The 121,896-nt window shown below is 48.0% G+C and overlaps 1 protein-coding gene across 3 annotated transcripts; it reads left to right on the top strand.

The window, feature by feature from the left end:
* Positions 1-42,239: 42,239 nt before the first annotated feature.
* Positions 42,240-113,823, top strand: TNFRSF9 (TNF receptor superfamily member 9). 3 transcript variants are annotated; one of them, XM_088455755.1, is made up of 8 exons: positions 42,240-42,264; positions 79,158-79,331; positions 81,996-82,103; positions 91,887-92,027; positions 101,295-101,361; positions 109,692-109,816; positions 111,190-111,342; positions 111,965-113,823. In XM_088455755.1, the coding sequence occupies exons 2-8, from the start codon at positions 79,211-79,213 to the stop codon at positions 112,066-112,068; spliced, it is 819 nt and encodes a 272-aa protein (XP_088311881.1). In that variant the 5' UTR covers positions 42,240-42,264; positions 79,158-79,210; the 3' UTR covers positions 112,069-113,823. The 3 variants fall into 3 exon arrangements, with proteins under 3 accessions (XP_088311881.1, XP_088311879.1, XP_088311880.1); XM_088455753.1 differs by lacking the exon at positions 42,240-42,264 and adding an exon at positions 72,306-72,395; XM_088455754.1 differs by lacking the exon at positions 42,240-42,264 and adding an exon at positions 73,542-73,597.
* The last annotated feature ends 8,073 nt before the right edge of the window (positions 113,824-121,896 follow it).

Below are 121,896 nucleotides of genomic sequence, written 5' to 3' on the forward strand. Positions count from 1 at the left end.
GTCCAGGGGCATCTTTACTGACTACATTGGATAGAACTTGAAGTAAGTCAAGTGCACCAGAGTGGGGGGCTGTGATGAACAGACTTTGTGCTGTAGTAATTACAACACCTTGAGCTGTGGTAATGATAATGTGGAGCTAGGAGGAGCAGCAGAGCAGAAAGTATGATTGGGAAGTGAAGAACATTGAGGCATGTGGAAGGAGGAACAGGGGAGCATAATGTTGGTTGTGAATGGGGGAAGGGGAGCACAATATGGGGTGTGGATGGGGGAAGGGGAGCACAGGGTGGGGTGTGGATGGGAGAAAGGGAGCACAGAGTGGGGTGTGTATGAGGGAAGGGGAGAACAGTGGGGAGCACAATGGGGTATGGATGGGAGCATAGTGTAGATGTGGATAGGGGAAGAGGAGAACAATGACAAATATACATGGGGCACATTGTATTAACTACAGATGGAGTGGTTAAGGGTACAGAGCACAATGAAATGAATATAACATATGGGCAGTGGCATAATAAAAAAGGGACGTTGTGTGGAGCATAAGAAGGAAAATAGGGGATCTTTTGATTAGCGCAGTAAAGAAAAAATGTGTGTGAGCACATTAGGGACTATAATGGCCGCTTTGCTGTTCAGGTGAAGTCCAGAGGAATGATGCTGATTCCAGCGCAGAGGTTACCCCTCTGTGCCCGCTAAGGTCAGCAAAGTGGGTAAGGTCCCCATGGGCACTCTTTCCTCATTATCACCCTAGACCAGCGGTTTTCAACCGCTGTGCCGCGGCACACCAGTGTGCCGTTGGCGGTTGTTTAGTGTGCCGCCTCACCGTCGGAGCCTGCTGTCAGAGCCACCAATCAGATTACTGCAGTGCAGTCATTGCGGCCCGCTGAGCTCTTCTGGGAAGCTCAGGCACGCCCGGGCCATGACCTCTATAGGCGTGGAGGCGTGACATCACAGGTCACGCCTGCCCGCTCAGCTAGCCAGTAATCCCGCCTGCTCCCCCTGCCTGCCTGCTCCGCTTGTCCGCTAGTGTGCTTACCATCCTGCTCCACCCGCCGGCTGCTCCACCCGCAGGCCCGCACTCTGCTGCGCTGACAGCTTTACACTGTCAGCCGATTAGGCACAGGTACAGTAGGTGCCTATATATATATATATATATATATATATATATATATTATTTATTCTTAATGTGGGAGCAATGTGGGTTTTTTTCTGTAGGGGTCAGCCAGTGTTGTTGTTCTTTTTGTGTGTGGGGAACATTGTGATTTATACTTATTCTGTGAGGCCAGTCAATGTAATTGTTTTTCGTGTGGTGGGCAATGTTTAGTTTTTTCTGTGGGGGGACCCAATGTTATTTTTTTCTGTGGGGGCCAATGTATATGTATGTTATTTTTCTGGGACCAATGTATGTGTGTTTATTCCTGTGGAGCCCAATGTATGTGTTTTATTGCTGTGGGGGCCATTGTAGTGTGTTTTATTCCTGCGGAGGCCAATGTATGTGTGTTTTATTCCTGCGGAGGCCAATGTATGTGTGTTTTATGCCTGCAGAGGCCAATGTATGTGTGTTTTTTCATCTGTCTCGCAAGCCGCATTGCCGGAAGGTGTGCCTTGGCAAGTTTAAAATCTTGAGCTGTGTGCCTCAAGTTGAAAAAGGTTGAAAATCGCTGCCCTAGACCAACAGGGTGATGGGAGTTAGGCCTGCGGCTTGCAGTTGAGCATTTGGTAGGAGCTAGGCCAATAATTAGGCTGGCACTAGGCCTGTGGTTTATTAGATTGGGCACTAGGCCTGTTAGCATAATTAGGTTTGGGCTCTAGACCCATGTGGGGTAGAATTATTCAAACACTAGACTCGTGTCATCCATTTCTTTCTACTTCAGGGTCCATAGGGTATCCACAGGATACCTTGGGGTATAGGTGTGATGTCAGTCATTGGGCACCATAGTTAAGCTTTCAGCCTCCCAGGATGCACTAGGGTCCCCCTCCTATACCCCGCCCCCGAGCCAAGGCATCTCAGTTTAGTTTGGTGCCCGGCCGGAGTCGGGTGCACCTGTTGGAGTGGGGGCTAAGAAGAGCCCCTGAAGTTTTCTGCATGCAGCTGTGGCTGCACATCTGGAAGTACAGCATGGACAGTCAGTCCTGACGTCCATGCTGTCTTCCCTACACCCCCGCCGGTACCAGAACGCCGGTACCGATCCGGGGATGCTGGTGAGCATCTGGGGTCACAGCTAGTGGTGACCCCAGATGTTCCGGACCATGGCCGGAATCAAGGGGGACAGCAAGGTAAGCAGCGGGGTCCCGCGGTGGGTCCCCGCTGTTACATGGTCCAGAGTCCCCAGGCAGGGGGCTCCCTGGGGACTGGCTGCAGCGTGGAGCCAGGTATATAACCTGCGCTTCCACTACCCCCCTGGGACAGCGGACCGCAGCAGAGCGGTAGCGCTGCGGCGTCCCGGGGGTTAAATGCATGCCAGGGGAGTGCGCCTTCCCTGTCTCACAGCTGGCACCTCCCCCGCTGCACACAGCCCTCTCTGCAAACACGCCGACTGGCCCTGTGGCAGCGCTCCTCCCCCAGGCCAGCCTCCTCTCTGCTCCTCGGCGGCCATCTTCAAGAACACATGGTGAACGCTGCTGGAAGTCTGGACGGAGGCATCGTGGTCTGGGTCCCCCCGCATACCTCTCCTCCGCTGTGGTCAGGTCTGTGTATGCAGCGCTGTGTCCTACCAGACTCTGTGTCTGTGTAGTTGATTTATCAGTGCTGGTTAGTGCAGGAATTGAGTTTCTTTGCATTGTATGTGACTGTGCTAGCGCTGCTGCCTGTACTTTCCATTTCTGACTGTCAGCCTTATACTGTCCCTGTTCTTTCTGCTAAAGCCCTTGCGGTGCGGTGCTGCAGGGTGGTCTCTCGCCTTTTTAAAACAATTGGTGAGAGGGGTCACATACTTTCTACCATCATGTCTGAAAGTGACTTACCTCTCCGGCTACAGTGTACTACGTGTAAAGTACCTTTAGCGGAGGGGGAGGGTAGCGCGGAGGGCCTCTGCCGGCAATGTTTGTCAATGGCGCGGCCTATTACGGTTACAGCACCGGTACAGAAGCCACCCTGGGCTTGTTTCGCTCAGGCGCTTACAACCTTAGTGGGCCAGTTAGCTCTGCAGCCCGCGTTTACGCAGATGGGTTTGTCCCAGCAATCAGTGGTGTCGTCATCCATGCAGGGTTTCCCAAGACAATTGGTGGTACCCCGCAGTCTCCCTATTTCCCCTCTCCCGGTTTCTCCGGAGCCGGCGTGGGTTAACTCCCTGACGAGTTCTGTACAGCACTTGTCGGATGTGTTGCAAGGGGAGTCTGTGATGCGGCCACATAAACGGCCGGTGGCGTCTCTGTCGGCTACTTATGAGGATGACGAAGGGACGTCTGATGATGGGGAGATTCTGGATCCTTACGATCAGGAACCTCTCCATACTAAGGACGCAGACGCTAGGTCCAAGGTGTATATTCCTGGACTAATTCGGGCAGTCCGCACAGCCTTGGTGATTGAGGACGAAGTTCCCCCAGCGGCTAAATCCAAGTATGCCTTTTTTAAGGATGTGAAGGGTGACGCCACAGTCTTTCCTCTTTCGGGTCAGTTGGTGGACCATTTAGAGGAGGCGTGGAAACAGCCTGGCAAGCGATACCAGCCGCAGAGGCGTCTGGCGGTGGCTTATCCGTTCGCGGATAATTATTTTGCTAAGTGGGAATCCCCTCCACAGGTGGATTCTCATGTGACACGTCTTGTCCGTAGTGCCACATTACCAATGCCATCCATGTCCTCCCTTAAGGATGCTACGGACCGCAAGGTGGAGATCTGCCTGAAGTCCGCTTATTCCCTTGCGGGGGGGGCAGCGCGGCCGGCTATGGCCATATGCTGGGTTGCCAGAGCTATGGCGCGTTGGGCGGATTCGTTGGAGGCGTCCTTCGATTCCGACTGTCCGGCTGAGCAGGCGGAGTTGATTGGTAATCTCCGTGATTCGGCCACTTATATCAACGAGGCGGCCTTAGACATTAGTACCCTGGTGTCTCGAATTTCTTCAGCAGCGGTGACTGCTCGTCGCACCTTGTGGTTGCGATCCTGGAAGGCGGACGCTGATTCCAAAAAGGGTTTGGAGGCGTTGCCCTTTAACGGAGAAGTCTCTTCGTCCAGATCTGGACAAGATTGTAGCCACACTGGCGGCAGCCAAATCGGCATGTCTCCCGTCGGCCGCTGTCCCTTCTGGTTCAGGATCATCGTCCTTTCGGTCTTATAGGGCCCAGGGCAGGCCCAAACCACAGTCTTTTCCCCGACAGGCTGGCCCCAAGAAATCGGCCAAGCCCCGGAAGCAGGCCTGGAGTACCAGATGTCCGGCCCCTAAGCCAGATGACAAGCCTGCGGCCTGACGGTCTGGGCCTCCCTTTGGGGGATCCCAAAGTGGGAGGCCGCCTGCTGCAGTTCGCCCGGTGTTGGTCGGTCACCACGACAGACACTTGGGTTCTCGAGGTGGTCTCCCACGGGTATGCCCTCTCTTTCCGGCACAGACCACCGGCTCGATTTTTCACCACGGGTCTACCATCAGACCAGAACAAGGCAACGGAGCTGCGGAAGGTCTTGCACACTATGCTCCAGGCTGGAGTTATAGTGCCTGTTCCATTCTCCCAGAGGGGCCAGGGTTTCTATTCCAATCTCTTTTTGGTGCAGAAACCCAATGGGTCGTATCGTCCGATTCTCAACCTCAAAGCTCTCAACAAGTCTTTGCGGGTGCCGAAGTTTCGGATGGAGACCCTACGGTCCATCATTCTGGCGCTGGAACCTGGGGACTACATGGTGTCATTGGACATACAGGACGCTTACCTGCATGTCCCTATTCTTTTGCGCCATCAACAGTTCCTCAGGTTTGCAATCCGCAGCGACCACTTTCAGATTCGGGCGTTGCCTTTTGGCCTGGCGACAGCACCGCGTGTGTTCACCAAGGTGATGGCGGTCATGGCGGCTTCTCTGCGGCTGCAGGGAGTCCGCATGTTGCCGTACTTGGACGACCTTTTATTAGTGGCAGGATCTCCGGAGCTCCTTCTGCGCCACTTGGACCTGACCATTGCGCTACTGCAACGGCACGGCTGGTTAATAAACTGGCAGAAGTCCACTCTAATCCCGTCTCAGCGGATTCTGCACCTCGGAGCCTTATTGGACTCGGGACAGCAAAGGATCTTTGGGACGGGGGAAAAGATCTCTGCTTTACAGTCGAGGGTGCGCAGTTGTCTGCACAGTCGCTGGGTGTCTCTCCACTCGGCGATGAGGTTACTGGGCTCCATGGTGTCGGTGTTCGACATGGTGGAATATGCCCAGTTTCACTCCAGACCTCTGCAGCATCTGAACCTGTCCAAGTGGAACGGGCTGCCTCAGTCTCTCAAATCCCAGACGATAGTGCTCACCCCGGAGGTTCGCCTGTCCCTTGCCTGGTGGTTGCAGACGACCCATCTCAACAAGGGACGTCCGTTCTGGGTACCAAATTGGGTCCTGTTGACAACGGACGCCAGTCTTCGGGGCTGGGGAGCAGTTTCGGGTCCACACTTGTTCCAGGGCAGGTGGACTCCGACAGAAGCGGAGCTTCCAATAAATATCTTGGAACTCCGAGCGGTCTTCAATGCCCTCCAGCAGGCACATCGGGTTCTCCAGGGTCGCCCAGTGCAGGTCCAGTCGGACAACGCTACCACCGTGGCCTACATAAACCGGCAAGGAGGAACCCGAAGTCGGGCGGCTCTCTTAGAGGTGTCTCGGATCCTGGTATGGGCGGAGCGCAATCTTCCGGCCATATCAGCTGTCTTCATCCCGGGAGTGCTAAATTGGGAGGCGGACTTTCTCAGTCGCCAGGACGTTCATCCAGGGGAATGGTCCCTGCACCCGGACGTTTTTCAACTTCTGGTGGACAAGTGGGGTCTTCCAGAGATCGATCTCATGGCATCCCGGCACAACAACAAGTTGCTGGTGTACGGGTCTCGCACAAGAGACGAAAAGGCATCTCTGGTGGATGCTCTGTCCGTCCGGTGGACGTTCCGGTTCGCTTACCTGTTTCCTCCGTTTTCCCTTCTTCCACGAGTAATCCGGAAATTCAAACAGGAAGGAGGGACGCTCCTGTTGATAGCTCCCGCGTGGCCCAGACGGCACTGGTTCTCAGACCTTCATGGTCTGTCCGTGGACAGTCCTCTGCGGTTGCCGCTACGACCGGACCTTCTGTCGCAGGGTCCTTGTCTTCACCCGGACCTGACTCGGCTGTCTTTGACGACGTGGCTGTTGAGACAGCCATGTTAAGGTCCAGGGGGTTTTCCAGCTCTGTAGAGCGTACCATGTTACGAGCTCGGAAACCGTCTTCCGCGAGGATATATCATCGCGTGTGGCATACGTTCTTCCAGTGGTGTCGACCGAGAGGTTATGCACCGCGGGAGTTTCGTCTGTCTCGGATACTCGCCTTCCTACAAGCGGGACTAGATCATGGGCTTCGCCTTGCTTCTTTGAAGGTACAGGTTTCGGCCCTGTCTGTCTGGTTTCACCGTAGGATTGCTACAATCCCGGATGTGCGCACCTTTATGCAAGGTGTTCTCCGCATTCAGCCGCCCTTTGTTCCACCTGTGGCGCCTTGGGATTTGGCTGTGGTCCTGAGGGCTCTCCAGGGACCGCCGTTTGAACCACTGGGCTCAGTGGATCTTAAATGGCTAACAGCTAAGACTGTTTTCCTTCTGGCCATAGCTTCGGCCAGACGTGTTTCTGATTTAGGGGCTCTTTCTTGTAGACCCCCTTTCTTGATTTTTCATGGGAACAGGGCAGTGCTCCGCACTCGGCCTGAATTTCTTCCCAAGGTTGTTTCCCAGTTTCATGTTAACGAGGAAATAGTTGTTTCGGCCTTTAACTCACCTGGCCTTTCAGTGAGTGAGGCCACTTTGGATGTTGTGCGGGCCTTAAGGACTTATGTTGACCGCACTTCTTCGTTTAGGAAGTCGGACGCCTTGTTCGTCCTCTATGGCTTCCGTAAAAAGGGTTGGCCTGCTTCAAAGCAAACTTTGGCAGCCTGGATCCGTATGGCTATTTCTGAAGCTTATCTTCATGAAGGTCTGCCGGTTCCTCCTTCTCTGAAGGCTCATTCCACTAGGTCTGTGGGTCCTTCGTGGGCAGCTCGGCGTGGTGCCTCTGCAGTCCAGATCTGCAAGGCTGCTATGTGGTCCTCTGTCCATACCTTCGTGAGGTATTACAGGTTTGACACCTTCGCCTCTCAGGATGCTTCCTTCGGGCGGCGGATTCTCCTTTCAGCACAGGAGCGTCCCCACCCTTAAAGGATACTGCTTTGGGACATCCCCAAGGTATCCTGTGGATACCCTATGGACCCTGAAGTAGAAAATATGAGATATGGTAAGAACTTACGTTTGTTATCTCTATGTCTACGAAGTCCATAGGATTCCACAGGACTCCCGCCCTGTCGCACCTATGCTGCAGTTGGGCTTTGCTCTGGTCACCGATTTTTCCGTCTCCCTCTGGTGAGAATGTGATTCTTGTGTGTATCCAGTTCTTCTTTCTCTCTCTTCCTTCTCCTCCTCCGGCCTATGGCTTGGTACAAAACTGATATGCCTTGGCTCGGGGGCGGGGTATAGGAGGGGGACCCTAGTGCATCCTGGGAGGCTGAAAGCTTAACTCTATGGTGCCCGATGACTAACGTCACACCTATACCCCAAGGTATCCTGTGGAACCCTATGGACTTCGTAGAAATAGAGATAACAAAGGTAAGTTCTTACCATATCTCATATTTTCAGCCCTGCAACCACCCGCTGTAACACACCCAGAAGAACTTCTACGTTCTCTGGGAGGAAATCAGTTGTTTTCGCGGCCCGCATCTCCCGTCTAAAGTGACAGGAGATCGCGGGCCGCTATGCAGTTGTTCAAGATTTTCGTGCTGATCGCGCCCATAGAGGTCAGGTTTATCCGCGTAAAGCAGCTAAACCCGACCAAAGTGCTGGCCGCAATCGCGAAAAGTGATGTTTGGGCGCACATTTCAGCTCATCCCCCAGGGGCTGCGAGCTGAAATGTAGCGCTGGCAGCTCATCGTGCCCGACAGGAGCAAGAATTGAATAGCTCCGTCGGGCGAGATAGGGGCTGGAAAGAATTGAATTCCGCCCTCTGAGTTCTGTCAGACCATGGCATGCTCCCCGTCAGTGGGGAATTAAGGGTCGGGGAGGGAACAACGGGGCAAATGTTACAACTGTTCATTCTCTGAACTCCTCGGATTGTTCTAAATGGGAGTATCCAAAGCAATGGCGTAAGTTCATCCCAGACCCCTGGAGGAAAGTTATAATTTGGTGCCCCCCTGTCACAGCCGCTGACTCTGTAATGTAACATTTCGCAAGCAGATACACCCGCAGTTGCACACAGAATATAGGCATGCCATGGTGGAGTGAGACAGAGTTGTGGGTGAGGGGGACGCCGGACGTATATCACACTGACAAAACACTGAGTAGCAGCAACACCAATGAGTAGGAACGGGCAATAGATAGACGGAGGCAGCAGCTGACACGGAACTCTCCACTAGTATATAGTGGCTTCTCAGGTGCCAGGAAAAGGTGTTGGAGCCTGGCGGCAGGCGCCTCCATTGTCTCCCATAGTTCTGCCCCTGACGAGGAGATGTGATGAAGCTGCAGCTTCACAACGCCGTGCTCAGACAGGAAGGGTGAGCAGGATGTGTGGTCTTCTGTTCCTGACTGAGCAGCGTAGGAGCAGCAGCAGAGCGCCAGCAGTAGATACTTGTCCCGCAGCACAGCCATACAGCTACAAGGTAAAAGGGACGAGGGGTCAGTGAGACAGCTGAGGAGGGGACAGATAGACTGCTAAGGAATGGTCAGCGAGACAGCTCTGAGACAGCTCTGGAGGGGGGTAGGGAATTAGCTATGGCTGGGGTAGTGAGATAGATATGGAGGAGGGCAGGGAGGCAGCTTTGGAGGGGGGCAGTGAGACAGCTATGGAGGGGGGCAGTGAGACAGCTGTGGAGGGGGCAGTGAGACAGCTATGGAGGGGGGCAGTGAGGGGGAGGGGGCATTGAGGGGGAGGGGGCATTGAGACAGGTATGATGGGGGTGGGTGAGCAGTTGAGAACGGGGTGAAAAGAATAATTCTTACTCAAATTTTTCATGCTATTAAACTCAATTCACCCAGGGTATATTCCTCAATAGGATAGTCACCCACCGAGTGCCTGGCATGACTCTTAAAAATGCATTGGATCCTTTGCTAGAAATCCAGCACAGAAATGTAAATAATACACACTGTCAGTTGATAAGTTCTTCCTGTCTTTAGCCCAACAAAGGTCTAGTCTTTTGTTGTCTTCTATATTATATTTAAAAATAAATGATATACGTATATATGTATATAGCCCTCCTAGGCGCAAGCCACACTCCCTGTGCAGACCACACCCACACTGGTCACTCCCCCACATCACTAGTCACATCACCTCAGCGGCACGCAATAGGCCCTTGATAAATTTCTGCTCCAGGCCCATGTGGACCTTAATCTGGCACTGGGTGATAGAATGTGCAAAATCCCTCTCTTTGTCTAAAAATGTGGGGACTTCGTTCCAAACTCTTTGACTAATTAGGCAAAAATAATTTTTAAATTAGCTAAATTCCGCCTAATAATGACATGTCATTTTTGGGGTGAAAATGTAAAAAGTCTTGGAAAATGGGATTAAAGTACTGGGTCAGGTATTTTGGGCCGTATGGATGGGACAGGTGCTTTTAGGATTGCAGGTGGCTGCAGCAGATGTATTTTTAACATTTTTTTTAAAACTGCACTTTATAGACAAAAAAATATACTAGCACCCATTTAATGTACCCCCAATTTAACTGCAGTAATTATTTTTTCCAAAAAGAAATGGCTTTTTATAATTTTTCCACACTTATGCAAATATGCATAAAACAGCCAACTGACTCAATTTAAGAACCCAAAATACTTTTGTTAGGGCTATTAATACACTTCTAAATTGATTTCCTATGTCAGTTAGGCTTTTTATACTTTTTCACTTTTCACTAATTTTGCCATGCGCAATTATCGCACATAAACGTTTTTGTGTGTTTTGTAATTGGTTAGGGTGAAAAACGCACCAAAACTGGCGAATAGGGCGACAACTTCGCCGGTGATAAGTTTTCCTTTTATCGCGGCTAATTGAACAATGCCTTTAATCACATAAAGCGGAGGCCGTATTCTTATGGAAATTCTGCACCAAGCATGGGGTTCGTACAAGTCCTAATGGTGCTTCTGATGGTAATGTCTGCACTTTACTCCCAGGACCAGCAATCCTAGAAACAATCTCTTTAATGAGCAAATATTTTACCAGCATATTCAGATTTTCCTTTATTTTAAGTTGACAACTTCATCCATGAATTGAATGGCTCCAGTTGCTGTTCTATGTTGTTTTTTTCTAAATAGAAATGACTATACTGCCACCTAAAGGCAACAGAAGGGTACTGCACACATTTAAATAAAGCCAGCATATCTATATACTGTGTGTTGAGCCTTTTTCATACAGAACAATCCTGCTCGTAAAATGTTTTGTATGATTATAGCTATTTGTCTATTTCTTCTTCAGGGTCCATAGGGCGCCACAGGCAGAGAATGGGGTGTAGGTGGTGGATAGGAAGACCGGACACCAAACAGTTAAGCTTTTGGAATCCCAGAATGCACTGGTCCTTCTCTCCCTATACCCCGCCCCTGAACCAGAGGCAATCAGTTTTGCTTGGTGTCCGGCAGGAGCCGGGTCACTATTAGAACAGGGGGCTGCATTAAGCAGCTCAAGCCTTTATCTTTATGATCTATTTTATTATATTTTTACTACTAACGGGTGAGCAGCACTATACTGTCCTCCGGACGTCTGTGCTGCCGCTCCATCACCCCTCCGCGGCACCGCGACTCCAGCCCTCGGCTTGGTACTCTCGGCAGGGCTCCCGGGGACCTTGCTAGCGGGCCCCACGGGTGTACTCCAGTCTGCAGCCAGGACTCCAGGGGACAGGTAAGGCGGGTTAACCCACGTTTTGGTAGTCTTTCCTCCGGTCTCAGGGTTAAGACCGGAGGTGCTGACGTGGACAACGGTCCGTCTGGGACTCCATTAAACCACCAGAGAATATATACTGGTGTTAGAGACCAGGGAACCGGTGGTTAAAACTCAGGCAGGGGAGGTCAGCTCTCTGTTAATGCGGCCCCTCATCCAGCTCAGAGTGCCATTTCACCGTGGTCTTGCCGCCCCGAGCTGATCATCCTCCCCCGTCCCCTCAGAGATCTCCGGCAGCCATTTTCTCTATGCAGCAGCCACAGCTCTCTCTGGGAACGCTGGGTCCTATCCCCTATATACCTCTCCTATGTGCCAGGTTATGTAGCGCTATAGCCTACCAGCCACTGCAGTTTGAGTAGTTGATTGTAGTGCCCTTTGCAGTTATATTGATTTCTGCATTGTATGTGACTTATGCTAGCACTTTCTGTCTGCATTTTTACTATACTCTCAGCTTATGCCTTTCCCTTTTTCTCACTATTACCCTAACATACCGATGTATAGAGGGTCCACTGTACTTCACATCTACTTTATTTGTGAAGGCTGTCACATACTGTGTGCTTGCACTCTGCTCATTCCCATATTCTGTGCTGTGTTCTCCTGTAGCTGTATCTAAGCAAAGGCAGGGTCACTGTACTGCATACCCACTTGTATTTGTGAAAGCTGTCACATACTTGGTGGTTGCACACTAATCAGTGCCATATTGTGTGCTATACTATCCTGCAGCTATGTCTAGCAAAGGCAAGAGTAGCAAGCAAGCTGCTGCACCTATAATGCTCTCTTGCAGATCCTGTGCAGCAGGCTTAACTGAGGAGGATTTAATTCAGGATAGGCTATGTGCAACTTGTTATAATACACCAGGCCAATCAGCCACTGCTCAGGAACCCCCCTTGGCTTCTTTTTCACAGGTGTTAGCTACAGTTGCGAACCGCCTAGCAGTTCCGGCAGTAATTACCCCTATGGGGTTGCTACAACACGGGCAATACAAGAACCTCATATTCCTCCTCCATGGGTAGACATACTCTCTAACTCAGTACAGAGTCTAGCGGGTACCTCTACAGCCTTTCAAAATATGTTGCACGGTGAGAAGCCCCAACCCAGTAAATCTACTAAACATACTGGGCCTGATTCAGAGCCGGACGCTCTGACCAGAGCGCTCGCTCTGAATCAGGGCCCTCCTACATGAAAATGGACCGGCCTTATGGACGCCCGCATAGCTGTGGGTTACCACCCACAGCTTATGCGAGCGTCCATGATGATGGTCTCGATGGTCAAGACCATCGCGACCATCGGGCTTGCGATGGAGACCCTGCGGTAGGGTCTCGCTGCCGCAAGCCCTGGAGTGATTTTGGCTCTATCAGAGCCAAAATCACTCCCACTGACATCACTAGTGATGTCAGTGGGGCCGGCTTCAGACGGTAGGCGTTCCCATGGGAACGCCTCTGTCTGGCAGCCACGCCCCCGGCACGCCCACCAAAGGGGGCGTGCTGTCAATCAACATCGACAGCACGCCCCCTTTGGTGCGAGATCCGGAGCGACGGTATCCGGGTCTCGCGCATGCGCACGACGGAGCTCCCTTCGTCATGCGCAGTGGCGCAACATCGACCCGCTTGCGAGCGTCCTGCGCTCGCGAGCGGGTCTGAATGACCCCCACTGTACTATCCTCACAGTCTACACAACTCTCAGATTCTGAGGTGTCATCTGAGGAGGCAGAAGACGCAGATCTCTCTCTCACCGAGTCTCCCTCAGGGGAGGAAGAGCCACAGTAGCAAATAAATGTACCTGCTTTAGTGGGAATCGGTATGAAATACCGCCGGCAGCGACAGCCCAACACTGGAAAAGATCCCGACAGCGGCAGGCCGACAGCGCTGGAAATCCCGATCGTCGTAAGGTAAGTAATGACTAACCTAACCCTCCTTAGGGGTGTCTAACCCTAACCTTCCCCCCAAGTGCCTAACCCTAATCCCCCCTGTAAGTGCCTAACCCCCCCTTCCCCACTGCCTAAACCTAAGTCCCCCGGGGGTGCCTAACCCTAAGTCCCCCCTGGGTGCGCTAAACCTAACCCGCGAGAGCCCCCCCCCCCCCGCGGCTGTCCGCTCGCGGCCCCCGGCATCCCTTCGATCGGGATGCCGGTCTCCCGGCGTCGGTGAAATAAGCGGTGTCTACATCTAGACGCCGGGCATTTCACCCTCGCCGGGATATGACAGTCGGGAAGCCAGCTGTCGGTATAATGTCAGCCGGCTTCCCGATTGCATCCCCTTTAGTGTGGGCTGTCAAATCAATTCTTCAGTTAGAAGATGCTGAGCCCGCTCCCAAAACAAAACAGCCACTGTTTAAAGGACAGAAAGTGGTTTTAGCTGAGTTTTCTCACTCGGATCAGCTTTCTGAACTCATGAGCAAAGCTTGGAATAGTCCCAGTAAAAAGTTTCAGCCTCCAAAATGCCTGATTTCTTTTTGACCCTTTTCCAGTAGCAGATTGCGCTAAATGGGAAGCTCCGCCAGCTGTTCATTTCCATGTCACACGTCTGAATAAAAACTCTACTTTACCTATCCCTACGGCTTCCTCCTTAAAGGATACGATGGATAGGAAGATTGAAGCTGGTCTCAAGTCTGTGTATTTTCTTACAGGGCTATTACTCATCCAGCAATGGCCTCTGCCTGGGTGACAAAAGCCATTGAGAGCTTGGCTGATGCTCTGGAGAATACATTTCCCTCGGATGCTTCCCGGGAATAGCTGTCCTATATCTCCCACAACAGGAATGCAACTTCCTATTTAGGAGACTCAGCTTTGGATGCTGGTGTCTTGGCCTCCAAGGCGTCTGCTACTTTGGTCGTAGCTCGCCGTACACTTTGGCTTCACTTTGTCCAGAGATCTTTCAACTCCTGGTGGACAAGTGGAGCCTCCTAGATGTGGATCTCATGGCCTCTCGACACAATCGCAAGCTTCTGATGTACGGATCCAGGCCTTTCCGTAGACGCTCCTTCCCACTTCCTCAGTGTCCGGACCTGTTGTCACAAGGTCCATATCTACATTCGGACCTGGCCCATCTGTCTTTGACGGCGTGGCTTTTGAGACATCAATTCTAAGGTCCAAGGGTTTTTCTCGCTCTGTGGTCCAGACCATGCTCAGAGCACATAAACTGGCCTCCCCACTGGATCTATCACCAAGTATGATATACATACTTCCAGTGGTGTACTGCCATAAGCCTTGACCCTCATGTTTTTCGGGTTTCTAGAATACTTGCCTTCCTTCAATCTGGATTGGATCTCTGACTCCGCCTAGCCTTTGAAGGTGCACGTCTCTGCTCTCTCCATCTGGTTCCAGTGCAGAATTGCTTCACTGCTGGATGTTCACACCTTCCTTCAGGGTGTCCTCTGTATTCAACCTCTCTTTGTCCCTTCAGTGGGCTCCGTAGGATTTGTCAGTGATTCTCCAAGCACTTCATGGCCCTTCATTTGAACCCCTGGATTCAGTGGACGTCAAATGGCTCATTGCAAAGACTCTGGTTCTTCTGGCTATCGAGTCTGCCTGTAGGGTCTCTGACTTAGGGGCGCTCTCCTGTCGCTCCCCATTTATGATCTTTTATCAGGACAGGACCGTTCTTCGAACACACCCAGGATTTCTTCCCAAGGGTTGTTTCTTGTTTCCACATTAATGAGGAAATTCTGGTTCCAGCCTTCCAATCACCAGACCTCTTGGAGGGTGAGGCCTCCTTGGATGTGGTTCATGCTCTAAGGTCCTATATGGATCGTACAAGTTCCATTAGGAAAACGGATTCCCTCTTTGTCCTATATGGATTCCACAAGACGGGCTGGCCAGCTAACAAACAGACTCTGGCCAGATGGCTTAACATGGCTATCTCACAGGTTTAACTGCAGGCTGGTTTTCCTGTGCCGGCTACTGTCTTTGCTCATTCTATTCGCTCTGTGGGTCCCTCGTGGGCAGATCGCCCTGGCGCATCTGCTGGACAACATTACAAGGCAGCCACGTGGTCTTCTGTCCATACCTTTCTTAGGTTCTATGCCTTTGATACATTTGCCTCTCAGGATGCTTCATTTGGACGCCGGATTTTCCTATCAGCTCAGGAGCGCCCCCACCCTTGAACAACTTTGGGACATCCCCATTGTCTCCCTGTGGAGCCCTATGGATCCTGAAGAAGAAAAGGAGTTATGGTAGGCTTACCTTTATTAATGCTCTTTCTTCGAAGTCCGTGTGGTCCACAGGGCACCCACCCTGACGCAGTTGGCTTCTCTGGGTTACGTTTTTTGGTCACTAGTTTCCTTCTCCGTGTGATTCTTCTGTGTACCAGTCTTCCTTCTCTCCTGCTCCTGCCTTGGGATTGTTGACAAGCTGATTGGCTCAGGGGTGGGGTATAAGGGGGAAGGACCAGAGAATTTTGGGATTGTAAAAGCTTAACTGTTTGGTGTCTGGGCTTCCTATCCACCACCTACACCCCATTGTCTCCCTGTGGACCCTATGGACTTCAAAGAAAGAGAGTTAACAAAGGTAAGTCTACCATAACTCTAAATGGCTACACTTGGCCATCTGGGTATTTGCTTGAAATGCAAAATAAAGCCATTTCTGGTTAATTAGCCAAATCTTTACATAAATAGGCAATGCAGTCCTGTAGGCAGATGCTCCCATAGTGATGCTGTTATTGTGCAATAAACTTTTTCAACCAACTGATCAAATCTTGATGAGAATGCATTGGCCCATCAGGTGATCTCTGACCAATTTAGCTTAAGACAACTACAACGTATGAAAATAAAAAAATAAATCTTTCTCATGCTCGTAATGGGTTTGGAGAATGTGAAAGTGCCAGTCCCTCAACTTTTAATAACCTTCCTGTAAAGGGTACCCTGCCTGGCAGCAGGGATTTACACAACGCGCTTTGTCATTATGTTCATGATGATCTTATAATTCTGCAAAATGCCTCCTGAAGTTCAATGGTATGACTAAAGAGGATTGAACAATGCTGCCTACAGATATAGCATAACATTAGGTACAATGGCTGCACAGGTAGACAAAGAAAAGACAACTCCCAAATAGGGCTGTTATTGCTATCCAAACAGTAAATGTGCACAAGATGTAACTATACACCATTTGTTCTTCTATTGTATCTTTATGCAAGTCACCTGATTTCCCGGTTTATTAGGCAAAGATAGCCAAATTGTGACGTTGAGTGAGTAACACAGCATTCTCACTGATGGGAGTCATATTTTGTAAACTTTGAAGAACTGGAAGCACTAAGAGATTGCAATAGTCTTTTACAACTGATATGTGGGCCGTTGTTGCTTTTTGGTGTATTCAATAAGTGAGTGGATAACATCCTATTTATTAAGTGCAAGGCGTCATCATTAATATTATTGAAAGGGATATATACTTGATAAATGCCAGTGCGGCACTCAAAAGTTTAATTCCTTATTGCAGACATATCACAGCAATTAGGAACATATTGTCCTGATTCATAGCCGGACGCTCTGACAGAGCGCTCGCTCTGAATCAGGGCCGTCCTTCTTAAATTTTTGAGCGGCCTCCTGGCCGCTCGTATAGCTGTGGGTGACCACCCACAGGTATAGGGAGCGGCCAGGAAGATGGTCGCAATGGTGACCATCGCGACCATCAGGCTTGCGACGAGACCCTTGTGGTAGGGTCTCGTTGCCGCAAGCCCTGGAGTGCTTTCGGCTCTATCAGAGCCGAGAGCACTCCCACTGACATCACTTGTGGGGAACGGACCATGGGAACGCCTCCGTTTGGGCAGCCACGCCCCCGGCATGCCCACCAAAGGGGGCGTGCTGTCACTCACCATCGACAGCACGCCCCCTTTGGTACGAGACCCGGAGCGACTGCTTGCCCGTCGCTATCCGGGTCTCGCGCATGCGCACGGCGGAGCCAGCTCCGTCGTGCGCATACGCACTGGGCCAACATCGACCCGCTTGCGAGCACTTAGCGCTCGCGAGCGCGTCTGAATCAGGCCCTATGTTTCGGGCCTGTTTAACACAAAATCTTTGACAGGAAACTTTATAAAGAGCCTGAAGATGGTGTAAGCTTTTGGGACGAGCTCTGAAAAGCTAGGTTTTGGGAAGCTTGGTAAAAAATTAGCGCAGACGGCAAGCTCCATTGATAAGTGGAAACTGAGGTGTTATGGCGCGTATCCACTACATGAGAAAAAATTAGCAATTGAACGATTAAGACATCGTTATTGTTCAGTTGTTCATTAATCATGCAGTAAAATGCCGGCAACGACCAGCGTTGCGCATTCCCGCTGGTCGTTGGCGGCATTTGTCATCGCCTGAACATGCAGGCCAACCTGACGTGATCGTCAGATTGTGCATGTTCGGGGATGAGGGAGGGTGCCTGCACTGAACGACATATCGTTTAGTGTGGGCACATTGGCCCTGATTCAGAGCCGGACGCTCTGACAGAGCGCTCTCTCTGAATTAGGGCCGTCCTTCTCTTTTTTTAGAGCGGCCTCCTGGCCGCTCGCATAGCTGTGGGTGACCACCCACAGCTATAGCGAGCGGCCAAAAAGATGGTCGCGATGGTCAAGACCATCGCGACCATCGGGCTTGCGACGAGACCCTTGTGGTAGGGTCTCGTTGCCACAAGCCCTGGAGTGCTCTCGGCCCTATCAGAGCCGAGAGCACTCCCACTGACATCACTTGTGATGTCAGTGGGGCCGGCCCCAGACAGTAGGCGTTCCCATGGGAACGCCTCCGTCTGGGCAGGCACGCCCACCAAAGGGGGCGTGCTGTCACTCTCCATCAACAGCACGCCTCTTTGTAGCGAGACCTGGAGCGACGGCTTGCCCGTCGCTATACGGGTCTCGCGCATGCGCACGACGGAGCCGCCTCCGTCGTGCGCATGTGCACTGGGCCAACATCAACCCGCTTGCGAGCGCTCAGTGCTCGCGAGCGGGTCTGAATTAGGCCCATTATCCACTGCACAGTATGATGAACGATTACAATTTTGTAATCGTATAGTCGTTCCACTCTGGTGTAGTGGATACACACCTTTAGTTTGACGTAATGCAGGTGATATCTCTAAATTCTGCTTTTGGCTCTTCTTAAATAGGCTAGTTATTGAAATCATGCGAATACTGCCTCTTCTCCATAATTGTAGGGGGGAAATTAGGTTAATAAATAGGCCCCTTAGTCATACATGTATTATATGTAACTGACCCAAAATGAAATGCATAGGAGAATATAAGACAAATGTAAATTGCCATAATGAAAGCTTCAAGATAAATGCATTGTGCAGGCGTAAATTGCCAACCTACTGTACGGTGCAATCGTGAGAGGCTACATGTACATCGAGTGGGTTTCACAAACTTCGCAATCAGGACAGTCAAGTTTTTCGAGCATTGTCCTGCTGTCCCATCCGCAGGCCCTCATTGTCCGGGCAGACGGTCGTGAGGTTGGAGGACACTGCCACCACCACAGATCTGCTATGTAGATCAGCCGTATCAGTGAAGATGAACGGATTCTGCGTGCATTGTCCATTCACAGCAGGGAGGAGGCTAGGGACAGCCCTGCAACTCCCGGAGTGCTAGATTCAACCCCCAGCAAAATGCGAAAAACAGGTGTCACGCGCCCTAAAGCTTCACACTGTAGGAGATATGTCACTATAATGAGGCCTCATCCCCTTTTTGCGTATGGGCAGCTTTGGTGCGCACAGGGGTCTTGACTTCATGAGACTAGATGTTGGGAGTTATGGTATCATAGTGCACAGCATTTCCCAGACTTTTAAATGAAAATCCATCCTATGGCTAGTCCTGCTCATTGGCAGAGAAATTGGAAAAGAGGCAATATAGTAATAACAAAACCTCCACAGGTAAGAAAAACACCTCCCATAAGTTAGGGACCAGCCCCTTTGCTCATTTAAACTTCTACACATTTCCCTAAAATACTGCTGGTAGGCGGAGTTACAGCAACACAAGGCGAAACATGTCATAGTATGGCTGACCTAACACAAGTAAAAGGCTTTGACATATTGAGCTGTGACACAAGTAGTTAATGAATGTAAAGACTTTTACCATAGTACTGCTAGTTAGACTGAGGCTCATTTAATATACTTCCAGTATTTACCCTCACTTACCAGTCCTGCAAGGTTCAGCGCCCCCTCCTCCACGACATCATCTGCCGTGTTGTCTGCAGCCTAACGCCGCCTGCTACAGGTTACTAGCTAATGCACATGTGTGATGGTCGTCTATGTATGTGTATAGTGTCCTCCCCGACATCCTCTGCTGTGTTACCTGCAGCCTAACTCTTCCTGCTACAGGTTACTGACTGATGCACATGTGCGATGGCCGTCTATGCATGTGTATAGTGTCCTCCACGGCATCCTCTACTGTGTTACCTGCAGCCTAACGCTACCTGCTACAGGTTACTGACTAATGCACATGTGCGATGGCCGTCTATGCATGTGTATAGTGCCCTCCCCGACATCCTCTGCTGTGTTACCTGCAGCCTAACACTTCCTGCTACAGGTTACTGACTAATGCACATGTGCGATGGCCGTCTATGCATGTGTATAGTGCCCTCCCCGACATCCTCTGCTGTGTTACCTGCAGCCTAACACTTCCTGCTACAGGTTACTGACTAATGCACATGTGCGATGGCCGTCTATGCATGTGTATAGTGTCCTCCCCGACATCCTCTGCTGTGTTACCTGCAGCCTAACACTTCCTGCTACAGGTTACTGACTGATGCACATGTGCGATGGCCGTCTATGCATGTGTATAGTGTCCTCCCCGACATCCTCTGCTGTGTTACCTGCAGCCTAACGCTACCTGCTACAGGTTACTGAATAATGCACATGTGCGATGGCCGTCTATGCATGTGTATAGTGCCCTCCCCGACATCCTCTGCTGTGTTACCTGCAGCCTAACACTTCCTGCTACAGGTTACTGACTAATGCACATGTGCGATGGCCGTCTATGCATGTGTATAGTGCCCTCCCCGACATCCTCTGCTGTGTTACCTGCAGCCTAACACTTCCTGCTACAGGTTACTGACTAATGCACATGTGCGATGGCCGTCTATGCATGTGTATAGTGCCCTCCCCGACATCCTCTGCTGTGTTACCTGCAGCCTAACACTTCCTGCTACAGGTTACTGACTAATGCACATGTGTGATGGCCGTCTATGCATCTGTACAGTGCCCTCCCCGACATCCCCTGCTGTGTTACCTGCAGCCTAACACTTCCTGCTACAGGTTACCGACTAATGCACATGTGCGATGGCCGTCTATGCATGTGTATAGTGTCCTCCACGACATCCTCTGCTGTGTTACCTGCAGCCTAACGCTACCTGCTACAGGTTACTGACTAATGCACATGTGTGATGGCCGTCTATGAATGTGTGTAGATGGATGATCTCAGGAGAAGACCACCAAATATTAGAGGCAGAGCGGAATAGTAGGAATGGAAAGATGATGACCCTATCAGTTTATTTATGATATTCTTCATCCCCTTCATACACCTACTTAAAATAATTGAGTTCCCTCTTATAAATGTAAACTTGTATGACAACAGAAGTCACGTTCCCATTGCATTTAAGGTTACAGCTCTACATGTTCTAGCAAAGATGTTTAACGCAGACTTGACGACTCTACTGCTATGGCCGGGAGGCTCTCTAAAATTGGGTGGTTCTCCCAGCCCCCTGCAAGAGACGTCTCCTAAGGAAACTACCACCCCCCCAGCAGCCGTCAACTTAATAGTGGTAGTGGGCGGTCCGGGGTGATTTTGTGATGACACGAATTGTGCTGAATTGCATAGCCATGCCCTTGCACTGCCCAACATTGCCTCCACCACGCCCCCTGCAACGCTGACCTGGTTGCCCCCTCCTGGAGGGGGCAACTAGAAAGTCGGCATGTATGGTTTAATGTTAAATCCATGATTTACAAATGTATAATACCTTTTCTTAAGCATGGATATCAATAAAACCTGTCCCATCAGAGGGCTAACATGACAAAGTTCTGTTTATAACTCTTCTAAACAACCCAGTACTTCCTTTACTTCATCTTCAGCAATAGACTGTGCTCATGAACAATTTAAAATATATCCATACACTAATTTCCAGATTGTTTATAATTATTGTGACTCTATTCAGACTGCTAAGTGCATTGCGCTTTTACATTTTATGTACCAGCAATAATTACCATTGTTTAGCCATTATATCGCCCTAACACGCAAGTCTCGCCTAATAAATCCCATTTCTATATAATCACAACTCCACCTTCAGCAAATGATCCTGTGTAATAATCTTTCTCTTTTTTTTTTTTTAGATGATCAACAACAAAGAAGAACACAGAGGGCTTCCACCAACAACAGATCATTCACACACAAAGGTATAGGATGGAAATTGGTTTATTAATTTATAAAAAGTCTATTAATGTCACAATCTTTTATACATTAATATAATTAGAGCTGTCTTAAGTAAAGGTGTTTGCATGACAGCTTGTTGCATCAGGAGATTGTACACTGGGAACGTCACAGGAATCCTCTGGTATTGCATAGAAGACAGTGTAACAAGTTCAGATGCTTCCTGCAAAATAAAACAGGTTTGTTTGGTTTGCTTTAGGGGTCCTTGTGTGACAAGTACGGGCTTTATAAGAATAGCGTCTGGCAGTGATGGCTGGATATATTGCCAAGATTAAATGGGACTGGCAACTGCCAGGGCAAGTTGGTGCTTACTGCAATGCCATAATATATTATCTGTAATCATACACAACAACAGACAGGTTACAGCAAGTTTTCTTCCTAGCATATTGGATGCTCCATTGTTTGCAAAAGATACAAAATTCAGTAAAATTATTTTCAATAAATGCGGAACATACTGCAGTACTGTGCACATCACTGAGCGAGTCGCTGCAGAACATAATGCAGTACTGTGCACATCACTGAGAGAGTCGCTGCAGAACATAATGCAGTACTGTGCACCTCACTGAGAGAGTCACTGCAGAACATAATGCAGTACTGTGCACCTCACTGAGAGAGTCGCTGCAGAACATAATGCAGTACTGTGCACCTCACTGAGAGAGTCGCTGCAGAACATAATGTAGTACTGTGCACCTCACTGAGAGAGTCGCTGCAGAACATAATGCAGTACTGTGCACCTCACTGAGAGAGTCGCTGCAGAACATAATGCAGTACTGTGCACCTCACTGAGAAAGTCGCTGCAGAACATAATGCAGTACTGTGCACCTCACTGAGAAAGTCGCTGCAGAACATAATGCAGTACTGTGCACCTCACTGAGAGAGTCGCTGCAGAACATAATGCAGTACTGTGCACCTCACTGAGAGAGTCGCTGCAGAACATAATGCAGTACTGTGCACCTCACTGAGAGAGTCGCTGCAGAACATAATGCAGTACTGTGCACCTCACTGAGAAAGTCGCTGCAGAACATAATGCAGTACTGTGCACCTCACTGAGAGAGTCGCTGCAGAACATAATGTAGTACTGTGCACCTCACTGAGAGAGTCGCTGCAGAACATAATGCAGTACTGTGCACCTCACTGAGAGAGTCCCTGCAGAACATAATGCAGTCCTGTGCACCTCACTGAGAGAGTCGCTGCAGAACATAATGCAGTACTGTGCACCTCACTGAGAGAGTCGCTGCAGAACATAATGCAGTACTGTGCACCTCACTGAGAAAGTCGCTGCAGAACATAATGCAGTACTGTGCACCTCACTGAGAAAGTCACTGCAGAACATAATGCAGTACTGTGCATCTCACTGAGAAAGTCACTGCAGAACATAATGCAGTACTGTGCACATCACTGAGAGAGACGCTGCAGAACATAATACAGTACTGTGCACCTCACTGAGAAAGTCACTGCAGAACATAATGCAGTACTGTGCACCTCACTGAGAGAGTCGCTGCAGAACATAATGCAGTACTGTGCACCTCACTGAGAAAGTCGCTGCAGAACATAATGCAGTACTGTGCACCTCACTGAGAGAGTCGCTGCAGAACATAATGCAGTACTGTGCACCTCACAGAGAAAGTCGCTGCAGAACATAATGTAGTACTGTGCACCTCACTGAGAAAGTCGCTGCAGAACATAATGTAGTACTGTGCACCTCACTGAGAGAGTCGCTGCAGAACATAATGTAGTACTGTGCACCTCACTGAGAGAGTCGCTGCAGAACATAATGCAGTACTGTGCACCTCACTGAGAGAGTCGCTGCAGAACATAATGCAGTACTGTGCACCTCACTGTGAAAGTCGCTGCAGAACATAATGCAGTACTGTGCACCTCACTGTGAAAGTCGCTGCAGAACATAATGCAGTACTGTGCACCTCATTGTCAAAGTCACTGCAGAACATAATGCAGTACTATGCACCTCACTGAGAAAGTCGCTGCAGAACATAATGTAGTACTGTGCACCTCACTGAGAAAGTCGCTGCAGAACATTTGCATAATACTGGCCGACTGGCACTATTACGGGATGATAGATGATTGGTTGGCTTGCACTTACAGGATGGTGACTGGTTGGCAGTTGGGCACTCTTGCAAGATTCTGGCTGGTGGCACTCATCCAGGATGCTGGGTAGTAGGCGCTCTTGCAGAATACTGGCTGCTTGGCCCTTTCACAAAATGCTAGTTGGCACTCTCGCAGAATGCTCACTGGATGCACTAAAAGTTAAAATAGGACATTTTTAAATATCCATCCAGTCTTCTATCCCATGTTTATTTAACACTCTTCCCTATAACACATCAGCACTGGTCATAGCACGTATTATATATTGCTTTCTAAATATAATCAAATAACTTGCTTGCCGGGTGGCCCTACCTCTTAGAGGATGCTGGTTGATTGGTACTTTAGCAGAATTCTGCTGTCTGGCACGCTCACAGAATGCTGGCAAGCTGGCTGTCTGGCACTCTTGCAAGAAGCTGGCTGGGTGTACTACACAAAGTAAAATTTGACAATTTTTAAATATCTATTCCATGATTATTTAACCATCCTCCCTCCAGGGGCGGGCTGGGCAGGGTGGAATTTGTCCTCCCGTGCCGGTACGATTTAAGCCCTGGGAGGCCACCAGTTTCCTGCAGCCACATGTTGCATAGACATGCATTGCCAGCCTTGGGCATAGACAACCCCCGGAACCAGGCGGCCCTGCATATATTGCTCTTCAATATGACACTCACTATCAAAGTGTTGCCGATGCCGGGACCGTGGAGATGCTGAGCACTAGGGTGGGGGCGGAGCAAGATGGTGACTACATGGATCCCTCAGCCAATGGTCCGAGGAGTCTGATATCAGTTGAACTGACTTTTCGGATCACTGACTAATAGATCCTAGGAGTCACCGGGTACCTCCGCCCCCACCCCAGTGCTCAGCCAGCGTCTCCACCAGTACCGCCCAACAGCAGTGCAGCGCCCCGGGCAACATTCCCTTTCCAGCCGGCGACGATCTATTTAAGGTAAGTGTGTGCACCTCAAGGTGGGGGTGGGGTTACAATTATCTGTGGGATTAGGAAGAGGGGCAGGACAATGGAGCACACGAGGCCAAGGGTGAAGGATTGGAGAGCACAGGGAGGCATGTTGGATGGGAAAAGGGGAGCAGTAAGCACAATCTAGAGGGGACCAGTGTGTGTGGGATGTAGATAGGGGAAGGGGAGCGCAGTGTAGGATGTAGATAGGGGAAGTGGAGCGCAGTGTGTAGGATGTAGATAGATGTAGGGGAGCGCAGTGTGTGGGTTGTAGATAGGGGAAGTGGAGCGCAGTGTGTGGGATGTAGATAGGTGAAGTGGAGCGCAGTGTGGGATGTAGATAGGTGTAGGGTAGCGAAGTGTGTGGAATGTAGATAGGGGAAGTGGAGCGCAGTATGTGGGATGTAGATAGGTGAAGTGGAGCGCAGTATGTGGGATGTAGATAGGTGAAGTGGAGCGCAGTGTGGGATGTAGATAGGTGTAGGGGAGCGCAGTGTGGGATGTAGATAGGTGTAGGGTAGCGAAGTGTGTGGAATGTAGATAGGGGAAGTGGAGCGCAGTATGTGGGATGTAGATAGGTGAAGTGGAGCGCAGTATGTGGGATATAGATAGGTGAAGTGGAGCGCAGTGTGGGATGTAGATAGGTGTAGGGGAGCGCAGTGTGTGGGATGTAGATAGGGGAAGTGGAGAGCAGTGTGTGGGATGTAGATAGGTGTAGGGAACACAGTGTGTGGGATGTAGATAGGGGAAGTGAAGCACAGTGTGTAGGATGTAGATAGGTGTAGGGGAGCGCAGTGTGTGGGATGTAGATAGGGGAAGTGGAGCGCAGTGTGTAGGATGTAGATAGATGTAGGGGAGCGCAGTGTGTGGGTTGTAGATAGGGGAAGTGGAGCGCAGTGTGGGATGTAGATAGGTGTAGGGGAGCGCAGTGTGGGATGTAGATAGGTGTAGGGTAGCGAAGTGTGTGGAATGTAGATAGGGGAAGTGGAGCGCAGTATGTGGGATGTAGATAGGTGAAGTGGAGCGCAGTATGTGGGATGTAGATAGGTGAAGTGGAGCGCAGTGTGGGATGTAGATAGGTGTAGGGGAGCGCACTGTGTGGGATGTAGATAGGGGAAGTGGAGAGCAGTGTGTGGGATGTAGATAGGTGTAGGGAACGCAGTGTGTGGGATGTAGATAGGGGAAGTGGAGCACAGTGTGTAGGATGTAGATAGGTGTAGGGGAGCGCAGTGTGTGGGATGTAGATAGGGGAAGTGGAGCGCAGTGTGTGGGATGTAGATAGGTGTAGGGGAGCGCAGTGTGTGGGATGTAGATAGGGGAAGTGGAGCGCAGTGTGTGGGATGTAGATAGGGGAAGGGAGCGTAGTGTGTGGGATGTAGATAGGGGAAGTGGAGCGCAGTGTGTGGGATATAGATAGGGGAAGGGAGCGCAGTGTGTGGGATGTAGATAGGGGAAGGGAGCGCAGTGTGTGGGATGTAGATAGGGGAAGGGGAGCGCAGTGTGTGGGATGTAGATAGGTGAAGTGGAGCGCAGTGTAGGATGTAGATAGGTGTAGGCGAGCGCAGTGAGTGGGAAGTAGATAGGGGAAGTGGAGCGCAGTGTGTGGGATGTAGATAGGTGTAGGGAGCGCAGTGTGTAGGATGTAGATAGATGTAGGGGAGCGCAGTGTGTGGGATGTAGATAAGGGAAGTGGAGTGCAGTGTGTGGGATGTAGATAGGTGCAGTGGAGCGCAGTGTAGGATGTAGATAGGTGTGGGGGAGCGCAGAGTGTGGGATGTAGATAGGGGAAGGGAAGCGCAGTGTATGGGATGTAGATAGGTGTAGGGGAGCACAGTGTGTGGGATGTAGATAGGTGTAGGGGAGCACAGTGTGTGGCATGTAGATAGGTGTAGGAGAGCGCAGTGTGTGGGATGTAGATAGGTGTAGGGGAGCGCAGTGTATGGGATGTAGATAGGTGTAGGGGAGCGCAGTGTGTGGGATGTAGATAGGTGTAGGGGAGCGCAGTGTGTGGGATGTAGATAGGTGTAGGGAGCGCAGTGTGTGGGATGTAGATAGGTGAAGGGGAGCGCAGTGTGTGGGATATAGATAGGTGAAGTGGAGCGCAGTATAGGATGTAGATAGGTGTAGGGGAGCGCAGTGTGTGGCATGTAGATAGGTGTAGGGGAGTGCAGTGTGTGTGATGTAGATAGGTGAAGTGGAGCGCAGTGTAGGATGTAGATAGGTGTAGGGGAGCGCAGTGTGTGGGATGTAGATAGGGGAAGTGGAGCGCAGTGTGTGGGATGTAGATAGGTGTAGGGGAGTGCAGTGTGTGGGATGTAGATAGGTGAAGTGGAGCGCAGTGTAGGATGTAGATAGGTGTAGGGGAGCGCAGTGTCTGGGATGTAGATAGGGGAAGTGGAGCGCAGTGTGTGGGATGTAGATAGGTGTAGGGAGCGCAGTGTGTGGTATGTAGATAGGGGAAGTGGAGCGCAGTGTGTGGGATGTAGATAGGTGAAGTGGAGCGCAGTGTGGGATGTAGATAGGTGTAGGGGAGCGCAGTGTGTGGGATGTAGATAGGGGAAGTGGAGCCCAGTGTGTGGGATGTAGATAGGTGAAGTGGAGCACAGTGTGGGATGTAGATAGGTGTAGGGGAGCGCAGTGTGTGGGATGTAGATAGGTGTAGGGAGCGCAGTGTGTGGGATGTAGGTAGGGCAAGGGAGCGCAGTGTGTGGGATGTAGATAAGGGAAGTGGAGCACAGTGTGTGGGATGTAGGTAGGGGAATTGGAGCGCAGTGTGTGGGATGTAGATAGGTGAAGGAGAGTACAGTGTGGGATGTAGATAGGGGAAGAGGAGCGCAGTGTCTGGGATGTGGAAAGGTGAAGTGGAGCGTGGTGTGTGGGATGTAGATAGGTGTAGGGGAGCGCAGTGTGTGGGATTTAGATAGGTGTAGGGGAGCGCAGTGTTTGGGATGTAGATAGGGGAAGGGGAGCGCAGTGTGTGGGATGTAGATAGGTTTAGTGGAGCGCAGTGTGTGGGATGTAGATAGGTGTAGGGGAGCGCGGTGTGGGATGTAGATAGGGGAAGGGGAGCGCAGTGTGTGGGATGTAGATAGGGGAAGGGGAGCGCAGTGTGTGGGATGTAGATAGGTGTAGGGAGCGCAGTGTGTGGGATGTAGATAGGGGAAGTGGAGCGCAGTGTGTGGGATGTAGATAGGGGAAGTGGAGCGCAGTGTGTGGGATGTAGATAGGTGTAGTGGAGCGCAGTGTGGGATGTAGATAGGGGAAGTGAGCGCAGTGTGTGGTATGTAGATAGGGGAAGTGGAGCGCAGTGTGTGGGATGTAGATTGGTGAAGTGGAGCGCAGTGTGGGATGTAGATAGGTGTAGGGGAGCGCAGTGTGTGGGATGTAGATAGGGGAAGTGGAGCCCAGTGTGTGGGATGTAGATAGGTGTAGGGAAGCGCAGTGTGTGGGATGTAGATAGGGGAAGTGGAGCGCAGTGTGTGGGTTGTAGATAGGTGTAGGGAGCGCAGTGTGTGGGATGTAGATAGGGCAAGGGAGCGCAGTGTGTGGGATGTAGATAGGGGAAGTGGAGCACAGTGTGTGGGATGTAGATAGGGGAAGGGAGCGCAGTATGTGGGATGTAGATATGGGAAGGGAGCGCAGTGTGTGGGATGTAGATAGGGGAAGTGGAGCGCAGTGTGTGGGATGTAGATAGGGGAAGGGAGCGCAGTGTGTGAGATGTAGATAGGTGTAGGGGAGCGCAGTGTGGGATGTAGATAGGGGAAGGGAGCGCAGTGTGTGGGATGTAGATAGGGGAAGTGGAGCCCAGTGTGTGGGATGTAGATAGGTGAAGTGGAGCGCAGTGTGGGATGTAGATAGGTGTAGGGGAGCGCAGTGTGTGGGATGTAGATAGGGGAAGTGGAGCGCAGTGTGTGGGATGTAGATAGGTGTAGGGAGCGCAGTGTGTGGGATGTAGATAGGTGTAGGGAGCGCAGTGTGTGGGATGTAGATAGGGGAAGTGGAGCGCAGTGTGTAGGATGTAGATAGGTGTAGGGGAGCGCAGTGTGTGGGATGTAGATAGGGGAAGTGGAGCGCAGTGTGTGGGATGTAGATAGGTGTAGGGGAGCGCAGTGTGTGGGATGTAGATAGGGGAAGTGGAGCGCAGTGTGTGGGATGTAGATAGGGCAAGGGAACGCAGTGTGTGGGATGTAGATAGGGGAAGGGAGCGCAGTGTGGGATGTAGATAGGGGAAGTGGAGCGCAGTGTGTGGGATGTAGATAGGGGAAGGGAGCGCAGTGTGTGGGATGTAGATAGGTGTAGGGGAGCGCAGTGTGGGATGTAGATAGGGGAAGGGAGCGCAGTGTGTGGGATGTAGATAGGGGAAGTGGAGCGCAGTGTGTGGGATATAGATAGGTGTAGGGGAGTGCAGTGCGGCATGTGAATAGGGGAAGGGGAGCGCAGTGTGTGGGATGTAGATAGGTGTAGGGGAGCGCAGTGTGTGGGATGTAGATAGGTGTAGGGAAGCGCAGTGTGTGGGATGTGGATAGGTGTAGGGGAGCGCCGTGTGTGGGATGTGGATAGGTGTAGGGGAGCGCAGTGTGTGGGATGTGGATAGGTGTAGGGGAGTGCAGTGTGTGGGATGTAGATAGGTGTAGGGGAGCGCAGTGTGGGATGTAGATAGGTGTAGGGGAGCGCAGTGTGGGATGTAGATAGGGGAAGGGAGCGCAGTGTGTGGGATGTAGATAGGGGAAGTGGAGCGCAGTGTGTGGGATATAGATAGGTGTAGGGGAGTGCAGTGTGGCATGTGAATAGGGGAAGGGGAGCGCAGTGTGTGGGATGTAGATAGGTGTAGGGGAGCGCAGTGTGTGGGATGTAGATAGGTGTAGGGAAGCGCAGTGTGTGGGATGTGGATAGGTGTAGGGGAGCGCCGTGTGTGGGATGTAGATAGGTGTAGGGGAGCGCAGTGTGTGGGATGTGGATAGGTGTAGGGGAGTGCAGTGTGTGGGATGTAGATAGGTGTAGGGGAGCGCAGTGTGGGATGTAGATAGGTGTAGGGGAGCGCAGTGTGTGGAATGTAGATAGGTGTAGGGGAGCGTAGTGTGGGATGTAGATTAATATTCATATATTAATATATAATGTGTGTTTGTATACGTTTCAGTCATTAGACTTTTATCAAGAACGAATGACTGAAATGTTGAACTGAACATCCCTTTTGTGGAGTTATTCTTTCTCTTAGAAGGCCTGCGAGTGCCGCTGTTCCTACATGCAAATGTCTCTAGTATTCTTACTACTACAGAGGGCACCTGGGCGAGTATCAGTGTTCATGTGGAGTGCTGGCTTTGTTTTGTTGTGTAAAAAATAAATATATATATATATATATATATATATATATATATATATATATATAGAATCCTGTATGAATCGGCACTCACATAATGAAAGTCCAGTAACCCCGGTGCCTTCCGCATCAATCCATTTCAATAACAGCAACAAATAAAACGGCGGCACGCAGAGATTTCCATAAAGAAATGTGTATTCAAAAATCCATAGTATACACCAACGTTTCGGGACCACAGTGTCCCTTTGTCAAGGTAATTAATCTAACATATATAACACACTAACCTTATAAACCAGAGGAAGATCCGCCCCACACGGAACACACCCGAAGCCCGGGAACCTTGGAATCACCACAGGACACCACGTGTGACGTCAAGGCGCCGTCTGCGTTCCGTTGCCCTAGCAACGCGGACTCAGGACGGAAGCCCTGAAAGTCAAGAAAGTGTAAAGATATTGAAAAGAAAGAAAAAGCCTATAGCACACCCTAGTGACAAAAAAATACAATTACTGCCACCTTGAACAGAGCTGGTAGTGCAACTAACCAAGAGCATAATATATACATTAAACATAACAAATATCACATGGTATGGACCTAGACGTACTAAAGCCTATGGAGGACAGAGTCCATATCACTATCAATGGGACACATAAATACAGGTATGACATTCCATATAGTACTGCTGGAAAAAATTTACATATAATACTGCTCCAAAAAATATACATTATAATACAACTCAAAAAAATATACAAAAAAATTATCTAAAATAGCTTTGAAAAATACTAATACCACTATAAAAAACTCCAAATGTAAATTAAGTGAAATCAACTAAGGCAGATGAGCATCTACTAATGTGAAAATAAAAATAATTACCTCAATACTATAATTATGTGTGTGTGTCACACTGATGTGTGATCTAGTGAAACATAATATGTTGTGTGTAAACCGAATGTGGACAAAAAAACAAAGATAAAAATGTGTTAAACCTTAAATCATGCACCCTACATGATAATACTAAGCTATAAAAACCTCTAACAAAATATAGTAAAAAATAACATAAAAAAATAAAAATAATGAATAAATAAAATACTACGTGTATGAAGATGTGTGTGAAAGAAATAATCAAGAAGTGCCTCACTACACTAAAAAATGATAATCACTGTCATATACATGAGTGCCCCTAACTTAGATATTGATCTGAGGAGTCATATATTTATAAATAACTACAAAAAGACCACCTCTGTCCCACTATAAAAACTCCTTAATTGAAGACACTCCATTGTATCTTTTCATTAAGGCCCTTGGGATTGATGGTATCCAAATAAAAAATCCAACGTGCTTCAATCTGTACCAGTCTGCCAGCACGATCTCCTCTGATATTGAGGGGTACATGGTCGATGAGTTGAAACTTGAGATCACTGATGTTATGCTTTTTTTCGGCAAAATGTCTCGCCACCGTTTTTTCCGAGGGTTTACCTGACAACGCTGCTTTGATAGCAGATCTATGTAGGGCCATTCTGTCTCTTGCTGTCCGAATGGATTTTCCCACATAAGCCAGCCCACTTGGGCATGTTAGTAAATAAACTATGTGGGATGTAGTACATGTCAAGACGTGCTTCATACTATACATCTTTTCACAATGTGGGTGTTTAAATTTTTGACCCATTATCATATTTTTGCAAGTGGTGCAGCCCAGGCACCTGTAGCTGCCTGGAGCCCTACTCAAAAAAGGAAATTGTAGTATCAAAGCCCGTTATATCAGAATGCACGATGAAGTCCTTTATATTTTTACGTCTAGTGTAGCAAGTGAGAGGACGTTTGGATTTAAAGCATGGGAGGCTGGTGTCCGTGGAGATAATAGGCCACAGAGCCTGAATGGCCCTAGGTACAACTGGACACATGGTGTTAAATTCGATTTTTGAATACACATTTCTTTATGGAAATCTCTGAGTGCCGCCGTTTATTTGTTGCTGTTATTATATATATATATATATATATATATATATATATATATATATATATACAGTCAGGTGCATAAATTTTGGGACATTGACAGAATTTTCATATTTTGGCCTCTATTCACCACCACAATGGCTTTGAAATGAAACAAACAAGATGTGCTTTAACTGTAGACTTTCAGATTTAATTTGAGGGTAATTGCATCCAAATCAGGCGAACGGTGTAGGAATTACAATGGTTTCTATATGTGCCTCCCACTTTTTAAGGGGCCAAAAGTAATGGGACAAACTAAACAATCCTAAATCTAACTTTCACTTTTTAATACTTTGTTGCAAATCCTTTGCAGGCAATTACAGGCTGAAGTCTGGAACGCATAGACATCACCAGACGCTGGGTTTCATCCCTGGTGATGCTCTGCCAGGCCTCTACTGCAAATGTCTTCAGTTCCTGCTTGTTCTTGGGGCATTTTCCCTTCAGTTTTGTCTTCATCAAGTGAAATGCATGCTCAATCGGATTCAGGTCAGGGGATTGACTTGGCCATTGCACAACATTCCACTTTTTAGCCTTAAAAAACTCTTTGGTTGCTTTTGCAGTATGCTTCGGGTCATTGTCCATCTGCACTGTGAAGCACCGTCCAATGAGTTCTGAAGCATTTGACTGAATATGAGCATATAATATTGCCCGAAACACTTCAGAATTCATTCTGCTGCTTTTGTCAGCAGTCACTTCATCAATAAATACAAGGGAACCAGTTCCATTGGCAGCCATACATTCCCACGCCACGACACTACCACCACCATGCTTCACTGATGAGGTGGTATGTTTTGGATCATAAGCAGTTCCTTTTCTTCTCCATACTCTTCTCTTCCCATCACTCTGGTACAAGTTGATCTTTGTCTCATCTGTCCATAGGATGTTGTTCCAGAACTGTAATGGCTTTTTTAGATGTTGTTTGGCAAACTCTAATCTGGTCTTCCTGTTTTTGTGGCTCACCAATGGTTTACATCTTGTGGTGAACCCTCTATATTCACTCTTGTGAAGTCTTCTCTTGATGGTTGACTTTGACACATATACACCTACCTCCTGGAGAGTGTTCTTGATTTGTGAAGGGGTTTTTCTTCACCAGGGAAATAATTCTTCTGATATCCACCACAGTTGTTTTCCATGGTCTTCCGGGTCTTTTTGTGTTGCTGATCTCTCCGGTGCGTTCTTTCTTTTTAAGAATGTTCCAAACAGTTGATTTGGCCACACCTAATGTTTTTGCTATCTCTCTGATGGGTTTGTTTTGATTTTTCAGCCTAATGATGGCTTGCTTCACTGATAGTGACAGCTCTTTGGATCTCATATTGAGAGTCGACAGCAACTGATTCCAAATGCAAATGCCACACCTAGAATCAACTCCAGACCTTTTACCTGCTTAATTGATAATGAAATAACAAGGGAATAGCCCACACCTGTCCATGAAATAGATTTTGAGTTGATAGTCCCATTACTTTTGGCCCCTTAAAATGTGGGAGGCACATTATTTATGTCAATGTCCCAATATTTATGCACCTGACTGTGTATATATATATATATACAGTCAGGTGCATAAATATTGGGACATTGACAGAATTTTCATATTTTGGCCTCTATTCACCACCACAATGGCTTTGAAATGAAACAAACAAGATGTGATTTACCTGCAGACTTTCAGATTTAATTTGAGAGTAATTACATCCAAATCAGGTGAACGGTGTAGGAATTACAACGGTTTCTATATGTTCCTCCCACTTTTTAAGGGGCCAAAAGTAATGGGACAAACTAAACAATCCTAAATATAACTTTCACTTTTTAATACTTTGTTGCAAATCCTTTGCAGGCAATTACAGGCTGAAGTCTGGAACGCATAGACATCACCAGACGCTGGGTTTCATCCCTGGTGATGCTCTGCCAGGCCTCTACTGCAAATGTCTTCAGTTCCTACTTGTTCTTGGAGCATTTTCCCTTCAGTTTTGTCATCATCAAGTGAAATGCATGCTCAATCGGATTCACGTCAGGGGATTGACTTGGCCATTGCATAACATTCCACTTTTTAGCCTTAAAAAACTCTTTGGTTGCTTTTGCAGTATGCTTCGGGTCATTGTCCATCTGCACTGTGAAGCGCCGTCCAATGAGTTCTGAAGCATTTGACTGAATATGAGCATATAATATTGCCCGAAACACTTCAGAATTCATTCTGCTGCTTTTGTCAGCAGTCACATCATCACTAAATACAAGGGAACCAGTTCCATTGGCAGCCATACATGCCCACGCCATGACTCTACCACCACCATGCTTCACTGATGAGGTGGTATGTTTTGGATCATGAGCAGTTCCTTTCCTTCTCCATACTCTTCTCTTCCCATCATTCTGGTACAAGTTGATCTTTGTCTCATCTGTCCATAGGATGTTGTTCCAGAACTGTAATGGCTTTTTTAGATGTTGTTTGGCAAACTCTAATCTGGTCTTCCTGTTTTTGAGGCTCACCAATGGTTTACATCTTGTGGTGAACCCTCTATATTCACTCTTGTGAAGTCTTCTCTTGATTGTTGACTTTGACACATATACACCTACCTCCTGGAGAGTGTTCTTGATTTGGCCAACTGTTGTGAAGGGGTTTTTCTTCACCAGGGAAATAATTCTTCTGTCATCCACCACAGTTGTTTTCCGTGGTCTTCCGGGTCTTTTGGTGTTGCTGAGCTCTCCGGTGCGTTCTTTCTTTTTAAGAATGTTCCAAACAGTTGATTTGGCCACACCTAATGTTTTTGCTATCTCTCTGATGGGTTTGTTTTGATTTTTCAGCCTAATGATGGCTTGCTTCACTGATAGTGACAGCTCTTTGGATCTCATATTGAGAGTCAACAGCAACTGATTCCAAATGCAAATGTCACACCTAGAATCAACTCCAGACCTTTTTCTTGCTTAATTGATAATGAAATCACAAGGGAATAGCCCACACCTGTCCATGAAATAGATTTTGAGTTGATAGTCCCATTACTTTTGGCCCCTTAAAAAGTGGGAGGCACATATAGAAACCGTTGAAATTCATACACCGTTCACCTGATTTGGATGTAATTATCCCCAAATTAAATCTGAAAGTCTGCAGTTAAAGCACATCTTGCTTGTTTCATTTCAAAGCCATTGTGGTGGTGAATAGAGGCCAAAATATGAAAATTCTGTCAATGTCCCAATATTTATGCACACGACTGTATATATATATATATATATATATATAGTGATAGGATCATTGGTAAAGTGGTCTGTGGCAGGTACATTTGTCCCAGATTCCTGTCTTATGTGTTTTAAACCTCCAGGAGAAAGTCTGCAGTGTAGCAGGCTTGAGTCTCGGCTTTTTGAAAAGCCGGTTTGGGACCTGGGGGTTGTGGGTGAGAGGAGAGGGAGGGCTCCACCCACGGCCACTCCAGGTTTTGGTTCTCTTAGCCTGGTAACAGGCTTGTTAGGGTTTCCACCTGAGAGTGGCCAATATAAGCCTAGTGTGTTGAGGGCTGATTGTCTCACCTGGGAGAGCAGACAGGGAGTTTGCTCAGAGACACTTGAAAACCTACCTGTAAGTGTTGTGCTGTGCCCTTGTTGCTGGTGAGGGCATTAGGCCCTGCCAGGTTCTGGTAGTGAGGGAACTACCTGTGAAGTTAGTGCCCCGACAGGGCTAGGATTTATGTTTATGTTTTCTTTATGTTTGTTTCTGACATTGTACAATAAAGACTGGCGCCGACCAGCTTGTACTTGCATCCAGTCTGGCGTACTGTTTCCCAGCTGCTGTGTGTGAAAGGAAGGAGTCCTCTACCCAGGAGAGGGACCCCCTAACCTAACTGTGTCACAATATGGTGGAGAATGCGGGCAACCACACACACTGAAGTTGCAGCAAGAGGAAAACTTTCCGTTTAAAAATTAAAGGGACAGACACCCAGTTTGTGAGTGTGGAAATAACACTGTGTCCTTGGAGTCCCATAGAGGAGGCGTCAGCCAATGCTCAGAGAGGCAAGGTTCAGCTTCCAACCTACACCCCAGGACAAAATGGAGGACATGATTAAGGCCTTGCTCCAAGCTACAGCAGCTCAGCAGGAATCTACCAGAGCTCAGCAGGAGACGAACAAACTTCAGCAGGAATCTACCTGGGCACAGCAGGAATCCACCAGGGTGCAACTGTTGGCCTTGGAGACAGCCCAGAGGCAACAACAGGTCGCCATCGAGGAAACCTGCCAGGCCATAAAAGAGGTGCTACAGCACCTGGTCGCCCGGCCAAGAGATGTTGCTACTGGTCCTCCCACCCCCACTCACTCCGTACGAGCCAGTCACTTCCTTCAAAAGATGACTTCGGGCGATGATGTGGAGGCCTATCTCACCGCGTTTGAAAGAACGGCCGAAAGGGAGAGTTGGCCCAAGGAGCAGTGGGCAAGTCTGGTGGCACCTTTTTTGTCTGGAGAGCCACAAAAGGCCTATTTCGACTTATGCCTGGCTGATGCCAAGGACTATAAAAAACTAAAACAGGAGATCCTAACTCGCTTGGGAGTCACCACCTTTGTTCGTGCCTAACGGGTCCATCGCTGGGAGTTCCATAGGGACAAGCCTCCACGTTCACAGATGCATGACCTCGTCCATCTGTCCTCAAAATGACTACAGCCCGAGACGCTGACGGGACCACAGATCGTGGAAAGGGTCGTGATGGACCGGTACCTGCGATCATTACCTGTGACTCTGCGCAAGTGGGTGAGCCATGCAGACCCTAAGTCCGCGGACCAGTTGGTCGAGCTGGTGGAGAGGTACGTGGTGGCTGAGGAGCTGATGAGTATGCCCCACTGAGCCTCGATGGCGCACCGGCGAACTCCCACAGACTCCCACAGACACTGGTAAGACTGTTCCAGGGGAGGAGGGTGCTGGGTGGTGGAATGTACCTAAGACTGAGGATGTAGAACCTGGAGACAGGCCTGCTAGGCCAGGAAGGTTCTTGCCCCGTAAACGGCTAGACATTAATATGACTCAGTGTTTCCGATGTGGTGGCTTCGGCCATATTGCCGTAATTGTTCACTTACAACTGAACCTATGCAATGTGATACTGCTCATGTCTACAGCAGGGGGTCTTGCTTTGCGCAGACAGCCTGTACGGCTGACCGGCAGGTTGAGACTGATAAGCACATGTGTGTACTCACTGTAGATGGCAACCGAGTAGAGGCACTGTTAGACTCTGGTAGCTTGGTGACACTTATAAAAGCTGAGCTGGTGAACCCCTTGAGGCATACAAGGAAAACTTTTGGTGTGACCTGCATACATGGGGATACTCGATATTATGTTACGGCCGAGGTGAACATCGAGACACCATGTGGCTCTGCTATAGTTTCTGTGGGTTTGGTGCATGGTCTGGTGTACGATGCAATATTGGGGAGAGACTTTGCTCACTTCTGGAAGTTGTGGGAAAGCTGTTTTGTTCCAGAGGTGAACAACCCCGATCCATTTGAGAAGGTAGTCGATGTAGTGGAGGAGGGAGTTTCTTCTGAGTCAGAGTTATTCCCTTTTTCTACTATGGTTGGCGAACTAGAGAATGCGGAACGTGACGGTGGCCCGCCAACTGATGTGCCTCCCATTAAGGTGGGAAGTGTTGTTGGGCCAGGTGATCGTCTGCCTGATTTAGAGGTCAGAAGAGAGGTCTTTGCCGTGGAGCAGTTGAATGACCCTACTTTGGTAAAAGCCAGGGAGAATGTAAAAGTAGTTGATGGTAAACCCGTAGACCCTGATAGTCCTTTGTCCTATCACCACATGGCAATGTGTCAGGATTTGTTATATCAGGTGACTAAGAAGGGGGAAGATATTGTGGAACAACTAATAGTTCCCAAAGCATACAGAAGAACAGTGTTGGATCTGGCCCATGGTCATATAACGGCAGGCCATCTAGGGGTAGAGAAAACCACTGAGCGAATAATGCAGAGGTTTTTCTGGCCCGGGCTTCATAAAGAGGTGTCTGACTTTTGCGCATCCTGCCCTGAGTGTCAGTATCATGCTCCCAGGCCACATTTTAAGGGTCCACTAGTTCCATTGCCTATTATAGAGGTGCCGTTTGAAAGAATAGCGATGGATTTGGTTGGACCCTTAATGAAGTCTGCCAGGGGACACCAGTATATTCTGGTCATAATGGATTACGCTACCAGGTACCCGGAAGCGATCCCGTTGCGCAATACGTCAACCAAGACCATTGCCAGAGAGCTAGTTCATGTCTTTAGCAAGCTGGGTATACCCAAGGAGATACTAACTGACCAGGGTACACCGTTTATGTCAAAAGTCATGAAAGAGTTATGTCGCCTGTTCAAAATTGAACAGTTAAGAACTTCGGTTTATCACCCCCAAACCGATGGGCTGGTCGAGAGGTTTAACAAGACGTTAAAACACATGCTTAGGAAAGTGGTCGACAAGGATGGTAGGGATTGGGATTACTTATTGCCGTATTTATTGTTGGCCATAAGAGAAGTTCCCCAGTCCTCCACCGGGTTTTCACCCTTCGACTTGTTGTATGGGAGACACCCAAGGGGGTTACTAGACATTGCCAAAGAGACATGGGAAGGGCAGTCTAGTCCTTACAAAACGGTGATTGAGTATGTTTCTCAAATGCAGGAGAGAATTGCTGCGGTAGTGCCGATAGTGAGAGAGCACCTGGAACAGGCTCAACAGGCACAGCAGAGGGTATACAACTGCAATGCTCGGTTACGCAGCTTTGCTCCTGGGGACAGAGTGTTAGTATTGGTTCCCACTGTGGAAAATAAACTTTTGGCTAAATGGCAAGGGCCCTTTGAAATCTTAGAAAGAGTGGGGCAGGTCAATTACAAAGTTTACCAGCCGGGGAAAAGAAAGCCGGAACAGATATACCATATTAATCTGTTAAAGCCCTGGAAAGATAGAACGGCACTGTCGGCCGTCCGAGCCCCTCCAGTAAATCCAGGGCCCTTAGTTCCCGAAGTGACAGTGGCAAAAACCCTGTCAGCAATTCAACAACAAGAGGTCAAGGAGTTTCTGATCAGAAATAGGGTGCTGTTCTCTGACGTACCTGGGAAAACCTCGGTCATTAAACATGACATCATCACTGACCCAGGGGTTAAAGTTAATCTAAAGCCCTATAGGTTGCCAGAAGCACAAAGAGAATCGGTGTCGAAAGAAATTAAAAATATGCTAGAGTTAGGGGTTATTGAAGAATCACATAGTGAATGGTCAAGTCCCATTGTGTTGATTCCAAAGCCCGACGGGAGTGTGCGTTTCTACAATGACTTCCGAAAGTTGAACAGTGTTTCAAAATTCGATGCCTACCCGATGCCAAGAGTGGATGAATTGATTGAGAGACTAGGGACGGCAAGGTATTTAACCACTCTTGACCTAACCAAAGGGTATTGGCAAGTACCGTTAACCGAGAGCGCCAAACAAAAGACAGCTTTTTCAGCGCCAGAGGGCTTGTTTCAGTACAAGATGTTGCCCTTAGGGCTACATGGGGCACCTGCTACCTTCCAAAGAATGATGGACAGGATTCTAAGGCCCCATAGACAGTATGCGGCTGCTTATCTGGATGACGTGGTCATTCATAGTCCTGAATGGCAGTCTCACTTACCCAGGGTACAAGCAGTTTTGGACTCCATCTATAAGGCAGGTTTGACAGCCAACCCAAAAAAGTGTTGTCTAGGCATGCAGGAAGTAAAATATCTGGGATACACCACTGGCAGAGGCCTGATAAAGCCTCAGCTCAATAAAGTTGATGCCATACAAAACTGGCCACGGCCTCTGAATAAGAAGCAGGTGAGAGCCCTCTTGGGAATTACGGGGTACTACAGAAGGTTTATACTAGGGATGTGCAGGCTCGGTTCTACTCGGTTCCGTTAGTTTTTTTTTACCGAATCTTATTGGCTATCCAAAACTCGTGACAGCTGAAACCCAATAAGATTCGGTAAAAAAAACCGAACGGAACCGAGTAGAACCGAGCCTGCACATCCCTAGTTTATACCCAACTTTGCCACCATGGCAGTCCCACTGACTGACCTGACCAAAGGCAAACAAAAAGTCATGGTAGAATGGAGTCCTGAGGCGGAGAAAGCTTTTCAGGAGTTAAAAGTAGCGTTGTGTTCCCAACCAGTCCTGATGACTCCTAATTTTGACAGGGAATTCATAGTACAAACCGATGCATCAGAAGTAGGTATAGGAGCGGTCCTGTCCCAGAACAAGGAGGGTGAGGAACACCCTATTTTCTATCTAAGCAGAAAGTTGAATGTACATGAGAGAAACTATGCCACAGTGGAGAAGGAGGCGTTGGCCATAAAGTGGGCGTTAGAGGCTCTCAGGTACTACTTGGTTGGAAGAAAGTTCAAATTGATCACTGACCATGCCCCTTTGAAGGGGATGTCCGAAAATAAAGACAGTAATGCGAGAATTACGAGATGGTTCTTGGCGTTACAAACTTTTAAATTTTCAGTGGAACACAGACCAGGAAGCCAGCTGGCCAATGCTGACACGTTGTCACGCGTTCATTGTTTGGGGGCTTCAGTTGTTCCGTCCCACAGGTCGAAACAAAGGGGGGGGATATGTGATAGGATCATTGGTAAAGTGGTCTGTGACAGGTACATTTGTCCCAGATTCCTGTCTTATGTGTTTTAAACCTCCAGGAGAAAGTCTGCAGTGTAGCAGGCTTGAGTCTCTGCTTTTTGAAAAACCGGTTTGGGATCTGGGGGTTGTGGGTGAGAGGAGAGGGAGGGCTCCACCCACGGCCACTCCAGGTTTTGGTTCTCTTAGCCTGGTAACAGGCTTGTTAGGGTTTCCACCTGAGAGTGGCCAATATAAGCCTAGTGTGTTGAGGGCTGATTGTCTCACCTGGGAGAGCAGACAGGGAGTTTGCTCAGAGACACTTGAAAACCTACCTGTAAGTGTTGTGCTGTGCCCTTGTTGCTGGTGAGGGCATTAGGCCCTGCCAGGTTCTGGTAGTGAGGGAACTACCTGTGAAGTTAGTGCCCCGACAGGGCTAGGATTTATGTTTATGTTTTCTTTATGTTTGTTTCTGACATTGTACAATAAAGACTGGCGTCGACCAGCTTGTACTTGCATCCAGTCTGGCGTACTGTTTCCCAGCTGCTGTGTGTGAAAGGAAGGAGTCCTCTACCCAGGAGAGGGACCCCCTAACCTAACTGTGTCACAATATATATATATAAAATAAAGTAAATGTATATAACATTTATACTGTATCTATTGATATTGTTTCCATCACAGTTTTCTTTCTTAGACAAGCTGGGGACACTTGCTTATGTTGCCCCCCTGCCTGAAAGTTGCCAGCCCGCTCTTGCCTCCCTCTAACCCATCACTAGTCCTAGCACTTATTAGATATTTATTTCAATCAAATAACTTACTTGGAAATCCTGTTTGCTTGGTGTTGGCTGGCCTTGCTTCTTGCAGGATGTTGGTTGGATGCTGACAGGTTGGCACTCTCAAAGGATGCTGCTCTCTTGCACTGGCATTATGGCTAGCTGGATGGTTGTCAGTCTCAGGATGCTGGCTAGTTGGTACTCTTGCAGGATTTTGGCTGGGTATACTAAACAAAGTCACATTTTGTCATTTTTAAATGTCCATCCAGTATTCTATCCTATGTTTAGTCACTGTCTTCCATATAACACATCAACACTAGTCCTAATACACATTATATATTGCTTTATAAATCCAATCAAATAACTTACTTGAGAAATTTGATTGCAGGGTGTTGGCTGGCCCTCCCTTTTGCAGGATGTTTGTTGAGTGGAGTGTGATGTTTACTCACGCAGGATGCAGGTTAGCTGGCACTCTCGCAGGATGCTGGTTTGCTATAATTCTCACAGGATGAAGGCTGGCTGGTTGGCACTCTTAACAGAATACTGGCTGGTTGGAACTCTTCAGAATGCTGGCTGGTAAGCCTTGTAGAATGCTGGGTGTTTGGCACTCTTCCAGAATGCTGGGTCATTGACACTCTTGCAGAATGCTGGCTGGTTGGCACTTGCAGAATGCTGGGTGGTTGGCACTCTTGCAGAATGCTGGGTGGTTGGCACTCTTGCAGAAAGCTGGCTGGTAGGCACCCTCACATGATGCTGGCTGCTTGGCCTTCTTGCAGGATGCTGGCTGGTTGGCTGGCACTCACAGGATTATGGCAGGTTGGCCCTTTTACAAGGTGCTGGCAGAGGGGCACTCTTGCAATATGCTGGCTGGTTGGCACAAACAAATAATCGTTCATTACACTTAAAAAAAATCTGACAGATAATCGTTCATAAAATCGTTGGTAACAAAATCGTTGTGTGTGTGTGTGTGTGTGTGTGTGTGTATGCAGCTTAAGACTTCTCTGCTTTTCACTTTCTAGGGTGATAAGGGTGGCCAGGAACATTGGGAGCAGAGGAGGCAGCATGGTGCCCAGGATCAGCATGGCCGGGCATTACAGGAGGAGGAGGAGGGAGAAGGCCGGAGGCTGGTGAGCACATTCATATAACTGACAGATCATTTACTTGGAGACTGATTTGCACTGACAGGTCCTGCTGCACTGTCTCCTCTCTGCACTTTCCTGCTCACATCAGGGACTAGGGAGGAGCATATTATCATGAGTGGGATTAGATTTTAGGTGGAGGGGTGTAGAAACTACTAGTAACTCTGTGATGGGTTCTCAAAAAAAATACAAGGAAGAAAAAGTAATGGTACAGCATACCGTTGTATACCACCCCACATCCAGCTATGTATATGTATGTATACATGTGTGTGTGTGTATCATCCATTTCATTTGGGACACGTGAATTACACAGATTCTGTGGCTGATTAAAACCAGGTGAAGTGGAGACTTGAAGTCAGCCAGCTACAGGATCTGTGTAACTCATATGTGTCCTGGATACAGGGATGATATGGCAAGCCTATATACAGTATGTGACACTATTAGTGAGAATAGAAGTAATACTACTCACGGAGAGAAGGCCAGATCAGGAAAGCAGACGGTACGGGATGGCAGTCAGAGCCGGGAACTTGCTAGGTGTGGGAAGGCAGACATCATGGTCACTAGGTCAGAGGCTGATAGCAGACAGGTGTCATGGTCAGATCCAGGCACAAGGCCAGGGGCAGCTATTTGGTGGTTTCTCTATGTCCGCCATCCGCTTGCTGGTAGGTGGATCACTGATATGCTAGTTTGCCGCCTCCTCCTTTGCCCTCCACCCACCCACATACACATAATTACTGGTTGTTACTGTGCCCAGGCTCGGCCACTTCTCACCTAGCGATTGTGAAGCTGTTATTGCTGCTTCCCTTGCATTTGTATCATGCAAACCCACTGTCCTTTGTAGATATTTCCATATCTCTCTCAAGTCAGATGGAGTGAGCTCGTCGTAAGATATGAAGTCTTTTATAGCTGCAATGTGCCTCACAGCTGCCCCAATGTCCGGAGAATTGAGCAGAGTTTCTGCAGCCTTGGATAACATTGTCTTTAGGAGGTGTTTCTTAGCCAGGGTCAGATAAATGGCATTTATGGTCCTGATGTCCCAGCACTCACTGCCCTCTTCCAGGGTGATGGTCTTGCAGCCCAGGTGTGGAAGGCACTGGAAGAGGCAGACCACTGCAGCTGATACCATTTCCGAGTTATAGCTGTGCAGCTTTACAAGTAATGTGCAGCAATGTTCCCGAACTAGTCTGGTGACAGGACTACATGGAAGCGCTCTGCATCGCTGTACTAGCTCACCAAACTGCCGGGTAGCATATACTTGGATGACATGATTTTTATAATAGAGATATTTGGTGATGAGGCTGAGGGTGTCATTGTATTTGTGCCAAGTTTTCTTCTTATGCAGTTGAACAACGGGCAGTAGAGTTTTCAGGATGACGGGGACCAAAGCCTGATTTCCTTTTTCCTGTAACTCTCGCACAAGTGTAAATGCTTTTCTGAATTTCTTAGCCGTGTTTGGAAAGGCCTTTGTGAAGTTTTCAATGCACCCTAAAACTATGAGGCGAGTATGGATAACCCCATCCATCGTGCGTAATATAGCGCTAACGATGACTTTATGTAGGTCTGCAGGGAGAGCGCTTGGAAACGCCAAGAAAGTTGCACAAATTGTGACACTTGTTTGTTTTGTATATCACGTGAGTCACATAGTGGCCTTAGTAGACCCACAATTTCTCTGCACATCCCGCTCTGGACAACACTTCTGACAAAGTTGTTAGCACCTTCATACATATTAGGGAAAGTGTCAGATGGAACGTTCTGATATATTGTTCCTGGGCCATAAGTAATGAGTCTTACACTGGGCTCCTGATCCGTGCTGCTCACATCACTGCTGGGTGGTGGAAGGCTCTGCAGATGGCCAGCCAGTAGATAATTCACTCGCTCTATGGTGGTGGCGATTATTTCTGTGACCTCGGGACACTCCCAGTTTTGTGTTTCCCAGTTGGTGAGGATAGTGCAGGCTTTTGTGAATAATAGTCTTATATTGGGCTCTTTCATACCATCACTTCCATAGGCCACAGCAACATTGTTAATAAACATGGAAAGAATCCTTTGGGTGGCAGGATGAGCTGTAGTTTCCATGTCTGTACTTATGTGAGATAACATGTATAGCTTGTCAATGGAGTGCACGGCGGGATAAGACATTATTGCAGACAGGGTGGTAAATGCAGACAGCGGCCGGGCGTAGTTTGAGCAGGTCTTATTGTAACCATAAGCTGGTAAATAATTGTCTCCGTGTAGTCCCTGGCTAAGTAGTAAAGTACTTTGCTGGCTGAAAGCCAGATGCCCTCACTGGTCACACCCTCTGCCTCTGTCATTGCCTTTACAATCACCGCTATGATATTTTTAAATAAGCTGCTCACATCCAACCTTTGCTCTAAAACATGGCACAAAAAATCTAAGACCATATGTTTCTCTGTAATGGCCAAGCAGCGCCACTTCTCTCTGAGGACATTGTTTATCCTGCTGATTTTATGCACAAGGGTCCCCAACGTCATAGAGATAATGATCTCAGGCAGGCATCTTTTTATCACAGGAGAGTATAGAAGCTTCGAGTCTTGGAGAATACACTCCCTGGAGGGCTCCATAATAGCTAATTTTGTACTGCGGTCTCCTTCCTCTTTTCAGTCATCCAGTGTCACATTAGTTGTATAATTTGCTTTACCAGTAATTTTAAATGTAGAAGCTGGAGATAAAACAGAGGTGCCTAGAGGGGTAGTAATCTCTGTGCTAGGCCTAAAGTTATTAGCCAAAGGTGTTATTCTGGCCTTACCCCAAGTTGGTTCTTCATCCAAAGATGGTTCCTTATTGGAATACAGTTGTCTATAATCCAATAGTCATAAGTCTTTTTGCAGTTCGCTATTCAAACTCAATTAAATTGAGCAGAAATCACTCACAGGATCAATGTGGAACAAACTGTCACCACAAAGTGGCTGTCAGTAGCTGGGCATGCTTTATATAGGGGGAGCATGTGATTGTGACATCACAGACATGCAGGTGGCAGTTAGAATGTTGCAGGGCCTATGCTTAGGAAAGGGACTAATGCACTGATATAACCTCTAATCTTATCATGTCTACCATTATTTAAAACAATATCTGCTGTCTATCACTACCTTTGTGCGCAGTTATAAGGATGGTGCAACTCAGAATAAGAAATAGCAATGCAAGAGCTTAAAGGAAAAGTATCTGAGATAGGGCACTATTATAATTATTGTTATTCTGAATGAAAAACAAAATCTTCATTAAATATGCATTAAAATTCCTATTAGTGTTGTCCCACGTACACCCCTTTGCCAATAGCAAGTTAGCAATGTATTACATTATTAGTGTGCCGTAAAGTGCAAATGTGGGAGTGAGACTGTAATATTATAAACTGCTTCATAGTAACATAAGGCCGGTTTTCACAATTGTTTTAATTGGCACATGATGCTTATTCCCAATTATTTTGTAAAAAATAAAATAATGGTAATATTTAGCATCATACATAAGAGTTTATCTAACATGGGATTGCAAATATCTTACATTTTTCTAATAGCATGGGGTACATACAGGTATCTCTTACCTAAATGTTGGCAATTATCTGCTGTTGATAAAACCTCAACTACTATAGTAACATGGGGATATCAATAAAATAATTCACATCCTCATAGTATAGAAAAAAGTGCTAAAAATCAGTGCCATACCCCCTTGACGTGAGACCACGACCCCTTTTTACTGGCGCACGGCTTCACCATGCGCACTACTCTACTCACCACACCGAGTGTCACCCAGTGGAGGGATGTCACCGGGTATATGTATTATACACATTGCGGGATACCCGAAAAATGTATGACAGGAATTCCACACCAGATATATCTGAGATATCTGCTGCAGTTTCCTTGTTTATGAACGCAATAGCAGCCCCCACAGGTTTCTATGGGGGCTGCTGCATTGTGTGATTCACCAAGCTCCGGAATGTATTAGCCATTCTAGTCTATAGGCTACATGTTGTGTAATGTAGCGGGAGAGGGATCCTCGGGATCCTTCCCCGGTAATAGCCACTTGCGCATGTGCTGTCTGATAGCTGCGCATGGGCAGTAGGTCCTGTAGCATAAAGCAAAGTGATCACTGATGCGATCACTTTACTTTACACATAGCGGAGTCCCTGTCCATGGATATGATTTTTAATATAACCTGTTTTTTTAAAAGAAGAGGGATCTATCAAAATCTGATGTTCACAACACGTTTGTGGAATTGTATCACGCCACAAACAAAGGCGATTTCTGAGGACCTCAGAAGAAGAGTTGTTAATGCTCATCAGGCTAGAAGACGTTACAAAACCATCTCTAAAGAGTTTTGACTCCACCAATCAACAGACAGATTGTGTACAAATGGCGGAAATTCCAGACCACTATTACCCTCCCCAGGAGCGGACGACCAACAAAGTTCACGCCAAGAGCAAGGTATCTAATAGTTTGCGAGGTCACAAAGGAACCCAAGGTAACCTCTAAGCAACTGAAGGCCTTTCTCACATTAGTTAACATTAATGTTCATGAGTCCATCATCAGGAGGACACTGAACAACAATGGTGTGCATGGCATGATTGCAAGGAGAAAGCCACTGGTCTCCAAAAAGAACATTGTTGCCCGTCTGCAGTTTGCTAAAGGTCACCTGGACAAGCCAAAAGACTATTGGAACAATGTTTTGTGGACAGATGAGTCCAAAATAGAGCTTTTTGGTTTAAATGAGAATTGTTATATTTGGAGAAAGGAGAACATTGCATTCCAGCATAAAAATCTCATACCATCTGTGAAACAAGGTGGTGGCGGTGATATCATGGTTTGGGCCTGTTTTGCTGTATCTCACTCAAGACGACTTGCCATCATTGATGGGACAATTAATTCTGAACTATAACAGAATATTTTAGAGGAAAATATCAGGACATCTGTCCAGGAGCTGCATCTCAAGGGAACGTGGGTCATGCAGCAAGACAATGACCCAAAGCACACAAGTCATTCGACCAAAGAATGGTTAAAAAAGAATAAATGTAAAGTTTTGGAATGGCCGAGTCAAAGTCCTGACCTTAATCCAATCTGCATAACGGTGGGTTTCGTTCTGATCAAAATGAATAGTTACACACGTGTCCATTTCAGTGAGTGCAAATGAACACACTTTATTTACAAGTAACTAACAAACAACCAATTAACATATAAAGTATACAGTATACTCAACTTTGGTCTATATATTCAGATGACACAAGTAGTTCATCATCTTCAAGTTAAGATGTACTTCATCTTCATCTGGGGAGCCCTCGTTTCAATAACGCCCAGGTAGTTCAATTATACATTGCAGGCACCCTACTGCAGTCTCAGGTCCATACACAAGCCAAAGAGCCTTTGTCTAGGTCTTGATTTATATACCATAGTCTGGGTGTTGGTTTTCCGGATATTAAGCCCATGTTAGTTGCTTACTGGGTATCAAGCACTGATTTGTACAGCATAGCATGGACCATACTTATCTCTTGCACATGCTCTGTAAGCACTAACATATACTCAGACAAAGAAATACAGTAATGATGTGTCATAATGTCTGGAGATAAACTTTTCCAAAGCCCCTTTGTGTAGAATAACCCATAATGCTTAGCATCTCTACACATCTTAAAATGGTCACCCCACTGGAATGTGGCTAACTGTCTACTGATAAAACCATATAAACTATGAATGGCTCATTATACATCTACTAATAATGACAGGTACAAGTTAGGGCCTCGCAATTTATGTCTTGTTTGACCCTAAAAGGTGAATCTGACCAGTCTATGAATAGACTGCATGTATACAATCTGTTTTCAAACCTCAATGGGGCCTAGCACAGGTTATGTGTTACAACTTATATGCCTATGTAGAAATTAATTATTTAACCCACTGGTTACACAATCGAAATGTTGTGGAAGGACCTGAAGTGAGCAATTCATGGGAGGAAACCCACCAAGATAACAGAGTTGAAGCTGTTTTGTACGGAGGAATGGGGTAAAATTCCTCCAAGTCGATGTTCAGGACTAATCTGCAATTACCGGAAATGTTTAGAAGCAGTTATTGCTGCACAAGGGAATCACACCAGATACTGAAAGCAAAGGTTCAGATTCTTTTGACACTCACATATATGTGATATTGGATCATTTTCCTCAACAAAAAAATGAGCACGTCTAATTTTTTTGTCTCATGTGTTTGATTTGGTTCTTATTATCTACTTTTAGGACTTGTGTAAAAATCTGAGGTAGTTTTAGGCCAAATTTCAGCAGAAATATAGAAAATTATGAAGTGTTCACAATCTTTCAAGCACCACTGTATATACAGTACTGTGCAAAAGTTTTAGGCAGGTGTGGAAAAAATGCTGCAAAGTAAGATTGCTTTAAAAAAAAAATAGAAGTGTAAACAGTTTATCTTTATCAGTTAACAAAGTGCAAACTGAATCAACATAAGAGCAATCTAAATCAAAGCAATATTTGGTGTGACCACCCTTTGCCTTCAAAACAGCATCAATTCTTCTGGGTACACTTGCACACAGTTTTTGAAGTAACTCGGCTGGGAGGTTGTTCCAAACATCTTGGAGAACTAACCACAGATCTTCTGTGGATGTAGGCTTGCTCAAATCCTTCTGTCTCTTTCTGTATTCATAGACAGACTTGGTGATGTTGAGGTCAGGGCTCTGTGGGGGCCATATCATGCTGAAGATGGTTATTAATGACATTGGCTGTATGTTTGGGGTCGTTGTCCTGCTGCAGAATAAATTTGGAGACAATCAGATGCCTCTCTGATGGTATTGCATGATGGACAAGTACCTGCCTGTATTTCTCAGCATTGAGGACACCATTAATCCTGACCAAATCCCCAACTCCATTTGCTGAAATACAGTCTCAAACTTGCAATGAACCTCCACCATGCTGCACTGTTGCCTGCAGACACTCATTATTATACTGCTCTCCAGCCCTTTGGCAAACAAACTGCCTTCTGTTACAGCCAAATATTTAACATTTTGACTCATCAGTCCAGAGCAGCTGCTGACATTTTTCTGCACTCCAGTTACTGTTTTCGTGCATAGTTGAGTCACTTGGCCTTGTTCCCACGTCGAAGGTATGGCATTTTGGCTGCAATTCTTCCATGAAGACCACTTCTGGCCAGATTTCTTTGTACAGTAAATGGGTGTACCTGGGTCCCACTAGTTTCTGCCAGTTCTAAGCTGTTGGCGCTACTGCACTACTTTTCCTTGGTCGACCACTGCGTCTACGTTCCTCATTGTTGCCCGTTTCTTTGTGCTTCTTCAAAAAAGCTTGAACAACACATCTTGAAACCCCAGTTTGCTTTGAAATTGTTGCCTGGGAGAGACCTTGCTTATGCAGTGTAACTACCTTGTGTCTTGTTGCTGTGCTCAGTCTTGCCATGGTGTACAGTATGACCTGTGACATGAAACTGTCTTTCACAACCTCAACTTTGTAGCAGAGTTTGGCTGTTCCTTACCCAGTTTTCATTTTAAGCCTCCTACACAGCTGTTTCTGTTTCAGTTAATGCAGGGCCGGACTGGCCATCGGACACTTCTGGCATATGCCAGAAGGACCGATGGCCTAAGGATCGGCTCAAGGAGGGGGAAATGAAGAGACCCCCGCCCTCCACCCCACGGCTCCGGAATCACTGTAATGTTGCGGAGACGGAAGGCGTGGAGGCATGGATGGGCCGGCGGCTGCTGTGCTTGGCCGGGGACAGATGGGTGCGTGCCGCGAGGCCAGCCCCCGTGACTCACAGCACGCCCCTCTGAATTTAACCACGCCCCTCTACACACGCAAGTGCAGTGCGGACTGCCAGGGCTGAAATACAGCCCCAGTCCGTCCTTGAGTTAATGACTGTGTTTCAACCTACATATGAAAATGATGATCATTATCACCTGTTTGGTATGATTGGGTAATGACAGCCGCTCGCGAGTGGGTCTGAATCAGGCCCACAGACCTCTAGTATAAAGCCTGTTACTAACTGTGTCTCAGTGTCTGTGCAACGTTACTTTCAGGTCTTTATTTGACTCCTGCCAGATCCCTGCTGTGCCTGTGGGTTGCTGTGGACCTTACTATATCTCCGCTCATGTTCCAGCTAAACTTCTGATGCCAGTTACTAGAGCTCAGCATAGCCATTGCCTAAGTATTGCTTTCTGCTCCACTGCTGTGGTTTCACCTTTTGCTGCACTATTTACTTTGCCTATTTGCCTCTCACTCCTGTGGATATCGTATCCATCTTCATTACAATTGTCAACTGCACCATTCCAGTTTTCATCACCGCATCGCGGGGCTCAACCCCGTTCCGGATTCTAGTCACACCGCAGGGCTCAACCCAGTTTCGGAAACCACACAGCTTCACAGGGCTCAACCCTGCTTCAACTTTCATTGCATCACGGGGCTCAACTCCGCTCCGGATTCTAGTTACACCGCAGGGCTCAACCCTGTTCCGGAACCACACCGCTTCACAGGGCTCAACCCTGCTTCAACCTCATCGCATCACAGGGCTCAACCCTGCTCCGATCTCACCGCTTCACAGGGTTCAACCCTGTTCCGGCCTCATCGCATCACAGGGCTCAACCCTGCTTCGACCTCATCGCATCACAGGGCTCAACCCTGCTTCAACCTCACAGCATCACAGGGCTGAACCCTGCTCCATCTTTCACCGCATCACAGGGCTCACTCTGCTCCGGATTTCCATCACTACAGGGTTCCATCCAGGTGATGCTCCTCTATACCATCCTGAGGTGTTAGCCTCATACTGGACTTGGGGTTCCCTACCATATTACTTTTCTGTGTTAAAGACTATATTCATTATTGCTTATGTGAACCTCAGTGACTTTATGTGAGATGTTGCTATTATATTTCTCCTGTGAATAAACTATTTACTTTTATTCCGTGCTATCGAGATTTCATGAGTCTCAAGTGTCAGCAGCCATGACACATTGGCCTCCTCAGTTATAAACACACTACATTGGCTTCCACAGGACTAAAACACACATCATTGGCCTCCACAGGAATAAAACACACTTCATTGGCCTCTATAGGAATAAAACACACTACAGTACTAGATTGCTGATCTGACCACTGTGGAACACTTGACAACCGCTCGCGGCACACTAGTGTGCCACGGCACAGTGGTTGAAAAGCGCTGGCTTAGCAGGAAGCAGCCAGAATGCAGCAATTGGCCATTAAGGAAGCCCGGGGGCAACAGCAGTTGGATGTTGGGGGGAACCGGAGGCAACAGCAATTGGTTATCGATGATCTCTGCAGGCAACATCACCACGATTTCAAAGACTTAAAAGAGGTGGTACAGCATCGAGCAGCGCTGTGTGGAATTCCTTCCACAGACATCACACCTAGCCCCAGCTCCATACGGGCTGTAAAAGATGGCAAACAGTGATGATGTGGAAGCCTATATAACTTTTGAAAGAACAGCTGAAAGAGAAAGTTGACCTAAAGATCAGTGGGAACCGTAAAAGGCGTGTTTTGACTGATGCCCTGGGCGATGACAGACTCAAAACTGAAATCTTAACTTGTTTGGGTGTCACAGTGCACAACGAGTTAATCTCTGGGAATACCAACTGTATAAACCTCCCCGCTCTCAAATGCATGACCTCATCCATCATATCAAGAAGTGGCTACAACCAGAGCCACAGATTGTGGAAAGGATTATTATTGACAGATATCTATGGCCCCATCCTGTCATTCTGTGCAAATGGGTGACCCTACAACAGCAGAGCAGCTGTGCCAGATCAAGGTGATTATTATAATACATGCTCATAAATGAAAAGTGCCACTTCAAGTGATCCAGTTGCATAAACATTGTAGTTTATTAGCAACCAATAAGAAAGACTCTGTACGGTCCTTTATTCAGCTGTGCAAATAGATAATGAAGAAAGGTGCAGACTTATATAGCACAAAATGCTGCCATAAAAGGAAATGTAAAAACAAACAGAAAATGAAAACGCAACATACAGTTATTAGCATGCTCTGCACGGAATCGGTATGAGATGCCGGTGCTCGGGATCCCGGCAGTTAGAATACCGACGCCGGCATCTCGAAAGGGTTACCATACCGACATTTGGTGGTCGGTCTGCTAACCCTCCCCCTCTCCCTACTCTAACTCCCCCTCTTTGGTGTCTAACTCTAACCTCCCCCCTAGTGCCTGACCCTAACCTCCTCCTCCCCGGTGCCTGGGCCTAACCCTCCCCCTAGTGCCTAACCCCGCACCCTAAACCTAACCCCCCCCCTTAACACCCCGATACTTACCTTCGGTATCCCGGCGGTTGGGATGATGGCGCTGGGCTTCTGACCGGCATCAGGATTTCGGTGACAGTAGTAGGTGAGTCAGCTTCCAGACCACCGGGATGCCGAACGCAAACTGTCTGTGCACTCACTTTGCAGGGATGCCCAGTGTACTTGGAATGCTCTGGGCATGATACTGCCCTGTGCCCCTCCCCCTCTCTCGACATAACATCATGATGCTTGGGGGCAAAGCCGACACAAGGCGTGTTTTAGCCCTACTACGTCCCTGTGGTTTTGTGTGAACCTGAGTAGTCCTGGCAAGCTCTGAATGTCTATTTCTTTTTCTGCCTACATATAATGGATCAGCTTTTTACCCTCTTCCTCTGACTATTCTGCAGCAGCCCCCGATAGAGATTCTGGTGAATGCACAAACATTAGTGGTTCAACTACTAAAGGGTATGGAATACTCATTCTATTGTGATATATCAATTTTGACAGTTTTTTTTTATTACTTTTAAGGTGCATACACACGTAACGATTTTTTGAACGATTTAACTATAACGACGTCGTTCCTGTTTGTAGTTTGTAGTTCATCCTGACTGACCAACTGAACGATTTTCATTAAGGGAAGTTACAAAAATCGTTTGTAGTTTAAAAAATCGTTCATTACACTTTAAAAAATCTGACAGATAATCTGACAGAATCGTTCATAAAATCATTGGTAACAAAATTGTTGTGTGTGTGTGTATGCAGCTTAACAGTTTACTACTGCTTACTTTATGTTTTTTTTAATGTGTGACTCAAATCAGAATTCCCATTGAAATTGTGAGGTATATGAAAAAATAAGGGGGACTGAATTTGCCCTTTTAGGAAAGGTGTGTGTGTTTTGCTGTGTGGGCTGAGACAAAGCCTCTTGTGTTCCTGTCTTCTGGCAGAGATAAGTGCATTGTGCCTATACAATTGAGTATTTATTGCGTTATTCCTCCCTGCATTTCTTTCACTAGCTCTACTTCAGTCTCTATTCTCCCTCACTGTTTCTTTTGCCCCCCCTTTTTTCACCTACATTTCTCTTTTTCCTTTCCCTCTCCTCCTGTGTCCTCTCTTTCCCTGCATCTATTTCTAACTTTCCCTGGCCTCATGTCCCGCCCGCAACACACTCTCAGAACCAACAGCGATACCGGCGTCTGACGCCGGAGGGTAGCGCGACTTTAGTCCCGTGGACGATTTGGCGGCTGCTGGCTCACGGCGGCGGGCGGGTCAGCGCACTCCTGCTGCTGTGCCGAATAGAGAGGGGGAGGTTGTGGGCTTGAGATCGGTCCGGTCTCAAGCTCCAGCATGGGCTCCCAGGGCCGGTAGATGGCACAATGCCCCACAGCCCCGAATTATGAATGGCGGCCCTGGTCAGCTCCCTCAGTCTGTTCGGGGGTCGGGGCTTAGGCGCCATGTTGAACACAGGCATCAGAGCTTGCTGCAGGTGGGCTCTGGCAGCAGCTCTGAGATGGTGGAGTGGCAGTCATATAGGGTTAGTGTTGGTCATCCGTTTACCTGATGCCAGTGACAGTCATGGGGATGCAGCTGTTGACGAGGAAGTGGCATCGGACCATTCTTCGTGTGACGGGCAGGCAAGTACATCAGGTGGGTCTCATTGCATATCGGATGATGACAGTAGCAGTTGCTCTTCATCTTCATCGCTGGTGTCAGACACCAGCAGCTCTGCTAGGGCATGCAAGCGGGCTGCTAAATATGCTAGACGCAAAGCCGACCGGCGTGATAGGTCATCTAAACGCCGTAGTTTAGACAGGCGTGATGCCACTTACACAAGTTGTAAACGGTCACTGGGAGTCCGCTGCGATAATACAGCAGTCTTGCGTTGTTTGCGCCCATGTTGTAAGCGCAAGATAAATAATGGTCTGTATGTGGATATTTTTGTGCTCACCGACAAGGTGAAAAAGGATTTTAAGGCAGCCAAGGGTAAGGGAGGAGTTGGCCTAGACGCCTTCAAGTCCTTTAGTAATTGGATTGCGGGTTTCTGCATGTTTGCATCATGCTATTTGCTAACTCGTCCTGAGGAGCATTTAAATGTTATTAGGTACCTGCACCAGATTAATAGCATGCAGCGCAGTGAACGGGGGTATGTCTGGAAGGCTTACGAGAAAGAATTTAGTCGGAAGCAGGATGGTAGGCTTGTTATTGAGTTTGGCGGTAAGGACGTGGAGTTGTGACTAGAAGTCACTCAGCCGCTGTGTCTTACAGCTGACGCAAATGTTTTGCTTTTAACAACGCAACTTGTACACAGAGGCAACGGTGTCGTTTTTGACACCTCTATTTGCGTTGCGACGGAGTCCATCCTGTTTTTAAAGGGTCCTGGCTGGCTGGACAGCAGTCTTCCAAGCCAACAGGGAATACCGGTGCTAAGTAAGGCATCATCCCCAGTGCATTTGGATGCTATGGTCAAATGGTTGGGTTGGTATCCAAACCCTGCGGATGCACAGTTTTGTATTCAGGTTTTGCTTTTGGTTTTTGTTTGCCCATTAGGGGTGAGGTTAGTCTTGGTTTCCCAAAGAATCTGCGGTCGGCGCAGGAGTGAGCCTCGGGCGAATGGCAGGGCCCTTTGAACGACCTCCACTGGAGGATTTGATCCTTTCTCCCGTGGGAGTTGCTCCGAAGAAGTCTCCTGGTAAATGTAGGCTCATTCAGCATCTATCCTACCCTTCAGGGTCATTGGTGAAAGATGCTATACCTCCCGAATTTTGTTCGTTGGTGTATCAGTCTTTTGACGATGCTTTGGAGATTGTTAGGTCGTATGGCCCTGGTGCTCTCATGGCTAAGATAGATGTGGAATCGGCCTTCCGTGTACTTCCTATGCATCCTGAGTCCTTCAGGTACATGGGTTTCTGCACGGATATTTTATAGACAAGTGCTTGCCTATGGGATGCTCCGTTTCTTGTGCCTTTTTTGAAAAATTTCACACCTTTCTTCATTGGTGTGTGGAGTCTTCGGGATAGCTCACTATCTTGATGATTTCCTGTGTATGGGTCCTGCCGATTTGGAGAGTTGTGCGTTTCTTTTGTTCTCCTTGCGAACTTTGTTTTTCCTGTAACAGTCTGTGCAGTTTCTCTTCCCTGCCTGGGGTGTCGCTCTCTTCCCTGGTGCTTCAGCACTCTGGCCCTGATTCAGAGCCGGACACTCTGACAGAGCACTCGCTCTGAATCAGGGCCGTCCTTCCTACTTTTTGTAACGGCCTCCTGGCCGCTCGCATAGCTGTGGGTGACCACCCACAGTTATAGCGAGCGGCCAAAATGATGGTCGCGATGGTCAAGACCATCGCGCTTGCGACGAGACCCTTGCGGTAGGGTCTCGCTGCCGCAAGCCCTGGAGTGCTTTTGGCCCTATCATAGCCAAAAGCACTCCCAGTGACATCACTAGTGATGTCAGTGGGGCCGGCCCCAGACGGTAGGCGTTCCCATGGGAACGCCTCCGTCTGGGCAGCCACGCCCCCGGCACGCCCACCACAGGGGGCGTGCTGTCAGTAACCATTGACAGCACGCCCCCTTTGGTGCGAGACCCATAATGACGGCTTGGCCGTCGTTATTTGGGTCGTGCGCATGCGCACTTGGGCAACATCGACCCGCTTGCGAGCGTTCCGCGCTCGCGAGCGGGTCTGAATCAGGCCCTCTGGTCTAAGTATCAACTGAGCAATTAGTTGACGCAGCAGCTGTGAGCTGCACCTGAACTTCCTATATAGACCAGCCACACAAGTTCCCTGGTGCCAGTTCATTAAGTCAAAGACTGCCTCAGTGGGCTGAATTCAATTAGGCTGCAAAAACGATAATTTATTGCCAATGGCGCCATTTTCACTTATCCCCATATTCAATTTCAAAGACTTTTCGCAGGTGCGAAACGTCTTTGTCAAAAATCGGGGATAAATTTTCACCTAGGAATAGGTGGCGAATAAAAAGTGCAGAATTGGGGTGCAGACTTAAAAAAGTACCCTGCATCCCTTGAAATGTGTCAAAAAATGTTTAAAAAGTTAGATAGGACACCCCAATAAAAGTGGTTTCGTTTTGGGGGCAAAAAAAAATGGGGGGACAAACTTAAGAACTAGCAAAATAGAATCAGGGGGTCCCCAAATACACTAGTGGATTAATTCTGGACACTTTTAGGAAATGTTGAAAATTTTGCGTTTAGTCATTATTTTTACATTATAATCACTGATAATTTATATTCCAATTGAAGTATATGTGAGTATAATCATTACTATTTATTTTTAAGTTGTCATTTGTCAAATTTCCAGTGAAAAATTCAGTAAAACCACAGTTTTACAGGTATACTTTTGTTATGGAAAAAAAAATATGCAATTTCAGCAATACACAAAATTAATATTTCATTGGATATTCTCTGTTTTAAGAACAACTTTGATTCGTTGAGGCATTGAGTGAACCAGACGTCCCAGATCTTCAGGTGAAATAAGTGGTACCAGGCCTGGATTATGGCTTCGATCAGCTTTCTCTTATTACTTAGATTTTTTCGTGATACCATCACTTTAAGCCTTGACCAAAGATTTTCTATCGGATTTCCTGGCCAAGGCCAGACAGTGATTTGGTGATCACCGAACCACTTCATGGAACTGTTGGCGGTGTGGCATGGCGTTCCATCCTGCTGAAAGATACACTTCCGTGGGTCAATTTCGAAACAAATCCTCGATTCTGGGCAATAGTATCGCCTCCAGCACTGCTTCTTGATACTTTTTGGCATTGATATTGCCATCAACAACAGCCAAACGTCTCACACAATGGCTGGCCATGCTGCCCCACACCATCACACTCACTGGGTGCTTCATAGTTGCCGTGGTGCACTCGGGCAAAAGATCTTCCTTAGGCTAACGCCGAACAAATTTCACTCCATTGCTCCCAAAGATGCTGATTTTGGTCTCGTCGCTCCAAATTATTTTGTCCCAGTCTTCTTCTGTCCATTAATTGTGTGCCAGAGCCACATTTATACATTTCTGCCTCTGTTTGTTTTTCTGGTTTAGTAACGGCTTCTTACTCGGGGTCCTAGCTCGCAAACCATTGTCACAAAGTTTTTTTCGTATGGTTCGCTCACAAACTTGGACACCAGATGTTTTCATTATGTTAATGGCTTTTGCAGACCTTCGACGGTCCTGCAGGGCCAGGCGACAGATTCTGCTCATCTTATTTTGTAAGTGTGGGCTTTCTCCAAGTTCTTGCGGCTGACTTCGTCGATCCACTGCTCGCAACCCTTATGCAGAGTTTCCTTACACCTGACTTTGTTGCCCCACCGCCCAACCTCTTTGCAATTTCTTTATAAGTATACCCTTCCTCACGAAGCGTCATGGCTTTGCCTCTCTTCCCAGGCAACCAGTCAACACATTTCGAGGTATTCAGAGCCATTTTAGTCGTTACTCACACTTTGACCAGAGCTGCAACTAGCTTTGAGGATTGATTGTAAAGGCTGCCACAGTCTGGATGAATTGAGTGCTGAACAAAGCACATGAGCCTGCATGGATGCTGTGTGGGACCTGCTCCCGGATCCTGTCAGCATGCTGCCTGCTGTGACTGGTGACAGTCTGCATCTTCACCACTTCTTTAAAGACACATAAAGGCACCTGTCGAGACCGTTTACAAGCCCCTAATACCTTTAGCAGGCCAATTCAAGAGTACCCATAGTGATCCCCCTTGTCAGACAATCTTTTGGGGGGTGACAGGCTGATTTGCCCAAAAGTGACAGGACTTTTAGATACTTACCTTTCAGCGGGGTCCCGTATTCGCCGATTCCTAATTGAATACAGGGATACGCGGGCATGTGCCCGATACTTTATCCCCGGGAAAACCTGCAATGACGGCAAAAAGTCCGACCTCTGACTTTTCGCCTCAAATTGAATTCGGCCCAGTGTCTAAATTCCGGATTATGCTACCAGCTAGAATTCCTTGTGTTTCCTGTTGTCTCTAAAGCCTTGTCTCTGCAACCTGATATCCTCTTGCATCTCATGTAAGTTGTCTTAGACATTTATCTGCTTCACCAGAGCTCCACTATCCAGGACTTATCCAGTTACTGTTTCACCTGCTTGACAAACTGCACTTACAATCCGGGACTGTGTTGTATCGCTATCCAGTGTGTTTGCCAAGGCATATTCTTCCCAGTTACTTGTGCCTTTCAGATTCTCTGCAGCATTCTAAATCAGAGCCTCCAATCATCTGTTTTCACCTGTGCATTCTGTTTAATCAAGTACCTAGTGTACCTGCACTTTATAGTATATTCTGGACATTTCAGTCAACACTCCTATTTATTTGTCAACCAGGACTTAGGGGCCCATTTATTAAGGATCGCATTTTGCAATGCGATCAGGGCATGCAGTATCGCCCATGATCGTATTGCAAAATGCGATCATACCGGCCGAATGTATGACCCGGCACATGCACGGAGACGGGCTCCGAAAAGAGCCCGTCCCTGCGATGTGGCCGGAGCGCATTCCAGGCTGCTGCGCATGCGCAGTCCCGCGGACTGCACATGAGCGGCGCCCATTGCCGGCGGAGGGATCTGGAAGATCCCTCCGCCGGCTCAAATGCGGTAAGTGCCCATAGGACACAGCGGCTAACGCTATCTTCAGATGGCGTTAGCTGCTGGGGTCAATATCGGGAATGCGAAGCATTCCCGATATTGATACATTTGGCAGCATCGCATCCCCCATAGAAATCTATGGGGGAGGCGGCTGCCGGCGGCAATGGAGGGATCGAAGCAGGTATCGGAGATACCTGCTGCGGTCCCTCCTTCATACATTCGGGGGATACTAAGTATTTGAGGTAAACCCCCGAAAACAGGTGTTTTCGGGGAATTTACCTCAAATGATCTTTGATAAATGTGCCCCTTTGTGTATCCATATACTTCATCCAGCATTTGTCCTCTTCCTAAAGTCAGTTTCTATTCCCTACATTATCCTGGACTGTATTTTCATTGCATACCTGTTACTCGGAAATGCCTATGTGAACATTGTTACCTGTTTGTTTATCTTCCTGCCTAAATATTGCACCACCCTCTATGACAATAAATCCTATTAATTCATCTTAATGAAGCATTGTTTACTGCAAGTATGATCACACAAAGGAAACCCCACTTGAATCCTGACAGTATGAACTGGCCTGTTCTGATACATCATTGTCTTTAGATTCTGTTCATCTAGGGATTTTCAAAGAAAAGCTGTACTAGTTGCAAGCTTTATTAACTGGTATATTATTTATATTACGTGAATTTCAGGGGAGACTGGTGAATCCTATTAAAGTGCCTCCAGGAAAAGAGTTTTCTTGTGAATTAAGCTGCCCACACACATAGCGACATTTTACCCGATCTGGCCGATTCTGACACATTGGAACAACAGATTGTGTAAAATATAGCCAAATCCTGAGTAAATTGTGAGTCCCCACTTACGATCACGATGCGATGTGCGTCCCCGCTGGTCGAACATCGCATCGTCAGATCTGCCGTGCAGTAGGGCAGATCTGACAATCTAGGACACGTTACACTGTAAAAAGTCTGGATGCAGGAGAGTTCGTATGAAGATGGGACACCTAATCGTGTGCAAATCGTGTGCAGAGCTGCCGGGGAGAGTTTCAAGGGAAATCGTACACATCGGTTGATCGTGAGCAAATCACTATGTCTGTGGGCACCTTTAGCAACTATGTTTGTTAGGTGTACTTCTCCTGAACAGACAAAAGGCGGTTTCAGAGTTTCCCTCGTCCTAGTCTCTCAGAAACTGAACACCAGCATCGTAGGGATAATCAACTTTGCTTGTATCGTATGGGTCCAGGACATTTTATATTAGCCTGTCCCATTCAGAAGCCTAGAAATGGAGTCAGAGTGTAACCCAAATCTTTAAGTACCATCTGTCCAGCAGCTTCGGTGGGTGCTGCCCTTGGCAGGGGTTTAGAGTTTTCCATTCCAAAAAGGTGCCCCGAGTCTGCAGTCCTAGAAGGATCTTCTGGGTTCAGTGAGCCAACAAGCGGTCCCAAATATCTCTCCAAAAGAATGGCTTCAAGTTTTTCAACTTACAAGGGTCTTAGAGTACCGCAGTGCCAGTTACAAATATAAGTACACCAACTGAAGTTTCATGTAATACCATCAGTCTCAAAGCTGGTCTTCACTCTGCTAGTCCCGAGCCTGTCACTCCAAGTGTGGGTCCCGAGCCTGTTGCCCCAATTGGAAGTCCCGAGCCTGTCGCCCCAAGTGGGGGTCCGAAGTCTGCCTGTTCAAAGGAGGGTCTCCTGCCTGCCACTCCTGTTATGAGTTTGAAGCCAGATTCACCTCACAAAAGTTCTAAAGCTCCAGAAGGGATCTCTAGTGCCAAAGCCACAGGAAGAGTCTCAAAAGCCAAACTCCAAAGTAGGGTTTTGCCTCAGCTCTAGAGGAGGTGTACAGTGCTGTGTCCCAGGAGGGGTCTCCAAGTGCCGTGCCCCAAGAGGGGTCTCCGAGTGCCGTGCCCCAGGAGGAGTCTCCGAGTGCCGTTCCCCAGGAGGGGTTTCCGAGTACCGTGCCCCAGGAGGGGCTTTGAGTGTCCAGCCCCAGGAGGGGGCTTCGGGTGTCCAGCCCCAGGAGGGGGCTTTGGGTGTCCAGCCCCAGGACTTTTGGTGTCAAGTCCCAGGAGGAGGCTTCGGGTGTCCAGCCCCAGGAGGGGACTTCGGGTGTCCAGCCCCAGGAGGGGGCTTCGGGTGTCCAGCCCCAGGAGGGGGCTTCGGGTGTCCAACCCCAGGAGGGGGCTTCGGGTGTCCAGCCCCAGGAGGGGGCTTCAAGTGTCCAGCCCCAGGAGGGGGGCTTTGAGTGTGCAGCCCCAGGAGGGGGCTTTGATCGTCCAGTCCCAGGAGGGGGCTTTGACTGTGCAGCCCCAGGAGGGGGCTTTGATCGTCCAGTCCCAGGAGGGGCTTTGACTGTCCAGCCCCAGGAGGGGGCTTTGAGCACAATGTCAATCCCAGGAAGGGGAATCAGCATCTTAGTTTCTCATAGCACAGCTGTTAGGATCTGCAGTTTCCATCCTGAGGCACAGCATTAATTACTGCCTGTCTGTGTGTGCAGCATCAGGTGCACATTGATTGATTCTTCTGTCTGAACACAGCCCAGGTGCTCAATATCTGTCATTTAGGGAGACTTGCATTGATTGGACTCAGTCTCTGTTAAATTCCTGCTACCCAGCACTCCATGCCGGTGATAGAAGTTTTTTCGTACTTCCGGTTCCTGTCTCCTGCTTGTCAGTCGAGTTCCTGAGTCAGTCCAGCTGTGTTTCGTGTATGCCGTTTACTCCATCCAGGCCGGTCCACCTGCATCCCATCCACACATGCTGCTTGTACCATCTGGGCAGCACAGAGTGCTTCCTATCCCAGAAGCATCTATCATCATCCGGTGGCCAGTGTCATCCCGGCGGCACTGGTAGCAGCTCGGCGTTCCAGGTGCGCAACCTCACACACCGTCGCCAGTGTCATCCCGACTGCACTGGTAGCAGCTCTGCGTTCCAGGTGCACAACTTAGCACACCGTCGCCAGTGTCATCCCGGCGGCACTGGTAGCAGCTCGGCGTTCCAGGTGCGCAACCTTGCACACCATCGCCAGTGTCATCCCGGCGGCACTGGTAGCAACTCTGCGTCCTTCTCTGATCGAGCAGGAAGCTCCCCATTGACATCACTGATGATGTCAGTGCGGCCGCCCACAAAACGGTAGGCATTCCTTAAGGAACACCTCCGTTTTTGAAACCACTCCGCCGGCCCGCCTACAAAACAGGGTGAGCTGTCGATCAACATCGACAGCCGCCCCTTTTGTAGAGCGCTTCAGAGCGAGTGAGTTTCTCTCTCGCTCCGGGCCTTGCGCACACGCAGTGCGGCCGCTGCGCGTGCGCAGGGCTAACCATCGACCCGGTTGCAAGCGCATCGGCACTTGCGACCGGGTCTGAATGAGACCCTGAATGCCAGACAGGCCAGGTGGGCATTATTTTTCACCCGTTTCAATTATGTTAGCTCATTCCGGCCCGGCTCCAAGAACTTAAAAGCGGATGCGTTGTCTCGCAGTTTCCAACCTGTTCAGCCGAACATTGTCTTGGATGATACCATTGTTCCCACTTCTAACATCCATTTCGCTGTAACCAGAAATCTAGCGAATCTCATTTGTGCCTATCAGTCAGAGGCTCCAGCAGGGATGCCACAAGGGGTCCTGTTTGTTCCAGAAAGATTTTGGAAGGTGGTTCTGCTGTATTTTCATTCCTTTAAATCATCCGGGCATCCAGTCATCACTAAAACGGTTGAGTTGCTGTCTCGTTCAGTATGGTGGCAGTCTATGGGTCAAGAAGTCCGGGAGTTTGTGTTAGCATGTGACATCTGTGCTCAAAACAAGTCTCCTCGTACAGCTCCTCCTGGTCTCCTGCTTCCTCTTCCTACTCCCAAGCCGTGGACACATATTGCCATGGATTTCACCGTAGACCTCCCATCCTCCTCCCGTTGCTCTGTTATCTGGACGATTGTGGACCGTTTTAGCAAGATGGTGCATTTTGTTCCTCTCACCAAGGCCTTGTCTTCCTTATTCATGCTTCATGTTTTCAGACTCCATGGCTTACCCATTGACATCGTGTCTGATCGAGGGACACAATTTGTGGTGCGGTTCTGGAAGAATTTCTGCTCCACCATAGGTATCAATATCAGCCTGTTGTCCGGATACCATCCACAGTCTAACAGGCAGACAGAACGGGTAAACCAGTCTCTGGAACAGTACCTCCAATTATTCATCTCCAAGTACCAGAATGACTGTGTGTCCCTTCTTCCCATGGCGGAGTTCGCTTTCAACAATTCCTGTCACTCCTCATCATCTGTGTCACCTTTCTTCTGTAACTCTGGGCTGCACCCTGGAGCAAACTCCTTTGAGACAGTTTCAACTGATATTCCATCCTCCACATCAGTTGTAAGGCTATGCTCAGTTTGTAGAAAGGTTCGACAGTGTCTGATTAAATCATCCTGTCGTGCCAAGACTTGGGCAGATAAGCATCGTCGACCGTGTAACTTCAAAGTAGGAGATTTGGTGTGCCTGTCCTCCAGAAATATCAACATCCGCCAGAGGTCTCCTAAGTTGGGTCCCAGGTTTATTGGGCCAATTAGAATCATCTCCCGAGTCAATCCTGTGGCCTTCCATCTGAAGCTTCCTGTTAACCTCAGAATCAATAACACCTTTCACTGCTCTCTGCTCAAGCCGGTTTCTTCTTCCCTCAGGTACAGGTCTAGATGGCCAGCAAGACCCTCACCCGTCCTGGTCCAAGGACACCAAGAATTTGTGGTGGAAAAAATTCTAGATTCCAGACTCTCACGAGGAGGCCTTCAATTTCTGGTCCACTGGAAAGGATATGGACCGGAGGAGCGCTCCTGGATTCCTACATTGCTGAGAAGATTATTTGAGAACTTTCCAGACAAACCAGGGTCTAGGGCTTCCTTAACCCCTTGTCAAGGGGGGGGTACTGTTAGGATCTGCAGTTTCCAGCCTGAGGCACTGCATTAATTACTGCCTGCCTGTGTGTGCAGCATCAGGTGCACATTGATTGATTCTTCTGTCTGAACACAGCCCAGGTGTTCAATATCTGTCATTTAGGGAGACTTGCTTTGATTGGACTATGTCTCTGTTAAATTCCAGCCAGCCCAGCACTCCATGCCGGTGATAGAAGCTTTTTCGTACTTCCGGTTCCTGTCTCCTGCTTGTCAGTCGAGTTCCTGAGTCAGTCCAGCTGTGTTTTGTGTGTGCCGTTTACTCCATCCAGGCGGCTCCACCTGCATTCCATCCACACGTGCTGCTTGTACCATCTGGGCAGCACGGAGCACTTCCTATCCCAGAAGCGTCTACCATCATTCGGTGGTCAGTGTCATCCCGGCGGCACTGGTAGCAGCTCTGCATTCCAGGTGCGCAACCTCGCACACCGTCGCCAGTGTCATCCCGGCGGCACTGGTAGCAGCTCAGCATTCCAGGTGCGCAACCTCGCACACCGTCGCCAGTGTCATCCCGGCGGCACTGGTAGCTACTCTGTGTTCCAGGTGCGCTATTAAGCACACCATTGCCAGTGTCATCCCGACGGCACTGGTAGCAGCCCCACGTTCTGTTGAATACCTCACATGAGTGTCATCAGCCCAAAGGCTGCTTCACATCACCAGTCCCTTGGCCATGACTATAAAGGCCACAATCAGCCCCCAGGGCTGCTCCAACAGCCCAAAGGCTGCTTCACACCATCAGTCCCTTGACCACGATTATAAAGGCCACAATCAGCCTCCAAGCCTGCTCCAACATTCCAAAGGATGCTTCACACCATCAGTCCCTTGGCCACGACTATAAAGGCCACAATCAGCCTCCCAAGTCTGCTCCAACAGCCCAAAGGCTGCTTCACACCATCAGTTCCTTGGCCACGTCTATAAATGCCACAAACAGCCTCCAAGCCTGCTCCAACAGCCCCAAGGCTGCTTCACATCACCAGTCCCTTGGCCACGACTATAAAGGCCACTACCAGCCCTCAAGGCTGTTGTCAGTTGGCTCTACATTTACCATCGATTCCCTCCAGGAATCATAACAACAGCTTCTGTATCTGATCATGAGGACACTGCTGTAGCTTGGTCACCAATCTTAATACTGACTTGTTGGCTCAGGGTTTGGGTGCTGACGAGTCTCCCAGGAATTCCAGAAAATTCCAAATCAAAAAAGAGCCATCAGAAGCTCTAGTCAGGGCACAGCTAAGGTCAACCTGTATTACTGACCAGTCTCTTTAATGTCTTTCTCCTCAATGTTCGGACGATTCATTCATCATTTCATATGTAGTGTCTCCAGAGAAGCAAGCTTCAATTTCACAGAACTCATCCGCTGCTCCATCTTTTGACTACTTTGATGGAGATGTAGTTCAATACTTTGCGCTGGTTACCCGATATTTTACCATCATGAAGTATGATCCTTCCTCTGGAATTACTCCCTCCAACATAGTTACATTTTTATTCCTGGCCTCTAGGGAAGAAACCTTGGACTTGGCTAATCCGCTAATTGAATCCAGAGACCCAATTCTTCAGGATCTTCTGGCCTTCAGTGATGCTGTTCTTAAGAGATTTGGCCCATGTTCCTGTCAATCTTCAGGGAATTTGTCCATCCCAGTCAGGGACACAACTGCCCTTGCCTTTGGGCATGAGGACCCACATGCCCTTGCCTTCGGGCATGAGGACCCACCTGCCCTTGCCTTTGGACATGACCCACCTGCTCTTGCCTCTGGGCATTATCCACTGTCTTGGGTGTCGCCTCGTCGGCCACCTGTCAAAGTGCTTTAACGGTTCTTGTGTCTTCCAGTAGTTGTAATTCTCCATCATTTGAGATTCGTGGTGCACCAGAAGTCTGTGCCGTGATTCCTGTCCATCCGGGTTTGTCTAAGGTTCCCGTCCATCCGGGTCTGTCTAAGGTGCCTGTCCATCCGTGTTCACCTTCTGTCCAGTCTCCTGAGTATCCTTTACCTCCTCAACCCTTCGAGCGCCTAGCAATTGCTCAACTCCCCGATATGACTCCAGAAGAAATTCAAGCAAATTTGTCCCAGTACTGTACATCAAGAATAACAGGGCTGCTTTTACCGCATCCTCCCAGCTATCTAGTGCCAGGTTTTTAGAATCTCTTCACCATGCACAATCCCTGCCAAGGAGCTCCATTGCCAACTCTGAACTCCAGCAATCAGCTTGTGTATTGGTTGTCTCCAGTTTCAGCCAACTGTTTCTACTGGGAGATCTGCAAAGAGAAGGAGAAAAAAGAGAGCACCTGAGTTAAGAGACTCTGTTGGGCTTCCTTGGCAGCATGAGGATACCCTGATGTGCCCTTTACCCATCAATTCAGACTTATATTTGTTGAGCGTCTGGAATCCACTCCTTGAGGAGGGGGTACTGTCACAGTCTGTGCAGTTTCTCTTCCCTGCCTGTGGTGTCGCTCTCTTCCCTGGTGCTTCAGCACTCTGGTTAAGTATCAACTGAGAAATTAGTTGATGCAGCAGCTGTGAGCTGCACCTGAACTTCCTATATAGACCAGCCACACAAGTTCCCTGGCGCCAGTTCTTTAAGTCAAAGACTGCCTCAATGTCTGAACTCCGGATTATATTACCAGCTAGAATTCCTTGTGTTTCCTGTTGTCTCTAAAGCCTTGTCTCTGCAACCTAATATCTTCTTGCATCTCATGTAAGTTGTCTGGGACATTTATCTGCTGCACCAGAGCTCCACTATTCAGGACTTATCCAGTTACTGTTCTACCTGCTTGACAAACTGCACTTACAATCCGGGACTGTGTTGTATTTCTATCCAGTGTGTTTGCCAAGACATATTCTTCCGAGTTGCCTTTTAGATTCTCTGCAGTATTCTAGATCAGAGCCTCCAATCATCTGTTTTCACCTGTGCATTCTGTTTAATCAAATTCCTAGTGTACCTGCACTTCAGGGGCGGACTGGGCCGCTGGCAAACCGGACTGGTACCCGCTGGGCCAGTCCCCTCAGTGGCCGGTAGTCAGCCAGCACTTGCCCACCCACCTCTGCCGTGATCGGAGCCCAGCTCCGATCGGGCAGCTCTATACTTCTGTACTGCAGCGCATGCGCAAACGCTGCTGAGCTGATGGGGGGGGAAGGCTGACACCGCAGCAGCACCTCCCACAAGCCTTTGCGGAGCCTGTCAGTCACCATTGACGGCTCTGCCTCCGTTCAGCCCCTCTGCGGTCTGGCCCGGCTCCCCACCTCCAGGCAGCAGCCTTGCACAGTGACGCTGCGCGACCGAGACAGGCGGCGGCCAGACAAAGGACGGAGCTGTAAGTAGTGGTGGCGGCTGCATGGGGGAATGTGGGGGGCAAGGTTAAGAGAAACACTGGGGCTGTTGGGAATGAGAGTGACACACGAGATGGGTCACACAGGGACTGCTGAAACACACATGGGCTGGGGGGGAATGAGACTGAGACACACTGGGGCTGGGGGATATGAGGCTGACATACACTGGGGCTGGGGGAAATGAGGCTGACACACTGGGACTGACACACACTGGGGTTGGGGGGAATGGGGCTGAAACACACACACTTGGGCTGGGGGAAATGAGGCTGACACACTGGGGCTGACACACACACTGGGGCTGGGGGAAATGGGGCTGACACACACACTGGGGCTGGGGGAAATGAGGCTGACACACACAAGGGATCTTTAGCTTCTCAAACTCTTTCCAATCATGGTTGCATTGGAAGTGTGGGGCGAGCGTCTGCGTGATCGCAGTATAGTGCTTAGGTGTTGTGCATGCGATTAACCAGCAGTATGCTAAATCCTTGCTGGTGGTGCAAGTTTTGGTGCAGTATGTCTTAGCTTGCTTGCGAATCAACATTTAATTTAGGGCGCAGCATGTTCCTGGGACGGAGAAGGAAATAGCTGATGCATTGTCTCAGTTTCAGTGGCCTAGGTTTCGATCTTTGGGCCTGATTCAGAGCCACTCGTAAGCGGCAGCTCGTTCGCTCCGAGCGATGTTTGCCCAACTGCGCATGCGTACGGATCGTAATACGCATGCGCGAACCAGTCAGTGCGGCCGAAATTCATGTGTTCGCAAAATAGCGAATGCCTGCTATTTTGATTGACAGAATGAGGCGTATGTGGGTGGTAACAGGGGAAGGTGCTTGAAAACGGGGAGTGGAAATCCGATCGCAGGCGTGCTTAAAGGTCAAAACGGGCGTTTTAAGGGAGTGCATAATTAATCCAGCAGCGTCATTGACCACGTCACTTGGTTTTTTTTAACTCAGAACTGCTCGCAAAATAGAGGTTGAAAAAACCAGCCCCAAGAATAGCGAGCAGTTCATACGCTGATCGATGTACTCGATTAATCTAATAAATAGCGGACATGACGTATGGTGCGAGCGGCCAGGGGGCGTATTTTTAAAATTTACGTTCGCATGTTTTGCTCGCTCGTTCAGACTTAGAGGCGTGAACAGTCCGCAAAGTGCGAACGGTTCATTTGAATAGCCACCCCTTTTTAGAAAACGAACGACCGCAAATAGCGAACGGCTCTGAATGAGGGCCTTTGACCCCTGAGGTTGATGCTGCTGTGTGCTTTGCCCCTCATGTTTGGCAGGTCATCAAACTGGCATGGAGGGCTTAGCAGAGAGGTCTATCGCCCCGGACACTCTGAGAGTTTACCACCATGCTTGGGAAGAATGGGAAGAGTATTCCCATAGCCACAGACATGGAGATAAGAGTAGGCATTTCTATTGATGCTATTTTTTATTTGGCATCTCTATGTCTCTGGCAGATCCAGAGCTGTGGTATCTCATTATTTAGCCGGCATTTCATTTTTCTGTAAGTTAAAAAGCCTTCCAGACTTTACCAAGAGTTTTCTGATTCAGAAGGCCTTGAAATGTTGGGCTCGTGCGGTTACGGTTGCACCCGATAAGAGACATCCTATCGATGTTTCCCTCCTTCCTTTAATCATCCCAGCCGTAGCAGACGTGGCGGATTCAGTTTTCGAGACTATTTTGTTTAAATTAGCTTTCTCGATGGCCTTCATGGGGCTTTTCGGAGTTGGTGGCAGCCTCCAAATGGGTCGATGCTGATCTACTCTGGATGGATGTCCTGGTGGGGGAGAGGTCATTGCTTTGTAGGCTTAGGCGCTCCAAAACTGATCAGCTGGGTAGGGGCCATTGGATTTCGCTGGTGCCTTCCGAGGACTTGCGAATTTGCCCCATTGCCCTGGCCAAACATTATCTTGAAGTCAGGCCTGCTACTGCGGGCTCCTGGATTTTGCATGGTGATATCTCTCCTTTGACGAAGTAGCAGTTCGGATGGGTTTTGAAGCGCCGTGTCTCTTGTGTCGGCTTCTCCCCCCGGGATTTCGGCATGCATTAGTTTCGTATCGGGACAGCAACTTCCGCCGCTTCAGTGGGATTTTCTGTATCTGAAAGTTTCTGTATCTGAAACTAAGGCTTTAGGCCGTTGGAAATCATCAAGTTGTAAGCGCTACATTCGGCCTCTGCATTGATTGAGTTAACAATGTGTGCATTTAACATTATTCCTGTTTATTCGTTTGTTTACCCTAAACTTGTGGTCTGGTGTGTCTTGTTTTGTCCTTGTCTACCCTATTCGGGATTAGCTACTTGTCAGCGGAAGTCTGGAGGGATTTGACCTTTTTTCTTTTTTTTTTGTCTGAACTGACAGACCTAATTTGGCTTATTGGCAACAATAATATTTCATGTGTCCCTCAGCAGGTTTTTAGGTTTTTCCACCGGCTGAGTTATTCGTGTTTTCCCTGCCCTCCCCCAATCCTCTTCTATTTCTGTTCTTTTCTAATCCTATTCCTCATTTACCATCATGTGCCTTTATGTTGATTCGAATTGGCACTGAAGCTTGTTTAAATTCAGCCTGGCAGTTGGTCACACCAATATTATTCTCTTTGGCAGATCCTCCTTTTATTAAGTTTAACTGCAAATTCATTTAATGTTTTCATTCTTTTTCTCCCTCCTTAAGGCCCCCCATTTACGGTGCGAATTTTTTACACAATGTGCATGACTTCGATCAATCGTGCACATCGTGTGTTGTTTCTGTGTGTATATACGATGCCGATGCGCATCCCCGTAGTCGTATAGTTGGATCATAGATCTTACAGCAAAACAGTAAGATCTACGATCTTGAGTACAATGTGTAATACACTTCTATGCATCAGATCGTAGCGATCAATCGTACACCTTTTGACCGCATCATATGAAGAATTTCAAGGGCATCGTCACCTTTGTTGACTTTGTTAGTTCGCTGGATCACCCTGCTAGGGACAGCGTCATCATCCTACCCGGTGAGTAGTCATGTTATGGTGCATACACACGATCAGATTTTTTCTTCAGATATGGACGATAACGATTTAAAAATCGTTCAGTCGTTCATATCTGATGGAAAATCGTTCATATCTGACATGCCTGAACGATGGACGATCAACGATGCGCGTTCCCGTTTGTCAGATAACGATATCTGACATCTGATGGGTTTGCAGTCAGACTTGGACGATTCCATTCATTTTTGCAGTCAAAAATCGTTCAATCGTTCAATCGTTCAAATCGTTCAAATCGTTCAAAACTTTGGTCAAATCGTCCAAATCGTTCAAATCGTTTAATCGTTCAGTCGTTCATCTGACAAATCTGACAAGTCTGACAAATCTGACCGTGTGTACGCTCCATTATGGTGCATACACACGGTCAGATTTTTCCTTCAGATCTGAACGATAACGATTCAAAAATCGTTCAGTCGTTCATATCTGAAGGAAAATCTGACATATCTGACATGCCTGAACGATGGACGATGAACGATGCGCGTTCCCGTTTGTCAGATAACGATATCTGACATCTGATGTGTTTGCAGTCAGACTTGGACGATTCCATTCATTTTAATGCAGTCAAAAATCGTTCAATCGTTCAAATCGTTCAAAACTTTTGTTAAATTGTTCAAATCGTTCATCTGACAAATCTGACCGTGTGTATGCTCCATTAGAAGGTTGAATAGATACCTATTGTTGACAGTTGTTTAGTTCTTGATTGCTCTGCACCTTGGGCGGTGTCCGTTGGTATGCATGTCTGTGTGCTGCATGCCTGGAGTAAGCTGTATGTTGCCGTCCTTTCTTTGCCACCATACTTTCGATCGGTTAAGATTAATTTAATATTCATTATATAATTTTAATAAATTGCTAACTAATTATTCTGCCAAATCTCATGTCTCCGAGTCTTTATTTCATATAATTTATTAAGAAGGTATTTTATTACAAGGCACCCCTCTAACTGTAGAAGTTTTATGATTTTATTAACTTCCCAGCAGCAAGTCATTTCATTAGTGATAGCAATGTAACCCACTGGTCCTGGAATCTTCTCTTGTGCAAATATTTAAATGTCTTATAAAGAGTAGAACATACTAGGAACATAGGACCTCATTCAGAGTCGGTCGTTGCATCCGCACGGTCGTACGCCACCGATGTTCGCTAAACTGCGCATGCGGAAAGTTCGCAATGCGCGTGCGCAAATTAGCTGCTATGATCAGAAATTTCTCTCTCCTTGAACACAGTCAGGTCGGTAGTTTGAGTGACAGAATGAACAGTTTGTGGGTGGTAACAGGGGAAGGTGCTTGAAAACGGGGGAGTGGAGATCCGAACGCAGGCGTGCCTAATTATGCGAACAGCGTTTTATGGGAGTGCATAATTAACAAAGTAGTGTCATGGCACACGTGACATGGGTGGTTTGTACACTGACCTGATCGTAGTGCTTAAGAGAGGGTATGGTCAACCTTAAGCTCTACGACCAGTTCCGATGGTTACTGATGGAATCAATTAATCCTTATATGGCCGGAGATGACGTTTAATGCGTACGAGAAGGGGGCGTATTTTTTGTCTTACGGCCGCATCCTCCCCTTGGTCGACCAGCTAACGATCCGATCTTAAGGACGCAACTTGCGAGTGCATCATTTGCATATCCGGCCCCTTTTCCCTTACGACCGTGCGGCCGCAACGACCGACTCTTTATGAGGTCCATAGTGTGATGATTATTTAATATTCATCAAAATATTTGTCAAGTGAATAGAAAAGCCAGATTGTGTGAAGGGTGGGCAGTAAAAGGGCAAGGGAGAAGGGTCTCTAGACCTTAGTCATACTAACCACATATGACCTTTATGATAAACTTGTTTTTTGTTTAATATTCATTCTGTCCCTCCCACTGGGGAAGTCCCAAGGTCTGTACCCTTACTCATGTATTACACTACACTTACTTTCATACACTATCCTGTATTCTGGAGTAACTATGCTACGGAGGAAACAGCAATTGACCTGGAGGACTCAGCTCCCACAGTAAGTGCTTACACTATGTATATCCAGGCAGTTGTGATGAGAGTGATACAGAGTAACACTAGTACTTGTGAGCTGTGTGTCTTTACGCTGGTGGTTGTTACAGTAGGAACAGACTGTGTATAGTTTATGCACAGGGGCTTTGCAGGATGCCTGGATACACTGATAAATGGTAACTTACTAGTCACAGCCGCAGAAGTGAAGATGTATAGACAGATTGTGCTTGTGCTATATATGCCAGAGTCTATTATTCCATGGGCTGTGTAGTGTTGTGTCGGTAAAGTTTCAATTACTTTTACCCTCCCCTATTGAAATGTTTTAGTGACTTGATATTACAGGATTGAGTCTCCCATATCCAAATATTCTGAAATACGCAATGTTTTTAGCATGACTGAGATAGTGAAACCTTTACTTTCTGATGGTTCAATGTACACAAACTTTGTTTAAGGCACAAAATTATGAAAACTATTGTATAAAATTACCTTCAGGCTGTGTGTATAAGATGTATATAATACATAAATGCCTTCTGTGTTTAGATTTGGGTCCTATTCCCAATATATCCCATTATGGTATGCAAATATTCCAAAATACGGAATACTCCGATATCCAAAATACCCCTGGTCCCAAGCATTTTGGATATGGGAGACTCAACCCGTATAATAATCATGAATAAATATAATTAAAAAAATCACTGTAAGGGTCTGATAGATCATTTAACCCTGCACCAATGTTTTAGGAATTTATCTCAATTTCAAGTTTGAAGTAAAGGATCAGGAAAAGAAGAAAGTTCCTACGTGAAAGTACTTGCAGGCACCGTTTCATAGTTGTTCACAAAGTAAGATGTGGAGCTGTATGTTTCTCTAGCCTCCTGTTTATCCTGAATTTTCAATCTTATTCTCCAATCCATGTTCCAAATCTCTAAACCTAATCTCACATCCCTGTTTCCAGACCTCAGTCCCTTTCCCTGGACCCTTGTCAGTAACCAGTTACAGTCATTTACCATTAGTCATGGGTTTACTTAGTTAATAAGGATAATGCAGTTAAACCAAGTTGGTGTAAGACTTATGTCTCATTGGGTACAAGTGGTAAGTGGGATGCCCCTAACACTAATGCAAGTCATGGTGATGACCTTCACTAGTGCAGCCCCCACAGGTAGCCTGACACACTCACTATGCCCTGACAGAGGACATCTCTGTGATAGAGCAGTAAGTTACTTATTACAGGTACTGGTATCATTTATCTGTAGGGTTTGTTCTGTGACTATTGTATGAGAGGAATGGGGGTGTCATAGGCATATACATGCTATCATGTAATTGTGCTACCATGATGATACTATGCAGACACAAGAAGGAATTGCTAATTCCTCTGCCTCCTCTGTGAATACCTGCCGGGGGACTTTATGGGGACATATTACATTACGTTCTCTCGTTTAACTGTATTTTATCAATACGTGCTCTCAGATTGCTATAGGGCTCATAGAGATAGTCCAGGTGTCTTTTCAATCGCACCTATTTGTCTAACTCCTGGATACATACGTAGTTACACTACCCCATACATTCACTTTGCTGCTAGTTTTGCAGGATTGTGGGTGCAGCAGAAACTGCCAGGGGTGCAAATAGTAAAATAGTAATACCATGCTGTCACTTCAGGACCACCCGTCTGTACATTCATTTCAACTGTTCTTTTTTTCACCAAACGTTTTATTCAGACGAGCCTCATTTTCTTCTGCCACTACTGTATCTTGGAATGCTTCATTACATTGGTAGAAATCCATCTACAAATGTTATAATTTGCAAAGGAGATTCATTCACATTCTTCAACCTTATAAAGCTGTGCTCTCTTGTAAAACATATTGCATGGTAGTCCACTAGGGGGCTATGTTCCAATTACAAAATGTCATTAGATCAAATTGTGTTCTAGCATAGTACTTATTATAAATTACAGTAAGGTGTAGAATATATATATATATATATATATATATATATATAATACACCCACCCACATACATTTCTTATTTCTTTAGAATCAGTGCACATAAGTATATTTCATTAAAATACCTATAATAAAGTGAATTACTTTAATTCAATAAAACTAAGAAAATTATAAATGTTTCATTTTTGTTGTCAGAAGTTGCATGAATAAAGGGTGAAACAAACAGAAAATTGTGGAAAGGTTGAATTAATGAGGGGGGAGCGAGCCAGATATGATAGCAGGTCATGATTTCTAGTGCTAATTTCATTTCTGCAACTTTGAGCTCTCCCTCCAAAGCCACAATGATTGTGCACATGAGCTGCACTGATGTCTTGTGAACAGTCCTACTGTACGTGTGTGTGTGTATATTTCCACACGTTACTTCCTCCACCCTCTCCTCATATAACCTCTTACGTTTCACTCAGCTGCTTAAATAGCTCTATTCACAACAACACTATAACCAATATACGGAATTCAGTTTATTTTTCAAACATTTTAAAAACGACAATATTAGTTCTATAAGGAATAACATGTTGAGCACTGTTGAGATTATAAGGACGTTTATTAATATGGCAATTGATGCTAATGTACTAGTATAAACTTTGGTACAAAGAAACAGCAAGTTCTGATGTCATCACATATAATTGGGGAGATCTGATGTCATCATAAATGATTGGGGAGTCCTGATGTCATCACCTCAGTGTTCATTTTTACAACTGCAAAGTAATATGTGCTATACTTGTCTACTTTTGAAAGGAAGCATTTCAGATAGTTTGCAAAAGCAACACATATGCAATTGGCATGGAAGAGTGCGTGTACTGCTACCAGCTTGTCCTAAAATTGGCTTTTTATAGATGTGTCCTCATACATCTAGCCCAGGGGTTCCCAACCACGTTCCTCAAGGTACACTAACAGTCCATGTTTCAAGAATAGCCATACTTGAGCACAAGTGACTCGATTAGTACCTTGGTTATTTTGATTTAACCACCTGTGCTGAAACATAGATATCACTAAAACCAGGACTGTTAGTTTGCCTTGAGGACCGAGGTTGGGAATCTCTGATCTAACCTCAATATGCCACGCAGTGCGTTATGCTTGGCATGAGTGAGCCGCCAGGTCCTGCGCAAATCTGCTAGCATTGGGTGTCTTTTGTTTGACGAAAATACATCTGAGTCACAATGCCAGTGGCAAACGCAGGATTTTAAGAGGGGGGGTTTCCAAACGCGTGATATTAGAGCGAGTGTGGCCAGTCCATGAAGTGGGCAGAATTAGTACTTAACCAGCTTTAATACAAAGTGTATTGTGTGTCATAATTCCAGCATATACAGGACCAGCGATCACAGTAAGCCATTAAATGTGGCTGTAGGGCCATCCTGTCTAAGCTGAATGTTTTTATTGAAGATATGGGCACCATTCCAGGGCATGGGAGCAAGTCCGGGAGTCTGGGAGCAGCAGAATAACCTAGCACTGCCCTGGACATATATGTACATATTGGGCTCTATTGAAGCACATCCCTAACAGTGTATGTTTTCCAGATCTCCTAGTTGATGCACAGGTTATTTCTTACTAGCGGATACATGTTAAAAGATCCACAGGTAGTGCTAATTATTTCATTTGTGATACTGAGATTAACATACAGCACTTGTAAAATTCTATTATATTACTATTTCTATTGTGGTCATGGTGTGGGATGGGGAGGGGGGTTTCCAGGCAGACGGAACCCCCCCTGCATTTGCCTATGCAATGCGATGGAACTAGGACACACCAGGAGACTCTGCTGATTAATTTGATTTGTGACACTTGTATATCTGTGCGCGACGGAGTCTGTGGATGAACCACAGCGGAACTTGGTGTTGAAAACAGCCACGTCCACTACATCGCAGCACTTCATATATAGATTTACAGACTCGGCCACACACAGATATACAAGTGTTGCATATCAAACGAGTCGGTCCCGTGGTGCGTCATAGTCGTACCACATTGCGACTTAGATGCATTTTCGACACAAAGAGACATCCGGTGCTAGCAGAGTCTCAGGGGTCCTGGCACGCCAAGAGGGGCTGTTTGGCACAACTGCAGCAAAGATGTGTGAGGACACATCTGTATGTCCAACTGTAACTGAGCCCCAAATCAATGTATTTATCTACCTATCATCAGGTTCTTGGGCACACTGCCACTCATGTTGCCATCCAGGTGCTGTAAAGCTGCAGCTATTTTATTGCAGTGTCATCACTGTGTTACGCTCACCCAGCCTGGCCTAAGGGAAATTACTAGACTCTTCGGGGATTCAGAAAGATCACCGGTATTTATTATTATTTATATGGCGCCACAAGGGGTCCGCAGCGACTTACAGGTACATATACAAACACAGTATGAACAAAGTTACTTACAGTACAGAACGTTGCAAGACATGGTTTATAAAGCCTTTGGAGTTTTGCAGAGAGGTGGAGGGGTATAGTTACTAATGTGCGAGTTGACAGGGTACTGGGGTGTCCCAGCACCTTTTATCAACCACCTTCAATGTTCTTTGAGGATCTGAAAAGGAAGACAACAGTATGGCAGTCGACTGGAGAGCAGATAAGGCACTTAACGCAAGTGTGAGGTTTTAAGTTGCACTGAACTGCTTCTAAGGGCTCATTCAGAAATCAACTATATGTATAGAAAACATAAAAAGGGGTATGGTACACATTTTAGCCAATCACATTACTTTTCAGACAAATACATTTAATTTCAAGTACAAGTACATTCTTCAAGGTTTGTGATTTAGGAACATAACAATACTTGGTACGTTACGAACAAAAACAAATTAATGTCCCAGACGGTGTATTGACAATTCTGCTGTGGTTCCACGTCATGAACGCTGATTGTTTTGGGAACATCGAAGTACAGGCCTTGAGTATAGGCATTTCTCCTGATAATATGTTATGGTCATTTCTTAAGGAATAGAACCACAAATAAGAATTGTTTACTTAAAGCAGAAGAAACAGATGAATTAATAAACCATATAGAAATGCTTTTAATCACACAATCATATAGGAATACCCTCATAGGGTTTTTAGAAGTGGAGTTAATGCCCATAGCAACCAATGAAGTTCTACAGTAGATATTATCTTTTAGAAGGTGCTAGATAAATAATAAGAAGAATCTGATTGGTTGCTATGGGCAACAACTCCATTTCTAAAAACCCGCACGTGACCGAATTTGGGGGCGTGGCCTAATTACTATAAGCCACGCCCCCTATGTGACATTTGTAGGCGTGCACCCCCTCTACGGGTGGCGCCCCTGTGCGACCGCACTGGTCGAACACCCCTAGAGCCGGCCCTGGAATTGGGTTCTGAAGGGGAAGGAGAGCCCCCATAGCCTCACATACACACTGCCTCATAGCCTCACACACTGCCCCCATAACCTCACACACTGCCCCCATACACACACACACTGCCCCCATAAGCTCACACACTGACCCCATAGCCTCACACACTGCCTCCATATCCTCTAACACACACACTACCCCCATAACCTCACACAAACACACTACCTCTATAACCTCACACACACATTTCCCCCATAGCCTCACACACACACACTACCCCATAACCTCACACAAACACACTACCTCTATAACCACACACACACTGCTCCCATAGCCTCACACACACACTACCTCCATAACCTCACACACACACTGCTCCCATAGCCTCACACACACACTGCCCCCATAACCTCACACACACACTGCCCGATAGCCTCACACACACACTGCCCCCATAGCTTTGCACACAATACCCCCATAACCTGACACACACTGCCCGATAGCTTTACACACACTGCTCCCATAGCCCCACACACACACTACCTCCATAGCATTAAGTCAGCCAGCCGGAGCGCCACCAGGTGCTGGCTGCATCTCCCCTGGGGTCCCTTTGCCACTTGTCAGCCACACAGCACAGACTCCCTGGAGCACCTTAGATTTTGTCCTATTCAGTCACCACCACTCCGACTCCTGGTTCTGCCTGTGGTCCCACCACCCCGGCTTCGCCCAGCACATGACGTCAAGAAGGTCTTTCAGGCGAAGGGGATCTGGCGACAGTTGTGGTGCTCAGCACTTCCAGGCTACGTCTCTCCGGAATGACACCCCAGTTAGCTCGTACCTTTGGCCGCCCCTGTCTAAAACTCACTGATGAGTTTTTGTGTAGATATAAGGACTCCATGATGACTTGTAATATCCCTACCATTTGCTGTATAAGATACGTAAGACTGGTGCTGCATTGAAAATACATCTGTTTACACCAGTACAGACGATGTCTTAAGGATTTCTGCGGCATTTACACTTACATCTGGAGAGGTGTAACTGATCTGGAATTGGGCGTTGGGCAGGTTAGTGAGGTCATGTCTTCATTTACTCAGAGTATAGACCGATGCAAGTGCGCCCTGATAATGATAAATAGGAGCAGGCTAGGCGTACCTATAGGGGACGAGCATACCAGACAATGCGTACAAGGCTACAAATACACGATTATAATGCACGTGTTTCTGTGTGCGCACTACTGACGCACATGTGCTCGTTATCTGTCCAAAGGATAAAGAACATAAAGCACTAACAATGTTTATACTGTGATAGTATAAGAAAGTAAATGACTAGAACGCTAGCTAGTATTGTTACTTTCATTATTACTATTACAGTGCCGCTCTGGTATATCTTTAGGCTGTACCTGATAACTGCTGTGAACTGTTACTGACCTGAGCAGATCATTTCATTGTCAAAGCATAAATCATCCGTTTCTCTTTATTTTACAGCTTCTTGTCATCTGTGAGATAGGAACATTCCAGCACAGCCATAATTGCACAGGATGGAGACAGTGAGGTGGAACTTACAGGCTTGTCTCCTCCTGTTTATCCTGCAAGTGGTGATTGCTCAGGACAGCAGCTGCCATGAACAGCAAGGAGATTGCTGCAAACAGTGTAAACCAGGTATGTTAGCAGTACTACACTATGTACAGTATGTAATGTCTATGTATGGTTAGCAGGTCACTGAAAGTGGCTTTAGTCTTAATTATTTTCTTTAAACTTTTTTTTAGGGAAAATCATAATTGTACTGACACCTTTTGTTTTTACTAAATTCATTCCATGTAATATTATTAGAATTATCATCATCTTTTATTTATATGGCGCCACAAGTGTTCCGCAGCGCCTTACAAAGTACATAAACAAATAGGTGACCAGTGACTTACAGTACAATACAATACAATGCAGAACAAGGACATGGATAATATACATTGCTACATTAGCGACCATAACACCCACATAAGTAGCAGAGCATAGGTAACCAAGTGTTAGGTGCCCTAGTGGGGAGTAAGAAGTAGATTAAAGTAAAATAATAAGCACAAGAGGGTCGAGGGCCCTGCTCACAAGAGCTTACATTCCATGTATTGCACTTGTACAATTCTGCAAGGCCTAAAAGATGTCCCATTGCAAGTAGTAGCTGGCGCACCAATGCCTGCCAAAGCTGTATAAAAATCAAACTGTTTTTAGGGGGGAAAAGAGGCTCCCCAGCCTTCCGCTACTATATGGTGTGTATAATGGGGACTCTCCAACTGCTGGAGATCATGTGACCATCTCCCCCGCATCAAGTATTACTTATAGGTGCAGGAGAGAAAGTGTAGGCGTCAGAGAGACGGTCTGACAAAACCTGCTCTGAGATGTCTTACTGGGTATGAGGACATGACTTCTCAAAGTCCTAAGGACTCCCCTTATATTATAGTATAGCAGGAACTTGGATATTGAATGATCAATTGCTGCAAGACTTCTATAGGCTATAGCTGACTACACTTCCTCCAATGATACGGGTACCATATGAAAGATTACACTGTGGGAAATGTGTGCTACAGGGGAAATGCATTCAGCTACGTGCTTTCCTTAAAAAGCAGAGATCTGAATGCTGGGCCTCCTGAATGAGGGGCTAAAGAGAGCATAATATAGGCAATGTACAAACATATAGGTCAGTGGCAAACGCAGGATTTCTAGAAGGGGGTTTCCAAATGTTGGATTTTAGATTGAGTGTGGCCAGTCCATGAAGAGGGCAGAATTAGTACTTAACCAGCTTTAATATGCGTCATACACAGGGCCATTGAGAGCCCTGCCGGGCCCCGGTAAAGAGGGGGCATGGCCTAATCGCAGGAGGTGTGGCCACGCCCCCTCAAATAAAAAAGTATAAAAAATATACATTTGCAGCGCCGCGTAGCGCCGGGGAGGGGGGGCGCTGCGAGCCCCTCAGCCCGGCGCAAAGCCAGGGGGTGCGCGATCAGTGTGATCGCTCCCCCCCTCAGGCATAGGAGATTGCTCGCGGCTGCTAAGCAGCAGCCAAAGCAATCTCCCACTGCATCTCAGCACACGCTGTGTGCTGGAAGATAGTGAGGAGGGAAGGGGGGCGGTGCTGGACCCGGGCCCCTGTCGGGCCCCTCTGGAAGCCCGGACCCCGGGTAAATTGTACCCGGTCCCCCCCCCTCTCGGCGACCCTGGTCATACAAAGTGTATTGTGTCATAATTACAGCATATACAGGACCAGCGATCACAGTAACCCATTATATGCAGCAGTACGGCCATCCTGCCAGAGCTGAGTGTTTTTATTTTAGATGTGGGCACCATCCCAGACTATTGGAGCAAGTCCCGGAGCCATGAGGAGCAGCAGAAGAACTTAGCACTGCCCTGGACATATATGTACATATTGGGCTCTATAGCAGTGCATCCCTAACAGTGCATGTTTTCCAGATCTCCTAGTTGGTGCACAGGTTATTTGTCACTGGCTGATACATGTTAAAAGATCCACAGGTGGTGCTAATCATTTCATTTGTGATACTGTGAAGAACCTGCAGCACTAGTAACATTCTATTATATTACTATTTCTATTGTGGTCATGGTGTGGGCTGGGGAGGGGGGTTTCCAGGCAGACGAAAGTGAGAGTTTTTAGAAGTGCGTTTTAGAAGAGATGTTGCCCATAGCAACCAATCTTACTTTAGTAAATTTACCCCCTACTATCAATGGGGGAACAAGCAAGGGAAGCGACTTGCTAGAGCTCTCAGGACCCAAGGTTGCTGACCTACTGTGTATCTGTAGTATTAAAGATTATTGTGGCACTTTAAAACACACAGATAAGCAGATAATTGCAGGAGCGCTCCAGGTCTTCTATTCCCTAAACTACAAAGCGGTTATTGATAGCCGCTACATCATAGCACTTTGTACTGTATATAGATTCAGACTCAGTGGCACACAGATATACAAGTGTTGTTTATCAAAATAATCAGTGCAGTTTCGGGCGAAAAAAAAACGCTCGGCGCGAGCAGAGTCGCACAGGACATGGATCGCCATGACGGGCTGTTTGCCGCAAAGTGAGCAGCAGTGTATGAAGACACATTTGCATATTCTCCCCGTGCTTCTGTAGGTTTCCTCCGGGAACTCTGGTTTCCTCCCACAATCCAAAAATATACTGATTTCGTTAATTGACTTCCGACAAAAATGAACCCCGGTGTGTATGTGTCCGTACATGCGGTACAAAATATAGATTGTAAGCTCCATTGCAGCAGGGACTGATGTATTTTTTATTATCTAATAGCAATTTAAATATCTTCCATTCTCCAGGTCATTACCTTAGTAGAGAATGTGGGAAATGTACACCGTGTCCGTTAAAGAGTTATATGGACCTTCCAAATAGAATGCCGAGCTGCAAGCAATGTGAGAGGTGTGAAGGTAAGGCAGGCGGAGACCTTGGATGGAAATGTGATGTGATACTTACTGTTTAAACTTTATAGTAACATGGGACAATTAAAGGGTGCAGTGGGAGCAGGTGAATGATGGATAGTGGCATGAGGTCCTTGATTTAGATGTAGACACACTGTGGGAGGATGTGCAGACAGAACAGACACAGGTGTTTGGTTATCTGGGCCAGGCAGCACTATAAGATTCAGGTACAGTGCACCCAATGCTCATAATATTGTTAGGCTCAGGAATTAGGCAGACTTAAACTTGGCACACACATACAATTATTGGACCAATAATCTGGCGATCGGCCTGATTTATTGTATAGTGTGTAGGCGATACAGTCACTTGGACAAAGGATACAGGTGAGTGCACAAGAGTGAGCAGTTTGCGGCTGTAGGCTTTGTTTAGGTTAGAATACTCTGTAACTAAAGTTTAGAGGTTGTAAAGGGATGACAGCAGGAAATGTTGACATGGAACATGTAATGGGGGGGGGAGCTGAGACCTCCCTGCACGTCAGCTTTCTCAGTGGCTGGAGGGGTGTTAGGTGCAAAGTTAACACAAAGTGTTTCAGGAGCTTACAGTACACACACCAAAAGTAAATTACAGTAATTAGATTCTCCTCAAACATGTGAATCTGACAATACAGTATATAAGTAATTCTGTAAATAAACATTATAGCGTTGAGTAATAGTACTATTGCTGTAAAGAGAGTTCATACAGAAATGCGCTATGTACAAAATCATACAGCTGTAATGAAAGAGGAAATAAATGGGGCTTTGGAAATTTATTTGTAGAAAGTTCTCAGGGTTTTCCCATATTTACTTTTACAACTTTATAATGTATTCTTTATAAACAACATTATATCACTTTACATATCTTTATTTAGTTCCTTATTGACTTCACTGACAACAGGAAGAGTTAATTTTAGAAAGTGAAAATATACTAGTTACAGTAACCCTGATACATAATACTGTACATTGTGTCCCACCAAGTCCTAATAGGACCAACAATAAGAAGTGTTTAGGATTTGTCAGCTACTAATATGACTCACACAGCCGTTACCCCTCCCCACTCACAGCCATTACACCTCCCCACTCACAACCGTTACCCCTCCCCACTCACAGCCATTACCCCTCCCCACTCACAGCCGTTACCCCTCCCCAGTCACAGCCATTACCCCTCCCCACCCACAGCCGTTACCCCTCCCCACTCACAGCCGTTACCCCTCCCCACTCACAGCCGTTACCCCTCCCCACTCACAGCCGTTACCCCTCCCCACTCACAGCCGTTACCCTCTCCCCACTCACAGCCATTACCCCTCCCCACTCACAGCCATTACCCTCTCCCCACTCACAGCCGTTACCCCTCCCCACTCACAGCCGTTACCCTCTCTCCACTCACAGCCGTTATCCCTCCCCACTCACAGCCGTTACCCCTCCCTACTCACAGCCATTGCCCGTCCCCACTCACAGCCATTACCCACATCCCACTCACAGCCATTACCCCTCCCCACTCACAGCCATTATCCCTCCCCACTCACAGCCGTTACCCCTCCCCACTCACAGCCATTACCCTCTCCCCACTCACAGCTGTTACCCCTCCCCACTCACAGCCATTACCCCTCCCCACTCACAGCCATTACCCCTCCCCACTCACAGCCCTCCCCACTCACAGCCGTTACCCCTCCCCACTCACAGCCGTTACCCCTCCCCACTCACAGCCATTACCCTCTCCCCACTCACAGCCGTTACCCCTCCCCACTCACAGCCATTACCCTTTCCCCACTCACTGCCATTACCCCTCCCCACTCACTGCCGTTACCTCCTCCCCACTCACAGCTGTTACCCCTCCACACTCACAGCCATTACCCCACCCCACTCACAGCCATTACCCTCTCCCCACTCACTGCCGTTACCTCCTCCCCACTCACAGCCGTTACCCCACCCCACTCACAGCCATTACTCTCTCCCCACTCACTGCCATTACCTCCTCCCTACTCACAGCCATTGCCTGTCCCCACTCACAGCCATTACCCACATCCCACTCACAGCCATTACCCTCTCCCCACTCACAGCCGTTATTAGTAGTGTGGTAATGGAAAAATGTATTAATACAGAAATATCACAAAATAAATAATAAAATATGCAAGTTATGTCTTCTGTGTAAAAACTTGAATCTATTAAACAGTATAATGCTGTTAGGTGTGTTAAAAAAATCAGAACATTCAAGTGCTAACTAAGCCACTTACGCTAAACAATGTCTGGATACTCAAATTGTATATATGTATAGAAAACACACATTAGACTGCTGCCACTCTATGTAGGAATCTGGAACTCCTCTATTATGTACAAGATAAATATGGAAATAAAGAGAAAGGTGCGGTCTAGTATAATATTTATTAAAATAACTAAGTGTTCTATGGGGCATATGTATCAAAGCTTGATGTGAGATAAAATTATGAAATATATATCACTAACCAATCAACTCCAAACTATCATTCCTTAAACACAGCCAGCAAAAGAGAAGCTGATTGGTTGGTGTATATATCTCACAATTTTATCTCACATCAAGCTTTGATACATATGCCCCTAAAAGAGGTCACTTTATACGAATGTGACATAACTTGACCAAAAAGGATACATTACAAATAACAATTAAGGCAAAACATATTTAACCACTTAACTGACAAATTCTTTTTCCAAAAAAAAAAGAACATCTAGTTAAAACTTATTCAACACAATTTTATTAATGAAAATCTTTTTTTTCTGTTTTTCTTTCTTTTTTGATACATACTGTACCATAAAAATAGCAATTTTTTTCAAATTCATGAACTTGAACTTTGAACACTTTAAACTATTTAAGACTTATAAAACTCATTTAACAGTAATTTTCAGTGTAATGAAACATTTAGAATTTTTTTTCAGTATGAAAGACCTTGAAACAAGGCACAGCACAAAGTCCAACGTCACACTCCCTGCAGTAGAACCGCGTCTCTTTGCGTATTTTTTTGCCAGTTTCATATCTCTTAGAGCAGCAAACAGCACATTTTCTGGCTGCATTGTCTTTTTTTGCTGTAGCGGGGACAAACTCTGGGAAATGCCTCTCTGTTAGCCGTAAGGGGTTTGGGCTAGGTGGTGGCCGGCCGCGTTTTGCTGTGCAGGGCTCTGCTGTGTGGTGATTCTCTATTAGCAACTCCGTCAGCTCCAGCCTAAATTGTAGGTGGGTTTTACCACCTCCATTTTTTTTATACAGGATGTAAGCATTCCAAATTGCTTGGTCTAATAGGTGTGTAAAAATTTTGATATAAAATTTCTTACCCCTTTTACGGCTTATGGGATAATTGGTAATGAGCTGGTCTGCACGGTCTACCCCACCCATTGTCAAATTGTAATCAATAACAGCCTGTGGTTTGATTTTGGTTGTTTGGGATTTTTCAATGTCTACAAGTTCTATATTGTGGACTGTAGATAAGATACAAACATCTTTTTTATCTCTCCACCTCATCACACACACTTTTCCCCGTTGAAAGCCTATAATATCTCCCTTTTGGAGTTTTTTTTTCTTAAGTGCTTCAGGGACAACTTTTCGCGTCATCCTCAGGGTCCCATAGGTGTCAGTCCGATGGGCCAGCAATATATTGGCCAGTAGAGGTGATGTATAAAAATTGTCTGTTGTGACGCAATATCCCTTATTGAGTAAGGGTTTCAGTACACTCATTACTATTTGCGCAGCTAATGGTAAATCTTTGTATTCTGTGTCCACTATTGTCCCTTTGCCTGTATATATAACACTGGACCAAATGTATCCTGATTTTGCTTCACACAGCATGTACATTTTTATTCCAAATCTGGATCTTTTACTTGGAATATACTGCTTCCACCCCAGTCTGCCTTTGTACAGCAGCAGACTTTCGTCAATGGAGATGTCTCGTTCTGGGGTCATCGTTCAGAGAACCTCTTGGACAAGTAGGAGTAAACAGGCCATATTTTCTGGAGTTTGGGGTTGGCATGGGCTTCTTCTTCAGCCTGGTTATCTACAAAATGTAGGAATTTTTTCAGTAAGATAAACCGTCTGTGGGACATTATTGATGCAAAAAAAATGGTGTTGCCAGGGCATTCCTCTTAGACCAGTACCACTCCAGCAGATGTTTTTGTATCAAGCCTTGCGGCACTAGCAGAGAGAGGAATACCAGTATTTCTGCAGCTGTTGTTGGGACCCAATCATTGCTTCTTGAAAACTTGCGTGGTTGCACGGCTATTTGTTTCTGCAGTAATCAATTTGACCAAGTGGAGGTCAAAAAACAATTTGAAATATCCCAGAATTCCACTTTCTGTTGTCACTTGGGGTTCACCCATGAAGGGAAATCGTGGTGGCGCTGGACTACAGTTTTGCGCGTCTAGAGCGCAAAATTGGCGCACCTTCTCTTGATCTTGCTCTTCCTGAGTGGCATCCAAAAGTAGTTCTTCTTCATCACTGGAATACATGGTGGACATCACTGTGCTCTTAGTGTAGATGATAAATGGATAATTTGTTTTCACCTTACTTTGATGATCACAGTTATTATAACTTTTTTTATAATTGTGTCAGTCACTGTAATATCTAACAATTGTATCCTTATCTCAATCACTGATGTCTATCTCTCTCTCTTCTCAGCTACACTGTCACAGGACACACAGTCATGTAACAATATGTCACCAGTATCATGAGGTGGATAATCCTCATAGGTTTGCCCACCCCTGTTGCTGGGAAGAGATGGAGAGGTAGGAGTGGACAATCCTTAGGATTGCCCACCCCTGTTACTGGGAAGAGAAGAAAGAGGAGGAGTGTGTGTAGGTATGAGTTGGGCACACTTCAGGGCAGGGGCTGGCTGGCAACTTTTAGCCTGGGGGCAAATGCATGTTGGCGGCCCTGGCAGAGGAGTAGTGTGTAGCCAGGGTGCCCGAAGAACGTGCGTGCTACTACGCCCCCCCCCCCCCTCAAATGTTTCAGGGAGGAGGCGGGTCCATATGGGATTAATGTAAGGTAAAAATAAAGATTAGGGACAGCCCCCTGTCGTAGTGCCCATATGCAGTACCCCTGTGTGCCACAGGAGAGAACACCCTTATGCAGGCCTCCAGTAGTGCCCCCAGTAGTGATCCCCCCCTATGCAGTGTCCCTTGTGCCCCCAGTAGTAAGCCCCTTACATAGTGCCCCCAGTAGTGGTCCCCTCTGTGCAGTGCCCCTTGTGCCCCCAATAGTGGTACCCCCATGCAGTGCCCCTTATATAGTGCCCCCAGTAGCAGTCCACCCCCCATGCAGTGCCCCCAATAGTGGTAACCCTTATGCAATGCCCCTTAAATAGTGGCCCCAGTTGTAGTCTCCCCCCTATGCAGTACCCCCAGTATTGCCCTTTATATAGAGCCCCCAGCAGTGGTCCCTCGATGCAGTGCCCCCAGTGGTAGTCCCCTCCCCCTATGTAGTGCCCCTACTAGTAGTCCCCTCCCCCCTATGCAGTGCCCCTAGTAGTAGTCCCCTCCCCTTGTAGTGCCCCTAGTAGTAGTCCCCCCTTGTAGTGCCCCCAGTAGTAGTAGTACCCCCTTGTAGTGCCCCCAGTAGTAGCCCCCCCTTGTAGTGCCCCCAGTAGTAGTAGTCCCCCCCTTGTAGTGCCCCCAGTAGTAGTAGTCCCCCCCTTGTAGTGCCCCCAGTAGTAGTAGTCCCCCCCTTTGTAGTGCCCCCAGTAGTAGCACTCCCCCTCTTTGTAGTGCCCCCAGTAGTAGTAGTCCCCCCCCCTTTGTAGTGTCCCCAGTAGTAGCCCCCCCCTTGTAGTGCCCCCAGTAGTAATAGTCCCCCCTTGTAGTTCCCCCAGTAGTAGTAGTCCCCCCCTTGTAGTGCCCCCATTAGTAGTAGTCCCCTCCCCTGGTAGTGCCCCCAGTAGTAATCCACCCCCCTGGTAGTGCCCCCAGTAGTAATCCCCCCCTGGTAGTGCCCCCATAGTAATCCCCCCCCTGGTAGTGCCCCCAGTAGTCCCCCCCAGTAGAGAGAGACTTAATAAAAAAATAAAAAAATCACTTACCTGAAACTCCCGCTCCTGGTCCCGCCGCTAACAGCTCCTCCGGCCGCTTTGCATGGGAGAGACGTCATTACTCATGACGTCTCTCCCATTACCCACTGCGGGAGCCGGAAGATGGCTCCCGCAGTGGGAGCAGCAGCAGCCGATGAGAGTCTGACAGACTCGCAGCAGCTGCTGATTACAGCAAACACACAGCTGCCGGCTCCGGCGGCTGTGTGTTTGTGCTCTGTAGCGCTGACCGAACTCCGTCTGGTCAGCGCTACACACGCGGTGCAGTCTGTGTCACAGTGACACAGATGGCCCGCGGCCCGTATGACGCTGCGGCCCGGGGGGCACATGGCACCCTGCCCCCCGGCCCAGCCTGCCACTGCTTCAGGGGCCATAATATGATCTGTGTGGGTCAGGGATGAGCAGGGCACACTTCATGGGCCATAATATGATCTGTGTGGGTCAGGGATGAGCAGGGCACACTTCAAGAGCACCATATATTCCGTAAGTAGGGGAGAAGGGATGGATCATGGATCACGGTAACCTGCCAATGGTTACACAGGAGGCAGAGTTTCCATTCACTGAAATTCCCCGGCATCTGCGAGGAGCAGCGGCGGGGTTACACAGGAGCACAGGCCCCATCCAGTCTTATAACCTGGCGTCTGCGAGCAGCAGCGCTGGGGTTATACAGGAACCACAGACTCTTTTCTATTGTGGCAGCCCGGTGTCTGCAAGAAGCAGCGCCGGGCTGATCAGCGGACGGGGTTGAGTGGCTGGGGGGGAGCAGGCGGAAGCTGCCTGTCCTCTTCTCCCGGCAGCGCGGGGGTTACACTGGAGCATCGGCTCCATTTAGTTCAATGACCCAGCGTCTGCATGGAGCAGCGCTGGGAATAACAAGGGGAGCAGTGTCGGGTGTGTGTGTAGAGGGGGGGGAGTTGGCGTCGGGCTGCTGATCACTGTTCCCAGCAGTGATCAGCAGAAACGAATACAATACGTAGTTGCAGAGGGACCAGGAGGTCCCTCTGGGGCTGATGGCTGCCGGAAGATTCTCTTCCAACAGCCACCTGCAGGGCAGTTCTGAATGGTCGTATAAGATACGACCATGTCAGGGAAAGCCCAGTCTGGTATGGTCGTATCTGATACGACCGTGCCAGGCAAGTGGTTAAACAAACATCATACAGTCCCCTGGATGCTCTTCACAGTCTCTGTGGCCTGAAATTAATTGTTAATAGATGGTAAATTGAATGCAGAAAAATAAATGAAGAGTCACTTCCTCAAGAATGGATTAGTAAGGAATAGGGATGGACATCGATGGTCGATGTTTGCCGATCATCAATGTTTTTCTTTCGATGTTAATGTTGTTTTTTTTCATTCGATGGCAGCATTCTAATGTTTGCTGCCATCGAATGATAATCATTCAATGGTGTTGCGATGGTGGCTTCTTTTCTTTAAAAACTAAAAGCTCTGCCTCCCCTGGCTGCTGTGTCTCTGCCTCTGTTAACATTCCTGGCTCATACTACTGGGATCGTTGGAGGCTGCCTCTCACCGCCTCAGACCTGGCCCTCCCACCCCTCTCTGCTAGCTCTGATTGGCTCTCTGAGACACTGAGAGCCAATCAGTGTGCAGCCCTGGCCCTGCAGCCGCTGTCACTCACAGACACACACAGAGGGACAGCTAACAGCGTTTACACAGCAGAGATGGGAGAGTGATTTCTCTGCTGGTGCTGTAAGAGGTTCCTTTTCTGTGTGTTCTAACTAAATTTTTATGTATGTTTTTACAGGTTTTTTACACTTCACTTTCTTGTTGCTTTAAGTGCCCACAGCAGCATGGCAGTGTTTCCCATTCTCCTCCTCATCCTAATCAGCTTTGCCCGCCTGTGCCTTGCCTAGGTTTTTTTTTTTTTTTTAACTTTGTGTCTGAGCCCCTCCCCTAACCCAGCCCCTTTACTATTCATATGAATAGTTTTCACCATTAAATGCTTTTGATGCGATGGTTAGTTACCATCGCATCGAAAGATTCAATGGTGGAAGCACTGCCATCATATGATGGTGGGCTTCCGATGTCCATCCCTAGTAAGGAATAGTCGTGTAATAGTCTTCTTTCTAGCAGCTGCAGGGAGTCCCCGCCTCCTCCTTCCCCTCACAGCTTTCACTGGCTGCCCGGACAAAACATCCTATCCTCTCCTCCAGCTAGCTCGTTCCTGTACCTGTGAATCAGCAGCTCTAGAACCCCCTTCCCAGCTGGAGGTCCTGCGTATCAGGAGGAACAGGCAAAAAAACAGGGTGACGGGAGGAAAGGTGGGAGAGAGTAGAGGCAGAGAAAGATAAAAAAAAAAAAGTCCACACAATAGCTAGCGACCTGGCGAGTGACCGAGTCAAATACTAGTACTCTATAAACAGACTATAAAGGAGCAATGATAGCTAAGGGTGTATGGTGCAGATATAATATTATGGTCCAAGAGCCTGGCACTCACCACTCAGGAGGCAAAATGTCCTGATGCCCTTCAACAGGTACAAGGACTTAATAATAACAAGCGGGTGGAACTCACGGGACTTTACATCCAGAAAAAAAATAAGCAACCTTTACCAATTCTACACTGCCAAGGTTTCAGTTTAATGAATTAATAAACTGTCATCAGGGATTCAGAATATAAATAACCTTCCCTTATATAATCATGATCACATGATCAGCCAGTGCATAGCAGCGCTGTCCACGTGCCGCCCTAATGTCTCGGCTACTGTCACTGACTGAGACCATGTGCACAGGAAACATAGGGCCTGATTCTGAGGTGGGAATAAAGTAAACAAAGAACAAGTAACTTTGTGCATACATAAACCATGTAACGTAGCAATGCGAGGGGTGCAAATACATTTATTACTGTTACACGCAGTGTAAATACTGGCTGCTTTTGCATGTAGCCCATAAATGTTGGACAGCTTTATTCTTACACTAGGTACACACTAGAAGACTTGCAAACGATGCAATGTCGTCAACGATTTCCCTTGACCACTCAGCCAAACGATCTAGTGCATACACACTGTGCAATCTACCAAACAATATATCTTGCATTGTTTGGTGGTTAATTTGTTAACTATATAATGTAACCATATCGCCTGGCCGATCGGTAGAGCGTACACACAGCACGATCTGAGGGGAATCGTTAATGAGATTGACAGATCTTCCTGCATGTAGAGAAGATCTGAAGATGCGACAGACGCTGCCATGGGAACGCGCATAGTGCATACACACTTGACGATTTGCCGTTCCAATGCGTTGGAATCGGCCAAATCGTTCAAAATATCGACTAGTGTGTAGGGGCCTTTACACTGCAATTGAGATTTGAGTTTGGACGCGCCCCTTGCAGCATGGTTTTACCACGGCGCACAGTTACTTGCTCTTTTGTGCTTTACTCCCAACTCAGGATCAGGCCTATAGCCTGGTAACCACAGCAGCAGTGGGAAGCCGGCAGAGTAAGTCCATATAGGGACCTTGGCGTGGCCCGAAAAAGGGTGTGTGGCCTCACAGCAAGGAGCATGGCCTTGTGGGAATTTCTATACCCACGAGCCGCACACTCCTCCTCTGTTTCCATGCATGCAATGTTGGAGCAATTACCTTCATTCAACTCTTCATCGGGGGCCTTATATGTAACATTTTTGCACAAATTTATTGCCAAGACGTAACGGGCTGAAGCTTTTATAATCATCCCCAAATGTCTTTTTTTTCCTATTTTAAAGGAATATTCCGGTATAAAAAGACGTGCACATCTACCAGCAACGCTGTGTGTGAGTGTATCCCTGGGAAGAGATGTGCCAATGTAAAGTGCACACGGTGTGAGAATAACCCGTGTCCAGCTGGTCAGCAGCTTCATGCAGGAAGTAAGTGTGATTACTGTGTTCTGACAGGGCTGCTCTGCTCTGAGGATTAATAGACAAGGGGGTTTGTTATGCAACTGTAGTATGTGCAGCCTCGCCACCAGCATAAATGGCCATTGCTTCCTATGGCTCACGTGATGTCACTACCGACTGTAGCGTTCACCAAGTGCTTTACCATAAATGACCATTGCTTCCTATAGCTCACGTGATGTCACTACCGACTGTAGCGTTCACCAAGTGCTTTACCATAAATGACCATTGCTTCCTATAGCTCACGTGATGTCACTACCGACTGTAGCCTTCACCAAGTGCTTTACCGACCATGAATGAGGTGTCAAGCAGTCAGGACAGCTGCTGTGCCCGGGAGACCTGCTCACCGCAGGATCATGAATCAGAGATCAGGAGTGAACATATTTTTTCCACTATTTCCACAAGTATAGAAAAAAAATGTCTCTGCGCAGGTGTAAGCACGCTAAGGATTCCCAAAAGCTGTTTATTTCTCACAGTATCAATTCATCTGCAAATTAATAAAAAGATACATTTAGAACACACTTATTAACATTCAGTAAAAATGTAACAGAAATATTCAGCCTATAATAGCAGCCTCATATGCACATATAAATATAGGGCCGTATTCAATTAGCCGCAAAAAGTCCCGTACTTTTCGCATGTCTGACTTTTTGTCGTCATCGCTGGTTTTCAATGCGAAAAAATATTGCGCTCGTCCCCGTATGCAAATATAAATCAGCGAAAACGGGACCCGGCGAAACTGTAACATGCGAAAAGTCCTGTCAGATTTGGGGAAATCAGCCTGACACCCCCCAAAAGATGCACTGACATTGGGGATCACTATGGATGCCCCCGAATAGCCCTGCTGAAGGTATTTGGGGTACTTAAATTATAGCTGCTATTTCGCATCTTTGCAGAAGTGGTGAAGAATGGCATTTAGCAGTTTATTTTGTAGAAAATAAGTAGTCCCAGCAAATTTGGGGTACATGAAAATGGGTGCTGGCATATTTTAAAGATGCTAAAGTGAAGTTTTAAAAATGTAAAAAATCCACCTGTCGCAAACACCTGCAAACTTAACACCTGGGCAATACTTGGGGACCCCCCTGGAGTCTATTTCTCTAGTTTTTAAGTTTGTCCCCCAACATTGGACTTTTTCGCCCCCAAAATAATAATAGGGATGAAGTCCTTATTGAAAAATATATTTATATGGCAAAGAATTAATAATCACCACTATATTTATTTGTGCATATGAGGCTGCTATTATAGGCTGAATATTTCTGTTACTTTTACTGAATGTTATTAATGCTGCCCATCCACTAGGCGATTAAACCTAGCGACGGAGCGATAACGATGGTCGTTATCGCTGCATCGCTTGGTAATCGGCCGCAAATAGGACAGTAAAATGTTAAAAACGACCAGCGATGCGTCCGCTGGTCGTTTTTAACATCAATCATCGCCCGAACATAACGGTCAACCTGATGACCGCTGTCAGGTTGCCATGTTCGGGGATGAACCCGCCACCATATAGCAGAGTGCCAAGAGAGGGAGCGCTGTCACTCACCTGTCTAGAGGGACGCTGCTGCCATGGAATGCCCGCTGCTGGGAGCCGCTGAGAAGGGGGTCCTGCAGCCTGCCGGATACCAGTGCCCTGCTGACTCTGCCCGTCACTGCCGAGGACTGCTGGGAGACTTGGAGGACCCGGGAGGAACACCTCTCCAGACTTCACCCCGCGGGAGACGACGGCGTCTTATTCGTGCCGTCGTCCCCGCATCGCCTAGTGGATAGGCAGCTTAAGTTTGTTCTAAATGTATCTTTTTATTGAATTTGCAGATGAAATGATACCGTGAGAAATAAATTGTTTACTTTTAACAGCTTTTGGGACTCCTATATCCACTGAGAAGGTCGGCTGCCGTGCCGTGCCCATGCTGTCCCTGCAAGTCAGTGGAGTATAGGAAATAATGTTTCCTTACACACACACATACCGGTCGGCTAGTACTGCAGCTGCTGCTGCACATGCACACTAGATGAAGGGGAAAAAAACCCATTAAAAACGTCTCAAAGCTGTTCCATGTGAAAGGCACTGAGTGTCTGAAGAAAAACGGCCGGTTCGTGCATGGTTTTTTGCCGGCCGGTGAAATAGCCCTTAGTGTGTTTACACCTGCGCAGACACATTTTTATTTTCTCTGTTTCTGCTAATGAGGGTTTAGACAGAATCCCTCACATGTCAGCTGCAAGTATTCACACAGGGCAGCTTTTATCTATAAATCACACCTACAGTATTGCTCAGTGGCGGAACTAGAGAGTGGTGGGCCCAGGTGCAAGAATATGCTTTGTGTCCCCCTATGCATTGCCCCAGTAGTAATCCCCCCTATGCAGTGCCCCCAGTAGTAGTCCCCCCTATGCAGTGCCCCCAGTAGTAGTCCCCCCTATGCAGTGCCCGCGGTAGTAGTCCCCCTTATGCAGTGCCCCCTGTAGTAGTTCCCCCTATGCAGTGCCCCCAGTAGTAGTCCTCCTATGCAGTGCCCCCAGTAGTAGTCCCCCTATGCAGTGCCCCAAGTAGTAGTCCCCCCTATGCAGTGCCCCCAGTAGTAGTCCCCCCTATGCAGTGCCCGCGGTAGTAGTCCCCCTTATGCAGTGCACCCGGTAGTAGTTCCCCCTATGCAGTGCCCCCAGTAGTAGTCCCCCTATGCAGTGCCCCCAGTAGTAGTCCCCCTATGCAGTGCCCCCAGTAGTAGTCCTCCTATGCAGTTCCCCCAGTAGTAGTCCCCCCTATGCGGTGCCCCCAGCAGTAGTGCCCCCTGTGCGGTGCCCCCAGTAGTAGTCCCCCCTATGCAGTGCCCCCAGTAGTAGTCCCCCCTACACAGTGCCCCCAGTAGTAATCCCCCCTATGCAGTGACCCCAGTAGTAGTCCCCCCTATACAGTGCCCCCAGTAGTAATCCCCCCTATGCAGTGCCCCCAGTAGTAGTCCCCCTTATGCAGTGCCCCCAGTAGTAGTCCCCCCTATGCAGTGCCCCAGTAGTAATCCCCCCTATGCAGTGCCTCCAGTAGTAGTCCCCCCTATGCAGTGCTCCCAGTAGTAGTCCCCCTATGCAGTGCCCCCAGTAGTAGTCCCCCTATGCAGTGCCCCCAGTAGTAGTCCCCCTATGCAGTGCCCCCAGTAGTAGTCCCCCTATACAGTGCCCCCAGTAGTAATCCCCCCTATGCAGTGACCCCAGTAGTAGTCCCCCCTATGCAGTGCCCAGAGTAGTAGTCCCCCCTATGCAGTGACCCCAGTAGTAGTCCCCCCTATGCAGTGCCCCCAGTAGTAGTCCCCCTATACTGTGCCCCCAGTAGTAGTCCCCCCTATGCAGTGCCCCCAGTAGTAGTCCCCCCTATGCAGTGCCCCCAGTAGTAGCCCCCCCTATGCAGTGCCTCCAGTAGTAGTCCCCCCTATGCAGTGCCCCCAGTAGTAGTCCCCCTATTCAGTGCCCCCAGTAGTAATCCCCCCTATGCAGTTCCGACAGTAGTAGTCCCCCTATACAGTGCCCCCAGTAGTAATCCCCCCTATGCAGTTCCCCCAGTAGTAGTCCCCCCTATGCAGTGCCCCCAGTAGTAGTCCCCCCTATGCAGTGCCCCCAGTAGTAGTCCCCCTATACAGTGCCTCCAGTAGTAATCCCCCTTATGCAGTGCCCCCAGTAGTAATCCCCCCTATGCAGTGCCCCCAGTAGTAGTCCCCCCTATGCAGTGCCCCCAGTAGTAGTCCCCTCTATGCAGTGCCCCCAGTAGTAGTCCCCCCTATGCAGTGCCCCCAGTAGTAGTCCCCCCTATACAGGTCCCCCAGTAGTAGTCCCCCTATACAGGTCCCCCAGTAGTAGTCCCCCTATGCAGTGCCCCCAGTAGTAGTCCCCCTATGCAGTGCCCCCAGTAGTAGTCCCCCTATGCAGTTCCCCCAGTAGTAGTCCTCCTATGCAGTGCCCCCAGTAGTAGTCCCCCCTGTGCAGTGTCCCCAGTAGTAGTCCCCCCTATACAGTGCCCCCAGTAGTAGTCCCCCCTATGCAGTGCCCCCAGTAGTAGTCCCCCCTATGCAGTGCCCCCAGTAGTAGTCCCCCCTATGCAGTTCCCCCAGTAGTAGTCACCTTATGCAGTGCCCCATGCAGTTCCCCCAGTAGTAGTCCTCCTATGCAGTGCCCCCAGTAGTAGTCCCCCCTATGCAGTGCCCCCAGTAGTAGTCCCCCTATACAGTGCCCCCAGTAGTAGTCCCCCCTATGCAGTGCCCCCAGTAGTAGTCCCCCCTATGCAGTGCCCCCAGTAGTAGTCCCCCCTATGCAGTGCCCCCAGTAGTAGTCCCCCCTATGCAGTGCCCCCAGTAGTAGTCCCCCTATACAGTGCCTCCAGTAGTAGTCCCCCTATGCAGTGCCCCCAGTAGTAGTCCCCCTATGCAGTTCCCCCAGTAGTAGTCCTCCTATGCAGTGCCCCCAGTAGTAGTCCCCCCTATGCAGTGCCCGAGTAGTAGTCCCCCCTGTGCAGTGCCCCCAGTAGTAGTCCCCCTATACAGTGCCCCCAGTAGTAGTCCCCCTATACAGTACCCCCAGTAGTAGTCCCCCCTATGCAGTGCCCCCAGTAGTAGTCCCCCTATTCAGTGCCCCCAGTAGTAATCCCCCCTATGCAGTGACCCCAGTAGTAGTCCCCCCTATGCAGTGACCCCAGTAGTAGTCCCCCCTATGCAGTGCCCCCAGTAGTAGTCCCCCCTATGCAGTGCCCCCAGTAGTAGTCCCCCTATGCAGTGCCCCCAGTAGTAGTCCCCCTATGCAGTGCCCCCAGTAGTAGTCCCCCTATGCAGTTCCCCCAGTAGTAGTCCTCCTATGCAGTGCCCCCAGTAGTAGTCCCCCTATGCAGTGCCCCCAGTAGTAGTCCCCCCTGTGCAGTGCCCCCAGTAGTAGTCCCCCCTATACAGTGCCCCCAGTAGTAGTCCCCCTATGCAGTGCCCCCAGTAGTAGTCCCCCTATGCAGTGTCCCCAGTAGTAGTCCCCCTATGCAGTGCCCCCAGTAGTAGTCCCTTTATGCAGTGCCCCCAGTAGTAGTCCCCCTATACAGTGCCCCCAGTAGTAATCCCCCCTATGCAGTGACCCCAGTAGTAGTCCCCCCTATGCAGTGCCCACAGTAGTAGTCCCCCCTATGCAGTGACCCCAGTAGTAGTCCCCCCTATGCAGTGCCCCCAGTAGTAGTCCCCCTATACTGTGCCCCCAGTAGTAGTCCCCCCTATGCAGTGCCCCCAGTAGTAGTCCCCCCTATGCAGTGCCCCCAGTAGTAGTCCCCCCTATGCAGTGCCTCCAGTAGTAGTCCCCCCTATGCAGTGCCCCCAGTAGTAGTCCCCCTATTCAGTGCCCCCAGTAGTAATCCCCCCTATGCAGTTCCCCCAGTAGTAGTCCCCCTATACAGTGCCCCCAGTAGTAATCCCCCCTATGCAGTTCCCCCAGTAGTAGTCCCCCCTATGCAGTGCCCCCAGTAGTAGTCCCCCCTATGCAGTGCCCCCAGTAGTAGTCCCCCTATACAGTGCCTCCAGTAGTAATCCCCCCTATGCAGTGCCCCCAGTAGTAATCCCCCCTATGCAGTGCCCCCAGTAGTAGTCCCCCCTATGCAGTGCCCCCAGTAGTAGTCCCTCTGTGCAGTGCCCCCAGTAGTAGTCCTCCTATGCAGTTCCCCCAGTAGTAGTCCCCCTATGCAGTGCCCCCAGTAGTAGTCCCCCTGTGCAGTGCCCCCAGTAGTAGTCCCCCCTATGCAGTGCCCCCAGTTGTAGTCCCGCCTATACAGTGCCCCCAGTAGTAATCCCCCCTATGCAGTGCCCCAGGTAGTAGTCCCCCTTATGCAGTGCCCCCGGTAGTAGTCCTCCCTATGCAGTGCCCCCAGTAGTAGTCCCCCTATGCAGTGCCTCCAGTAGTAGTTCCCCCTATGCAGTGCCTCCAGTAGTAGTCCCCCCTATGCAGTGCCCCAGTAGTAGTCCCCCTATACAGTGCCCCCAGTAGTAGTCCACCTATGCAGTGCCCCCAGTAGTAGTCCCCCTATGCAGTGCCCCCAGTAGTAGTCCCCCTGTGCAGTGCCCCCAGTAGTAGTCCCCCCTATGCAGTGCCCCCAGTAGTAGTCCCGCCTATACAGTGCCCCCAGTAGTAGTCCCCCCTATGCAGTGCCCCCAGTAGTAGTCCCGCCTATACAGTGCCCCCAGTAGTAATCCCCCCTATGCAGTGCCCCCGGTAGTAGTCCCCCTTATGCAGTGCCCCCGGTAGTAGTCCCCCCTATGCAGTGCCCCCGGTAGTAGTCCCCCTATACAGTGCCCCCAGTAGTAGTCCCCCTATGCAGTGCCCCCAGTAGTAGTCCCCCTATGCAGTGCCCCCAGTAGTAGTCCCCCTATGCAGTGCCCCCAGTAGTAGTCCCCCTATGCAGTGCCCCCAGTAGTAGTCCCCCTATGCAGTGCCCCCAGTAGTAGTCCCCCTATGCAGTTCCCCCAGTAGTAGTCCTCCTATGCAGTGCCCCCAGTAGTAGTCCCCCCTATGCAGTGCCCCCAGTAGTAGTCCCCCCTATGCAGTGCCCGAGTAGTAGTCCCCCCTGTGCAGTGCCCCCAGTAGTAGTCCCCCTATACAGTGCCCCCAGTAGTAGTCCCCCTATACAGTTCCCCCAGTAGTAGTCCCCCCTATGCAGTGCCCCCAGTAGTAGTCCCCCTATTCAGTGCCCCCAGTAGTAATCCCCCCTATGCAGTGCCCCCAGTAGTAGTCCCCCCTATGCAGTGCCCCCTATGCAGTGCCCCCAGTTGTAGTCCCCCCTATGCAGTGCACCCAGTAGTAGTCCCCCTATGCAGTGCCCCCAGTAGTAGTCACCCTATGCAGTGCCCCCAGTAGTAGTCCCCCTATGCAGTTCCCCCAGTAGTAGTCCTCCTATGCAGTGCCCCCAGTAGTAGTCCCCCTATGCAGTGCCCCCAGTAGTAGTCCCCCCTGTGCAGTGCCCCCAGTAGTAGTCCCCCCTATACAGTGCCCCCAGTAGTAGTCCCCCCTATACAGTGCCCCCAGTAGTAGTCCCCCTATGCAGTGTCCCCAGTAGTAGTCCCCCTATGCAGTGCCCCCAGTAGTAGTCCCTTTATGCAGTGCCCCCAGTAGTTGTCCCCCCTATGCAGTGCCCCCAGTAGTAGTCCCCCCTATGCAGTGCCCCCAGTAGTAGTCACCCTATGCAGTGCCCCCAGTAGTAGTCCCCCTATACAGTGCCCCCAGTAGTAATCCCCCCTATGCAGTGCCCCCAGTAGTAGTCCCCCCTATGCAGTGCCCCCAGTAGTAGTCCCCACTATGCAGTGCCCCCAGTAGTAGTCCCCCTATACAGTGCCCCCAGTAGTAGTCCCCCTATGCATTGCCCCCAGTAGTAGTCCCCCTATGCATTGCCCCCAGTAGTAGTCCCCCTATGCAGTGCCCCCAGTGGTAGTCACCCTATGCAGTGCCCCCAGTAGTAGTCCCCCCTATGCAGTTCCCCCAGTAGTAGTCCTCCTATGCAGTGCCCCCAGTAGTAGTCCCCCCTATGCAGTGCCCCCAGTAGTACTCCCCCCTGTGCAGTGCCCCCAGTAATAATCCCCCCTATGCAGTGACCCCAGTAGTAGTCCCCCCTATGCAGTGACCCCTGTAGTAGTCCTCCCTATGCAGTGCCCCCAGTAGTAGTCCCCCCTATGCAGTGCCCCCAGTAGTAGTCCCCCCTATACAGTGACCCCAGTAGTAATCCCCCCTATACAGTGGCCCCAGTAGTAATCCCCCCTATGCAGTGACCCCAGTAGTAGTCCCCCCTATGCAGTGCCCCCAGTAGTAGTCCCACCTATGCAGTGCCCCCAGTAGTAGTCCCCCTATGCAGTGCCCCCAGTAGTAATCCCCCCTGTGCAGTGCCCCCAGCAGTAGTGCCCCCAGTAGCGGCCCCTCCTATACAGTGCCCCCAGTAGCGCCCCCCTTTATGCTGCCCAGTTCCCGTGCAACCTTCAACACAAACACACACACAAAAAAACCCACAACTTACCTGATCCCTGCTCCTGCCGACAACCGCCGCTGTCCGCTCCTCCCGGCCCGCTCTGCACTATGGGAGAGCGTCTCTCCAGTCACCCGCAGCGGGGGGAGTTGGAAGGTGGAGCTCATGAGTGAGCTCCTGCCGGCTCCCTCTGTATAGCAGCCAATGAGAGTCTGTCTGACTCTCATTGGCTGCTATAACAAACACAGCTGGCGGGTGTGTTTGCAAACTGTGTAGTGCAGACCGCTCTCACTGCGGTCTGCCCTACACTTGGGGCCCGTGGGACACTAACAGGGGTGCAGCCGCAGCTATGGGCTCCTGCACCACATCAGGCACCGGTGCAATGCACCGGGCTCCGCCGCTAGTTCCGCCCCTATTGCTTTATTTCCACAAGAATGGCTGAAATATAGCACTTACAAATGGTAATAGTTCTGCTTGCTTAAAGCAGGTTACAATAGATTGTTATCAAGGGGGGTGTATCATTTATTGCAACTACATTGCAATCATATCCTCCTGTATTCTGATGCATACCAGCATCCTCGTCATGTAAGTCACACTGCACACGCGTCGCAATTGCCATTACGTGTGCACAGATGATCCATTTGCAAAGTGATGGTCATGTGGTCAGCGTTTGGGGGAGGTAACAGGAGGAGGGGGGGTTAAGTAAACACAGGTATGTCGGACTGTTTCAATACTACTTCCTGGGCGTGCATTAATTAGCCATAGTGATTGCATTTGCAGCACGAGACCTCTCTGCGTGTGGGGAGAGCTGCAGTGTTTGCAGCTGGTCAGACCTGCCATACAGGCTGCGTGACTGCCCGATGTGCGTCGATGGTACCGATGTTTACGCAGAAGGGCGGCAGTGGACGGATATGAGAAGGCAGCAGTGGGCGTCTTTATATCTGCTGTGCTTTGGCAGGTCCGCCAGTTGTGATTGCTTTTGCGTCCGCTGCTTAATCAGGGAGAACGGGCTGCTCTTATCACAAAGCTGGCCCAACACTTTATACGCAAAAACAAAGTTTCTAACAGAACAGATTTATATGTCTAAATGAAGTATTGTAGCCATAATGCACCAGAAAATCAATGACCATAATTTGCAAACAAATCAATTATAAATAAAAGTTAAAAAAGTAAATAACAGGGTAGAAACCTCCAGAAGCAGTATATGTACATTGTGTTACAATTAAAGATGAATATGAAGACATCATGCACTGTAAATCGTCCTTGAACAAAATCTCTCCCTGTGTCTGGTACAGAATGCACGGCCTGCCCGCTTGGCACATTCAACCCTGGGACAGAAGGCTTGTGTAGACCATGGAGAGAGTAAGTACAGATCCTGCACAGGTATCAGTTCTAGATGTTTCATAGCAGAATCCACAGTTGTTAGAGGGAAAGTAAACAATCACACTATAAAATGTATTTCTACTTCAGGGTCCATAGGGGGTCCACAGGGTTGACCTTGGGGTATAGGTTGGGAACCAAATCCGGGCACCACGCAGTTAAAGCTTTTAGCTCCCAGGATGCACTGGGTCCACTCTCCCTATAACCCCACCCCCAAGCCAGAGGCACCTCAGTTTAAGTTGGTGCCCGGCCGGAGTCGGGTCACCGTTAGCGCAGGGGGAGCTGATTAGCAGCCACTAAGCTTATTTTATTTTTTTAGGTACAAAGTTTTTTCCATGGACTTTGGACTCTTCAGAGCGGCAGCGTCGGACTGTCCATAGGACGTCTAAGCTGCCGCTCCGTCACCCCGCTGGCGCTGAGACGCCAGTACAGATCTGGGGATCTCAGCGGGACCCCAGAGTCTGTACTAGCCGGACTCTGTGGGCGCCCAGGACTGCTGCCGGATCCACGGGGAGCAGGTAAGGTCGCGGATCACCGCTTGCGGTGATCCGCGCATTTCAAATGCAGTCCTGTGCCTCCGGTCTCAGGGGACAGACCGGAGGCGCCGGCAGTGGCGGCGGGCCCCCCATACCCCGTGTGTCCACTAGACCACCAGGGACTTAACGATCGGTGCAGGGAGCCGGCGTCCCGGGGGTTAATAGCCGGCCAGGGGAGGCAGCCTTCCCTGTTACAGCGGCTCCTCCCCTCAGCTCAGCGCGCCTTTCAGTATCCATAGTCTGGCGTCGCTGAGCTGCTTCCTCCGCGGGCCACGCTTCCTCTGAGGTCTCCAGCGGCCATTTTATCTCTGTGGTGCAGCAGAAATCTCTCAGGATGGCAGTGAGTCCAGTCCCCCTGCGTACCTCACCATCAGGTCAGTGTACACAGCACTGTAGCCTTCCCAGACACTGAATCTGGGCAGTTGAATGCAGTGTAATAGTGCAGTATATTATATGACATGTTTATGTATATATGTATATATCTGCATTGTATGTGACTTATGCTAGTGCTGACTGTACTTTATTCTCTCACCTGTCAGTGTATATCTATCCCTTTTCTTTATCTGCCCTAATACAGCTGTACTTAGGGTGGTTCTGAGACCTCACATTTATATACTTGTTAATATTTGTGTGGTTTGTCACATACTGTTGCGTGCTGCACGTTGCCATATTTTAGATGGAACTGTGTGTTGCATACGCTGAAAATGGGTCCCTGCAGCTAATTTTTTGCATCTGTCAGGACCAGTATAGCGCTGCTTAATATTTCCGCCAAGATTGGTCAGATATGTCTGACCAGGAGATAGAGCGTTATACTGCACCCATTTTTACTATCCTGCAAGTCATGTGCTGCAGGTGTTAGTGCGGAGGATTTGACTCATAAAGGGTTCTGTATGTGGCGTCATCTGGTGCCGGCCTCTTTCACGACCCCCTTGGGCGGTTTGTTTTCTCGGGATCCTCTCAATTGCGGATCGCCGGGCGGGCCCCATTGTTGTACCTCACTTGGGGTTACTTCACCATACTGCCCTTTTCATCTCAGGGTATCTCGCAGCTTCTTGCTCTCTTCCCCTGTGACACAGACTACCGCTCCCTGCAGGGGTTTTTCGCAGTATATGAATTCCCCCTGGTGCCACAATAGTCTGTCATTCCCCTTGCAGGGATTACCACAACAGCCACCCTGGGTGGATGTCGTTTTCTACGAAACGCTAATTGGCGTGGTTGACGCCCTGTGGTTACTTCCCAGTTGGCTCTGCCGTGAACTGGGTACTGTTCGGGGCTCTTTCCCTCTTACACGGGGGGAAGCCTATTTCAGGTATTATTATCCCTGCTTTAGGGCTGGTAGCAGGTCCATTCTGGTTAGAGTGAATGTTGACCTGCACCTGTATCATACACCCTCAGTATTGCGTGCCTTCGGGTTCCCTGTTGCTGACTAGCGGGTGGATCGCATAGCGGGACTCTGGCTGTTGCCAGATAGGAGGTGTTACAACAGTGTTTGGCCTCCTGTCCCAAATTCCCTGAGGGTCATCACGAGCCCCTCCTGGGGGGGATGGGCGTGTTACTCGTCTGATTACAGACGTTACTACGCCTCCCATTCCTGCGTGGTCGGATTCTTCGGATCCGTAGGTGGTAACTCTGCCTGAAATCAGTATACTTGCTTTCAGGAGTTGTTATCCATCCTACCATGGCTATAGCATGGTTGGTTAATACTATTGCATATTGGGTTGATGCATTTGTAACGTTTTTTCCCCTCCAACACGTCGGGGGTTCAAATGTATTTGGTCGCTCACGTAATATATGCTGTTGTCATAGGTGGAAATGCCTATATTGGATACCAGTCTCCTAACTTTCAGAGTTCCGGCTGCGACTGTATCCTCCGTAATACCCTATGGCTGCGCTCTGGGAATGCAGAGGTGCAGATACCATCTTTAGGGTTGATATTGTTTGGTCCTGACCTTGACAAGATTGTAGTAACATTGGCAGTATTACTAACGACAAGTTTACCGCTTTCAGCTATGCCCACTACAAGGCCTCAGACTAAGTCTGTTAAGTCTTTTTTGTCCTCTGGGTCAGCCTAAAGGTCTGTTTCTTCGTAGACTGTCGGCATCTACAAGGGCCGACATATCCAGTACCGAGCAGGCCTGGACTGCCAGCCGATCCTGCTTCTGAACCTACGGATATCTCTTCAGCCTGACGGGACAGGCCTACAACTGGGAGATACCGATTTTCTCAGTTCGCCCGGTATTAGTGTCAAGTTGCCGCGGCTACGTGGGTAGGAGGGTACGCCCTCTTTACAAGGGCCTTACAGATCCAGAAAGCTATGCAGTTGTTGCGGTAAGCGGAGCTAATTAGGCCATCCCCACTATCTCAGTGAGGGACTGGTTGTTCTGCTTTCTTTCTGGTGCGGTGGCTGAATGGTCCTCTTTGGCCTATTCTCTGTCTCAATTCCCTGAACCAGTTCCTAAAGCTACCTGGGCTCAGGAGGAAATCCCTATGCTCCATCATACGATGTTTGGAACCTGGGGACTTTATGGTATCACTGGATATACAGGACGCGTGCCTACGGGTACTTACAGAGACCTTTCCTCAGCATGGGCTGAGGTTTGCTGTATCACAGCAACACTTACAATTTTTCGGGCTCTGCCTGTTGGGACTGTCCTCAGCCCCACAGGGGTTTACCAGCGTTTTGGATTTTCTGACAGTTCTTCTGTTCAGTATATCCCAATGCTCCTGTACCTGGACGGCCTCCTGCTCTTAGCGGGATCACCGGGGTACTTTACGGCCAGGTCAGGATGACTGTGGCTTCTTCAGGGTGCAGACGTTTAATCAACGGGGAAAAAGTCCTCCCTGCATCCCTCTCTGGGTATTCTTCATCTAGGATCCCTGCTGGATTCTCAGAATCTGAGAATTCTTCTGGCGTAAGACGGAATCTCCTCTCTTCCATTAGGAGTACATGGTTGTCTGCGCAGTCGACAGATGTCTTTACACTCTGGGATGCATGGTGGAATGGGCTCAGTTCCATTCCAGGCCTTTCCATAATTGGCTCATCTCCAGATGGAATGAGTTTTTTCTGTCGGATAACTGTTCAAACGATGATGCTCTCTCCGGAGGCAAGTCGGTCCCTGTCCGGGTGGCTATGGCCATCTCGTCCAGGGTTTTCTTTGCTATGGACAGTGTCTGGATCGAATCCTTTTCAGTGCAGTTGGACGTCTGTCGATTCCACCCTGTCAATTAACTTACTCTGGCATAACTCTTGTTTCCCGGTGAACCTGAAAAGGTTCAGTCCGACAGGGTCAGGACAGTGGCTTCCTTTTTAGCAACACTGTTCGTTGGGTGGCAATGACAGGTATGTCACATATTCGGACATAGTCCGAGGGTCTCCTCCCGACCATCTCGGCAGCGTTCATTTCAGGAGCTCTCCATTGGGAAGCGGGAGTCCTCAGCCGTCACGACGTGCATCCCGGGGACTAGTCTCTTCCCCAAGAGAGGTTTCATCTCCTGGTGAGCAGGGGGGGCCCCCCTGAGGTGACCCTCATGGCCTTCTGACTTTATCACACTATGGTGTTACAGTTCAGCTTTGGGGATTCTGAAGCAACCTTCAGCGACTCTTTGTCGGTGAAGTGGTCCTTCCACTTTGTGTACCTGTGTTCTCCGGTCTCCCTTCTTCCTCAAGGTCTTTGGAAGTGTTTTCAATCGAGACGGAGATGCTTTCCTGCTGGTGGCTCCTGATTGCCCCAGATGTCAGGGGTACTTGGATCTTCGGAGTCTCTACATCGATACTCCATCCCTGATGCTTCACTGCCCGGACCTGTTGTCTCAGGGTCTTTGGTTTTGCCTTGGACCTGGGTCGTTTGTCTTTGACTGTGTCCTTACAGTGGTCTTACGGCTTCCCTGGCTTTGTCATCGTTGGAATGATTAGAGCACATGGATCAGCTTTTGCTGGGACCTACCACAAACTGTGGCAGCCATAAATCTTATGGTATTGTACCTGTCGATACAATCCTCCGGTGTCCAGGATTTCCAGATATTCTGGCATTCCTTCCGGCTGGCTTGGGTTTCACACTTGGCCTGGTCTTCCTGACAGTGCGGATCTCTACACTGTCAGTATGGTTAAGATATGGAATTGCTCCACTCTGGTATCCAGTTCATCCTTTGGAGTGTTTTCTTGATTATGCCTCCATTTGTCCTCCCTAGGGACTCCTGGGGAGTAAGTAGTGGTTCTTCGTTACCTCCGGGGACAGTCAATGGAACCGCTGGTTGTGATAGCCATTACATGGTCTATTGCTTAGGCTCTCTCTTTCTCTCAGGGTGTTTATATCAACCAGGAGAGTGTCTGAATTGGGAGCGTTCTCATGTGGCTCCCTCTTCTGGAGGGCATCATGTCAGGGTGGGAGTTGCTCTCGCCCTGTGTTGCTTCTTAGTGGTTTTCAGGTTCCATATTGTTCTGGAACTTATGGTACGGCCATTCTGTCCCCAGTCCTCTCGGCTGGTGTGGCCTCATTGACTGTGGTCTGGCCTCTTTGGATTTTTGTGATCCGTTCAGGTTCCTTACGGAAATCGGACTCCTTATTGGTGGTCTGAGATTTCTGGTTTTCACAGGAAAGGATGGCCGGCCTATAACCAAATGTTGGCTGGATGGCCTCGTAGGTCTTCCTCAGGGGCCTACCCATGGGTAGGCCTTCCTGTTGTTGATGCTTGTTTTTTCTCGGGCCATGTGTGCGGCTCGCTGTGGCGCCTCGGCTGTTTTACCTTACTAGGTGGCCACGTGGTCTTCTGTCCACACCTTTTTAAGGTTCTAGGCATTGGTTTCCTTTGCCTCTCAGGATGCTTCCTTTTTGGCGACGGATTCTCCTCTCAGCACAGGAGCGTCCCCACCCTTGGTTGAACTGCTTTGGGACATCCCCAAGGTCAACCCTGTGGACCCCCTATGGACCCTGAAGTAGAAAACAAGAGATATGGTAAGAACTTACCTTTGTTATCTCTGTTTCTACGAAGTCCATAGGGTCCACAGGGCGCCCGCCCTGACGCACCTGGCTTCATATGGGCTGTGTGGCTGGTCACCGGTTTTCCGTCTCCCATTTCGGTGAGTATGGTTATTGAGTGTTCCAGTTTTCTCTCTCTTTTTCTCTCCTCCTCCGGCCTTTGGCTACTTACAAACTGAGGTGCCTCTGGCTTGGGGGTGGGGTTATAGGGAGAGTGGACCCAGTGCATCCTGGGAGCTAAAAGCTTTAACTGCGTGGTGCCCGGATTTGGTTCCCAACCTATACCCCAAGGTCAACCCTGTGGACCCTATGGACTTCGTAGAAACAGAGATAACAAAGGTAAGTTCTTACCATATCTCTTGTTATTGTGTATATCAGACACACTGGTAGGGTGCGGGGAGGGGGAGATTAGGTTTAGGGACTAGTGGTGGAGGTTAGGGTTAAGCACTGGGGAGGGAGGGTTAGGGTCATACTCACTACTCTTCTCTATAGGTGTCGGGATTCGGGCTGCCGCTGTCGGTATTCTGACCAGCACCATCCCGACAGCCAGGATTTCATACCCAACCCAGATACAAAACTATTTTTTTACAGTACTGTCCTCATGAGCTCTCACTCTCATTAATGTCCAGCCAGTCTTAGGTGATGAGATCCTCTCCCACTCGCTCCATGGACCATGTTGCTGACTGAAAGCAGACTTTGCTTTTTTGTGTTCCATGCGTGGGTGGAATGTTTATGGAACACTCCTCATGTTTTTCCTTGGGACGTCCAGTCCACTCAAAATAAAAGAAGTTTTAGACCAGAAGTTGTCGTCTTCATTTGGTATAGCGTTATTGCCTTGAGCCAGAACTTGAACAACCCTGAGACTGTCGTCTGCCAGCAAAGTGTATTCCCTCACCCACTACAATCATATGGGCACAAGCATTGCTAAGGAGTCATTTTTGACCATGGGTAGATGGAAGTATTTAATGTGAGCTTGTCTCATAATAGCTGTGCTCAACATTTAGTTTAACCAATTCAAGGATTGGATGTGTGTGTGACAGAGGTGTGTGACAGAGGTGTCACTCAACAGTAATAAGATGCAGATAGTAACCGGTTTATGCCACTGCCGGGGTCTCCTGTCCCAGTCAGCAGGGGTAGTAATCACTGCAAGTGTGTCCAGATCAGCTTTGGGGGTGGGGGGTTTTTGTGTCTCAAAAACAGCTGCGTTCATAATACCTGAAACAACAAAGACATTTAACCTTGGAAATAAATTTCCCTATGACTGTGGTTACCATACTGGGTGTCGTGTGACACGTGCAGGGGTGCCATGGCCTTTTTGATCAGGAGTATGCATTGCACTGAGCGTGCGCAAACTAGCCAGTGCAATCGGGTTATGTTACGCAGACTACACGCAGTGTGTACGCAGACCCTTCTGACATTGATTGACAGGAAGTGCCGTTTGTGGGTGGTGATAGGGGGTGGTCAGGCGAATGCAAGCATTATAACGCCGTTATAGAGGCGTGCATAATTAAGGCAGTGCAGCGGCATACGCAGCCATACCGTAAGCTGTAGACAGGAAGCGGCCAAAATCCTGCGGCAGGTCAGGGCAACCACTATTATGCCTATGGGTCCGATGGTTCTCGATGTTTACGCTATCTTGCGTGCTGATCAGGCTGTGAGTAAAGGGAGACGGGCGGCTTATTATAGGGTTGGGCGTCTGCATCTTGTGTTGCGGTCTCCGTGCGTACGGCACTTTCTGTCAATCATTCTGCGATGGGTCTGCATAGTCACTGCGATCCCAGTCCTCATTGCACCGGCTGTTTCGCATACGCACACTGCGATGCATACGCATGCGCAGAATGAAACAATCGCACTATTGCGTGCGTAATCATAGTTGCGTACAGTAGTGAATCAGGCCCTTGGTTTAATAATGTTTGCTGAATTTCTTAAGTGCAATGAAAAAACTGATGATGCTGTAGGGTTCAATGAATCAAGAAAGTTCGGGAACTACTGCCCTATGAGAAACACCAAGAGTTGCTGAAATCTCACTGATGGTTTTTTGTGAGCAGATATGTTATGAATGTGAATTGATTTACTGTAGCTAGAACCAATGTAGACAACCGACAGCCCTCCGGCAACAGTGGTACTATAATCCTCAGCATGCCCTGTCAGCAGCAGGCTTCCAGTTCCTCTACACCTGGGGAAACGCTCGGTGTGCGCCTCCTTTATAAAGATGTCAGGACATGTTGGACTAATTGCCTGTAGTCCCATAGTTATCATTAATTTAGACTTAAACCTTCAGATTCGCTGCTTGTTGAGAACTAATCAACGTTGTTAATATATTTTGAGATTAAAGAGATATTGTGATCGTAGGTGCCACCGTTTTTGTTCCGGGACCCATCATCCACGGCCCCATAAACTGATCAATTTGTGCAAAAATAGGCTGACAATCACCACGGCCATCCATCAGCATCTGCAGTTCAGAAGGGGGGTGCATTTATGTATGTGCGGAATTCCTCCATATTGATGCCCATAGGAAAACAAAGAGATGTGGGGGTCTATGTACTAAGCCTGGGAGAAAGAGAGAGAGAGAGAGAGAGAGAGAGAGAGAGAGAGAGAGAGAGAAAGTGGATGGAGATAATGAACCAAACAAACAGCTCCTAACTGTCACTGTACAGGCGGTGCTTGAAAAAAACGACACAAGCGGATTGGTTGGTACTATATCTCAGTCCAATTTTTCCCTCCCCAAGGCTTAGTACATAGGCGTGAATGTTTGTTATCCATGTGCTGCAAATAGTTACTTGTACTTCTGTATGCACAGCTGCTCAGCCCTCGGGAATGCCGTTTTGGTCAACGGGACCGTTATATCGGATGTGGTTTGTGGTAATCTCATCACCAGAGCTACAGAGAGAGCGGCCACGTCATCAACACTCACCAGCACAGCACGTAAGTCCATTTATTAACTCCCAACCAGAGGGACGAAAATTAGGGACAATAGCATAACATAGATACAGAACCGTTGCTGACAATATCTGGAAGATATAAATATCTCTGATTGATCTTCCATTAGCAGTACATTGATTCAGGATGCAGTTTAGATGCCGGCAGTCGAAATCCTGATGCCGTAATCCTGACGCCTTGCATAATGGGGTTAGGAACCACTAAGGGAGGGTTAGCGGGGGGAGGGTTAGGGTACTTACCTGCTTCTGTCGAGATTCTGCACCATTTGGGCTTCCAGCGCCGGTCTTTGAACCGGCAGCTATTCAGACGCTGGCATTTCATACCGATTCTCACTGATTCCTATAGTGCTGTTCACACTAATACCCCTTTTCCACCAAAATTCCGTGTCTGACCCGGAGTTGGAACAGAGTTCCTATCCGGATCAAACCCGGAATTTAGCCGGCACCGACTCGGGATATTCCCGAGTTGGCGCCGCTCACACCGGAGTCGGGTCTACATAGACCCGGCTTTCCCGGCGTGAAAGTGGATGCTTGGAGATGATGTCATCTCCAAGCGCCACTGAAGCTGGACCAATCGGCCGGCTAGAAGCACACTACAGGTCATTGTGACCCCGAGTGCGCTGTTCCCACAGCAGGGTTTCACGGGCTACGCCCGTGTTAAACCCTGCTAGTTACTTGGGTTGGATTGCCGGGTCACTCGACCCGGCAATCCATCCCTCTCCCCTTTTACACCAGGGAGCTGCCCGGGTTAACCCTGCAATAACCCGGGTTTTCGCTCCGGTGTAAAAGGGGTATAACATTTGGATTCCTGCAACATACAAATAAAGCAAAGTCAATTCAGGAGAACATGGTCTATTTTCTTTGATTGTAGTTGAATATTTAGAGATTGTCTCTAGAGAGCAGCTGAAAACTCCCCATAACTGCTTTCCTTACTTGTGACCAATCAGAACAATTAATGATGACCCTGCATCTCAATGGCACCAAACAGAACGTTGATACTAATGATCCAATCAGAAACTTCAAGACATTTAGAAGCCTTTCCATTGCTAAATCAGTGAATGACACAGAATGTGATCAAAGCTGGATTTAGGAGGATTTATTTTGGATTACTGTTTCTATTCTGTGAAATGAGCCACCAGGAGCCACTAATGGCTGCCTAGTACAAGCGGGAATTGGTGCCAGTGTTATTACCAGGATAAAAACAGGACAAGGATAGAAGGCCAGTACTTTCTTTACAGAAAAGGTGGTAAAGCCATTCATCCCTAAGCAGTTACATCAAATGAATGTTCAGAATAAAATATATATAATGTGTTACGTTGTACTAATCCTATTTTTTGTTATATCACTATATTATTTCAGATATTCCAGAAGAAAAATTGGCACCTAGCCTGGGCATTACTGTCATCATCATCATCATCGTTGTCTCTTTCCTTATTGTCTTGTGTCTCATACTGTTTGGATTTTTCTTCTATGAGAAACTTCTGGAAAAAATGAAAAATAATTTCATGAAAAGTAAGTAATTGTTTTCTTTCTGCTGTATTTGACTAATGCCCTCCAGTTAGAAGTGCAAACAAACGTATCAGAACTGACATATAATCTAACGGAAGTCCAGCTGCAAGGAGGCTTCAAATGCCTCAAAGTGTCTGCAGCACCCAACATGGTGCTCATTAAGCTTCCTGCCGGCTACGCAAAGTGCACTATACTCCTCTGAGCACGAAACAGTTACCTAATACAAAACAAAGGTGGCCAAATCAAAGGGTTTTGCCTTGACTACAGTGACTGTTGCTTGCGTAGTTCTGGGATGTGGCCTATTTTGGCTTATTGACCAATCCAGAATTTTGCCGGATATGCATCTCCCATAATAGGTGCAAATTTTTAAAAAATCTAGTACAGTACGCCATAGATGCAGCAAGCTGCCACATATTCAAACTGCTGCAAATTAAATTGACAAATGGTGTAGCTAACAGCACACAACTCGGATTGTTACAGAACATGTTTAATGCTGGTAATTATGTGCACCATCAACAAATTGCTAGTGTAGCCCTAAGAGAGACAGAACATGGATAAATGATTATTATCAATTGTTATTTATAGATCAATTGCACAATAAATGTTTATTTTTCTGTTATGCTAGTTCCTCATCCGATAGTGAAGCAGACTGAAGAAGAAGACGCTTGCAGCTGTCACTACCCTGAGGAAGAGCATGGAGAAGATGAGCCCATGACTCCAGAGCCCTGACACTGGCCACATGTATCATCTCTTATTCTCTATATGAACAAAGCTTGGTGTCCGGATAAGGTGTTAAAAATAATTTTATTCCTATTGTGGAAGACTCTATGATTAATCTATAGCACAAGACCTACAACAACTAGGTCTAGGACACATCCTGTCCTGCAACAAGGCTGGGGATGGTCTGAAAACGTAATCCTTTCCATATATAGGCACCACGTATTTACTTATTGATGGTGTACTGTATAACGTGCTGAGCGGAACAATAGTATAATTAGAATTTGGTTCAATATTGGAGACTAAGCTTTTACCCTCTGAACATCAGACATAAGACACTGCCTCAGTTTGGAGACTGGATACCTGGGAGTATACATACTCCACCAAAGATCTGGAACAATGTTTTAGCAGAGATTTGGATCCAGCTACCGGGCTGTGCCTTAGAGAAGTGAATTAATATGCATTCGAGATAGATCTGGTTGAAATGACCAATGTTTCCTTTTTTCAATGAGATGGGGCAATGAGACATACTATGATATGGTCAACACAGTTTCTCTAATCTCCTCTTTTTCTTTTTTTTTTTAATACTGTATATATCTTTTTTTTTATTACTGTTCATATTGTAGATTAGCAGAGAGAAGCCTAGTTGTCTTAATTTATTTTTTTGACATTGCAAATTGGACAGAATCATTATTATCCAGTGGGGAGTATTAATGCGCCCCATCCAGCAGGTGGAGCAGGAGAGCATGGCTGCAATCTACAAATCATGACCTCTACTCAATGAAACTTAGAGGGACAGTGTAAATGTTATCTATTTTGTCCTTTTCAAACCATGGGATTGTGAGGGGCTCAGTTTCACACTGACCGTGTACACGCTTAAAAAAAAATACAGTATGTTTCCAGGCTCATTCTGCAGTGGTCGGAGATTTTCTAGATTTATCCAAAAGACTCTTCAATACCCAGATCAAACAAGGGTCGTAGTGTCCGGGAACAGGTTGTAAAATCTATATGTATCTATACCACGCTATATGTATCCGAACCACTTGATATCTATATCTTAAGTACATCTATAGATAGATCTAAATATTATGTAGATGATAGTACATTTTTATCATATTCCATGAGTTCCCCTCCATAGAGTACTTTGTCTCATCCTGGCCTTTTTTGCTTAGTTCTGCATAACCCAGCTCAAAACACGTATCCATTAGTGTGGAAGTAGGGCTGGGCAACCCAGAGTACTGACATTATCCTGGGGAGTTCCAGGGGCAAGCCATCAAATTTAGAAGAAGAGCAAGGTACACAAACTCTCCCCAAAAAGGACAATTACTGTAGGTCAACGATGGTTGAATTGTTTTTTTCATGGTGAGGAACACCTACAGGTGATGAGGGGAACTGCATTCCAGAAAAATGGTTACAGATTCATTCATAACTTCTGAATAATCTCCCATCTATGAAGTTGACTTCAATTCAGCCTGTTGATGGAGTCCTGCAACATATATTTCACAATAACCTTTAGAGAATCTTACAGCCATATTACCTGTTGCCTCAGGTGGGAGAGTAACATAATAAAGAGGTCATACAGTCACAGTGCAATGGGAGGCAATCGGGAAGCCGACTGCCTAAATTCCGGAAGCCGGCTTCCCGACTGTCTTATCCCGGCATGGGTGAAATGCCGGGCGTCTAGATATAGACGCCCGCATTTCCCCGACGCCGGGAGACCGGCGCCCGGCATCACGATCGTAGTGATGCCGGGTGCCGCGAGCGGACAGCGGCAGGGGGGGAGGGTTAGGTTTAGGGCTCCTGGGGGGGACTTAGGGTTAGGCACCCCCCCGGGAGGGTTAGGCTAGGGGGAGGGAGGGTTAGGCACCCCCCCGGGGGACTTAGGTTTAGGCAGCGGGGAAGGGGGTGGTTAGGGTTAGGCACTTAGAGGGGGGATTAGGGTTAGGCACTTGGGGGGGAAGTTAGGGTTAGGCACCCCTAAGGAGGGTTAGGGGGGTTAGGTTAGGTTAGTGGATACTTACCTATCCACGATCGGGATTTCCAGTGCTGTCGGGCTTCCGCTGCGTCGCACTCTGCTTCTGTCGGGCTGCCGCTGACAGGAATGGAACCGCCGGCCATGCGGCTGACGGTATTTCATACCAATTCCCAGTGCAATATATGTGGAACTGAATATATTCTTTTAATAGCCATTAAAGAAACTGTATTTATTTGTAATCCACAGCTCCATTCATAGCAATTATATATATTAAGAGGCCTATCCATTTGCCAACTTTCTGCACAATGCGACCAAAACCAGGAGGTTTCGGTCGGAACGTGTAGAAAGTCTGCAAGTGGATAGCCAGCAAAGACCAGCGATGCGCGTGCACGCTGGGTCCTTGCCGACCCCAACTATCTATCGAACATGCCAGTGAACCTAACGACGATTGTCAGGTTCGGCATGTTAATAGATAGGGAGGTTGGGCTCCTGTACTGAAGACGTTCAGTACCCACACCTCAGCGACATGAAAGTCTGAACGCTGGACGTTCATGTCGTTAAATGGATAGGCCCCTTTACACACAATGGGCCAGACTCAGAGGTGCACCCAGGCGCATCTGCGTCTTTATGTTGATGCCGCTACCGATTCTGAGCCTACTGAAATGCCCATTGGCAGCGGCGCTATTCTGTCTCGCTGCATATATAGACGCGCCATTGGTGGCACCATCGAAGCTTGCAGCAGCCCTATGGCAGGTGTAATTTCATTGTGTGAACATGGCGTTCTGCGTCAGTGGTACTACGTAGTGACACATGCGCTTCTGGCTAGCCACCCCCATGTTACATCCCAGGAACACGCACTGAAATCCCCAGCTCTTGCGTCCAAAATTGTTTCACGGCGGTAACCATTGGGACACATGCGCAGTGCAACTCGCATGCCTCCCACATCACCACCGCATCTGAAATCACCAATGCCTCCCACATCACCACCGCATCTGAAATCACCAATGCCTCCCATATCACCACTGCATCTGACATCACCAATGCCTCCCACATCACCACTGCATCTGACATCACCAATGCCTCCCACATCACCACTGCATCTGACATCACCAATGCCTCCCACATCACCACTGCATCTGACATCACCAATGCCTCCCACATCACCACTGCATCTGACATCACCAATGCCTCCCACATCACCACTGCCTCCCACAACACCACTGCGTCTGACATCACCACTGCCTCCCACAACACCAATGCCTCCCACAACACCAATGCCTCCCACATCACCACTGCATCTGACATCACCAATGCCTCCCACATCACCACTGCCTCCCACAACACCACTGCGTCTGACATCACCACTGCCTCCCACAACACCAATGCCTCCCACAACACCAATGCCTCCCACATCACCACTGCATCTGACATCACCAATGCCTCCCACATCACAACTGTCTCCCACATCACCAATGCCTCCCACATCACCACTGCATCTGACATCACCACTGCCTCCCACATCACCAATGCCTCCCACATCACCAATGCCTCCCACAACACCAATGCCTCCCACATCACCACTGCATCTGACATCACCAATGCCTCCCACAACACCACTGCGTCTGTCATCACCACTGCCTCCCACATCACCAATGCCTCCCACAACACCACTGCCTCCCACAACACCAATGCCTCCCACATCACCAATGCCTCCCACATCACCACTGCATCTGACATCACCACTGCCTCCCACATCACCACTGCCTCCCACATCACCAATGCCTCCCACATCACCACTGCCTCCCACAACACCACTGCGTCTGACATCACCACTGCCTCCCACATCACCACTGCCTCCCACAACACCACTGCGTCTGACATCACCAATGCCTCCCACAACACCAATGCCTCCCACAACACCAATGCCTCCCACAACACCAATGCCTCCCACATCACCACTGCCTCCCACATCACCACTGCCTCCACCTCTGAATCTGGCAAAAAATCTACTCTATTCTCTGTTTGTATTGTCCACATGGGGATAATCTGTTATCTGTATGTTTCTTTTACATTTAGCAAACATGTTAACTATTGTTTTGTATTACATTTTCTCTGGCTAGTTAGATAAAGTTGATGGTTAAAGGTCCAGTGAAGAAAGAATAAGTTTTTATTTTTTTAAGTGGCTCTTTGACTTAGCTTAAATAGCGCTACACCCATGCACCAGTCATTGATAGGTCCCACCACAGTTGCTTTAAATTGTGAACCTCCAAATTGACCTGTAGTGTCATCGACCCCGAAAAGAATTTTGAACTATGGAAGTTCCGTGCTGAGGAACATGTAAGTGATTTACTGCTTATAATTAGACAGCTCCAACTTTTATCCTTTTAGCTAGGCCTGGCGCCATGACTGCCAAGTATCATTTTATTGTTACAGGACAGGGACTGTTCACAGAGGTTGTAATTTCTCCCAGGTCACTGGCCCTTTAGGTCATTTAAGCTATGTTGGTCCCAGTGTGTGTGTGTGGCCTGATTTAAGGGCTATGGTACCATTGCTTCACCCCCATTCATTTATTTTAATGTTACAGTCCTGCACCTATAACAGCTCCAATCTCTTTATATTCGCAATATACTGTGGAAGTTCTGCCTGTATTTTACTATCATTGTCTTTTTTTTATCTGTATTTTTTACATTTTAACGGCACTGTTCCTGTAACTCACTCTCTCCATTACTACTGCTATTTTTCCTCCCCTGAATTCCCGCACCTACACCAAGTTCCTCTTTTCTTCAACTTCCCCCCTCAATCAGTGGCTACATAATCCTCTCTCCTACCACCAGTTCCCATCTCTTTCCTCTAACCCAAGTCTTCTCCTTCTCCTCCCTCCTCTTCCTTCCACCCCTCTAGTACTCTCTCCCATTACCAATCACTTCTATTCCACCATGGTCCTGCTACCCCACTACTAAGCCCTGCACCATCCCTTCTCTCTCTGTCACCTCCCCTCCACCCATGCCACATTAAACTTCCACCTTGTCCACCACCTGCAGTTACTGAACCCTTCCTCATTCAGGAGCCCCATCCCTACATTCTCTTCATCACATACTCTAAATCCTCCACGCTACAGCAACTCTGATAATCTCATTTTTATCTCTCCCCTCACAAAAGTCAGCAATGACCTCCTTGCTGCCAAATCCAAGGGTCATTACTCTCTGCCTATTCTCCTCTATGCTGCTTTTGACACTGTGGACCACCCTCTTCTCCTGCAAATCCTACTCTCCTTTGGTCTGCATGATACTGCCCTCTCCTGGCTGTCCTCCTACCTCTCTGACCATTCTCTGTCTCCTCTCATGCTTCCACTCCCCCCACACACACACACACACACTTCCACTACTGGTACACTAGGTGTCCCTCAAGACTCTGGGCCTGATTCAGACCTGGTCACAAGCGTCATGCGCTCGCAACTGGGTCGATGGTGGACCAGTGAGCATGCGCACGACGGAGCCGGCTCCATCATGTGCATGCGCGAGACCCGGATAGCGACGGGCACTCCGTCGCTCCGGGTCTTGCAACAAAGGGGGCGAAATGTCGATGTTGAGTGACAGCTCGCCCCCTTTGGTGGGTGGGCCGGGGGAGTGGCTGCCCAAACGGAGGCGTTCCCATGTGAACGCCTCAGTTTGGGGACGGCCCCACTAACATCATGAGTGATGTCAGTGGGAGAGATTTCGGCTCTGTTAGAGCCGAAATCTCTCTGGGGCTTGCGGAAACGAGACCCTACCACAAGGGTCTCGTCGCAAGCCCGATGGTTGCGATGGTCTTGACCATCGCGACCATCTTCCTGGCCGCTCACCCACAGCTATGCGAGCGGCCAGGAGGCCATTGTGAAAAACAAAAGACCGGCCCTGATTCAGAGCGAGTGCTCTGTCAGAGCGTCCGGCTCTGAATCAGGGCCTCTGTTCTTGGACCTCTCCTATTCTCTCTCTATACATCCCGCTCTTTTGGATTTCAATTTAATTTCTAAGCTGGTGACACTCAGATCTACCTCTCTCTCCTCACTCGTATCTCCAACTGTCTCTCTGCTATTTCTTCCTGGATGTTCCAGCGCTTTTTTAACTTAACATTTCTGACTGAGCTAATCATCTTCCCACCCTCTTGAATAACCTCACCTCCCACAATTTCATTATCTATTGACAGCACTGTTATCTCCTCTAGCCCGCAAGTGCGCTGTCTTAAAGCTATCCGTGACTCCTCCCTCTCCTTCAAACAACACATCCAGTACTACTCGCAGTCCTGCCTTTTCCATCTCGGAAATATCTCCATGATCAGACCCTTTCTCACCCCAAAGGCAACAAAGACCCTGATCCACTCACTGGTCATCCCCAGATTGGACTACTGTAGTCTCCTCCTTTCTGTCCTCCCATATCTCTTCACTTCAATCTGTCCTCAATGCTGCTGTCTGGCTCATCTTCCTCTTCAAACGCACTACATCTGCCTCCCCTCTCCTACAAGCCCCACATTGGCTCCCCTTCCTTTCAGAAACCAATTCAAACTTCGTACACTCACTTACGCAGCCTTAACCATCGTCTCCTATTTACATCACTGACCTCATCTCACTTCACACTCCTGCCCACCCACTTCGCTCCACAAACGAATGCCATTTCTTCTCCCAACTGATTACTTCCTGTCACACCTGACTCCCATAACTTCGCCTGTGCTTCTACCTGCTGACACAGCCAGGGAACTGCACCCCAGCAACTTCTGGGGTTCTCTGTCATATGATGCGCTAATAGAACTGTAGCAGAGTCCAATGTTCATCTATCTAGGTAAAAGCTGCTCCATCTAGTTATAATGTTTTCTCATAGCCTAGATGTACATAACCAGCTTTGCCTGCTACCATGCTGTCCCGGCATTGGCACTTATAAAGCAAAAATACACAGTACCGACTCCACCGAAGGGTTGGTTGATATAAAACCTACTTGTCCCAAGATATGGGTGAGCTCCCACTTATTAAAGTTGTTCAACTACCAAAATTCTTAATATTGCTGATCTAGAATGAATGTTTAGTAGACTATTATATAGTCAATGTATTGTATGTCACCATTTCAACCGCCAAGATATCGCATGTACCCCTTCAGTTAGTTCCACTTCTTTCTCATGTGGGATAGAGTTTAAGCTTATTTAAGGCCTCAAGCTTAATCCTTTGCTGTCTACTGTTGGGTAGGTTGGAAGGACCCACAACTCTGTACTGTAGAGTGTATATATACTTCAACTTGTATATAATCCACCATTCCTATCCTGCATGCTGTGTTTTGCTGTGCTGTATTCTCAGTAAATATCCTGCTGGACTTGAATATCGACTCCCACCTGGTGAATTGAAATTAACCTATGACAAGTTGGTGGAAGAAGTTGTAACAAGTTGAGTCCTGTTCTTGAGGCAGTTTGGAATCTGCTATGCAGCAGTTGGTAGTGCAACTCGAGAGCTCCAGCAGACACATACTGTATGGAACAAATGGAAAACTGACTAAAAGCTTGCTTATATTGAGACAGAAAAGGAGGTGAGGACTTTGAAAGCTGGGATGGATGTTGCTGCCAGTAGTCTTCCACTAACCACTTGATTCTTAAGATGAGAGGTGGTGATTATGTGGATGCCTTTGTGACTACCTTTCAATGGGTGGTCACCGCTCAGGAGCAGGCTGAAATCTCTTGGGCTATATGATTTGCCCCTCTAGTAATGGGGAAGCCTAGGCAGCCTATTCAGCACTCTTAACCAAAGATACTACAATAAAATAAAGGCAGCCATCTGTGACTATCTCGCCCAGTATCTAGAGAAGCTACCTACAATAGTTCTGGTGAGAGCTTTATGATCCTGCCGCCGGACCCCAGGCCTTGGTTCAGAAACTCACAACCAAGTGGCTCCAATAGATCTTCTTAAGGCCAACCTGGTAGTAATTGGAGCAGTTTATTCCCCCGGGGCTTGACTTGTTAAGTAAATAAAAGGATTGAGTATTTGGCATTGGCTATTGGTTTAATGGGAAATACCTTGAGCGTACACAGCTGATTAGCGACCATTCTACTTATGGGGCAGAAGGGGTCAGAAAACCATTTCCAGGTTCTTCCGTCCCGATTCTACTCTTGGCTTAGCTGCATGACAGGGTTTCCCCCGGGCAAGGTCTGAATCCATTGGAAGATGTCTGGCCTTGTGGTTCCCAGAATTTAGCAGTGCTGGGCCACTGATCAGTCCTGAGCATTTAGACTCAATTTGCGTGTCCAGCTGAGGGCACAGTAATGCCGGCTGGCCTCAGGAGGGCTGTTCCTTTTCAGAGGTGTAGACTACAGCTCATGTTACTACAGATGCACCTGTGAATCAGATACTGGTGCAAATTGAAAGTGAAGTAGCTGAGGGGACAGGCTCTGGCAATATGTTGAGACTACAGGACTTTCACCCACCTGAGAGATTTTGTAAACATCACCCTACTTGTATTGGTTGTATTCTTGGGGACATCCTGTCCTACCCAACTGCTCTAAATTCCTTAACCATCAAGGGAAAGACTGCCGGGTTGCTAATGTTTGCCAGCTCCTGTTTTATTGGTATAATATGTATGGGCTTTCTCACTGTGGAGAAGGGGAAGAAGTTATTTCTGATGTGGCTGAGACCACTGAAGAGACATTTCCATTTGCCCTTGATTTGTTTTTCAGTCGGGTAAAAACCTCTAAAATCCAGAAATAGAAAATCGAAGATCATAGGGCTGGGCTTCAGGTGAAGTACTGGTGAGCGAGAGGAGTAGGCAGCCGGTTGTGCTTCCTAGTAGTTTTATGAGAGATTTGTATATTATTAAATAGGAAGTACTAACCATACCCCTTGTGCCTATTTCTGGTCTAAGGGCGGCTCAACAAGAAGACACAACTTAAAACTTTTCCCTAAAGATTGTAAACTTGGGAGCAGGGCCCTCTTACCTTTATATCTGTCTTTTACAACCTTGTCTTGTTCTATTAATGTTAATTCAAATTGTAAAGCGCAATGGAATATGCTGCGCTATATAAGAGACTGCTAAATAATAAATAAAACTGCTTTGGAAATGTCGTTTTTGTTGGACAACTTCTTTGACAAACATTTTCTTATTGAACAAACAGGAGGTTATACAACAGTTGGATGTCCCCAGCCCCTTTAGAAAACAAGTACTGCCTTTTGTCCTCTCCATTCTTTGGGGTGGACACCTAGGCTGGTACAAAACTATGGATAGAATCACTGCTAAGTTTTTCCGGCCAGGTGTCTAAGTTTCGTGCAGCTTGCCCTGAGGGGAGTACTCTTTATCATCAATGGTCATACCCCCATAAGTCTTCATTCCATGCAGAACTCCAACTGCTTCCTTACGAGATAGTGCCTGGCACTCTAGGCTGTTTCTGTAAAAAATGTCACCCCAAGGATGTTTACATCTTAATGCAGATTTCTTGTCCTGCACTGGGCTGGAGTGCCAAGCACTCTCTTCGGTCGCTCAAGGACTACCCTCTTAACAGGATATATGCGGCCGGTGAGAGATCACCACATGTATAGAAGGAGTTAATCTCCTGGGATTGAGGAGATTAGTTCCATCTATTCTTCGCAAGGAGTGGGGTTTGGGTCTTTTTAAGGCCACAAGCGTAGTCTTTTGCTGTCTAATGTTGAGGAGGTTGGTAGGATCCACAACTCTGCAGTGAAGAGAATACACTGAAGCACAAAAGTCCCGGCGAAGTGCAGCTACTTGATGTGGCATCGATTCCACAAGTGGACAGAAGACCTCTTGAGAGATGTTGACCCATGTTGTCTGAATAGCTTCCCATAGCTCACTGACATTTGTAAGTGCAGAATCTTGGGTGCAAATGGATCTCTCCACTAC

This window comes from Taudactylus pleione, unplaced genomic scaffold, assembly GCF_031769625.1.
Source record: "Taudactylus pleione unplaced genomic scaffold, aTauple2 ptg000671l, whole genome shotgun sequence".
Lineage (NCBI taxonomy): Eukaryota > Metazoa > Chordata > Amphibia > Anura > Myobatrachidae > Taudactylus > Taudactylus pleione.

Coding starts and splice junctions, on each gene's coding strand:
- TNFRSF9 (XM_088455755.1), top strand. CDS start 79,211: ATGGAGACAGTGAGGTGGAACTTACAGGCTTGTCTCCTCCTGTTTATC. Junction 92,028..101,294: donor TCAGCAGCTTCATGCAGGAA/GTAAGTGTGATT, acceptor TGTCTGGTACAG/AATGCACGGCCTGCCCGCTT. Junction 109,817..111,189: donor AACACTCACCAGCACAGCAC/GTAAGTCCATTT, acceptor ATATTATTTCAG/ATATTCCAGAAGAAAAATTG.